Raw genomic sequence first — 109,487 nt, 5'->3', positions numbered from 1 at the left:
TGATAGATGGATTGCGTGGCGGTAGACTTGAGCTTGAGCTGATGGCAGAGGGCGCCGGAGATGAAATTGCCAGCTGACCCCGAGTCGAGAAGGGCAAAGACTCGAATAGTAACATCGGCAGCAATTAGGTTCACAAATGTAGTGAGTGGTTTAATTTTATGTATTGATAGAACTATAGCACCCACCTTGGGACGAGGAGGACGAATAGGGCATCTAGAGATGAAGTGTTCAGAGGAACACAGTAAATGCACAGGTTCTGAGTCAATCTGTCTCTGACATTCTGCGCGAGTCAACCATGCGGTATCCAGCTGCATGGGTTCGTGGGGTGGTTCTGGAGGGCTGATGGATTCAGGTTGGCAGAGGGATGGATGAAAGAGTAACTGGTCTTGGTGCTCTTTGAGACACGACTGAATTCGAGTGGCAAAGCGTGTGGAGAGTTGGATAAAACGTTCAAGCCCGATGGAATCCTTGTATGCAGTGTGATGCAAACGCACACAAGGGTTCAACCCCTGACGATAAGTGGTGATCAAAGCTTGTTCAATCCATCTGCTTGCGGCAGCTAGAGAATGGAATTGCAGAGCATATTCACTCACAGTCATGGAATTTTGCCTTAACCGACACGGTCATTCTCTAATTTATGAATCCCAAGTAGGCATTCCGAAAAACTTCCTTGAAGTGAGTTAGGGAAACTGGAAATAGACTGGAGTATGTCACTTTTCTGAGACCAGAGTGATTCAGTCCAACAGAGCGCCTTACCATTCGACTGTGATATCATAAACGCTACCTTTGAGAGGTTGCTCGGATACAAGTGCGGTTGCATCTCAAAGACCAGCGAACACTGTAAGATGAACCCTTTGCAATCCTCCACCGGGGAATGGCAGTTAACGGTGGTGAAGAAGCCGCAGCAATGTTAGCGGAAGTAGGTGCTGGTGGAATAGGAGGGAATTCCAGACTGACATCATCCGCGACATCACGAAAGTGCCCCGGGATGCTCATGCTGGTGTTCGTCAGCGTTGGTCCGGTATTCTGTTACAAGACAGAAGAGGCAGACACACAGATAAAGGAATGAGAGTTTATTTTGAACAACCAGATGAGTGATCGGCAGTGAAGGGTATGGTAAGTAGGTGAGTAGAGATTCAGGTAATGTAGACTTGAAAGACTCAGATAGTCTTCTTTTGGATCGAGATCGGATGGAGACACACATGAATGGAGAAGACTCAGGAGTACACACAGTAGATGAGGAACAACAAAATTGACTTGGAGAGAATGCAAGGGAACAGGCAGACAGCAATGGAGTCCTAGAGGTAAGCACAGCGTTAGCGTCTTGGTGCAAACAATACCGAACAGTGACTAAGAGTGAGAGTGGTGCTTAAGTGCTGGATGTAATTGCTGGATAGATGACATGCAGGTGTGTGTGATCAATACTCAGAAGAGGGAGTGCGCTGTGATTGAGTTAGGTTGGAGTCTGGCGTGATTGTGACAACTGCTTGCTGTTTGATTAACAAAAGAACCGGCTCATTTGAGTAATTCATTTGGTAATTGGACTTCACTGGTTGTGCTGAATATTTTTGGTTTTACAAAAAAAAAAAAAATTAATTTGATTAATTTGTTCAGAAATAGGACAGTGGTTGTGCTGTATGTTTTTTGAAAATAAATAATAAGTGACTCGGAATCATTCGTTCTAAACGTCAAACATCGTCAAACATACGGATTTGTGCTACAAATTCTGTAGAGGTATTGCGGCAGACTGCGGTATTTTACTGTGTTTCTTCGCATGGTTTGTTGTTATTGATGTTGTTGTTGTTCTTTTTTTTTTAATCAAAGAGGCTGTCAACCTCCAAAATGAGCTAAATAGTCCCTACACAACTTTTTTTTCTGTTAAAATCAGCTCATTGTTGCATAACCATATTCAATTTTGCTACAGGACGCATCCTGACAGGTTTATGAAGACATCATATAGTAAACATGAGTTACAGTAGCTACATGGGATTTTTTTTTTTTTTAAGTTTGACAGCCCCCTTCACTATCATTAAACAAAAAAGAGCTGCTTAGTAGCTTAAATAATGACTCATAATATTCTTTTCTGGATGAATGTTTTTTAACTAGTTCTGTCCATATTATTTTCAGCATTATTCCATTACTGTGGCACTTAAATATTGATTTCGTTGTTGATTTAGCTTCTTTTATGATGGTGTTTTGCAGAAACAGAGGTCAAGAGAGGAAAGCGAGAAGGTGTGTGGGTGCTGTTATCTAACTAACCTTTATATTCTGCACTGGAAAATATTTGCTCACTCTTGAACAAGGCCTTTGAAAAGATCAAGATCCGGCTCATAATGCCCATTTCTGTCAATGATGCAGCGTGGCTGGGATTGTGGGGGTGAGCTTGTGTGGAGCTGAGGTGATGTTCTGGGGAAAAAAATTCAATTTAGCTAAAGTATCAGTGTACTGAGTATATCGAGTGAATGTCATCATATATCTGCACTTGTATAGTGCATCAGTGAATAAGAGCTTTTATTCAAATCCACACAGATGGGATAATATTGCTGTGCTGCTGAATGTGATGATGTTTACTGCCAGCTTAAGGTTTTTTTTTTTTTTTAGTATTTTGATTAATTCTGAGATTTGGTTTAGACCGCCGTAATACTGTTTTCCCTGTCCCTAATCTGCTAACCTCATAACTCTTAATCAAACCCCAAAGCTGTCCCTCACTATTTTGTCTTCAACATAGTAATCCTGAATGAATGAGGTCATAGATTGTGGCCATGTGACACGCGCCAGTCATTTTACCTGAAACTTCTCAAAAAAGTGAGAGTTTTGTGCTCCTTAAAATAAATCCAGGAAAGCCACATCCAGTGATCATCCACCAAATCAATTTGTCTCACAGAAGGATGCAACTGTGCACTTCTCGGAAGACTTCTTCATTCTCTGATTTCTTATCATAAGCTTCATGACCACAACCCTGGCACAGAACATCAGTTGTCTGCTACATCTAATAGCAGAGGTAACCAGTTTCACTCACAAATTGTATTATTCATTATTAAGGTATGCTTTTCTAACTATACATTATGATGTTTAATGAAAAATAAATACTAGGAGGATATTTTGCATAGGAGGATACTGAGATACCAAAATCGTCCTTTGTCATATGAAGATCAATTATAACCGATGGCTGTCTCTGTACAGAAATTGATGATCGTGGCAGATTAGCCCAGGGGAATAGAACACACGAACACCAACATACTGTTCTGTAGCTGACAGCCGGACAGACCGTATCCATCAAAGTGATTGAAATGATGAAAAATGCCTCACAGCCTGTCATTATCCCAGCGCTCATTCTTAGTTCTGCGACATCACAGATTGGAATATGAAATTATTTCACAAATTTATCCTCAAGCTGTCATTGTTTAGACTGGAGCGTGTTTACACATTACAGACGCAGCTACGGTGCTGTAATTATGATCAAGCATGAGGAGACCGCGCGAAAACAACATTTGATTTGGGTCGGTGCTGCCATCAGTTGGTACAACTATCACTGCAAATAACCAAAACCTTCATGTAACGCAGGGATTCCCGACTTTTTTTGGTCAATTGAACCCCTTCGACCTATAATATTTGTAGTTTTATTTATATAATATTATAGTACTCATTAACATTTTGAATTCGTTTTTTTACGTTCAATATAAAAATTTTTATTGTTACTATCTTTATATTTATTTTTATAGCTAAACTCAAACTTTTTACAGTTAGTTGCATGCATATATATATATAAAATCTCAGATTATAATAATAATTGTAATAGTTTTAGTTAACAATAACAACAAACAACACTGGATTTATTTTATATAAATAATTTATAATTATATTTAAAAGGAAGACAAGTCTATTTCAAAAGTATACATTTTCATAAGTCATTTATTAACACGATTTCAGAAGAGAGGATAATTTGGTCCCAAGCAAAATGTTAGAGTGGCATAATCAAAATGCATTAAATTTAAAAAGAAAAATTATTAGACATTTTATTATTTAAGGCAACATATACAATGAAACCATTTTTGCTTGCAAATAGATTTCCCTGCCACAACTGATGGAGAGAGAGAAAAAACATAAAAGTCAACATTAGTGAAACTACAGCATGTGCAGTTCTTTACACCTGAACAGTATGAGCTACCAGACTTTAAATGAGTGTCACAGTTTCAGCAAAAACAGTTTACAGCACAGTGTAGTCTGACAGCTTTAGGTCCCCTGAGAAGAAACAGATTATTATTGAGCTGTGAGATGAGGTTTGTCATATTGTGAGTCCAAAAATTATCCTGCGAATTGAGGTTGATTGTTTCCATAAAAAATGTGAGGGATGTTCGGGGATGTGTAATAAGACTATAAATGATCCTTTTAGGTAAAGGAATACTTCACTAAACACTGACCAATACAAACTGAATGCTAATGCTTAAAGAGTTTGAGTAAAAAATGTAAATAAAATGTAATGTACAACCTACAGTCAGATGAGGACAGTAGTGTTGTCACGTTTGTTAAATGCACCTTTTAGAGTAAGTCCTTCACTGATTTTCAATGGTCTTTCCTTCAACCAACATATTTAATTTTGCAATTGTATGTTTCAAGATTGCTGATGAGAAGATGAGTGGCGAGTTTCACCATTTAACTACACTCACTGTTGTCAAAAGCCGAGGCGTCAGGTGGACAGGTGTGTGACTGAGCTTTTACAACACCAAGAGGTAACAGGTTCTGTGAGCTTGATTGTGCAACACTATTTTCCACTGAGGAACTAACTGGTGGTTCGGCTCCAGAGCAACAAGTTTGTGTGTAGAGGTCTGAAGCCTGGGGCTGGTGTGCCTCGGGACCTTGAGAAAGGTCTGGGGAGGGGCACAGGAAGGCAGACAGCGGGCAGTCTGGAGAGGAATATTTGGCCAGCCTATGAAGCTGCTGGGGTCTGAGAGCGGCTTCGGCACAGACCGTCTCATACAGGCCCGAGTAACTCTGCCAAACCTTCTTCTTCATCTGATTCAGCTTTATCCTCTCAACGCTCAGCTTCTCTCGCTCGCTCCTCTGCAGAGCACAAAGAAACAACATATATATTTGAAAATATTTATGCCTAAATTTAAGATTTGTTATTTATATTATTTGAAATAAATTTCAATTGCATATAAAATATTACTGCATTGCACGGTTTTAACGTAAACTAATAAACTTAAAGTGCTGCATATATGTCAATCCTACATAAATGAAATGGGTAAGAATTCTGCACTCCAAAAACAGTGCTTGCATCTTTTTTATTTTATTTAAATAATCATATTTTTCAAAATATTTTTTTTTATACATTTCATTTACATTTAACACATTCAATGTATTAGTACTATTACGGCAATCTTACCGGTTTCAATAATGTATGACTGACAAATATGCATCACATTAAGTTTATTAGTCTGTTTATTTAAAAACTGTACATTTTACATGCAATTCAAAGGTATGGATGAATCTCACAAAAACCTGTCCAGGTCATATTTCATCCACAAATAACAAATCTGATTTTTCAGAAAATAAATAAATAAATCTTTTTTTTTTTTCAAGGCCATTAAGATGCCATGGAATTCTTTATCATAATAAAAATGTGAATAAATAAATGTAATAATATAATATTTAAATGATTGCTTTATATACCGAATCAAAACTAACTGACATTTCAAAATAACTGAAATATATCTTCCATAAATCATATGAAAAAATTATTATTGATCCCTAAATAGTTGTGCATTTCCTGTCCATTTTCCTGAAGAAAAATCTAATTTCACTGAATTTCACTGAGATAGCAGCTGTAGATCAAAACGTTGATCCTGAATGAGGTATCTGAAGTTCTAGAAGAGTGTACAGCTATAAACTTGGAGCCTTTAGGGATCACTTTCAGACTATAAGGATCTGTCGAATACTCACCAGTTTCTCGATTTCACACTGCAGGTTGTATATGCAGTCAAGTTTCCGCTTACGGCAACGACGGGCTGCAAACCGGTTTTTGCTCCTCCTGCGGATGTCATGCACAACGTCGAGCTGCTCCCGTGTCAAGCACTGCTGCTTCAGCATCTGCTGGAAGTCATTCCTGCTTAGAGACACGATCTGATCCACAGAGAGCGGCAGCGCCATCTGGAGGAAAATAATCAACATGTCTCTCATCACCTAAACCAGGGGTTTCAAACCTGTCCCCCAGCAATGCACATTTCTCCCTCGTCTAACACACCTGATTCCACTCTTTAGCTCAGTAGTAGAGACTGTAAGGCCTGAACTGGGTGTGTCTGATAAGAGTGACAAACAAAATGTGCAGTGCTGGGGCTCCTCCAGATGTTTATATTTGACCACTATAATACTCAACATTCAGTGAGAATAAGATTTTTGGGTTAATGCCTTTATTTAGGTCCTCATTAAAAACTCATGTGGACTTTAGATCTCAAAACGAGTCTGACAAGTCATTATCAGGTGTGCAAAGTCGGTACGGTTCCAGCCTGCTCAAAACTCACTGAACAGTGCAAAGTCCAACAAACATGAACAACTCTAATAATGCTTAGCAGAGGTGCCAAGTTTATTGCTTACTGATCAACTTTAAACTGAAAGATATTTTATACTTAAATATATTTAAAAATAAAAATATTAAAATATATTTCTAAATATGAATTATTCTATATTGTAATACTAATATATATTATAATTGTTCAAATGCTAATAACAACAGCAAAATAATAATAACATTTGTTTCAATTATTCATAATTTGTAAATTTAAAAAAGTTAAAAGATTTGCGACCTTAACAATTTTTTGCAAATAACATTAGATAATAAAAAAACATTATTATTAAAAAACAAAAAGCTTAAGGATAAGGGTTTGTTCACACCAATGAAGCAGCCCTCACCTCATACAATCGTTCACTGCTGTAAGACTCACTGTCCCCCTCTGTGTCAAAACTATCAGAGTCCTCCCCTGATTGGTTGGAGGGTATATATGGACTGCCCTCTGATGTGGGACCCCCCTCTCCATCGTGTAGGTGAGCTCCCACCGCGCCAAAGTTCTGCAGAAACGGACACTCCACTGCTCTGGGATCCGGGTAGCAGCTTTTCAGACAGTTGAGATTTGAGGGTTTCGCCACCGAGCCCAGGCCAGAGGGAGACGCCTGACAAGAATCCGGCCAGAACGTGAGCTGTTTGGCCACCTCTGTTTCCTCCACGCTCCTCTGTTCATTGCATCGGTCATCTTTGAGCTCTATGTATGGCCTCACAACTTCCTCTGGGCCCGAGCGAGGGGACATTCCCCATTTTGCAGAGTCTCCTGAGTCACAAATAGATTGTGCCAACTCATTACAGGTTGGAAGTGATGGCTGGTCTGTGCAAGGTACAGGATTTAGGGGACAACATTCAGGCAGAAGAGAATCTTCATCGCCAATGAGAGGTGTCTTATCGCATGAAAAGACCTCCTGGCCGTCTTCATTGCTTGAGTGAGGTAGGGAGCTTAAAGGACAGTCGTCTTCTGTCCTGTCAAGGGACATGGGTTTGGAGCTGCAAACATCCTGACAGGATCGCTCCTTCCCACAAGCTATTTGAAACTTCCGGTACTTTGGGCACAGGAGGGAGTAATCTGTGTCTTTCTGGATGTGAAAGCTTTTTCCGACGTCCTCAATGGCCACCGAGGGAGGACAAGATGTCTCTTTGGCTTTAAGCTGAAGTTTTGAAGGCTGAAGTAATGATTTGTCTTCATCAATAACATCATCCTTGTCATTCGAGCTCAATTCAGCCCCTCGTGATTTAAAACATTTGGTCTTGCAGCACTTCCTCTGGACTTTGGATGCACTTCTGCTGCTGTCAAAGAATTTGGGGAGAAGGAAGTCAAAGCAGGCTTTGTCCAAATTCTTGAAACCAAGAACAGAGGCACAGTTACGGATTTCCAGCACATTCTCTTTGTTAAAGAGGAGTTTTGAGGTGTAGGCAAAGTCCAGCAAGGGTTCAAATCCCTCTGAAGTAACCTTCAAAATGAAAAAAGAATTAAAAGTGCTTCATATCTCACACAGATGTTGTTTGTAATATATGATATTTCTGCTGTAACTTGGCCAAAGATATCCCATGAACTTCCCCCTTTGAATGCATTTCAGACCTTTAACTATGTTGTTACCTCATCAGGAAGGTTGATGATAGTTCCTTCAGGTGTATGACTGGACACACGAGCGCTGAAATAATCACTGCAGGATGCCAGAACTGCCCGGTGGGCCCGATAACTCTGGGTCTCTGCCACAACAGTCACATCACACAGAAGATCTTTCTTCCTCTGCTCATTCAGACATTGCAGAACGTGGGAGCTGTGCACAGACGACTGGAAGGTGAACTTAAACGACTTGGAGTTTTCCACCGACATGCTGAGTTAATCTGTATGGTCAAAACATAAAGAATAGATGTACATGCTCAATTCAGGGAAACCGTCATGTAGTAATCATGACAGATTTTTTGGTTATAAAACTCATACATTAGACGTATTGACCAATTACATTTCTGTGACTCTCTTTTTCTGGATGTAGATGTTTTCAAAATCTCATTATGAATGTTGTATGCAGCAATTATAAAGTGCAATTTCTAACCAGTCTAATATTTTAGAGTGCAGCATAACTTGTAAAATACGTTTTCAGTATAGAGATTTCCATATGGTGAACTCAATTTTAAAATCCCATATGACTTTTACACCTTTTTTTTTTTTTTTTTTTTTTTTTACAAATTACAATAGTGATTGCCAACTTTTTCAACAGCATTGGTTCCTGAAGCATTTTTACCATAGATTTGTGTTAGAGAGTTAGAGTTAGGATATTGCCCATAAACCAAACAAACTAGCTAATAAGTGAATTACAGAATTTGTTTATCGTTTAATATGTTTTTGTTTTTTTTACGCAAGAATTATTTATGATATTACTGCTAGGACCTGCCTGTATAATTATATTTTTTCACTAGTTAGCAGGGAATAGGAAATGTAAAACCAAGAACGGAACAAGAACGGAGTGACACTGTGTGTGGGGAAGGTAAATTTACACCACTCCACTCACATGACTCCGTTCAGGTTTTGTGTTTATCTTGCCATGCAAAGTTTGCTGTTTTGGCTTGTTTTTGTTTTTTTTCGTTTCGTTTCGATTGAGAAACGTTGCCAACGTGATACTTAAGCACGTACGTGTCTTTACCCACACGAGAACTCCTTATCTCCACCGTGTACTGAGAATTTTTTATGAGGTGTATCTTGTGCAAGTTCTGCTACTCACTAAGCAAACTGAGAGGAGAACTAACGTGTATACGCTCGCCAGCCGTCTGGCCAAAATCCCATAGTATTCAGGCGTCAGACGTAAGATATGAGACGTCAGACGTCACGGTCACGTGTTGGAGCTGCGCTCAAACTGCGCGGCGGCGTGGCGGCGGCGTAGCAAAGAAAGGATTTTTTTTACTTTGCGTCTGGATAACGTACGCGTTGATAAGCGTCTGGATAAGCGTCTGGATAACGTACGTGTGCATAAGCGTCTGGATAACGTACGCGTGCATAAGCGTCTGGATAACGTACGCGTGGATAAGCGTCTGGATAACGTACGCATGGATGACGTACGTGTGAATAAGTACATTAATAATAATTTGGCTTTGTCCTATTTTGCCCTAAGGAAGGCTTTAAGGTAATGATAACAGCACCTAAAGTACACATCTGTCTCCTCAGTGGAATAGTCTGGGTCCAGGATATGCAGGTGCATATGAGCCCTGGCAGTTTTGGGACATAGCTGGGGGAGAACTTCTAATTAAAACAAGGGAACGAATAGAGAGCCCTTCATGGGCCCGGCCTTTGTCCAACAGCTTGTGTGAATTCTTTGCCCAAGTCGACTGGATACAGTGACTTTTTTTCTCTCTCTCTTCCCTATTACACATCTATTAAAATAGTTCACTTTTGATTTTTAATAGAAAAGTTGTCATTTCTATTTGTTCCTTTAAGTTAATTTTGAAATATGTTTGGAAAATTTTGGGTTTGGTAAATTCAAGTTTTTGATTTTTAAAGGAACGAGCAAGCTGCAGCTCGTTCAGACAGTAAGTTGAGCATGTTTGATCAATTTAGCCTTCTCAAACCAACAAGACTTACCTAAAATAAACAGACATAATAGGCCTACACTTCATGCATTTCACAGTATTACTTTAAACATTTAACTTAGGTAAATGAGCACTGTTAGGCGCATATTTGTGCGGAGAGTGAGCGCTTTGCAGGACATGGAGGAGCCAGCTTGCATTTTTTTTTTTTTATGACAGTAAAAATTTAAAAATGCGCCGTCATTTTTGCTCATAAAGGTAAGAGTATGCATCATTCGGAACTCCAAAAGGTCTACTTGTACATGTGTGCACTCACAATATCAACAAAACCTTATGCTTTTGTAAAATAAGGAAAACAAACAGGATGCGATTTCTGTCTTCTTGGTCTTTATAGCAGGAACGCTTCTCCAACATGATAAATATATCTATAGAATGCTTTTTATGTTTTAAATTATTATTTTAAAACGAAATAATTCAAATCGAAAACAAAAACTGTTATATTGTGAAGTAAAAAAAAAGTCTATGGCATCCATCTTTCTTTTAACTTTTTTTTTAACTAACTCTGATCGATTCATGAGACATTCGTTTGCATTAAACTGTTCTGGGCCGGGTTTCCCGTTAACGATTGATCTTAGCGCTTAAGAGCGTTTTCTACGAGTAATTTTACGATCGTTCGTTATTGTTTCACGTGAATTTCCCAACTATGCACGTAAAGCAATCGCAAGTAGCCGTGCTTTAAGTGCTACTTAGGAGTCGCTGTCCGTTTGTCAAGTGCTGAAATCTCACTTTAGAATGGCTCGTAACAGTAGTACACGATTGCTTATTGATGTTAAACTAATGCTGCGTTCCAGACAGACAACTTGGATATAATAATTTTAATTAATTCTAATATCTACAGTACAATATTATATTATATATATAATGTTCTTTATATACAGTATAGAGAGAGAGAGACGTTATTGGTTTTCTGAACTTCAGCAAGTCGTTGACATACCCCCCCACCCAGTCTTTGAAGCATTTCCCACATTATTTATTTTATTCGTTTCTTTTAATTATTATTTTCAGTCATTTAATTTAGATGTGTATTTCAATTTTTTAGATGTGTATTTCTTTTAATTAAATCATTTATAAATGTATAAAAAAAAATAAAGAAAACGAGTCATAATGTGTACAATAAAGCACAATCAAATCCTTATAATGATCATTTTTAATGAGCCGAAAAGAACACACGTCACACCGCTGTTTATCAATTTGCACTGGGTACAAATAGCTGCTGGCATGAAATTCAAGGCATTGATGTTTGCTTACAAAACTACCACTGGCTCTGCACCCATTTACCTAAGTTTGTTACTTCAGATTTATATGCCCTCTAGAAGCTTGTGTTCTGCAAGTGAACGTTGCTTGATTGTTCATCCCAAAGAAGCACAAAGTCACTTTTACGGACTTTTAAATTAAATGTTCCCTTCTGGTGGGATGAACTCCCCAACTCAATCCGAGCAGCTGAGTCCTTAGCCATCTTCAAGAATCGGCTTAAAATCCATCTCTTTCATCTTATATCTTTTCATGTATTATGCAATTATATCTGTATGTATGTATAAAGATATAAAGACCTCTAACACTACCTCTAACACTTCTTTTTATTTATTATATTAGTTAAAATCCCATGCTACGTGTACTGTGTTAACCTAACTGAGACTTATTATAGCACTTATATATCATTGCTCTTTTGTTGTTTTTGATTGCTTCCACTGTCCTCGTTTGTAAGTCGCTTTGGATGAAAGCGTCTGCTAAATGAATAAATGTAAAGGTAAATATAATCACATTTCGCTTGAATCAAGTTAAAGGTGTAAACTGCCGACTGTCCTGCATGTGACCGCATAAATCTGTCTTCTTACGATGCACTTAGGGCTTAACGATTAGGCTACTCCAGAGCACCCGTAGATCTACAATGATTTTCAAGTGCTACTTAAATTACGATGCTTTTGGGAAACAGACTGTGATATTAAGATCAGTATGATCGTTTTTACGAACTTCTTAGGCAAATGTATGATGCTACCTTAAATGTTCTTTAGGCTTTTGGGAAACTCAGCCCTGATTTTTTCAACATTCATTAAAATATTAATATTTATTTCGTGCTGAAAATATTGAAGAGGAAAATATAATTGATTCATGTGCAGTTACTGAACGAATTATCTCACTAAATGAATCATAAAAAGCGTAAAAAAAAAGACGTTTATTGTTTGTACATAGAAGTTTTTTGCATATACACTGTAAAAAAGAATTTGTTGAGTCAACTAAAAATATTTTGTTACCCCGCTGCCTAAAATTTTTTTGTTATCTTGACAAAAAAAATCTTGTTGAAACAACTTCAAACTAGAGTGGAGTTAGTCCAGGTAACAAATTTCTTTAAGTTGACTTGACTATTATTTTCTAGTCCAGTCAACTAAATCATGTTGTGTCAACAGGGATTTTTTTTTACTTCGATCAATAATCATAAACAAATGTTACTCCACTGCCTTAAATGTTTAAATAAAGATGACAAAACACTTTTTTTTAATGTAATTTATTTAATGATAGAGACAACACTTTCATTCACATTTAAATTGAACAAGCAATTTGCTGTCAACACATCAACTGATAATTGATAAACAAAACAAAAAATGCAAAATACAAACACGTCTAAAGATCTGAACCGACACTTGAAAGTGTGATGTATAATAAATAACATTGGCATGGGATTGAGAAACAAATAGTTGCATTTCAATTCATCAGATCAAACCCACAGGGATTGTTTTTAATTTAATAATGCAATATGAAAATCAGAAGGTTGAACTCTGCATATTAACCCTGCACAAGTTCACATGCACTCCCCCCACCATAATGCAAGTCATGGTCAAAATGAGAAACCAAGATATATGTAATATAATATCACAATTAGTTACAAAAAATGAGTGTACTGTACTTCTGTATAATAAGATATAAATGGAATGAATGCACATGGAAGCACAAAGATCTAAAGTCAGATTCTAAGTTTCATTGCACAACATGACCAGACAGAAGTGTTAACATCAGAAGGATCTTGAAAGTTTCCAAACTCGTCCCCCATCATAATGCTACATACTGAAAATGTGTACATACTGTTTAAGAAAATGAGAGGTGAAAAAACATTTGTTTACATGAGAACATGCATATTCCAAGTCATGACATGTAAACTTTAATGTACATTCTATATAGTGAAAGGCACAAAAGAACCTTTCCTTATAAAAAAAAAAAAAACACTACTTTTTAAGAAAGAGTGCGGTGGAGCCGATGGACACATCATGAACACTGAAAAGTGAAAGTGACATGACATACATTTGTGCTCATCATTTAACCCATCCAAAGTGCACACACACAGCAGTGAACACACACCGTGAACACACACCCAGAGCAGTGGGCAGCCATTTATGCTGCAGTACCCGGGGAGAAGTTGTGCCTTGCTCAAGGACACCTTATTTGTGGTGTTGAGGGTGGAGAGAGCACTGGACATTCACTCCCCCACACCTACAGTTCCTGCCGCTGTAGCGAGCACATGGTGGGAGCAGCTGGTCTTCACAAGTTTTTGCAGAGCCTCGATGGTGTATTTAATGCGCTGGAGGTAGTGGATGTTCACTGCATACAGACCCATTAGGAGTCTAAATGCCTTGGGGACATGGGAGATGTCAGTGATGACAGGATGTCCAAATGAGACCAATGTTGGTTATTCCTTGGGAAGCACATCACATTGCTGTTCCTCAGTTACAATCAGAATGCCCTCTTCAATTTCTTTCTCAACATCCTTAATGTCACTGGATGGCTGGGAAAAGAAAAAAATATTACATTACTTAATAAATTTATAAACGAACACACATATGTACATACACTATTAAAGTTGTGTGTTTTGTTAAAAGCACAGCTACCAATTAATGCAAAGTGTAATTCACCTTCAAGTGGAAGATATTTTGAAAAATTTAACCAAAAATGAAAGTCAAAATTAAATGGTGCTCCTCAACGGTTTCGTTTAGAAACATTCAAAATAACTTCCTGTATTAAACTGTTAAAAGCCTGTACTAAATTCTTTGTTCTGCTGAACACAAAGAGTTTAAAATCCCATGGGAAGATAAGTGTAAAATACACCCCCAGAACCAACTATTCTAAAAATGGGGGGAAATTATTTTCTTCACTGGTATTCTACATGATTTTTGAATGACATAAAATGTGACAAACCAATACAACTCAGGTTTTTTTTCTTAATCTGATTCTAAGTGTCTAATCTGTCACACCATTTATACAATGATCAGAAAATATGTTGGTGTAAATAGGTATTCCTTTTAAATAATAGTCTGTTGCACTGCATGTTCAGAGTAAAGCATGACTCCTAAGGGCCGTTTCATAGACAATGCGGGAAACGCGAGCAAGAAACGCGAGCGACGCACTCCTTTTCATAGTCTAAACAGTGAACGCAAGCGTCACGGTTGATGCGTGTATGCAATACACTGCTCACGCAACAGGGGGTAGTAGAGTCGGGTGATATTAGTAGAGTCGAGTCGCGTGATATTCAGATTACAATGGCAACTGAAGAGGAGTGTATTCTGTTGCTGATGAACTATGGTATAAATGTGGATGAATATGTATAAGCAATGTCGCCCCCACCGACAACGCATAGTATTGCGTGAATCGGCACGTCGCGTATCAAAAACTAGGACCACACATTTGGCTACACACCGACGCATAATGGCGGCCGAAGCATAACGATGCGTAGCCTCGGGGACACGTATGCCTACAGATGAGTTGACTATGAAATGGCCCTAAAGGGTTGGTTAACCCATGTATGTTTTACTCACCCTCATGGCATCGTAGGTGTGTATGACTTCTTCTTTCAGACAAATCCAGTCGGATTATATAAAAAAATATTTATGGCAATAGGTGGGTGTTTTTTTCAACAGTCCAAAAGTAGTCAAATAATGTGCATCAATTCATAATAAAAAGTACCTCACATGGCTCTGAGAGGTGAATAATGTCCTCCTGTAGCGAATCCATGTGTTTTTGTAATAAAAAAAAATACATATTTAAAATGTTATTCAAAACATATTTAAACCCTTTTCTCTCACTTTCGTAAGAGCCATTCCGGGTGGATGAAAATAGGACATAGGGGTCATGCATGCACCGGTGATTAGTGACGAACACGGAAGAGCGGAGGAGACAACAATACGCCAATCACAAAGTAGAATCACAAAATTAGGCTTGCACGTATGATAGTCAGTGGAAGAGAAAAAAAAGTGTTTACAACTTTTTAAATATGGAAATTTTTCTTACAAAAAGTGCACCGATTTGCGACAGGAAGCCTTTATTCACCCCCCAGAGCCATGTGAGACACGTTTTATTGATGGATGGGTGCATTTTATTTGACTATTTTTGGACTGCTGAGAAAAAAAACACACCTTTCTGCTGCCATTAAATAACTTGGAAGAGCCAGGACAATTTTAAATTCAACTCAGATCAGATTCGTCTGAAAGAAGAAAATCATATACACATTGGGTGCCTTGAGAATGAGTAAAACATGGCCTAATTTAATTTTTTTGGTGAAACAATCCTTTAAGCAACGTTGCTAATGGCCAATATGCTAGAACTGAACATTTTTCAGGATTCAAAACAGTATTCAGCAAAATAATAAAGAATGGCTATGTCCATAAACAGGGTTTCTGGTGGTTTTATGAAGATAAATTCAACACTTTATAAAGACATTTTAAATACCAATTATAGAAAATTCACGTAATAAAACTGGGGAAAATAATGTCAAATTATGTTCTCTAAATTTTGAAGCTGTTTTCCAATGCAAATATCTACATTTTCGTAAAGGGTTCACCCAAAAAAGAAAAAGAAAGAAAATTGTCATTTACTAAACCTCAAGTTGTTTTAAACCTGAATTAGTTTATTTCTGTTAGTCCCAGTCCCAGATAGTCTAACACAGTACACAGATCGTCTAACAACGAGTTACAACCCCAGATCACCCAGATTTCTTCTTCTTTTACCTGGATCACATCACTGCAGACTGATGGTGCTCAGATTGGTCATCCACAAGCGTAATCCCAGCAGTCATGTCCTTGATGAATTCCTGCGCACAGCCTGTGTGCTTTAATAAAAACAAAGGGATGCATTAAACAGGGCCTTACAATTGTAAAGCACATAGACTCCAATAAATGTGCATTTATAAATAAATAAATTTACTTACAACTTCGTCCAAGCTCTACAATGTAAATTCCATTTCCATTATGTCTGCATATCTTTTTGATGGATAACTGCAAAAGGACTCGCTGCGGTCCATCCACAGGATTATTGAATTCTGCGCTGAATCTTCAGTCATTCAAAAATATCATAAACATGAAAAATACAAAAACATGTTAAAACACTGTAAAATAATAAACATACATATAAATAAATCTTTACAGAGAAAGACAAATGTATTGACAAGTTTATATTAAATGCCAAAGACAAACTATACCATCCAGACAATGCTTTTAAATGACACAACACATAATTATAACACAATAAAAGGAAATTTAACACATTTGTGTCGATCGTTATTGTATCTCTATTTATACAAGATATAGGATATTATTACTTTTATTCTAAAATATATAGATTTAAACGTACGCAATTTACTTATGACCGTATATTCACCATAGACTGTATAAAAACAGATATTCACGCAGTATTACACTGGGTTCTAGGTTCTAGCGAGGCACTTGAATGACTAACGTTACTTCAGAAAACTGAAAGAAGAGTTTGTAACGCTACCTTCAGAACTTCATCTGAACCGTAGACTGTAAAAAAAGCATCAGAACTAAGCTTATGTCAGCGATATCAAATGTAACGTTAAGATACGCGCTCCAGAAGAACTCTGAGGGAGGTGCTCATCTATGGTGCTCATTTGTTTCCCTTATAACATGCAGAAAAGACACAGTTCGAGTAGGAATCTTCTTTTTTCTCTTAATGTTTCATCGATGTATATTCTGACGAATGTCTTACGCTGTCAGGTTTAGAGCAGTTCCTTTTTTTTTTATTCCCGCCGTTCTTAATCCATACAGTGATCCGCGTTGAGCTCTCGCGCTCTGTTTGCACGGCCTCTAACGCAGCCCTGGGCTCAAATAATACATACAAACTGTATTTTTATCGTGCTCCACATAAGTTCAGCTCCGCTGTCCAGCATGGGAGAATATCTGTTTTAATATTTATAAGGAGAATACTGTGGAACCGCCTGTATTTTGAGGCTTCAGAGTGCCGCGAAACGAACATTTACATACAGTAACTTACATACAGAATATACGACTCTTAAAACAATACTTACTCTTCTGAGACAACAAATGTAATTTTACACATTAAGCCAATAAATACGAATATTTTACTTACCAAAGTTGTATTCTAGTAAAATGTCCAAACTTTGAGGAGAAACTGACTAGAATGGCTGAAGACCTTCTTCTCTCTTCAACAGCATTCAGGAGAATAACGAGATCTCGCGATAAGTGATGTTCTGAACGTGATATTGCTATTGAATTGAGTCAACAAATTTTTTTAAGTTATGAGGACAAATGACCTAGTTCAGTCAACTTTCAAACTAGTTGAGACACTGAAAACTTAAAATTTTTAGTTGAATGAACAAATTCAGTAACTGCAAGTTGTGTCAACATAAAAAAATTCATTGAAACAACTAAACTGCTAAATAATTTTTTACAGTGTATGTCCGGAACTGACTTGCTATGACAGACTCCCTGTGATGTGTGATCATAAGGCTTCAGTAGACATCAACACAAAAGAAGGCTACTATATAGTACCGACTTATTTTAATAGATATAATAATTGAAAATGAAAATGTGTCAAAACAGTTTCAAAAATGTTCAAATAGGCATATATAAACGTATTAATTAATTATCAATATATAGGCTATTAATTTGAACATGTAGAGTAGACTACAAGAAACTTCTGTTGTAATAAGCAGCTTTAAGACATAAAAAAAACCTTAACTGTAAAATAATAATCATCTGCTGATCATACAATTATTTCGTTTTCAGAAATGAGGTCTAATGTATAGTGATCGTTTTTTCTTTAGAGACGTGTTGTATGAACTATTACCAGTAAGTTCATATGTGCTCAGATTAAAATTAGCCTATATTACTATTGTATTATTTTATTTAAGCTGTAACTGTGAATACATTTGGACACTCCATGTTAGTCACTGATTAGACTTACATGATTTAAAATGGATTTTTAGGTGATATTGCTTGAAAAGTGATTTATAATGAGCGCTAAAAAAAAAAAACTATGTAATGCAGTTTATTTTATTATCACGTGCTGACATAACCTGAGACTAAAAGCTGTGATATACATTTTGTCCACTAGAGAGAGCCAAATTATATGGACAAGGCCTATTTGAAAGTGAAAGTCCTGACATTTACCAAGTAACCCATCCTTGGAGCTGGTGCTCTGCATTTAACCCATCCAAGTGCACACACACAGCAGTGAGAAGTGAACACACACCCGGAGCAGTGGGCAGCTAGAGATCCAGCGCTGGGGAGCAACTGGGGGTTCAGTGCCAGGGTATTGAGTTCAGTCCATGGGTATTGAGGGTGGAAGAGAGCGCTGTTCATTCACTCACTCCCACCTACAACTCCTGCCAGCACCGAGACTTGAACCGGATACCTTCTTGTAAGTAGTCCAAGTCTCTAACAATTAGGCCACAAACTTGTGCGAACTTCTATGTCAAAATCAAATTCTCCAGTCAAAAACCCTTACATGATCTATCAATATCAAACTTTGGCCTCAGATGACAAAACCTACAGTACAAATACACACACTACAATAGTTTAGCTTCCTTAAATATAATAAGTTATCTTTACTTAGTTGTTATACTTACTAGGTTTTATTAAGTTACAAAATTTGCTAATTTTAAGGCAAATAAAACAACATGCTGCAATGAGTAATTCTTTCTTAAAATATTCAAGTAGCTACAACAAAACCGATTACATTAATTCACCAGTGAGAGGCAGCAGTGCGCTAATGTGCAACAGGAACAAAACAACAGAAGAAGAAATAAGGACGGTGCGCATGCGCAGCAAGCAAAGTTTTGAAGCTGCGTCGAATTTGCTGAAACTGAGAAGTAAAAAGACTGTTTACATTTCACCTCTGGACAAAGAATGATTGATTACTTCTACACAATAATAATAAGGTAAGTAAAAAAAAAAATAGTGTGTGGTTGTATCTTTCTGTGTGCTGCTAATTTGAACTGACTAACATTAGCTCCTTGTCAGCACCAGTGTCAGCTAACGTAACAGGTAACGATCTTTGCTATTCTGCTATTAGAACAAAAACTATAGAAATACACAACTTGTGGCACATTTGGGTAAATGTAAAAACTTTTAAAGACTTTTTTTTATTTCATTTCTCAAATTGAAAAATGTTTTACTAGTTAAAAATTAAAGCATGTAAATTCTGAGGAACAATTCAAGAACATGCAAGAATATGTGCCATTTATTAATTGTTAACAGTAATCTTTTGCAAAATTTCCTCTATAATTTTATAACACTGTGAGGCTTTGGCCACTTTGTAGGTTAAAGTCATTTTTCAGTTTACAAATGTATTTTCATCATTTTAATGCAATCATAGTCATTACGTGATCAGACATAAGGTTTAAACTGAATGAGCTAGTTGTTTTGCAGTAATTATTTATTTGCTGTTTTAAAAACACCGAGTACTGTAACAGAAGAAATGCTGCTTTTGAATTGGTTTTATTACTGATGCCTCAAATAGAGATGTATAGAAAATTTATTTCTATTGTAAAAATGCAAATATCAAGAAATTAATGTGTTCTTGTTCTACAATTCACAACATTAGTGGAACTTGATTTTATATGAAGAATTATTTTTCATATTTAGGAAAAAAGCTTGTGTCAGCTGTCTTCTCTGAGCAGCGGTCTTGTGATCACCGGTCTCAGTATAATAAAGGTGAGATATTTCAACAGCAGTAGAGCAGTTTTTGACTCAATCATGTGCTATGCTTTATTTGCAATTTCAAATAATTTATTGCAGTTCAAGAATACCTGTAACCGTATTTCCGTATTTGTAACTGTGTTTCTTTTCACATATCTAAGAGTACACTTCACATCCTAGAACCCATAAAATGTATGATGCTACCTTAAATGTTTAATAGTTTTATTATATTTATTAATAATATTTAAAATAAACAGCGCTTATTGACTTCAATGACTTCTTTATTGACACTTTGAAAAACATGTTTCTATTGTAATTTTTACATTTCTTAAACTTAGTTTTTCTTTTTAAACTAATTAAAAATGCAGATTTGACAGAACTACACACCCATCTGATGCCTACCTGTTTTAATTCATGATCCCCCCGGATACTTCTACAACTAACCCGCCTTGGTAAGTTCCCATAGTTAGTGACACCATTTTAGAAAACATGCCTGTGTATTTGCTGGTATATTACTGAGATACATTTATAAATATTAATGTTGATTACATACCTAGTTCAATCAAAAATGAAAAATGTGCCATTTAATCTCCCTCCTGTCAATCTATTCCATAAAAAACTGTGCATCTTCATGACACGAATGAAGATATTTATCCCAAATCTCTGACACCCAAGAAACCATCAAATCAATCCATATGAATGGAGCCAATTAATCTACTTTTTGGGCCAAACTGTTCAATGAATTGTAAGGAGCAATTTCAGTTATATTTCCACTTGAACTCTGTTAGGCATGGTCTGATGAACTGTTCTTGATCCAGAACTCTTATCTGAACACACTGTAGAAAGCCTAGATGGTAGTCACTGCTCAGGGTTGGTCGTTTGTTTTTGCCTAGCCACCAGTTTCTCTGCAGCTGGGCAACATGCTATTTGAGTTAAGTAAACTAGGTAATATTAAAATCAAAAGTAATATTTAATCTTTCGTAACGTGGGTGCTATTTACATCAGGTTCGATATCTTAACTATTGCATTACTAAGGCAACGACTGACACATTTATGTTGCATTCAAAAGAGCTCTGTTGACAGCCCAACAGTGAAAAATTAAACCATATCCATATTAGCACAGAATGGAATGGTTAAGCATTGAGAATTAAGAATGGTTTGGCCTGACATTGGAAAAGAGGCTCAAATCTTCGAAAGAGACATAATTGCTATATGATCACGTGTCTAAAATTTTGGGTAAATAGACATTCAGTTAAAGGACAGAAATTTATTTAACTGAAAATGTCTTTATTTGTGTTCTGAAAATAACTAAAAGTCATGGGTGAGTAAATGATGATGTGAATATAAATTTTGGGTGAACTAACCCAATGTTATGGCAGTGTAGGCAAGACAGAAAACACTGAAAACTGATCATCCACATTTCCATGCTAATATTGTTTTTATTTGGTTTTATACAGGTGTCTGATGCTGATGCAGTCTGGGCACTAGTATCTGTTGGCTTGCTGACTATCACTGACGATGAAGTACTTCTCCAAATCTTGACCCAGTGTCTTCTGCCATCATTGTTCAGGGTAGTACTGCAAAGAATAGTCTCCAGGGTCTGCCTCCAACATTTGCTTCCCGACCACCATGTGCTACGTTTGCATCACTGCTACATGTGGGTTACCCTGATACTGTGAAGAGCGCCTACAATATGATGCTTGACTTGGGACAGAAAAAAAAACATTGGCAACTTGTGTGGCCAACTCATTGCCGTATTTAAAATCATTGTACTGCTACCTCCATTGTTTAACATAACTAAAAGCAGATTGTTTTTGCTTTGTTTCAAAATTTTTGTAATACGAGTTAAAACTACATTGAAAAAAATATATCATCTTTAACTTTGAACTGTCACTACATTTGATTTAGGGTAATGTGTGTGAAGAATAGAACATTAAAGGCAATTGGTCAACTAGATTTCTGTTCAAGTAAATACAACTTAGAAATTCCAAGTTGCAGGAAATGTTTCTTGATTTAGCTAAATTTAAATTAGTTGTTTGAAATACGTACATAGTATAATGTACTTAATTTAGTTGTTGAAAATAGTAATTCTGAGTTACACGTTTACAACACTTATAAATAAACCTTTGTTAGTACAAATTACTATTCTTATTTCACTTGTTTTTTTCAAGGCAATCGGTTTGCATGCTTTTTTTTAAATAAGGTTTACTCATTATAATTTACAGTGCAGACAACCTCCCTGCTCAGTGCACACTAGTGAGATAAAATCAAAACACTGTAATTGTAATAAAGTACTGTTACTATACTGTACTACACTGTGTGATTCTTTCAGCTCTCTCTCCAGTGCTAGGATGCATTTTTAAAGCAGTCACCTGTGCTCCTGTTCATAATTTCCTGAGATGCTACTGAATGCTTGCTTATGGATAATTGTGTGTTATTTGAGTTCACACTGTGACAATAGAGTTAACTATTTGATGTGTTTGTGTTTTATGAATGAGACTTTGGAGAATGTATATATGAATTTTATAATTTATATTTTATAATTTTATAATTTCTAAACTACAAAATTATTAAAACATTACATGATTGAAGTGTTTACTCCTGGCCCATGGTCCATTGTTAATTTCAAATTTGGCCTTTGGATTTAACTATTAATGCATTAAGCCATTTTTCAATTTATGTTTTCTGGTGGACAAAACACTTAAACCTATACAAATGTTGTTTTTTTGGTTTATACTGTCCTTATCTTGGTGCCATTAGTTATATATGATGCTTACAAGAAAGCTGTGAATTGGTTGTTCCTGGTTGTTGTTTTACATGTGCACTTCTAAATAACATTGTAAGTTCATTGATTAGATATACTGCAGTGTAAATTAAATTTTACTCATATTTTCGTCAGCATTATGAAGATTATGAAATATTTGGGGATTTGGAGGAGCTAATTGTTATAACATGCAAGTTTTTCTTTCTTTTTGCTCCGAACAAAAAAACAAACAAACACTTAACTACAGCACTTAAGACATTTGACAAAATCACACACACAAATGGAAAAAAAAAAGATATTAAAAATGACAAGGCGCTTGACGTCACGTAGCTTCTCACGCGAGAAGGGGGGCGACGAAAGTGTCGCGCTTCTTATCACACGTCTTTGGTCACGGCAAGGTACGCGACGATTGACACGATGATTGCTTAGTTTGCAAATCAAATGCATAAACCACACCCCATAGAATTTGACCTAGTCAAGTCATGAGTGTATGTGCGCGCGCGCGTGTGTGTGGCTTAAGGGTGTGCGCGTTTACTGCTGACTCATTGGGATTTGCTGATAAAGGATGAGCAGGCATTTTCCCCGTCTGTCCCTTTCTAAACTCCTACACTTTACGAGAAACTTGGGGACCAGCTGTCTCGTACAGTTCAGCTGGAGCATTTTATGTTGTTAAACGGAAACATTTGAACTTATAACCCTAACAACAAACGCGCCTTGTACATACCTAACATTACGCTTGTGTCACAAAACCTAGTGAGCCGCCTACCTAGACAGCATCTAAAGCATCATAGGTGCGCTTTATATGTTCGAATGGAACCTTCGGAACGCGGATACAACGCTCAAAATCTAGTTAGGAAGCTCCTTATGTTTCCAGACAGCCTACGTCTAATGGGGAAAATGACATCTGTACAGACTAAAGTCTTGATCATTGAAAAACTCACCGTCGTATGGCGTGAAACAGAACCATATCCGAACTACACCATTCAATAATATTTTACATTTAATAATATTGTTAAGACATTGTTAAACTTTAAATATAGAATTCACCCATCTCCATTTTCAGTGTTTTTCTCTTTCGACAGAAAAAAACAAAACAAAACCACAAGAGATCGTATATACTCACCTGTCATATCACTGCAGAGTGAAAGAAAAAGGTTAATTTGATATGCTACTAACTACATACTAACTCGGCTTGCTTAAAGCGCTCACTTGTAACTATGAAAATAAGGAGGCGCTTGTGTTACATTCTAGTGTCGTGTGACTTCTGCCAAAAAAAATAGTTTTTCGTTCCGCCTTCTCAAACAATGCCCTCTTGTTATTGGTCCTCTGTCCTGTCAATCATTAACGTCACTACTTCCTTACTTCTCGCCTACAGACCGGCTTGGATTTCACCCACAGCCCACTGTACAGGCTGACACATAAATAATTGAACCTCCTCAGTCTCGAGTTGGGAAACTTTACAAACAAAACCGACATAATTATGGAATATTCACTATATTGAATATTTAGACTAAAGTTCATGGAATCTAATCATGTTCTGATCTATTTATTCTCACCAACGTAGCCAGAAGCACTCTCGTTGTGCCTATTAAACTTAAATAGATAGTTAATAATGCATAAAATCTTTACTTTAATACTATAATAGTTATTTTACATAAGTTGTGAGTTATACTATTGGTGGTGGTGGGGGGGGGGGGGGTGAAGTGAAATGATGTGTGGCCAAGTGTGGTGACTAACTCAGAATTTGTGCTCTGCATTTAACCCTTCCAAGTCCGCACACACACAATAGTGAACACACAGACAGAGCAGAGGATAGCCATATTGCTCTGACACCCAGGGAGCAGTTGGGAGTTCTGTGCCTTGTTCAAGGGTCTCACCTCAATCGTGGTAGCCAAATGAAGGTGGAAGAGAGCACTGGTTATTCACTCCCCCCACTGACAATTCCTACCGGACCTGAGGCTTGAACCCACAACCTTTGGGTTACAAGTCCGCTCTCTAACCATTAGTCCATTTTCTGGTACAATTTCCATATTATGGTTAGAAATGAACCTGTGATGTATGTAAATGCTACTCACTTGAGTCTAAATGTTGAAAATAACCATGCCATTACATTTTGAACATTCACAATCATAATTCTGAAAAAGAAAATGAAACTTTCGCCAACTAAACAAAGCTCTAGACTAAATAAACTCTAATCTGGAGGAAGCAAACATTTCATGCTGCTAAACTGGTTTGGAGACATACACCTCTGGTATTTCAGCTGTGTGGGAGGGGGGTGTCAGCCATTGATATTTTTGAAGGGTTTCACAATCTTAAAATGAGCAGATCACATTTCGAAAGCCAAGTTCCCTATTGCTGAGTGACTAAACAATGGTGTGTAGTCATACGTTTATCGTCACCTAGCTTGAACTCAAATAGCTGAACAGAAATGTAATTCCTTAATTCCTTTTTTTATGCAACTGGCAGACAGTAAACAGTAAAAACCTTTACTGAAAGTAACAGTTACACTTTCACAGCAGAGCTTTTCATCTGTACAGAGTGTACAGTATAACACCCTCAAAACACACAAATAATTTATATATATATATATATATATATATATATATATATATATATATATATATATATATATATATATATATATATATATATATTCAGAATGCGATGTCAGATATGAGTGAGGTGACCTCTCAGCTCAAGTTTGGGTCACAAGAGCATCAACTCTGAAATAAACCCATATCAGCTTAAAATACATTAAATATACATTGATTAAGTGTCTCAGTGTAAGCACACCGTTTCAAGATCAGTTTTCTGCTTCAGTACATTACACAAGCACTGAAGGAACGCTGAGTAGTAAAGACCCAGAGGCAAAAGATCTTTCGGATTGGAATCAACGAGGGTCACGAGGAGCCCTGCCTCTTGTGACTGATCACTCGGAGCGTCTCTAGCTGCTGTGCGCGTTGGCTATGGACAGTTATCAGATTTCTGTTCTCTTCTGTAAGTATCCTGTATTCTTCCTCAACTTGCGCAAACTCCATCGACACCTTTTCGTCCTCTAGCAGCTCTGCCATGAGCTCCCTCCTGAGTGTGACAAACACAAACAAGGAAAAACACGTTATAATCATTCATTACAGCACTTCTTTAATGACTGTATTTAATTTAATGATGATATGAGAGGTGTGTGCCAAAGTAACATATTATGTGGGTTGGGTGTCAGACAGGTGACAACAGTGGGTGGTTCTGTGCCTGAAACTATATTATAGGAAATGAAACTGTCAACACCATAGTTGTGGGTACCTGGACTGATACGATGAGGGGGGGAACATGATTACAGACAGTAGACATCTAGATAGAGAGACTTGTCTGCGGTTTTTAATTTTTTAACTAGCTCAGAAAGGCAGAGCCAGTGTAAATAAAATCTATTTATGACATTATTTTTGAAAGCATTCTCGTATATATACACAAAAATAGATTCTTAAATAAGTCATGCAATTATGTATTTAATGTTACTTATCTTTATCACAACTATTATATACTAACATACTGTGTGATTTGGAAATACAGATCTACTTTTTAAAACCTCAACAAGGTTTTCAAATAAGGTTTTTTGACAGCGTAAAAAATGGTATACATTTAAGGCTTTACAGTGCACTTTAATTTTCATTAAAGTTTGTCTTTTTAATGTAAATGTTAAAAACACAAAACGTCCTGCGTACCACAGTACATTATGCCAGGTCTTGTCATGATTACACAGGCCTATTTTAACCATTGGGCAGCATGAGTTTTAAGGAAACTAAATGAAGACAGACAATGGCAGCTTTGATCAACTGTCTGTCTGTTAATACTTACAACAGTGTGTGTTTATACAGAACATACTGTAAAAGAGTATATTTATTGATAGTAGAAATGCAATAGCATATTAACAGGGTAATTTACAACTCAATTTGAATTTGAATTTGAAATCAATCTCAGTAATCTCTTGAATACATGTTTGTGTTCTGAGTTATTTTTAAAGCTTACTTTCTGTCTTCCAGCCTGGCGATTTCATGTTTGACCTGGTTGAACTCATTGGCCATCTTGCAGTGGTTTTTGTACACTTCAATGGACTCCTTTAGAGACCGACATGGCAGCACCGGCTAGTGAGGAAGGTGATGACATAATTATTACATCACATTTTTTCAGTGGTGAAATTGTTTTATTTATCCTAATACTTCAGCACAATTGCTCTTTTTAACGAGTCAGTTGACACATATTTTATACAGTATGTTATAGTCAGTTTATATACTTCAGCTAGAAGAGTGACTGGAGATGAATTCAGGAACTTCTTTTTTTTTCTTTTCTCTATGATGCTATATTTGGATTGTCAGCTACATCCTGGAATATACACAAAATCGTCATACGGCCTGACAAGAAGATTTCAATCAATACGTGATATGTGGAAACATTCCTTTTGTGTCAAGAACTTCTTCTTTCGCAATGACTCATGGCACAGTCCTACGGAATATCATCCACACGACAAAACACTTCAACTTCTCCCAGTTTTTCCCCTACTGTGTGGGTGTGCATGTTAAGTCCAACCTGATTTTAGATTGAAGGACAATTTCAGCATTTCAGAGAGTGATACTTTAATGGGGATCTTCCTATAAATGCTAGCAGCACTGTTCTTGTAAACACCATTAATCAACCAGGCATTAATAATCATAGTATAGCCTGTATCATACCACAAATTTAAATAAAAACAAAATAATTTCACAAATGGCTTTATAGATTGAAAAAGAATACATTGAAAGAACCTACTGTACACACTAGTCAGCACATTTCGTGCTTTGATGCAAAGAGACACATGCAAGCTTTCAGAGCTTGCTCACTTTAGCTTTTTGTCAGTCTGAGAGTATTTGTTATTAGTGTAAAAGCCTTTTTTTCTCTCTCAGTAATATAGTAGTTATGAGGAAATTGTATGAGGAAAAAATACTGAACTAGTCATGTTGTCAACAATCAAAACCAACCCTACATGTCAGCATGAAACAGCATTCACTCTCCATTTACTTGCGTAATGTAGCATATTTTTGAGTGAAACAGCATATTTATAGGGGGAAAAATAGTAGACCAGGACATTTTTTCTATCAGGAGCTGATTGGATTGTGAAAAGATGGAGGATATCACTCCGAAAAAGAAAAGCAAGTTATACATTTTGATGAATGATTATGAAGATAGGTATTTGTTTTTCATACTGTTCACAATAAGACCAGTGGAGGTATATTAGATACAAAGTCTGTCATTTATGAGCTCCTCGTGGTAAAAATAAATGTTTTTGTTTAATATTTTTTTGTAAAAACCTATAAAGATTTTTTTATAGTAATAAAGATAAAAGATTTTTTTTATTTAATAATAATTAACAACAGCAACAGTAATAAGAAAAATAATACAATTTATGGGCTTTAGTGACAAAGATCAAATGTTTTTATTTAATAATTATCAGTATTTATTTAAGAAGTATATTTAATAATTATAATAATTAGTGCCGTCATTGCGATTAATCACATAAAAATAAAAGTTTTTGTTGACAACATATATATGTTCATTTATTATGTATATATAAAGACTAGCACACATTCAGTATATAATTTGAAAATATTTGCATATATATATATATATATATATATATATATATATATATATACACACATTTATATATTTATATCATTATATTTTAAATTATGTATAATACGTTTAATGTATAAACATAATATTTTTTCTTAAATATATACATGCATGTGTTTGTATTAATATACACATAATAAATATATAGATTACAAACTCATATATTATGTAAACAAAACATTTTATTTTGGATACAATTAATTTTTTGACGGCACTAATAATAATACATTAATTAGGTATGGGCTTCTACTGACAATAATAATTGTTTTGAATAATAATATTAATAATAATAAATTATGGGCTTCTAGAGACAAAAATGTAATGCTTTATTTAATCATACTTTTGAATTAGTAAATTTATTTTTTATTCCAAATGTATCATTTATCATTTTGATATTATCATTCAATTTTGATTTCCTGTTGACTATGATGATAACTTAAAGGTAAATAAAACTAATGCCATCTTGTGGTCTTACAGAAGCATTGCTAAAACATTTTCTCATTGAGAAAGTAGGATTCTCTAAATATCCCATTAAATATGCTAAATAATAAGTTGCGCTTTAAAGTGAAAATAGCCAAAGGAGTCAAACGATTGACATGACCAGTCAAGGACTGTTAATTCTGCTGTTTAGCGCTAATATTAGCACAGTGGATTTAGCTTTTCGACAGTTTTTTTTCTTGCATACCCGTCCCACTGTTTGACCCCAAACATCTTTATAACATACATCTTCATAGCCAAATGTATAGACTCTGTATTCTAAGTGTGCAGTACTATGCCATATCATGTTTTAAACAGATTATTAATAAACATTACCTGCAGGCGTTGCTCAAGGTCAGGGAATGATGGAAGGGGATCCTCTGCATCTTTCAACTCTGACAGGAAAAGAAAGCCAAAGGAACATGTCTGGTATGAGAATGCTAATGTTTGAGATCTTTACTCCAAGGCCTTAGTGGTGACATCTACATCCATCTAATCAGCTAAATCCTACCACAGTGCACATGACACCACAGCATGTCCAGTTAGCTGTTTACACTGATCCAGGTCCAGTTTCCCTTGTGTAAACAAACATGTGGCTATTCACCTAGAAACTGCTTCCAGATCAGTGCAAAAAGACAAATTTGACCACCACCTGTTTTCTAAATCCTGAACGGACAGATTGAAAGTAACTATCTCCCAGGTTCTTTACAATGACTTGTCTTTAACGAGTGTTCTGACAGACAGCTTGTCTGCACTGATTCCCGCCATGCCAGCTATGTCCAAGTGGGCCTCACTCGCTCATGTTGAGAATCCTCTGATGCAACCTGCTAAAAACAGGCCTGTTTACAGTCATGCATCAGCCAGATGGCCAATTAAAAGATAAATATACATAAAAATTTGCAAGGGCATTATCTGAAACATGATATGCTTGTGATTCCTGCAGAATGTTGCATGACATGACAGGAGCATGACAGTTTCATATAATTTTGGCTGACTGCATATATATTATTTTGAATTTTCCCAACTCTATCTATCTATCTATCTATCTATCTATCTATCTATCTATCTATCTATCTGTCTGTCTGTCTGCCTGAATGTCTATCTATCTATATGTCTGTCTATCTATCTGTCTGTATGTCTATCTATCTATCTGTCTGTCTGTCTGTCTGTCTGTCTGCCTGCCTGTATGTCTATCTATCTATCTATATGTCTGTCTATCTATATGTCTGTCTATCTATCTGTCTGTCTGTCTATCTGTCTATCTATCTATCTATCTATCTATCTATCTATCTATCTATCTATCTATCTATCTATCTATCTATCTATCTATCTATCTATCTATCTATCTGTCTGTCTGTCTGTCTGTCTGTCTGTCTGTCTGTCTGTCTGTCTGTCTGTCTGTCTGTCTGTCTGTCTGTCTGTCTGTCTGTATGTCTATCTATCTATCTATCTGTCTGTCTATCTATATGTCTCTGTCTGTCTATCTGTCTATCTATTTATCTGTCTGTCTGTCTGTCTATCTATCTATCTATCTATCTATCTATCTATCTATCTATCTATCTATCTATCTATCTATCTATCTATCTATCTATCTATCTATCTATCTATCTATCTATCTATCTATCTATCTATCTATCTATCTATCTATCTATCTATCTATCTATATGCCTCTGTCTGTCTGTCTATCTATCTATCTATCTATCTGTCTGTCTGTCTGTCTGTCTGTCTATCTATCTATCTATCTATCTATCTATCTATCTATCTATCTATCTATCTGTATGTCTTTCTATCCATCTATCTATCTATCTGTCTGTCTGTCTGTCTGTCTGTCTGTCTGTATGTCTGTTTATCAGTCTGTCTGTTTTTGTGACTGTTAATTACACACACACACAAAAGAAGAGAAGAGAAGAGAAGAGAAGAGAAGAGAAGAGAAGAGAAGAGAAGAAAAGAGAAGGATGGAATTATTGGAAAGAGTGCTGAGTGTAGCATGTTTATGTGTAGGACTCTATTTATGCTCCACTTTTGGGAAAAAGAAAAAGCAGGGCAATGTTTCTGCAAAGCGTGAAGTATTAAATGCTTTTAAATTTAGGCCAGTGTTCTAAAAGCAAATGGGTGAATCATGCAGCACTGAGGTATTAAAACAGAAACCTGATGCTGCAATGCCCAGGCAGCAGCTGCCATCAAAGCATTTGCCCGAATAGCTGTAAAACACTTTGACAGCGCTGTTGACTTTGTGGCTAGGTGTATTTTGTTTTTAAGATGCCAGAGATCAACTAAAATAGAGAGGGCACCTGTTTCTTTGTTAAGGATGGTAAAAGCTGAATTGATCCCACATGAGAGGCTTTAGGTGGGTTTTGCTTGTTGCCATTTTGGTAGAAGTCATGCATCGTACGGACCGTGCGGAGCGGGGGAACACAACTCTATTTTAGTCTCTCGATCACAGTGTCTTTGTTACAAGCGTGTAAACTCCTAGAATAATAATCTACTTATCCTTACAAGATGTGTTACCTGAGGTTTCGTCGAGACTGAAAGCGATTTGTACTTCAGGTTTATCTGCAGACACTCGTCTAGTTGAGGTGATCATTTATTCCTAGGAAAAGAACAGATCTGGATTAAATGGGTGGATTTAAACCTTACTTATGCTTTAGATGTAAGAGATCTGCAGCCTTTCAGGGGTCATGAATAGGTTTCATCATGTGCCCAAAGTTGCATCAGGGATTAAACAATTGGAGAAAATTCCCTTTGCAGCCAGCAAATGAGATCATACTTCTGTATCAGCTGCACAGTGTTTCTTAGTGTTGAAATGAGTTGTGAAATCATATTTGTGTATGTTTATAGTAATATTATATGTATACTTACTATACTTTATACTTTTTACTGAACATTACAGAAGACACAACCCCAATGTAAGTGTCACAAAAAAGGCTACAACTTGTTAAAAAGGCTATAAAGTGTTGGTTACTGTTACTTTACTTTGTTAAAGCAAAAAGCATAATTTGATAGGTGTAATTTGTACATATGATTAGATGAGACAGTAAAACCCCTTACCTGACAATAAAAACTTATTCGCAGAAAACTGTCAGTTAAAATTTAGATTCTCAAGCCTCAAGAGTTGCTCAGCAAAAGACACAGAGCTGTAGAAACTCCATTGAGAATCCTGTCGATCTTCTTTCCTGTTTATACTGTAAAAAGTCTCGTAGTCTTCGTAGTGTACACTGAGAAGCCAAATGCAGGTTCACAAACACAGCCAAAGTAATAGTTCTTCACCAGGAGGCTGTCAGAGTGGCACTGTGATTCTCTTTGTGCCAGCCAGACTCCACAATTAAATGGCTCCGATGGCATGACTTTACGCTAGAACAATGTCTATCTCTCCAATCAGCTTTGAGTCATCCATACATTCAAGAGAACAATGCAAAGCTTTGGTTTTTGAAGTTGTTTTGTGCTTTCTTTACAAGATGATTCAGGATTGTGGTTTGTGTTACAAATCACACTGTTAGGTTTCTTTTATTGCAAAATAATAATCATTAGTGCAAGCATTCCGAGCTGTGTACATCAAATTGATTGCAAAAGAAATACACACAGAAAAAAACTTAAAATACATTAAAAAATATATATAAATATATATATATATATATAAAAAAAAAAGTATATATATATATATATATATATATATATAAAGATATTTAAAATAATGTAGACTAAATAAAAGATTTATAAACAATAGAATAATAAATCAATACAGTAGAATAAATTACTATATTCATTTGTCTCAAACTAGTTTTAACAATTAATTTGATTGTTGATTATTTAAAGTTATATGAATATTTAACAACATACATAAGGTATATCAAAATAGTTGTACATTTAAATGTATTTACTGAATTTAAAATAAGAAATTGCTTTTCAATTAAAAGTATATTTAAACACACATTGAATAATGAATAAATACATATAAATTATTTTATTTATATAGAATAAAATAAAATGTTATTTGATGAATATCTTTGTTCCTCTTTTGTAGGTCACTGGATAAAAGCATCAGCTAAATGTATAATATATATGTGTGTGTGTGTGTGTGTGTGTAATTTATAAATTAATTTGGCTAAGGAAAAACTGATTAAGTACTCATAAATAAATAAATAAATATTACAGTTTTTCTCAGTCACTTTGGTACATTTCTCAGATCAGAATTGAAATTCTCAAAACTACCTGTTCAATTCTCACATCATTGTGTCACTTGTGCACATCAAAAAAGCAGTTTCTCATTTCTTTGAACAAGTTGCAAATGCTTTGGTACATCCATGCAAATGATTATGTACAATTCTCTGTTGTTTCCTACATTATCAGTTGCTAATGTCATGTTGCTCAAAATGTATTATATAGTTTTCTGTGCAATAGTCTTACCCCCCAAAACATTGGGTCTTTAGTTCATCGTATAAGTCATTAAATGCAAAATGGTTAATCTAGTTGTCATAAACTGCCAAGCACACTTTTTATTTGTATTTTTACACACTATTATTAGATGTTTTGTCAATTTGGCATGAATTGTGCAAGTGAATCTTGACTAATGAAGAGAATGTAGATGATAAACCAATGATAAACCATTTCTCTGAAATAGCTCAAAGGTTCATCTCATGAATCTTCAGTAGGAAAGCTTATACTGTATAGACAAAGGACAACACAAGAGTTACAAATTCTGAAAATGGAATTATTTTCATCTTTGTTCCCATATTTCCTTTTCTATATCACAATGGCATTGTAAAAGTATTTTTTTTTTTTATATTTTTTTGGTCAGACCACTAGTAAAAGTGTAACTGGGAATTCTATCCAGTCTCTTTCAATCAACATCCCACAAACAGTAATGTGTAAATGTGTAGTTTTGAAATGGATATATGGCATACATAAGCATATGGCATACTGTTCAATACAGTAGTTTACATCAGAACATCCCTCCACTGTTAAATTGACAACATGACTAAGCAATTTGACTGTCTTATCCGTAAACTATGACACAAGGACTTGACATTCTGATGGCACTGACATGTTCATTGACACAGATATTTATTTTTGAGAGATGAACTAAGGATTTTGAGCAAGAGACTGGCTTTTGCAGGTCATCCATTGTGTTTTGATATTTGTACGAGTTGTTTTGAGAAATGCACTTACTGTTTTGCAAATCTCAAGAATGATTAGAGAAATGTACCAAAGCGACTGAGAAAAACTGTAAAAGTGTAACTGGGAATTCAATCCAGTCTCTTTCAGTCAATACCCCACATACAGTAATGTGTAAATGTGTACTTTTGAAATGTTTATATGGCATACATAAGCATATGGCATACTGTTCAATACAGTAACTGTCATCCAAAATGTTGCTATAGTTTACATCAGAGCATCCCTCCAGAGTAAACTGTTATATTGACAACATGACTAAACAATTTGACTGTCTTATCCGTAAACTATGACACAAGGACTTGTCATTCTGATGGCACTGACATGTTCATTGACACAGATATTTACTTTTGAGAGATGACTTAAGGATTTTGAGTAAGAGAGTGGCTTTTGCAAGAAATCCATGTTGTTTTGCTATTTGTACGAGTTGTTTTGAGAAATGCACTTACTGTTTTGCAAATTGTGAGTTTGATTCGAGAAATGTACCAAAGCGACTGAGAAAAACTGTAATAGAGCTTTTCTGTAATTGGGTGGGGATCAATCGACTCAATCGGCGCTCCACTCTCTCGCCTGTCTGGACCAGTAATCCGTGTTTCTGCTCTCTGCAGCAGCGCCTGTTCTTTCATAGCTGCATGCTTCTCGTGCGCTGCAGCCTCATCCAGCATCAGTCCATTATCTCTCTTATCTGGTCAAAATGGCACTTCACGTCCCCAAAGCTCCGGGATTTGCTCAGATGTTAAAGGATGGTGCGAAGGTAGGGCTGTTGAAGCATTGTTCTGCTCGTGCTGTGGTGTTTTTTAGAGCGCACACAGTGACTCTACATAGAGGTTTCTAGAACACGGGCCTCATCCCGTCCGACTAACGTTAAATTACTAGTAAAAGCAACACACACTTAAGCTGAAGAATAATATTTTGTACAAAGCCATTACCATTAGGTCTAAATGAAATCTGTCTAGGGTTTGACAGTCATTGGGTTTGATTAGAAAGTAACGGATGAATGACGTTAGCATGTTAGCTGAAGACCCCTCCATCACTCACACTGTTGGAAATCTAGAAAGGAACTAGGAAGTTGATTTTGGTAAACTGTAGAGTCCCAGCTATTTAAATGTACTGTTTTATTTAACGTCTGTAAAAATAATATGACTATCAAGAATAGAGTTTCCCATAAAAGGGCAGTTCCCCATTCGTACTTTTTTAAATTCCCAATTAATTAATTTTGTAACGGTTCTCAATTTGAAGCATTTGAGATTTAAAAAAATATATATTCATTCTCATAGCTCTGACAAATGCAGTTTTGATAAACCTCATTGTATCAGCAAATAACATTACTACTACTCCTGGTTCTTTCTGGTTGATCTAATCCAATGTATAATTACTTTGTGTGTGTGTGTCTGTGTATACACTACTAACGGTGTCTGATTCTGCATGATGTGTATATATATGCAAAATTGTCTCAGTTTCTTATATTATTGAAATGCAAGCTTAAACGGCTGGTCACTCACTGCCTAGTATTTAATTTTGAAAAATATTCTTCAACAACCATGTTACACAATTTTGAATATTTAAGCCACTAACCAGCCACAAATGTTTTCGTTTTCAAAATATAAAAGTGACTTTTGTCTTATGGTTGATATTTGTTTTCCACAATCAGCACTATTCGGGTCTTGAGGAGGCTGTTTACAGGAACATCCAGGCATGCAAAGAACTGGCACAGACCACAAGAACTGCATACGGACCCAATGGTGAGGCTTTTTTGTCCGCTATTATATATTAGGCCTTTTTAGTGACATCACTGGACTTCACGTGATCACTTGATTCTGTACAGGTATGAACAAAATGGTCATCAACCACTTGGAGAAACTCTTTGTCACAAATGATGCTGCCACCATTCTCAGAGAGCTGGAGGTAGATAATAGCAATTGTGATAAAAACATGAATGAATGCCTATCATTTGGAAAAATATGTCTCTCTTTCTTTATTTAGTTTTGAACGTCTCTCTTTTTCTCTTTTCTTTCCTTCCCTCAAGGTTCAGCACCCAGCAGCCAAAATGATCGTGATGGCATCCCACATGCAAGAGCAGGAAGTAGGCGATGGCACAAACTTTGTGCTTGTGTTTGCTGGTGCTCTGCTGGAGCTTGCAGAGGAGCTGCTGAGAATGGGCCTGTCTGTTTCAGAGGTCAGTAATTTACGCCACTTATGCAGTATGCCACTGTCAGGAAAGAGGTTTGCAATGTATGGTTATATCTAAAAACCAAAGTTTTTTTTGGACCCAAAGTTTGGTTTCCCATGCTACAACTAAGCATTTAATTAGCATTTCATTATGTATCAGACCCGAGTGCAATATGAGGGTTAAATTGTATGATTAATTAATGTTGAGACCTGCTATATAAATGATTTGCCTTATGAATGACATATTTTCCTGAGCTGTTGATGATGTTAATTGTTTCTCCCAGGTGATTGAGGGCTATGAGATGGCATGTAAGAAAGCTCTGGAGATTCTCCCCGATTGCGTCTGTACGTCTGCGAAGAACCTGCATGATCTGGATGAGGCCACAGCCATGATCCGCTCGGCCATCATGAGCAAACAGTACGGCAATGAGGACTTCCTGGCCAACCTTATCGCACAGGCCTGTGGTAAGGCATGAATGCTTCTGTGTACTCCGGGGAAATTCAGTTTCATTTTGTGATGAGGTCTCATTTGAATAATGTTATTCTTATTATTACTTATTTTTCAGTCTCTATCTTCCCTGAGTCCGGTAATTTCAACGTCGATAATGTCAGAGTGTGCAAAATTTTGGTAAGTACAAAGTGACATTGAATTTCGGCTTTGTTTTAAATGAAATGAATGCGTGTCTGTGGGTCAGTTTCAGTTCTTTATTTCTCTTTCTTTTGTAGGGCTGTGGACTGAACTCTTCTACGATGCTTCATGGGATGGTATTTAAGAAAGAGACTGAAGGAAACATCACATCAGTGAAAGACGCAAAGATAGCAGTGTTCTCCTGTCCGTTTGACTGCATGGTTACTGAAACAAAGGTAGGGAAATGCTCAGTGAATTGGATTAAACGTGTAAATGAGTTGAAATAGTATTTCCTTTGTGTGATGTTTAAAAATTTTCTCCTTTGCTTTTTTGGACTGTCTTCCTTCAATTTTTCTTTTTGATGTTTTGTAGGGAACAGTACTTATAAAGAATGCAGAGGAGCTCGTGAATTTCAGTAAAGGAGAAGAGGACCTGATGGAGGCCCAGGTGAAGTCTATCGCTGATTCAGGGGCCAGTGTGGTTGTGACTGGGGGCAAAGTTGCTGATATGGCCCTTCATTACGCCAACAAGTACAAGCTCATGGTGGTGAGGTATGACAGAGGCAGATCCCTTCTTTTTTTGTCTTTGTACTGCTTGATTTTTCAGTGTTTTTTATGTGTTGGCTTGTTAAATGAGAGTAAAAGTGACACATCTGATATTTATGAATGCTGTTCACCCAGGTTAAATTCAAAGTGGGACCTCAGAAGACTATGCAAAACTGTGGGAGCCACAGCATTGCCCAGACTGGTGAGTTGTTTAGAGTTTTACTAGTGGCACTTTGTGAGTTGGTGACAAGCTAGATGACATCATTATGTTGTGTTGTTTTTTTTTTTTTTTCTCTCTGGGTAAACAGACTCCCCCGACCCCAGAAGAGATGGGACACTGTAATGGTGTGTATCTGTCCGAGGTTGGAGATACGCAGGTTGTGGTATTTAAACATGGTAAGGAAAATTTAACTCATTACTCATGTATGTTTTCATGTGCATAAAATGTGTATCTACACCACTGTTCAAAAGTTTGGGGCCAGTAAGATTCCAATAAATGTTTACAAAATAAATGAACAATTATATTCAGTAAGGATGCACTAAAGTAATCAAAAGTGACAATAAAGAGAAAAAAAAAATTTAAGCATCAAATCAGAAAATTCTGAAAATTTAAAATTCAGCTTTGCAATCACTGGAATAAATTAAATTTCCAAATACAATTAAATTGAAAACAGTTGTCTGTAACCATGAAAATTATTTTGAAGTCGTGGCCTAGTGGTTAGAGAGTTTGACTCCTAACCCTAGGGTTGTGGGTCCGAATCTCGGGCCGGCAATACCACAACTGAGGTGCCCTTGAGCAAGGCACCGAACCCCCAACTTCTCCCCGGGTGCTGCAGCATAAATGGCTGCCCACTGCTCTGAGAGTGTGTGTGTGTGTGTGTGTGTGTGTGCCCACTTTGGGTTGGGTTAAATGCAGAGCACGAATTCTGAGTATGGGTCACCAAACTTGGCTGAATGTCACATCACTTTCACTTTTTCACTTTCACTTTTTTATTTTGTTAATATCTTACCAACAGATCATGTAGATAGATGTCTTTGTGCCTTTTTTCTTGATGCTGTCTGGCAGTGATGTATCCAGACAGCTCATGGCATCTCAATCCTTTTATTTCTAGATAAAGAGGATGGGTCCATCTCTACTTTAGTAATTCGTGGGTCCACAGACAACCTGATGGATGACATTGAGCGTGCCATCGACGATGGAGTTAACACCTTTAAAGTCCTTGTCAGGGTAAGCTACTTTAAAACTCCACCCCAAAAACACTTTTAAATCATGACAATCATGACCAAACAGAACCATTTCCCCTCAGGATGCACGTCTTTGTCCGGGTGCCGGTGCCACTGAAATTGAGCTGGCGAAACACATCACCTCCTATGGAGAAGTAAGAAAATCGATCCAATTGCATTTTGCTGTTGGCGCAACCTGAGCAGTGTAAATAATTTGAGCATGTCCTCTAAAGACTTGCCCAGGCCTGGAGCAGTACGCCATCAAGAAGTACGCAGAGGCATTTGAAGTACTGCCTCGTGCTCTGGCAGAAAACTGTGGTGTCAAGGGCAATGAGCTGATCTCCAAACTCTATGCCGCCCATCACGAGGGCAACAAGAACTCTGGCTTTGATATTGAGGTGAGGGAAAAGGAGGCAGCAGACCTGAAAGAAGGACCCTAAATCATGCATTTTTGGGTGTAATTGATGACTAAGTATTTGTTTTAAACCATTCAGGGAGAGGGTCCTGCAGTGAGGGACATGATGGAGGCCGGTATCCTCGATCCATACCTGGTCAAGCACTGGGGCATCAAACTGGCCACAAATGCAGCCATTACTGTCCTCCGTGTGGATCAGGTTAGCTCTTCACTTTTCAATTCTGTATCATTCAGTTTCTTATTCTGTCCATATTTAGGAGTATAGGTGCTTTGTTAGCCGCCTCCTTTCTGTTTTATAATGTGATGTGTATATGCCAGATCATTATGGCAAAGCTAGCAGGGGGACCCAAAGCCCCCAAACAGCAAGGACACTGGGACAAAGACGGTTGGGACGAGGAACCAGACAAATTTGATACACATCATTGATAAGAAATCCTAAATCATTGCAAAGGTGCACAAAAACACGCCACTGTTTGGAGTGCCTAACCCCTGGAGGAACTGGGTTGCATGAACACTGTGTGGAAATTCACCATGAATGAGTCTAGCCTGTCGTTACCTCACAATAACCTAATAAACCATACATCAATGGACAGCTTATTTATTCAGCTTTCAGATGCTGTATAAATCTACATTTTGAAAAATTCACACTTCAGACTAAGGTTTTGTGGTCCAGTGTCATGAATATTAATTCTGATGGTTTTGATACTTTTTTAATCAGAGGTAATGAGTATGATGGTTGTCTCCTAAACCTACTATGTTTAAGATCTCGTTTTCTTCACAAGCTCACTAACTTATTTAATTCTGACGGTTTGAATGTCATTTGTGTTTTTGCCACAATTTACTTGCATGCCGCATGCATTAAAAGCACTTTTTCCTCACAGGATATTGCATTGCACACAACTGCCTGTCTTTTACTCTGTAAGTGTCTGATAATGTGTGCTTCTCTCCCACAGATTATAATGGCCAAGCCGGCTGGTGGACCCAAAGCTCCACAAGGAAAGAAGGACTGGGATGAGGATGAATGATATCACTAACCTGTGTGTCTCACCGTCTTAGCTTTTCAAGTGTTGTGTATTTAATATCTAGCCCCATTCTTCTTGTATTTGTTTTTTTTTTTTTAAGGAGAAGCCATCCACGTTAACAATGAGTGGCTCTGAGCTGTTATTCTGGTCCCAATAAAGGCACTTGAGCTGTCAGCATCTTTGTGATTTATTTTAAATAATGCTGGGTGTACAGCAAAATGTAGGATAATTGTTACAGTTTGACTTCCTTGAAAACATTAAATTTGCTTATTAAACTTGGAGTTACAACATTTATGCACAAACTGTGACAGATTATCTCCAATTCACTTAAAGAATGGTTTTTATGGTATATAACTGCAATTTTCCTTTCAGAAAGTCAGTGTAATTACAGTAGTTAGCTAAACTTGCAGCTATTATTTCTGCAGTTACATCAGCATGACCGTGTACTGGGATGGGAATTCTTGCAGCAGCATTTTTTTGTAGACGTTGTTGTGCTGTTAATTCACCCCTTTCTTCCTCGAAATGACGTATTGATATCAATTAAGTGTTGACAACCATTTTTTTTTCTCGCCGTGGTTTTAGTAATATTACAAAGAGAGCATCCACATGAGGATGTGTGCACTTTACACCATCGCCCTCTGCTGTTGTTTTTGGAGCACTTCACTTTAGTGATATATATACTAATATATAGATTATTTGAATGAAAAATACGTTTGTAAACAGAGGGGTTACCAGGATGTCATGTTTGGGGGGGCATTTGGCTTGTTTGGGGGGGCAACATAGACAACTGAAAATATCGGCACAAAATTAAGCTATATTACACACAATCTTTTTTAATGCATATCTTTTTCTCAGCCAGGAACCCAGAGATAGGCACAGGGCCCCTATTAGACTATAGGGCTATCACATAAAAGTTAAACCAGGTCAACAGATATGACAGATTCATATATATATATATATATATATATATATATATATATATATATATATATATATATATATAACAGATCACGGTGTTTGCCTGATAATGAGTGACAGGTGTTTGCTTGTGAGAAGACGTGTTACACAAGTAGGTTACCGAGAAAGACAAGAGAGTTCTTTAAATGAATCTTACATCACGTTTGTATAGACAGGAGGTTAATTAATTTGTTTCTTCTTTTAAGCTGGTCCAGAAGTAGATGCTACTTTTAGGGCTGAAATGCTTCGTGAATTACTCCTAGTAAAACACATTAGCAGTCATTATTTGTAGGAGTTTCTCTTAAATTCGCCAGTTAGGAGCTACTTGTAGCCTCTTATAAGTTTCTTTGTGAATGCGGCCCCAGGTAAAAAAATTTTTTTTTTTGATATTCTCATTTGAACAGTATGAGAACAGTATTTGAATGTTATTCTCTGGTTGTAAGTGGCTTTGGATAAAAGTGTCTGCTAAATTAATAAATGTAAACATGTAGGCCTAGAAATATATTAGGCCACAGGGTGTCAGGAGATTTAGAGAGTTAAAATAAAAGCTATTTTTGTAAAACTATAAGAATTTCAATTATGATATGATTAGCAGAGGCAACATAACTTTTTTTAAATATAGTTTTATTTTTATTTTTATTATTAGTGGTGCTTGCCATAGGCAAATATTATTATTATTTTATGGGGGGTTGGAGTCTGTATGGGTTTGGTCTCCCTCAGGGGTGGGTGATATAATAAAAATCGAAAAATTTTTTTTTTTTTTTTCAGAAATACCATGATTTTATCATGATATTTGTCATGTTGGTTTTTCTATTTTGCTAGCTGTTTGAGCATCACAGCCAAACTAATTTCCCTATTATAAAGCCTTTTAAGGTAACAAAATATGAAAGAGTGTGGCAGATATTTAGGCCAAAGGGCATGGATTAAAATCTTTGTCATTATTTTATCTTTGTTATTAAAAAATTAGAACAAAGATACACATTACAAATACAGATATTATACAAATAAAGTGCTTCATTTTCAGGTACAAGGGGTGTATTTAGCAGGAGCATTAAAAAAAATTAATGAACAAATATAAAAATAAAAACTATATACACTGATTCCTATTAAAGCAACTGAATTAACGTTTTTCAGTCACGAGTATAGAGTATTGATTTTTCTCTGTGTGTTTGTTGTTTCATTAACATATAATTCACCCAAAAATGTAAATTGTGAAGAAAAAAAATCAGAATGAGTTTCCTTCTTCTACTAAATAAACTCTATTTTGAATAAGGTGGAAAACCAAACAGTTGCTGGTTCACAGTAAGTTCCACAGTAATTTCCCCCCTACTATAAAAGTCAATGTGGACCAGCAACTGTTTGGTTATCCTAATTTTTCAAAATATCTTATTTTGCTTTCAGCACAAGAAAGAAGTTAATATAGGTTTTGGACAACATGTGAGTGTACTATAAACAATGACAGAAATAAAATTTTAGGGTGATCTATCCCTTTAATTCACACGGCAGCATGAAGCCTACTGTCCCTTTAAGACCTGTGCGCCTCTAATATTCAGACATGCTTCCGTTTCTTTCAGTTGTTTACTTTCATTTTAAACATATGAGTCTATACATAAACCTTGTGTGTTTTGACAGTATTAGCACAAAACATAACTTAGTAATCAGGCACAGTTCGAAGGGCATTTTCGTTTTCGGGCCGCACTTTGTGCTCAGAAAAACCGCACGTCAGAAAAGGACACGAACGAATTAAACGTTTAAATAACCAGTAAGGATTTAGACATATGCAAAAAAAAAAAAAAAAAAAAAAAAAAAAAAAAAAAATTGTGAATGAGTTAACTGTGATGTTAATGTATGTTGCAGTATATTAATCCCGCTGGGCAAAACTGCAGCTGATAGAATGTGCGCAGCACACAATGCAATTATATTTCTTCGAAAGCAGAACCCTCGGCAGAAATCGAGGACAAAATCAGGCTATTCAGCTGTCAATGCACTTCGATCCCATACGCTGTTTTGGGGTGGCAAATCTCATTTTTTTTGCCACCATTCTGGGCACGCCACTGCTTTAAAGTTCTGCCAGGTAAACATTTCAATTAGCGTTCTGTTCTCACATGATGCACTTTTTCTGAGCGCGTACCCCCGAAGCGCGCAGTCAAACAGCGCCAAACTGGATTTTTGTTGGATCAGACCCATCTGCAAGCTATGGAAAAATATGGCAAAACAATCCACTTTTAAGTTTTAATTTATCATCAGAGGGACAGATCATTTCTCAGGGGAGGCAGGGCTTATCCTAGGGGAGGCATTGCCTCCCCCAGCCTCCCCTAGACACGCCCCTGTTTGTAAATTATGAGTGGGTTAGTGTAGGTCGTATTACATAATATAATGATATATTCAATTGTATTTATTACATAGTTTTTTTATTTTATGTCAGGCAGATATATTTGCTAACTTAATATTTTGTATGTTTATCAACAACATCGAATTGTAGCAATGCATGTACAAGGTAATTTACGTTTTGTTTTATGACTTTGGTTTATATTTTTTTTAGAATTATGCATTGAAAGTTTATTAGCTAAATTACAGGGATGCCAGTATGTGTCTGTCTTTATTTGTTAATTCAAGATGAATTTCAAGAGAATGCGCACACTAATAGCAATGCATAGAGGTTAATATCAAATTACAATATAATTAAATTATTTATGATCTATAAATTAATCTATTTACTGTGGAAACAATAACTGTCGGTAACGGCATGGCTGTTAATCCTCCTAAAATCCATTATCTGACCCTCAACGGGAGCGCGCATCAATCGGGAGCGATCCTGCAAGAAACAGCGGACGCGCGCTCCCGCGGTGTGGTGCTGCTAAACATGGCTGCTCTCAGCAAGTCCATACCGCACAGCTGCTATGAGTTAGGACACACTTGGAATCCCTCATGTACGTTCTCCACCCTGCAGGTGACAGCCGGCGCCCTGGAGGTCTCCTTCAAGATATATGCTCCTCTGTATCTGGTGAGTGTCTCAGCGCGGATCTATCCGTTTATTTAGCAGGGCAAGGACGCCGTTAGCCTGGCAGCTACATCGGAGTCCTGCAGGACGATGCAAGGGCCCGTGATAGTTGACAAGTTATTTAGAGAGAAAATAAGTAAAAAAAACACACAGAGACGTGGGTCTCAACCCGTCGTGTTTTACATTTTCTAGCATTCAAAGTAAAAACAAAATGTCGTTAGACTGATGACACGGTCACCAAACCGACAGAGAGATGCTGGTAATAATAGTCTTGAAACTGTCAAATGACATTTAATTTTGCTTTTTGTTTCGTTCTTTTGAATAATGGTGTGAATTAAAGTTATGCGTGTCGCACTTAATTTGATGATAAACTGCCTGGTTTGTCTAGTAGATTTGCACAGTCATTCTCATTAAACCGAAACTCTTTACCATAACCGAACCGTAACCGAAGCTTACTAATAGATTTAAAACGAGATGTTTTATTTGACATGTATTTCCACTGGCTCATATTAAAACTACTTGCTAGTAATGTCAGATTCGGGAACATTTTTTTTTTTCAAAATGTATAATATATAATATAATATTTTTATTTATTTATTATTATTATTATTATTATTTTGTATTGGTTTAATTTATTGATATATTGTATAGGCTATTGAAACCTATCCCATTCATAATAATCAAATCTAGAACTGATGAGTGAATTAAGAGTAGAAAATATGAGGTTAACTGATCTTTTGACTGAACATCGATGAGCAGTTATTTGTCATTATATTTTTATATTTTATAGTATAAGTTAAAAAAATGTGTGTGGCATTCTTTTACCAGTTTTTCTCAGAAGAACCAAATTTAACTGTGCACTGTTTTTAAGGACAGTAAAGGCTCATGGACTCAAACCATGGACTGTTGTTGTTAATCTTGTATTTATTTGCCTGTGATGACTTGTGTATGACTGGCTGTCAGTCTATATAGATCTGACAGAGGGATCATCATTGTGTCCAATTTGGATGTGTGTCATTTACAAAACTGCAGTTCAAAGTTGTGCAACACCTGAAATGTTTTGTTGTAGAATTGGCCTCTGATATAGTTTCGCAGAAACTACGGCTCAGTCTGTCATTAGACAGTAGGTCAGCGGTCAGTGGGTGACAAACCATAGACTCCTACTTAAGGAAACCTATCTGTTGCGTGAGTTACAGCCAATGTCATTTTCTAACACCAAGAAAAAACGAATGCACCGAGAGCTTGAGTAAAGTCTGAAATGGATCTCCCTAACATGCAATTGATATTTTTCTGAGTTCCAGATTGCAGCCATTTTAAGGAGAAGGAAAAAAGATTATTACAAGAAAAGGCTGCTTCCCGAGATCCTGCAATCCACGTCTTTCCTGACCGCAAATGGAGGCCTCTACATTGCGTTTTTCTGCATTCTCCGGTAATTTGAACAAAATTCTGCCAACAAGCATTTCTTGGAAACATCACCCCACGTGTGCAGCCGTCCGACCACGAGCAACCTTTGAATCCCTGTCCTTATCAGCCGTTTAAAGTCTACGTACATATCTGTCCAAATAGGATTGTAAAGACCTTTGACACATCAAATACATTATGCACAGGGATTTATGAATGGCGTTCTGCATGACTGGTCCACTCACCTAATTTGTGAATGAATTATTAGGATTATGGATTATTTTATTCCCTTCTAAATGAGAGACATATTCAGCCGTGATATTGTCCTCGGTTGAAAGCATGTCCATTAGCTTATGATTATAAATGACCAGCTAATCTTTCCATTGTTCACTTTTTAATCAGGAAGCTGTTGGGACGTTTCTACTCCTGGTCAGCTGGGTTTGGGGCGGCACTGCCAGCCTCATACATCGCCATACTAATAGAGCGGAAAAGCAGGTTAGCCCGGACATTTCATCACTGATTGCCTGTGGCCTTTCTTTTCTATGAATTTTATACAAATTATCCAAAGCTTAAACCAAATTTACACTGAACTTGCATATGGAAATGTACTCTAATGGAAAAGAGTTAAGGCCCATTGACACCAAGAATGAAAATTACAACAATAACTATATTCACGTCCACACCAACAGAAGAAAAACACCAAAAAAAAAAGAAAACGTTCTGAATGTGATTCCAGTTATATTGTTCCTCTGTGTTGTAAACCGAGTTAGAACAGTTGTTTAAATTGCTATTGTTATAGTTTCCGTCCTTGCTGTGATGCTGAACAATTGGGCTAATAGTGCAAAATGATTTAGCAAAACCTCAATTAGTTCTGTCTTTTTTGATTCAGGAGAGGACTCCTAACAATTTACATGGCGAACCTGGTAAGATGATTCAGCATTGCTGCTTTTCAGTTCCGCTGCATTATTTCTTGACAGTTCTTTCACAGTTGCATGGCCGTTTCCTGGCAGTTGGCAACATCACATCTGTTATCTGTCACTTATGTTACTTTTTCTGGAAAGCTGTGATCAGAACTGTTTATTTCAAGGAGACCTCGGGTGATTTTAAACTGAAGTGTTCTGTGTCATTTCCAGGCGACGGAGACGATTTTCCGGATGGCTGTCACAAGGGGTCTTTTTAAGCCTATGAAACACGGAGAGGTACGTTACAGTTCATGCTTGGGGTTAGTAAGGTTTTTTTCTTTTATCCAGCAAGGAGGCATTAAATTGATCATAAATAGCAATAAAGACATTTATAATGTTAAAAAAAAAAAAATGCTAAATAAATGCTCTTCTATTGAAATTCTCATCGAAGAATCATGGTTTCAAAATATTGCAGAGAGTAAAAAATAAATGCAGATTTTTTTTTTGTGCATAAGAAACTTTCGAAAACAAAATCAAAAATACTAAGCCCAAACTAATGTTATTACATCATGCACTGAGATCATTTAGTGTTAATGATGCAGTCCCACTTTACATATTTGCAAAAGCATCATTACTTTGAACCAGGGCTTGAAAATGAAGAAAAAAAATTCAATTGGTTTGCTCCTGTTCCTGTTCCTGCGTTCCTTTGATATTATTACTGTTCCGAAACTTGTTTCGGATGGAAGAAATATATATATATATTCTTTATTCTTCGCCTATAATTTGCCTATTAATAATAAAGTACAGTGTTTTCTTGACTCAAAAAGAAAAGGAAAAAATAGAGATCTAAAGTGAGCCAATAACCCGCTGCGCTTAGTCACAGCCAATACAACACCATCTTTTTTAGATTTTGCCCAAATGTAAGATACAAAAAAAATCTATCAACACTTTAAAGACATCAAAGTATTTTGAAGATATTTAAAAATGTTTGGTTCATTGTAAAAAAAAACAAACATACAAAAAAAAAAACCCTTGTATAAGATTGCGTTTTGAGGGTAATTCACATTTATTAGTCCTATTACTTTTTGAAATAATAAAGGCTAAAATGCCTATAGTCTGAAGCAAAATGTTAACAAACATTATAAAAACAGTTATTAGTTTATCTCCAAAATAAATCCTCTAAAGTTTAGGCTATAAACACGTCAGTCCAAAAACAAATTAATTTAAGCTGAAGCTGATGCCTACCTCTCTCATTCAGCACGAAACCAAATGTTTCCATGTTCCCGACATATCTGGATGCTAAAATATCATTTATTATATAGTGTTTGTACTTTCATCGACATAAAACATCATCCTTCACATCAGCTTTATCAGCACAATGAGGCACGGTCACGTTGAACGCAGCATTTTGTACAACGGAGCAGTGTAACTTTATTTGTTTCTTTAACCGTAATTTAGCACTTTTTAATTATTTTTTTCGTTTCGTTAATCTGTTAATATGATTGAAGTGAAATATATTTAGTATATATGCCTAGATTTATTTTTATGTAATCCTATAGTTTTTCTGTTTTGTCCATTCACAGAAGCGCTGCAGGTGTGTGATCAGTTGAATTCATTTCACATATCCTCAGATAAACTCTAAGAGTGGTGCATTGCCATTGTGACTTAGCTATGATGAGATCACAGATGAGCAGACATTTCACTCGTTGGCTTCAGCGTCACATTTGCATAGGATCTACTACTGGAATTCGTGATTGGTTGAAAGGAAATTTCAAATATTAAATTGAACGATAAAATAACGTTATTAACCGGTTAATGGCCATTTCAAATTTTCGATACTGTTCTGAACTATACAATAATGGTTCTGTTCCTTTTAAAAATTTCATTCGTTTCCCTGCTTTGAACTAAGCTTGACCTGATCATAAAGTTTCATGTGATGTCTGTCTCATAATTTCCACTTTTTTTTTGTTCCAGGTTCTTCTCTTCTGCTTGACTGCATCTCTCTTCATGTTTTTCTTCAGGTCAGTTTGTCAGGTTACTGCCTCTCAATCCTGGTCCCGGACGCCAGTCATGGTTATCTTTTTATTTCTTCAACGCATCAATTACTCATTAGTAGAGGCTCCTCCAAGACTTGCTGAGGTCCTCCAGGAGCAGGATTGAGATGGACAGGAACACTCTTCAGAACAAATAAAAACCTAGTTGCTCAATTACAAACACTGACCCTTTTAAACTTTCCAATTTCTGGTTTTGTCTTCAGATGTAAAGATGGACTGAATGGCTTTGCATTCTCTGCCTTAAAGTAAGTTTTATTTATCGATTTACATGGCTTTCCGTAGTTCTTAAATTCCCAAGGATTTGTCATTAAGGCCCTAGGAAACACTCTGTTCAGAGCGTAATCAGCTCGTGTCAGACTGTTAAAGGAGATTATGTGTCTGGCTGCTGCAGATTTATAGTTGGCAAGGAGGAGATCCCAACACACCCTTGTGTGGCTGAGCAGACGCATGGCCAGGGTTCGGAGAGAGACATGCAGCCACCGGATGAGAGACCGGAGCACACGCCTGCCTCCAGGAGGAGCTGCATCAGAGCGTTTACCCGCAAACTCCTAGACTCCATGTGAGTGAGACAAATATAGCCAAATATATAAGACTATTGTATTTGTGATAGTAAATTGTATTCTATCCATAACCATATTTTTAGGGCTTTCTAAGTATGAAAAAATAATAATAATTGTAACTTAATTTTTATTAAATGTGAGATCAATGTTATTTTACACTGTAATAAAATGTAAATCCAAATCTCCACATATATTATTTGGGAGGAAATTATATATAAGCTACACAACACTTATTCAAAAGTTTAATACAAGTTTAGGTCGATTTTTGAAAGTAAAAACAGTAATATTGTGACTTATTACTAACATTTTAAATATGTTTTTTTCTATTTTATTACATTTTGAAATGTAATTATTTCTATGATGGCAAAGATGAATTTTCAGCATCATAACTCCACTCCTGCAGTGTCTTTCAGAAATCCTTCTAATATGCTGATTTGGTGCTCAAGAAGCATTTCTTATTATCAGTGTTAACAACTATTGAAACAGTGGTACATTTGGATTAATAGCGTTTTATTCAAAATAGAAATCATTTGGCATATTATAAATCTCTTTAATGTCACTTTAGTTTAAATGTAATCTATTTAAAGTTTTCTTGCTACGTAAAGTGTTAATTTATTTAATTGTGACCCCTAATGTATATAATAACAATAGTGGGTAAAAATAGTGTCCGAGTTGCATTTGACACTTGGAGTTAATGTACGGTCCGGTTTCATTTTCATGCATGAATGTTCCCCTGCTTCATAACACATTGTCTGTATTCATTATGTGTGTGTCCCCTTTAGATGCAAACATGGACCCAGGCATAGATGTTGCAAACACTATCAAGACAACTGCATCTCCTACTGTGTTAAAGTAAGAGTCTGAGACCTCCTAACCTGCCGTCTCTCAAACCCCTCATCTGTCAGTTCTGAGCGTTTGTGTTTGAACGGGTCAGAGACAGTATGAGAGTGCAAACATGTGTTGCGTTTATCTGGGTCAAAGGCTCTGTTGATATAGCAGTGCCCTTTGCTCACTAACCGACAGTTGATGTGAAGCTGTGAGATGTTTTCTGCAGAGCAGTTTCTGAGATGCTTTGTGTTTTTGAAGGGTTTCATCCGAATGTTCAGCGTGGGTTACCTCATTCAGTGCTGTTTGAAGGTTCCATCAGCGTTCAGACAGGCTTTTACAAAACCCTCTCGACTGCTCTGGGTGCTCTACAACAAAGAGAACTTCCAGCTTGGGGCTTTCCTGGGATCTTTTGTCAGTATATACAAGGTACTTCATCTCCGCTAAGATCCGGCGCTGGTTTTTCCTATGAGATGGCAAGTTCCTCTGCAGCTTTTAGGGGGATTTGTATTCTTCACCTTTCTCAGTAAAATTTTTTTTTCAGTTGTGAAATTTGTCTTTCTCTATCTCCCTTCCATTTGTTAAAAGGGCACAAGCTGTTTACTGAGATGGGTGCGTAACCTGGATGACGAGCTCCATGCTCTCATAGCAGGTAAAGAGTGTTTCGAACTCTTTTTCCCTTTGCACAGCCATTAGATGTTCTCAGCTCACCGTTTTTTACGTTTATCTTTTCAGGTTTTCTTGCTGGCATCTCGATGTTCTTTTACAAGAGCACCTCCATCTCCATGTACCTCTTCTCCAAACTGGTGGAGGTAATGATTCTCTTCATTCAATAACACTAGACATGTGAAGGAGCATTACTGACCAAAACGAGGATTTGTAAAGAAAAATGTCGGAGGATTTCAATATAAGCCAAGAGAAGACTGGTTTTCCTTTGCTAAACAGAGGAAACTTTACTTCCTTTGAGCCTCTGAACAAAACTTGGTTCTCACGAGACTAGCAAATTCTCTCTCGTTCGCTGCTATTATAAAGCTCAAGACATTTTTTAATATAACTCCAAAATGTATTAGTCTGAAAGAAGAAAGCCGTATAAACCTAGGATGGCTTGAGTGTGAGTAAATCATGGGCTAATTTTTCATTTTTGGGTGATGTGTCCCTTTTAAATATGATTTACTAACAAATGAAAACACACATTGACATTTTATAAACAGGTTTAATCCTTTATTAGTATTGAAGCTGTATTTTGACTACCTCTATATATTAGTTACTTTAAATATATATTATGTGATCATAAAAGCCTTATATTAAAAGCCATATTAAATATGATTCGTAAATATGCATGGGGGGAAAACATTTTCATACTTGTATTAAGGTTCAATAAATATTCTGATTTCAAAAAGATTTTCTATATGGGTTGCAATAAAAAAAAAAAAAAAAAAAAGGTATACATAATACCGTATTTTCCGGACTGTAAGTCACACTTTTTTTCATAGTTTGGCTGGTCCTGCGACTTATAGTCAGGTGCGGCTTATCAAAATTTATTTGACATGAACCAAGAGAAATTAACCAAGAGAAAACATTACCGTCTCCAGCCCCGAGAGGGCGCTCTATGCTGCTCAGTGCTCCTGTAGTCAACACTGAAGACAAGGAGCGCCCTCTCATGGCTGTAGACGGTAATGTTTTCTCTTGGTTCTTGGTTCTAAATAAATGCGACTTATAGTCCAGTGCGACTTATATATGTTTATTTCCTCGTCATGACGTATTTTTGGACTAATGCGACTTATGCTCAGGAGCGACTTATAGTCCGAAAAATACGGTATATGTGTATGTATAGTCTACTAATAATCTGTTGACTGTCTTTTTAGACAATGTATTTCAAAGGGATCGAGGCAGGCAGGTTTCCGTACTTCCCTCACGCTGACACCGTAATCTATGCCATCTCCACTGCCATCTGTTTTCAAGCGGTAAGTTTAAAATGTTTGTAAAATCTCCCAAACTAAAAGCATATTCTGCATACCAAGGACACTTTTACACCAAGGGAAAAAGTACAACGAATGATTTTGTTTCATATGTCCTGGGTGGATTTCTCAGGCGGTTATGGAAGTGCAAAATCTGAGACCATCGTACTGGAAGTTTCTACTGCGGTTGACGAAGGGCAGGTGTGTATTAATGGAAAATATGAATGAGAATTCTCATTATGCATATGAATTCTTGAACACATCAAGCTATTGATTTCTCTGTCCAGGTTTGCTCTGATGAACAGAAAAGTCCTTGATGTTTTTGGGTCCGAGGCTTCCAAACACTTTGGGGACTTCACACCTAAACTTGACCCCAGATACGTGCTGTGTCCCATCGACATGGACGTGCAGCTGGGCTGACAGGCCGTGCGAAATATCTTCCCATTGACCAACAATGACACAAAGGCACGGAAAGCTGTTGCACATGATCTCTCTCTTATATTCTCTCGCCCTGGCGCTCATGTCATTAAATGTGAAGTGAAAGTGTGAAGGAAGTTATACGTTTATGTTGATCTGAAACATTTTGCAATGTAATTACCACAGGTAAAATGTGAGCTCTATGTACTGTACACACACTATCACCATCGGTTTGTCTGAAGATGATCTGTAGTTTATGGATAATGATTGCTTATTGGATTTTCAAGGACAGAATGACATAGCAGGAATGCGTTCACACTAACTCAGCAATTCCTGGACTGCTTGGGATCTGACCTGAGACCTCTTTTTCATAGTCTGCAGCATTAACTAATTGGCTTATAAAATGTGTAAATGCAACGTTTTCATGTAGGAAAGTACAAAGACAGTTGGGCATCTCAGAATGTTACGCTGGATTATTTTTGGTCACTGTCATTTTAAATCCTACCAAAAAGGATCAAATCAATAATTAACTGTATGCCATAGTCAGGATATGCGGGTTAAGCCATGTAAAAAGACCTTCCTGACATCAGGGTTGTGTACGATCTCTTCCTTGTCTTTAGTGTGTTCTGCGTTCTTGTTCAGATAGGAATATATTGAGAGCTTCTCATAAGTTTTTATGGAAAGTTATTAGTACAGAATTTAACATTTTATTACCCACATTTCTTGCAGATTTAATAGTCACAGATGTTCTTTGAGGAGAGAAAAGCTGATTAAACTCATCTTAATGGACTTTCAGAAGGAGAGCTTCTTTTTTGTTGTTGTTTTTTAATTAGCAATAATAATTTAAAGTAAAATCTGACAATATAATCGAAGTGTTGCTGTGTATTTGAAATTTAATTTATGTAAAAAGAAAGAAACCCTTATGTCTTAGATGTTTGTATAAAAGCAAAAGCTTTAGATTAAATAAATTCCAATGAAATAAGGTTCTAAGTGTGTTTTATTTAATGACAATCTAATTGACTTTTATATATAGATATTTAATTTTTTAATAACACAGTTTTTACAATGGCATTTTCTTGTAAGAACGTTTTACATCTCATCCCTTCTTGATATTGTTTTGGATTGAAGTGATAGTTTGACACAGATGCTATTTAGATGAGTGATGCATTGCGAATGTAAGATTTGTGTAAATGTCCACTGGAGGGCGATGTTATACTTTGATTAAATCGCAGTTCATCCACTACTTCAATCCATCAGTAATCGAAACCGTTTCCAAACAATAAGAGTGCTTATTTCCATGTAAACAGAGCTTAAAATAGCAGTATCTTTACTACTTGTAATACACCTGCATTTACACCAACTTTTGAATGCTTAATACTGAATCTTTGTTTATATGCGTCCAAAAGTACAGACTTTTTAAAACGTACATATAATCGCATCTTAATGTATGACCTGTAACTGTCCACTGAGGAGAGGCTTTACTCGTTGCCCTTCGTGTTCAGTTCGCATGATCTTGACGCAGCTCAAACTTTATGTTGTCCTCTTTCTTTCTCATTGTCTTCGTCAACAGAGAGTAGTGGTGTGAAATGTTTCTCAGACTTCACCTTTCTGTTTCTGTCCAGTCTCCGTCCTTCGGAGAGATATAGACTCGCAGTCCTGAGAGGATCTGCTTAATGTCTGCGTACAAGGGAGTGAACAATGATTCATTCGAACTGGCAGAGAAGTGAAATCTCAGAGCCGCTCCAAAAAAGATACTTGACCTCCAAAGTACATTTATTCGTTTGCCAGGCTTTCAAACTCGCAGTGCATTCAAAGAGCATTTCTTTTTTCTTTCTTTTTTTTTGGAATCGAACCAGTGACCTTGACATTGCTGACGTCATCAGCTGAGTTAGGTATAGTAATAAAATTGCACTCTTTGAGAAATAATTTCCATTTCTGGCTCTAGCTCGAGCTGATGATGGAAAAGGAGTAGAATTAAATGTGAGATCCATTTAAGACTGCCCTTGCCGCGTCTCCAAGGAGAAATATTAATTTGATATCTAATAACTCTTGATGATTACTTTGTTTTTAACCGCAGAAACCGCTGGTGAGGACAGACGTCATCTGAAGGTATATCCAGAAATCTGACAAAATGTCACAGGACTGTTTGTCATTTACACTTCATCATAAAACAGGTTTCCTCACAAGCGTCGTGCTGGATTCATGTCCGGCTTCTGTGAAACCTAAAGCCTGCCATCTTTGATTTGATTGGCCATCTCAGTCAGTTTGACATTGATGAGTGCTGTTAGACCTCTGAGACCTAAACATTTAACTTTTAAAACATTGTCGTAAACAACAAACAAAGAGCATCATTATCAAAAATTATAAGCTACAGTTTGGTCTAGTGATTGAGGACTCATCCCCTAAATGTCTTTTGTGGTCTAATTTCATCTAATGGTAAAACCGTCTTTAACTGTGCCAGTATTTTTACTATGACCTTCAGCTTATTTCACATGGTAGATGTAGCAAACTTTCTCTTGATCCACATCCTTCATGCTGAGATTTCCCACAGGGCCTTTTAAAAATAACCGGTTGATCTAGAAGTTTCGGCGAGCACTTTTCAGGTGCTGGCCAATCAATCATTTTCAGCTGTCTCCATGGCAACTGAATCTCATCAAACCGTGTGAAGTACCTCCGAGGATGAGAGTGTGCATTTATTGGAAATCATACTGTACGTGCAGCAGCTGAGCACTACTACAAAATGTGTAGAAGCTGCAGCGTTTCAGCTTACAAGGTTACTAGGAGGGCTGCAAACTCTCTTTGTCTCAGTTCCCGTGCTGTCTCTCTTCTTCACACTTGTCTGGGAACTGGTCCAGACGAATCGAACCCAGGTGCAATGTCAAGCTGTCATGTTTGTTAGAAACCGGCGAGAGGTGTATGTGTGTGTGGTTAGCCTCAGATGCACACCTAATCATGGCATGTCCTTTCTTGCCTCTGCCTCCAGGTTGTCAGGATCCGTGGCAGAATGAGGCCACACAAACGCTCTGATCAAAGTGATACCCTTATGTCTGCTTACTACTTTCTGTATTGATGTCGGTGAAGTTGTCGCTTGACTTTGGATTGATTCGGCTTGAGAATATTTCACCCGCTGTTACTGTCGCAGAAATCCGTGTTGAGTGGGCTGGCTGACCTGCAAGGATTTTAATATATGGACCGCCGCACAAAATCTATAATAAAATCTAATCTACTTGAGCCTATTTGAACACATTTATTACATGAGACCCGAGATGTTAATGAGTCTGGAAGGTATCGAGTGAGGAATACTCCAGGCAGACTGTTGAGAAGATTAATACAACTCGCCACATTCATTAACTTATAATCCCTCGCTCATCTAATGTCTGTTTTTTGAAAAAAGTAATGGAACTTTTTGCATTGCAGCTTATTTGATTTTAAAATCACAAACGGGGGAAAGCCAATGTTATTATACTTATACAGTGGCCCCTAGAAGTATTTGGACATTAATATCTCTAATATATATTTATATATATAATTTAAAATAACTAATCCAAATGACATTTACTTTAAACAAAGCAAAAATCTGCTAAGAGACAGCAGAGAGTGAAAGCAACAGGAATAAAAAACAAAAATATCGCAGACAATTATGCCCGTTCACACAGAAAGCATTATTTAATTTCTGTTATGCTGCTTTTCCATTGTTTTTCGGTGGAAACGTGCCAGATGATGGGTGTTTAAGTTAAAAGTTGTTCAACTTTTAAAATGTATCTCAAGAGCTTGTTTTTTTATCTATTACACAAGTCTGTGTCTCACATTTTTAAACATAAAAACGTTCTGCTCTAAATCTCAAAACAGCAACTTGTTCAGTAAAGGGAGTCTGCTAGAGTCAGTACCTGAAGGCAAGAAATCAGTCACACTCTAAAGTAAGCGATTTTTGTCCACTTCAAATATTTGTTCAAAAACAAATTCTTGATTTGTTCCCAATTCTGTTTTCCTGCTGCCATGGAATAAAAAAAGCTTAATAATGATTTTTAAACTCACAATTGTTCAAGGAATTGATAGTTTAAAGCTCATAATCTTGAGTTTTTTTTTTTTTTTTTTTTACCATTTTCCAATTTAAAAAACACTTTTAGTTTTAGTATCTCTTATGAGACTGAAAATGTTTGGCTTTTGATTCGTTCACAATATTTTTCTCATAAAGTGAAAAAGTTTACAGTTTACAATCACTTGCTCACCTCATCACTACTAAGTGTAGCTCGTTTATCTCAGAGACTTCCAAATTCATTCTTTCTCTCTTTTAATTACACTCTTTTCCTATTAGATATGTCTGGAGGGCAAGGCCCAAGAGTGCCGAACAGAACAGAACGGGACACACAATGTCCTCTCTCATTCTGTCTAATGTTCTGTCTAATTAGGAAAGAGATGATTACTACACCTCTGTTCTATATGCAGAATCCACTAAACCTAAACTGCAGACAGTTCTGGTTTCTCTCATAATCATTTGGATGCACACCGAGTCAAGACATTTTAGCTGTCTTTTGATCCCTCAGCGACCTAAACGGAGTTTAACATTACACATTACTGCTGTATGGATCCCATAAACCTGCAACATAACCATAAAATCTAGGACAGAATGTCACCCCACTGACTTTGTCTGGAGCCGTGGAGTGGTTAAAGAGGCCAAGGCAGACAGGAATGAGCTTATTGGAGCCAGTGAGTCACTAGAGCAGCCAATATAGAGGATTATCTCGGGCCATGACACTGCCCTTGTGTTTTGAGGAAAAAGCTGGTCTTTTCTTGGTCACTTGGGTCTGACTGTCTCACTGTCTCTGTCACAATCAGGTTTTGATTCAAGACCTGGATTTTACACTAGGCATTAAATGGTGGCAACTGTGTAAAAAAATTTTTATCACACAAAATGTAACAAATAATATCCTTACCTTCAAACATTACATTTATTGATATAGGTCCACAAATATGGACCTTTTAATTAACCATGTATTATGTAAAAACAAAGCAAAAGCTATCATAGCCTGCATGTGCAAATCGATGGGATATTTGTTGATGTGGCTTCATTTAAAAAAAATAAAAAATGATTATATATAAAATAAACAATAAATTTTTTTTTTCATTTTGATCTTTTTTTTTTTTTAAATTTCCAGGCAGTGTTATTTTAGTTTTATTAATGCTATAGTATTTATTAATATTTTGAATTGGCTTTTTTTTTTTAATAATGATTTTATTTTGTAAAAATCTACGTAAATATATAACTATGTTTATATTTAGCTTTGATTCATATTTATTTAAATTTTAGTATATTTACTTAAACCTTAATTTCAGTTTTCAACAGTTATTCATTATTTCAATTAGTTGCCAATTTTTATTTAAGTTTTTACACTTTTTATTATATTATATTATATTATATTATATTATATTATATTATATTAAATTTGTAAAAAAAAAAAAATGTAATAATGTTTTATTATTTTTAAAAGACATTCTACCCTTAATCTATTAACTGCATAGCAAACTGGTCTCAGAGCTGCTGTAATTCTCAACAGGCAAGCCTGTATTGGACAGATGTGCTCTCTGAGCTCTGTCGGGGTGTGCAGGCATACTGACAAGTCTGTACTTCATCTAACATTAATCTATATTCTGAGATCTGGCTGCTCTTGATTCACTCTAGGTCCACTGAGAGTCCACTCCGGGGTCTATTTCAAATTTCCCACTTATTGATGGAAGGAGGTGTGTTAGTCTTGCTTAAATAAAATGACAGACCTGTCATTTGAGAAAAGAAAAAAAAAAACAGCACACATTAGAGATCCCTGCAACTTTGAGGTCTGAAAATGATCAATGAGATGCAAAACATGAAGCTTGACAATATGAATGCCTCATTTTGAAACCAAATCTGTCTTTTTTTCTGAACTAACAAAGGATTTTCAATCCTTGAAGTATATATTGAAGGGCTTACCTAATGTCGTTAAATCTCATTCAGGAAACCAGAAGCATGTCACACACATGAGCGATAAAGAATTCAGCATTCAGTCAAGTCCTGTGCTCTGATCGTTTGACTGATGTCATCACACATCCTCCAGCGTGACACTTTAAGTGTTAGCAGCATGTTTTGACTGACATACATTTAGAACTCTGTCAAATGCCTGTCAGCAGACAGGAAATGTGTTCCTGAGAGTTGATTCAATAACACACCTGCATCATGACTCCATCCATTTCCTCCTCATCTTCAAACAGGAAATTAAACTACATCCATTTAAACAATAGGAGTGACTCACCAAACTCACGAGAAGATGGACTCTTTGACACATTTGCAGGTTGTTCAACTAGATTTATAGATTTCCGGTCCATCTCCATTCCATGATGGTCTGTGGGTGGTTGCAATGGTTGCTAAGGTTGCTCTTAGGTTGCTAGGATGTTCTGGGTGGATTCTATAGTCGCTATGTAGTTACTAGGGTGTTCTGAGTGGTTGCTATGGTCTTCAGGGTGGATACTAGGGTTGCCATGCTGTTGCCAGAGTGTTGTATGTGGTTCCTATGGTTTGTATACAGTTTCTAGGGTGTTTCCATGGTTGCTAGGGTGTTCTGAGTGGTTTCTAGGGTTGCTATGCAGTTTCTAGGGTGTTCAGGGTGGTTGTTAGGGTGTCAGTGTGAAGGTGTTGTGGGCAGATGCTAGAGTTATTATACAGTTGTAAATGTTGTCTAAGTCAGTGCTGTTGTTGCTACAGTATGTGGATGTTAATGTTCTGTCATACTAGGGTTGCAATGCAGTTGCTAGGGTGTTCTGAGTGGTTCTTGTTGGATGCTATGGCTGTAAAGTGGTTTCTAGGTTGTTCCGTGTGGTTGCTAGGGTTCTTGCTAGCTGCTTACATATTGGGTCAAGTAAAAGATGATATTCTGGTCTCGATATGGATCAGTTCCGGCTTCATTGTAGGGCTACACAATATCCTTTTTTTTCAAGGTGAAAAATCACTAGCCTTGGAAAGGATTGCTTAGAAATCATCTCAAAATAAAATAGTCTTAGTATAGACCACCACACATGAATTATAATTTAAAGGAACGTGACATCAGAAGCAACATGCTAGTACCAATGAATTAAAAAATTCATGAATAAAATACTTTTATAACATTAGATATCGCAAAATGCTGATAATAATGGCTTAACATCGGTAGTCTAACTAGCTGAATGAATGAACCTCTGTAATATAGCATTTTATTCACATCCACCCACTAACTAGGTCAATGTGTTTTTCTTGCTAATACCAGTCAAAGTGCTTAACTCTTGTGGCTACAAACATGAGAAACAGTCTGAGAAAAGAAGGGAATGTGCATCATAATCAACAATATCCTGGTTCTTCTTGAACACTAAACCCACACAGCACTCAGTCTACAAAAATGATAAATTCAGTAAGTGTCAAGAAATTACAAGTATTTTATATATATATATATATATATATAATGTCAGAAGTCACACGCCTCTGGGGCAACTAGGGGTTAAGTGTCTTGCTCAGGGACACACTGGTGCCTCACAGTGGATTTGAACCCGGATCTCTCACACCAAAGGCATGCGTCTTATCCACTGAACCAACACCAATTTTTTTTTTTTTTTGGTATTATAATCAAATAATACTTTTTTCTGAACTAATAATACTAATTGTAATAATACAAATAATACAAATACTGATATTGGTTCATGTTTGCTTTGTGGGTTGAAGAATTCCATGCAATATTCAGATTCTAGCTAATCCAAGTTTTGCACGCATACAGAACATTTAGTACATAATGCAAAAAAGTGTGATGGAGTGCTATTCTGAACACATCTGATATCTTTCTATAGTTTCTCACTCACAAGGTGTCTCTGTCCATGAAACTTCCTGTGAAATTGTCTATTTTCCCACATTTAGTGCATTTGACACTCAGGACACGAGTTCTCTTTCTGTTAGTTTTAATCTTTTGTCTCTCTTTATCTCTCTGTCAACATTTTCCCTCTCACTCTGTGAGTCTGCCTGTGTGCCTACAGGGTTCTGAATTGCACTACTGACTACCAGATGGATGGCATTTCAGATATAAATTGCGAAAGACGTTTTAAGAACTGTACTGAACATGACTGTATATTTTATTTATATGCAATATATCTCTACAGCATATATGTATTTATGTATCACCACAAAACTTACTTCATCATTTGAAATCTTGATTCTATTTTAGGGAAATCTTGCTTGATGTTTAGTCTGATCTGATACCCAGTAATCTGTTTTAATCTAAAACTGTTCCTTATGTACTGTATAGCTGTAATATAGGCACATCAAAAATCTTATTTTCTGGCAGACGCACAACATGAATGCAGAGAACTGAGACAAACCACTAACAAAAAAACTAGTCAAGGTATCATGTGTTTGATTTTTAGTATACAAAATAAAAAAATTTAGGGCGATCCATAGCAGTTCATTATTTTTTTGGGCGTATCATGGCAAGTCCCATCATGATCCTTGAAGTGCCTTCGAGTAGCCTACATCATGTCCTGTACACGGTTCTGCCACAGAAAATTTACGAGAAAGGAAAAGCGATTTCTATCTCTAAGTCTGAACAATGTAATGAATGTGTGGGAGGATGATTATGTGTGCTCATCTCCATCTAACTGTGATGGAGTGAGTGAATGCTGCTCTATATGAGAGAGAATCAGTGGCTGTGTGTCAGGCTGCGTGGGTGTTTGTGTGTGGGATGCCTTCTCCGGCAAAGCTAATGTGAAGTGTTCAGAGAGCTCGAGGAGCGCATAGAGCTTTTAATAAACATAGGTAGCCATGCTAATGTCCACTCCCCCATAACTGCCACATTTAAAGCTCTTCCATTCTATTTCAATAGCACCACCTGAATGCCAATTATGTCATTAAGCATCTTGTTTGATCTAAAAACGTCCTGCGCAGGATGTGCATTTCACCCTTCCAATTTTCTGCTTTCATCTTTATCTCTGCGTATCTACGATTTGCAGAAATCGACAAAGGCACGGGGATGTTTCAGCAAATTAATTTGGCTGTTTAATTAGACTGTTTTCGATGAAGCGCAGAGGAGGGATCTGCTCCTACTGATGCAGCTGGTATCTGTCACAGAGAGAGAGGAGTAACACCTTCACTCCCTCCGTCACATTCACTTGTTTTCTCTCCCCCACAAGCCTCTTCATTCGCTCACTCGCTGGAATCCGAGGCTTATAACGAGCAGTCTGCCTCTGAAACTAGTTCTTGTGCATAAATTATTTTCGCTTGTTTATATTCAGCTATTGAAATCACTGTTCAAAATGAAGAACTATTTTTGGTAGGCTAAATGTTTTGAATGGACTTAAAATGTCATGTTTCATGACTTAAACTATGTCATCATTATTACATTGCCTATAGGAAAATGATTTCTTTAGTAGAAACAACTTAAAAGGAGTTGTATGCAAATTATTCTCTTTTTTTACATGAACAATTTACTTAAACAATTAAGCTAAATTAATAAATGTATAAAAAAAATAATGAACTAATTAAGAGTAATACGTAGGCTATTTATATTTAATGAGTCCAACATAAAATAGTGTCATCTATAAGACCAATTTAAAATGATCAACTAAATTTAGTTAAATTTGCAAAAAGGGACGCAACCATAAACTGTATAAAAATGGCAATGCCATAAGATTCCTGTGACAGCAATACTACTTGACAGACTCATTCAAAAATGACAGCCAATCAGAAGTGAGTGTGGGTGAGCTCTCACTTCACTACTTATACGTAGATAATCAAATTCATAAAACATATAATATTTTAACATGATTTTTAAAAATAAACACTGATTGACTTTCTAAACGAATACTCCCACTTTACATAAAGAGTCGCTGTTTTTGAGTTGCACTAAATGCTTAATTGTCATGTGCAATTACAATTAGCCTATGTTATTTAAACAGTGAGACTTTCAGTGACTCATTATGTGTTCATAACACAAAAGACACTCATTTTTGCCACCTACTGACGCCTACTAATAAGTCCCTTATGAGAGCATTACAAATCATAATGTTCATCTTGGATCTGATCATTTTGGGTACGATATAGGGTATACCTATGTAAACTGTATGAGGATGAAACTATGACTATTGAAGTTAATATTGAAGAATTAAATGAAAGCAGACTCTAGTGGTAAACAAAAAGAGCATGATGAATCACAGTTCGGCAGTTGTACTTTTTATGTGTGCTGAAAAAGTAAGCAGTTCACGCTCAATTTCTAGCACCGTCAGAAAATGATCACAGGCTATTTTTGATCACAATAATGATTGATCACAATCTTGAACCTCTCTCACAGTACAACATAGGAAAACTTGTCCAGAGTTTTACATTATCAACACATAAATGTTTAACGAATACAAGCTTACATTCGTTGTAGAAGTCACACTGCAGGACTGTACACCAAATCTTTTGACACTGCCAGAATCTCGTCCGAGGTCAAATTTGATTCTTTAATCGGATGTCGGTGCACATGTCAAACTAACGATCAAATACTACAGATTTTAGCCGATCAGAGGAATCTTTGAGGGTTTGCAAAATTTGTCTCAGATATCCAAATCATGGCTATCATCTTTATTTTTCAAGACAAGCCATGATCAGAAATTTCTTCTAAACTCCAGAGGTCTCAACCGGGGCTCACATGATTACAATATAAATTGTATAAGGTTTATTTTTTCATTGAATATTTGGCATAAAAATGTTTCTTTGTTACATTTATATTGTAAAACCTTCCAAACAAAACAGGTTTTCATTTTTCAAAGTGCTTCTTTATACCTTGACAACATCTCAACTAAATACAGTATAGCTCACAAAAATATATTTAACGATATGCTACAACACAATCTCTAATAATACAAAACTGTTTGCAGCAGGTGTAGATGGATATAGAAAGGCAGTAGATCAATATACACATTAAAGGATTTGAATAAAGCACATGGTGATGTAGGGAATCATGGGAGATTTATATAATGTCGATGAGTCATACAGTGAATCACTGCAAAGGAGCTGTGAAATGCAGAGAGTGGAACTGGAGTGAAAAAAAGGGATGAAATGGAAGGATCGCAGTAGATAAGAAGGACCAGGATGTTCAAGGAGACAGAGTGGATAAGGAAAGAGGTTGGCAGCTCTCTGTTTACAGATACAGTTTGAGAAATCTATTTTGTGCAAACAATTAAGAGATGTTTAACTTGATTTTAAATACTTTATACGCGCTATTACACAACTCGTGTTCATAACCTGTAAATTAAAACCTTAAAAAAGCCCATAAAGTTGTATTTATCTAAGCATGACAGTCATTTAATAATTTCAATATGGTAAAATATGCATACCACAGAATATAATCGTAATCTGGTTTTAATTCTAGAGGTTAAATCCATTAGATGAAGGCATACTGAATTTTGAAATGAAACATATTCATGGAAGAATCGCTCATAAGTTGCGTTTAGAAAATGGGTGAACTCTTAATTGCATGGAAACTTTAATCAAATTAACTCTCAGCTTTTTATAAACGAACTCTCTTATGAGAAAACCAAAGCAACATATTGATGAGCCATCCTGAACTACACTGATTTTTGTCCAATCAAATGCTGTCTAGAGTGAGAATGTCCCACCCACTATTACCACCTGCCACCAATTAGCAAATCCTGGTTTATTCATGTGATGACTTGATCTCCAATCCTGATCCTGGAGAGCTACTGTCCAACCGACTTCAAGTATTCTACACACTGCACGGCTGTCCCAGATTGGCATCATGAAAAAAGCATGGCAATTTCTGCCTATGATCATTTTCTGACAGTGTCAGAAATTCAGCATGATCATTGTACAGTGTGTTTGTTTGCCAATAAAAATGCGACATAAAAATCAACACGACATGGCCCTAAAACATAAAACTCCTCAAAGTTCTTTTTCCTTCCTCTTTCGCCTCTTCCACTCTTTTCAGAACATACAAAAAATCTAAAAATACAACTTCCAAACTGTGATCAAACTGTCATCATCATCCAGTCTGAATGCATGTTTTACCCAAGTTTATCAGATCCATGTCGCAAAGTGTGATTTGCAATGAACTTACAGGATTGCTAAAATCATGCAGTGTGTCTTGGACTTTAAGTCCCAACCCTACTGAAACAGAAATCTGCAAGATGGTAGCTCTGCAGGAGCAGGCTTGGAGACCCCTGAACTAAAGGGAAACCGGTTTCAAAAGTAAAATTTTTATTTTTCATTTAAAACGGGGGATTAAAACTCAGTCCACCATAACCAGAAATAACTATATTATGGTGTATATACTAATAAAACTTTCCTGTTTCTGAAAGTATAATCAGCCATCTGTCTGTGTGTCTGACAGAAAGTAGTTCTATAATCTCTCACCTTGTTCAGTCAAGCATGCCAGTCCAGAACTCCCCTGGTTTTTGTTAGACATAACAAAAAAGACCAGGAAAAAGTGCAGCTTCAAACATAAATACAATTACTTTGTGTGCAAGCTCAGAGTGTCTGTAGTTTAATGCTGTAACTAACGGACAGATCTCTGTGGTGGATGCAGCTTATCGATGGTTGACCATAGTGCTGGAACTGGAGGGATGAAGCTGTGAACATCTACATCATCTTCAGTCCAAGGACAACCAATACTGCTGCCATAGATTCATGCTACCTTCTCTCAGGGTTTGAAACACGCAGAACAGGTCAGTTCTTTATCTGAGTTGAGCTGAGGAGAAATGGTATCTGGAACCACTGATTTCAAGATATCATTCTCGCTGGCTATTATGCGTTTCACAAGGAAGTTGGCAGCTTCATTAATATCGATGTTTTCCTAAAATTTAGAGAGACAGAACATACATGAAACATTTTTAGATGTCCAGGTTTCAGAATTCCAGATGTTTGGTTTGATCATTCAGGGTAAGGATTGTGTTTGATCATATCTGCCACTGAACCTGACCTGGGATCAGTAATGAATTATTAAATCCCATGATTTAATGAGGTTAATTTAAGACTGATTGGACTCTTCAATAAGGATGAATGGACAGAGGTCCTGAAATAAATAAATAATAAATCCCTTTGAAACCTCTCTATTGGATTTAATGAGATGGTCCCATTGTTCCAATGTATCCCTCAGCAACTGTTCTGCATGTGAGAAACAGGTCTAATTAGCATGCAAATATAAATAACCTTCAATCAGAAGCTTTAATCAAGCACTAAAGCCTCTGACAATACAAGTTCTGTCAAGAGATAGACTGCTGTTTATCTAAATATCATCTAAATATATTATAAATGGCATGCTTTACCTTAGCAGATGTCTCAAACCAGCCCACAAATCCATTCTCCTTGCAGTATTGGTCCATCTTCAGGCTGTTGTTAGACAGAAAGTCTCTATTTTGGTCGGACTTATTGGTCAGGAGCACTGTGGCTATACGCTGGCCATTTGAAAGTATTAATTTTGAGTCCAGATCCTCCTTCCATTTGGAGACAGCCTCAAACGTGGTGGGTCTGGTAACATCAAAAACAATGAACGCCCCCATGGCCTCCCGGTAATAAACCCTTGTCATGTTCCCGAACCGCTCCTGATCTTCCAGTGCAGATGGAGACAGAGAAAAAAAGGTAAAAACAACTGAGAAAAGCATGACACAAAAGCCAAATGCCACTTCCATTCGAAGGTTTGAGGTAGGTAATACCTCAAGTTTCTTATGCTCACCACAGCTGCATTTGTTTGGTTAAAAATATAATAAAACAGTAATATTGTAAACTATTATCACAATTCAAAATAACTGCTTTCTATTTTTATTTATTTTAAAAAGGATTCTACTCCTGTGCTGGCAAACTTGCATTTTGTCACATGATCCTTCAGAAATCGTTCATATGTGCAGATTTGGTGCTAAAGAAACATGTCTTATTATCAGTTTTACATTATTCATACTTTTAGTTAATCTTTAACGAATAAACGGTTCAAATTAACAGCATTAAAAAAATTAACTTTTGTAACATTATAAATCTTTAGTGACTTTCAATCAATTTAATGCACTCTTACTGAATTTAATTATTCATTTCTTAAAAAAACTTTTAAACTTTAGTATATATTGCATGCATAAATTGCTTATATATTAAGGTATTTTAAGTATCAGCTCATGGTGTCAAATTCTAAGAAAATGTGTGTGCCAGGATAAATTTGGCATGATTATATTTAGTAAAATGAATCTACTGGTGAACCACACATGACTCTTTACATTTCTTTGTGCATTCATAGTGTGGATACGCATTGTTCTGACCAGTATCCACAGCAAACTTTCCTATTGTTCTTATTCAATCAAATATGCTGGTTACTAGTTACTACTAATTTTTTAATTTTTTTTTACTAATTATGGTACATTCCATCTGTGTGCATTTCTCGTGTCAGATGCTGAATGCAGCCACTCATCCTGGCTGCCAGCATTATACAGCATTCCCAAGGACAGCTGACAGCTGTTTCTCTCAGTTTGTTCTATTATTTGTTCAAAATTAGAATCAGGAAGTGTGTGTTGAGCTTTGTCTGACAGCGGCCTGCTTCACAGTTAATGGACCAAGAAACAAGAAATGCTTTATTTTATTTATTTTATGTCAGATGACTTCCTGAGTAGCAAATGAGGAGTTTATGACGGTGTATGACTGCTGAATCATGTCAGGATGAGAGTTTAACATAACAAGGAAAGTATATTAATGATGAAGAAGAAACCCTTAAGTTAAGGAACTAAAGGTCTGCTTTAGAATATGAGCGGTTTAATGACTTACTTCTGTAATGGGCCTTGATACCTTCCTAAGTCGTTTTGTTTTGTGTTGTTTCTAATGGACTAATTTGACATAGTGCTGATCTCTAAAGTAGATCTATCACGGATCTCCCCCCTTACAAAACAGCCCAACCCTTAAGAAAATTAGCCATTATTTTATTATAGTAAAACTATAGTAACCAGTTTTTTTTTTTTTTTACAATTTGTAAATGGCAAAGCGGTTTGTGGTTACCCTGTTATTTATTTATTTATCTAATTTATCATTTAAAAACCATGAACATTTTAGTGGCTATATTTTAAAGTTCTAAACTTACGTGTCAACAAAATTGTTTAAGCTACTAAAAATTGTTGAAGGTTTTCTTTGATCTTAACAAATATGGTCACGCCAGGGAATTCACGATTTATGCTTTTAATAATTTTAATGTTAAAGGGTAAATAACATACACAGTTTCACCTAATCTCATGTTAATCTTGAGTACTTATAAAGTAGTAGCCTACTGCATCCTTCAAATCTCCAAAAAGTCTTTAGTTTTATCATATTTATAAATGAAAAATACAGCTTTCCGATTCTCTCCAGAAAAAGCCGAGCTCCTGGAGGCGTGCCTTCACTGAAATGAGGAGAACACACAAACGCACTTGCTACACTCCATTGCTGCCCCGGAAAAACAAACTGCATCCACTGTTCGCATAATGCTGGATTCTTTGGGAAGCTGAACACGGTAAACTTTCCCTCATATCCAAAAACACACTTATTTGGAGACATTCTCAAACGAATCCTATGCAGCGCTGCTGACGATTTCCTGATGCAGCACGTTCATGTGCATGGTCTCGCTCTCCTCTGGTCAACATGTGCATGGGCGCGCTTTTCTGAGAGAAATGCTCATATAAGGAGTTCCACCATCGTCTACGTCATTAGATCCACTATCGAAAAAAAAAACTGCTGAAACTTGTACCAACCCAGAAGATTTTCAGCACAGAAATTCTCTGTCTTCCGTTAAATTTTTAATTTTTTTTTGCTTTGGCCATGTTTAGCATGAGAATCCATCTCTTTAACACTGTGAACAACTCTGAATACCGTATTTTTCGGACTATAAGTCGCACCTGAGTATAAGTCGCAGGACCAGCCAAACTATGAAAAAAAGTGTGACTTATAGTCCGGAAAATACGTTACAAGAAACACCATTGTAGCCCCCCCTTAACAATATGTTAATTATATTTTACATTTAACCTTATAAATTATGCCTTATTAAACAACATTGCAAAGAAAAACTATTTTCTTAGTAAATTATAATGTATAGTCAAATTTAAACTTTTAATGATAAAACCAATGGAATTTACATTTTAAATTAAAAATTTTCAAAATTACATTTTCTTTAAAAAAAAGGCATATATATTTTTTACCTATATGGTTAGATAACTTACAGTGTTTTCCATTCAAATGACTAATATTTTTACAGTTTAAATTTTAAGTGGAAGAGTTTTTATTTAGGCACTTGTGGCAATTACATTTTGGCTGAATCTATGGTTAACATGGTAACTGTTTTAAGGCTATACATTAATATTTAGTGACTAAATTTCATAAATTATGTTAAAAAAAGCACTTGTTGCCATCTTGCTTTTCAGCAATATTTTTAATATATGCTGACACAGTATTGGCTTTGACACACTGCTATAGCCTTCTTTTCTCCTACCTGCGATGTCCCACAGCTGCAGCCGGACCGTCTCTGAGTCCCAGTTGAGAACTTTGAGTGCAAAATCCACTCCGATGGTCGCTCTGTAGTTAGAGGAGTACGTCTGATGCACATAGCGTTTGATGATGCTGGTCTTTCCCACTCCCAAATCACAGATGACTAGGATTTTGTACAAATGCTCCTTCTGATTGTTATGCATCACTGAGGACATTTATGTGTTCAGAGTTTATCACAGTAACTAGTCATCTGTCACTGAACTTAAACTGGCACCGCCCAGGGCGTGGGAAAACTTGTGACCAGCTGTCAGACAAATTGTGTTTGCTCATGTGCTCTAAATGACCTGCCATTCAGAGTTTGTTTACTCCTGATGACAGAAACCAACATATCTGTCTGTCTGTCTGTCTGTCTGTCATCTGTATGTACTCTTGCATAAAGAGAGAAAGAGAGAAGTACATAAAGGAGACGAAAGAGGGGGTGGAACTATACCACACTTAATCATGGAAACTGTGAAAATAACACAACCACGCGTCTTGAAATACAGCATCTCCAAAGACCTTATTTTGTAATTATATGATTATATGATTAAAGTAAAAAAAAAAAAAAAGTTGTGATTGAACCCCCTTTAATAACACTTAGGGAAAACCAATATTTTTACACGCTTTGAAGAGAAATAAAAAAGGCTTATCCACATCATAAATAAAACCTCGAAGTAACAGAAATATTGCAAGCTACATTCCTCCCACTGTCACAAAGCTTAATCCACTATGACCATCATATTGAACCAGCACAAAAAGTTAGTAGAAAAATACATCACACACACAAGGCTGAAATCTACATTCTACGAATGTCTTATCAGAAAAGGCAAAGAGCAAAAAATGCAAAAGACTTTTAGAAAATGTACAAAAGTTCTCAAAAGAACATTAAGCACTTATTTTAGCTAATGGCACTGCTTTGCATGCAAACATGTGACTTTAGTACATTACATCTATTCAAGAATATTGCACATTGATTAAAAGAATAGATGTCTGTTAGTAGGTACAATGTGCTTTCCTACTAAGTCTAAACAGTTCAACTTAAATAAGTTCATAAAGTTCATAAAAAAATCCTATCTTTAATTGCAGACTTTCATGTAGTTTATAGGCTTTGTCAGTGACAATTGTAATGCCCTGTGTGTAAGAATCATGTCCACAGTGTAATAACAATGGGAATTTTGTTTTTGGATCATATTATCTATGTATGGATTTGGAACAAAAGCCTAAGTGAATTAAAAAGGAAATTATTTGCAAATGGAATAATTATATTTTTTAAATAGACCCTGCATTATTGCTTTGTGTATAACCTGTTAACTTACATCACTGTTCAAATGTTTGGGGTCAGTAAGTTTTTTTTTTTTTTTTAAGTGCCCCTGTTATGCCATTTCCAATGTTGCTTTTCATGCAGTATGTAATGCAGCTGTATGTGAATGTAAACAATCTGCAAAGTAAAGCTGAAAGTGCATGATAAATAAAGTTATTATCCCAATAGTACAACTGAAATAAGTCGTTAGTAATTCAAATCCCACTTCCTTGATGGCTACACATCACGGGGTAACACATTTGCATAATGCACACCTACTGTATGCTCTATGTTGGCCTGCCAAGAAAAACTTGACCCCGCCCGCAAACACGTCATTCTACTGACGACTGCTTCTTTAATCTCGGAGAGTTCAATGCGGGATTCAAAAACTCTTGCTGTTGAAAAATTGATCAGTATCCTGTTTATTTGGATCAGCTGCTCCACTGATTCACAACCTGTATTATTAATAACAGATGTTTTTTTTTTATTTTCTATAGAGCATTCAAAATATAGAACTATTGAAATAGGCATATCGTTTCTGACACCCCTGTATGCCGTAGACCAATCACAACAAACTAGGCCATCTGACCAATCAGAGCAGAGCAGGCTCAGGAAAGGAGGGGTTTAGACAGACCGAATCTTTGAGAATCGCTGGAAAATGAGGTGATATTAAATGCATATTTTGAGAAAATGAAAGTGTTTTTTGACCTTGCATGCATGTAATCCTATTGTAGGAGACTCCCGAAACAATATTAGGAATCGTAAAAATGGCATAATAGGGGCACTTTAAATGTTTTAAAATAAGTCTCTTATACTTAACAAGGCTGCATTTATTTGATTAAAAAACAATGTTATAGTCTTTACTGACACTTTTGGTCAGTTTAATGCATCGTTGCTGAATAAAAGTATTAATTTCTTTAAAAAAAAAATCTTACTGAACCCAATTAGTGAAACCTACTAGTTTGTATAATTTTCTCAAATTCCATATTTCAAATGAAAGTGATTTATTATAAAATATTTCAAGTAATACTGGGACATGTTCAAATATATTAATATACCCAGTCATCTGAAAGTCATAATGTCTATATTAAAGTGTTAGATTTGTTCAATATCTAAATAAACCTGCTTTCATATCCCTTGTATTCGATCTATTATGAAAAATATAATAATAAATATTATTTAATTAATGTTAAGTTATATGAAGTGGCAGAACATGCAACCTCTAAACTAGGAAAATAACAAAAAATGACCAATATTTAAACAAACTACTTTCCACTCAAGGGCTTAATTTGGTCCTACATTCAACCGTTTGCACTTCTGTTGTATGTGAAGAACCGTGCAAGACATTCTGACAGGCAACAAGAGAGATAAAATGACATCCTGGAGCGTTAGTCTTGTAGTTTTTCACACCCGTGTAGACTGACGTCGTTGGAATGTTATTAGTGGCTTTAAATCCAGGAAAACTTGCAGAACACCAACTGACCAACATCAGTAACTTCTTGCCAAGAAGGACCATAAACTTGTCAGAGCGCTCTAGTGCCGAAAGCATATCAAGTACATCCTTAATGATCTGAAAAGCAGTTTGGTGAAGTGCCTTCCCCTGCGCAGATTGGGATTTTGAGGACGGGCTGGATTCCAAGCACCATAAAATGTCTTCAGAGAGTGCTTCTATATTAAGAGTTTACACTCCTTGACATTTACAGCTGGGTTTTGCAATCAAACAAATGCACGATCTCAGTAGCTGCCTCTCTGTTTCGTTCCTGTGCTCCAAATAATCTCTCAGAGTGAAGAGGAGCTCTGGCTGTAGTGCCGAAGCACCAGCTGGTCGTATATTGGAGAGCAGGGTTCACACAATGGCAGCTCTGAGGCTGGCGATGTGGGAGATTCGCTGATCGAGTCCACGAAGGAGTCTCTAAACGGCGAAGGTGGTGTCAAGACACCCAGGTCCTCGAAATCAGTGTTCCTGACTGCACACGAAGTGTCGTAGGTGCATTCGAAAAGACTGGCGGGTGAAGCCCTACTACTCCCACCGGCGATGATGCCCCCGGCGATACCGACCGCAGAGCGAGGGTTGGTGTTCACTGTGGCCACCACGTCAGCGTAGGTGGTGACAGTGCTTGGATGCGGCCTTTCTTGCGGGTGGAGATGGAAAGTAGGAGAGCAGGGTCTGGGGACCGGGGCGGGGGGGGTGGCGGCAGCGACGTTTACACCTGCTCCTGCCGGTGAACCAGGCAGCATCATACTGTTGAGCTCACTGATGTTGGCCGTGAATCTACTAACCACACAGCTGATCTGATCCATGATGGAGGTCTGGGGTGGGTTGCCGTGCTGTAAGCGCTCCGTCAGGTAGGAGGGTATAGCCACTACTGATGTGCGCTCAACATCACGCTCTTCCATTTCGCGCCTCTGCATTGAAGGCCGCTGGCACACGGTTGGCAGTGGCGAAGGGTTCTGGGGGCAGTAGGTTACAGGGTAGCGCTGGTTTTTCTGAGACCCGTCATATGCCAGCTTCACCCCTGTGTCTGGCGGATGATCACAGCCCTTTGAGAAGGGCTTAATAATGGCAGTCTGGTTGGCCTCTTCCTTTTTCTTAATGTGGATTGAGATCCGCTTCCACAGGTTTGGTCTGTAACTTCTCTCATTCTGTGCCCAGGTTACTGTTTTGCCGTTGGAACTGTTGAAAGAAAACAGCACTTTGTATTAAATATGATTGATTAATTATACATAAATACACATGTTAAAGGGATTCTCAATCCCAAAATGAAAAATTTGTCAGTAATCAACCCCATGTTGTTTCAAACCTGTAAGAGCTTTGTTCGTCTTTGGAACACAATGTAAGATATTTTGGATGAACACCGGGAGACTTATGACTGTCCCATAGACTGTCAAGTAAGTTACACTGTCAAAGTCCAGAAAAGTATGAAAGACATGTCAGAATAGTCCATCAGTGATTCAACTGTAACATTATGAAGTGACGAGAATCATTTTTGTACCTTGTGGTGAGGCTGACACAGAAGAGTGTACGCTGCCTGCGTTCAGCTCATAATCTCCAAAATGGCGCTACAGTGATGTGGAGAGAAACGGAGGAGATTGTTGAATAAAGTAGTTATTTTTGTTTTCTTTGTGTTCAAAAAGTATTCTTGTCGCTTCATAACATTATGGTTGAATCACTGATGGCAGATGGACTCCCGGTTTTCATCCAAAATACCTTAAATTGTGTTCCGAAGACGAATTAAGTCTTTACGGGTTTGGAACTTTATGGGGGGGGGGGGGGGGGGGGTAAGTGATTAATGACAAATGACAAAGTTTATCTCCAACTCTAATCAAACACACCTGCCTGGAAGACTTTTATTAGCTGGTTTAGGTGTGTTTGATTAGGTTTGGAGTTCAACTCTGCAGAACACCAGCCCTCCAGGACAGATTTTGGTGACCCCTGGTTTTATGTAACACAAATAATGAATAGAGGGTTTAATGCCTCTGTGATGATAGTAAGTGACTTGACTGTCATGTAAATGATTATAAAGAAGATGCCAGTATATATCAATTGAGAAACTATCTGCCTTTCCAACACAGAAATTTAGACTGCATTCATGGACTTAGTATAGATTTAATCAGGCCACAGAATCACCTTTTTCAAAACAGTGAAGAGAGATCTTACCCCTACTGCTGCTACGCCCTTGATAGTGTGTAACCCTACAGCTAAAAAGGCAAGAGAGAATGGACCCTGCCATATGACATCCAAATCCACCCATTCCAAGTGCAGTTACCACCCTCATCCAATCCTGTATGTCAGACAGGAAATCTTCAGTTCTCCTAATGCACCTGGGGACCCATCGACCCAAATGTGCATAACTCCGGAGTTGCTCCAGGAATGATTCACAGGCATACAGGGTAATTGGTTGGGGCTCTTTTTTTCTCTTTCGAGGGGAATACTGGCTTTTTTTATGTGCTCTAAAATATGCTCAGTTGAGTAGTTGATTCATTTTCAGTCTAAACTCATTTTCATCCTCAAAAGCAAACCTTTGGCAGGCATTATGAAGAGATAAACAGATTTAATGTGAGCTTTATTTATTTATATATTTATTTCGTCAGAAGCGGCGGCTTCTGCAATTGAGAGCAGTGACTGCACATCATCTTATTATAAAGAGGTAAAAAATACAGATGTTTTTTTAACTGACATTAAAAATAATTGATATTTCATGCATCATTATTCTTAAATTCATCCAGTGTGAATCCAATTAAACCAAAGAATAAAAAAAGAAAAAAAAGAAAAGAAAAAGTAAGAAAAAAAAATGGTTGTCAGTCCTCAACTTTAGAGAGCTGAAGAAAACAATCTCAATTCTGAAAATATGACCAAGCATTTTTTGTAACATCTCATACAAGGTATCATTAACTAAAACCCAAATAATTTTGGTAATAGAAAAAAGCTGAAATACAATATAAAAAGAAAATATTAATGTTAAAATAAATATTATAATATAAATAAATAAATAAATATCGAAATCAAATTAAATATAAATATATTAAATATTAATATATTCAATTATTAATTAAAAATAAATATTAGATGAAAACCTAAATGTCGCTTTAGCAACTAACTGAAAGAAGTTTTAGGCTAAAGCACAACTGGAAATAAATTAAATTAATTTAATTTAATTAAGAATTAAAATGACAACTATATATGAGAAAACAACAAAAATGTTTAATTAATTTTAAAACTGAAAATATAAAAATACCAGCTAATTTTAAATTATTAAACAAATCATACAAATAGAAAAGCATATAAAGCATACTAAAATAACACTGCCCTCATACTGACCTGACTGTGTCTGTGCCAGAGCATCGTCGTCTGAACAGGTTAGCCAAGCTGCTAGACCGGCTAGCGGCTGATGCAGCTTTCCCGTCACCCACGTGCATCCTAACAACCGTCGACGTGGTGAAAGCACTGCGTACGTTCCTCTCAGGTTTGGCCAACATGATGTAGACTTTGGGCACAAACATGCAGCACAGCGCAGTGGTGGCACTGAGACTAACAGAAAAACACATGGTGATTATCTTGTAGTTTGAACCGAAATAAATTGGCACGAAAGCCAGCCAGATAATGCAGGTGGTGTACATGGTGAACGCGATATATTTGGCCTCATTGAAATTGGCGGGGACGTTGCGGGTCTTAAAGGCATAAAAGGTGCAGCTGAGGATGAGCAGCCCGTTGTAGCCCAACGGGGCCACCACTCCGAGCGTGGTAGTGTTACAGATGAGGTGCACCTCGCGTATGGACGGATAGTCGTAGATCACTTGCGGAGGTTCCATGATGAAAAGCGCTACGATGATGCCCAGCTGAATCAAGATCAGGATAAAGGCGATGACCAGCTGGGCACAGGCGCTCATGAAACGAGGCTTCTTGGTGCAGATCTTCTTCTTGCTGCCCGCAAGGATGCGAGCAATGCGATTGGTTTTGGTGACCAGAGCTGAGTAGCTCATGGCAGGCGAGAGCCCTATTCCTAACCTCTGCAAGTAACAGTAGGCCACATGCGGTTTGGCGATGAGGCAGAACGTACACAGGTACCCCAAACAGATGCCAGCCAGGATGATGAAGCACAGCTCTCTGCTGGAGGACTTCACCACTGGTGTGTCGTGGAACCTGATGAAGACTAAAGTGACGAAGATGGTGGCGAGCAGGCCGAGGCAAGCGAAGACCACAGCGGCGATCGGCTCAGGATCTCCCCACAGAAGGAACTGCACCGGGATTGGCTCACAGCCTGAGGAACATGAATTTGAAAAGAGGTTAATGTAATAACTAGGGCTGTTGATTTAACACATTTATTTGGTGTGCGATTTATTATGAAAAAAAAAAAAATTACAATTATAAATGCATTCAACACCCTGTCCCAGACCTTTATGTAATCTTACACTGCATGCTGTTAATCATGTGGTGAACATGACGCAGGTTGACGACTGACTGCATGATGTAGGCTATTAGAATACAGTCGCAAAAATAAAAGATATGAGGGCAAAAATGGCCACATAGGTTTTTGTCTTATATTTATATCATTTTATGTAGTTTAGCAATATCACACAAGCAAGAATGTTTTTCCTTTAAGGGGTCATATTATGCGATTTCAATTTTTTCTTTCTCTTTGAAGTGTTACAAGCTCTTGGCGCATAAAGAAGATCTGTAAAGTTGCAAAGACTAAAGTCTCAAATCCAAAGAGATATTCTTTATCAAAGTTTAGACTCTGCTAAGCCCCCCTAAAACGGCTCATTCAAACATGCCCCCACATATCTATGTCACTATGTGGAAATATTTGCGTAATGCCGCCCAAATGTTCACGCAAAGGTGTGGTAACGCAGTAAGTGTTGAATCAGCAATGTCAGGAGATGATATGTGTATCTAGACGAAAGCAAAAGCAATTTATTTGGCTTTCTGAAAGTAGATGCATTTTGTAATCTTTAAGAGTACTTACAACAGAACAGCAATGCCTTTTCGTGAACCTAAGAGTGATCTACGACAGAAGCATGTGTCTGTGGTAGACAGTTATACAAAAAACATCCAACATGTAGGACAACAAAATAACAAACGAAAGTAAAACAAACGAAAAACTGCAAAGTTTACTCAGCTAGATGGACTTTACTTGACTCGAGGAGGTAATTCTGATTTTGCTACGACAATCTGTCACTTCTGAATCAGGTACTGTAAGTATGCTTTATTGTTAGTTTAAGTATTTAGTTTAAGTATTTCCTATTGAGTGTTTAAATGCAGAGTTTTGCACATCGTGTGTGTGCACACGTGCGCATGTGTATGTGTGTGTTTGAGAAAGAGAGAGAGAGAGAGAGAGAGAGAGAGATAGAGATGGCTTGTGTACTGCAAACACATATAAACTGTGTCTTTCACGTCACACGTCACATGTTCCTCATTCGCGCTTGAACTATATTGAAAGATGAAGCTCGTGATTATGAAAAGGGGTGTTACATTTCTGACAAGTGCGGTGTTCAGCCAATCACAATGCATTGGGTCAGTTGGCTAATCAGAGCAGACTGTGCTTGTTGGAAGGAGGGACTTTGTAGAAATAGATGACTTTGAGAGAGGCGGGGCATAGAGGACCTACAATAATGTACAGTATTTGAAAAATAATGTTTTTTTAACATTTAAAGGTCCCCTTCTTCGTGATCCCATGTTTTAAACTTTAGTTAGTGTGTAATGTTGTTGTTAGAGTATAAATAATGTCTGTAAAATTCTAAAGCTCAAAGTTCAATGCCAAGCGAGATATTTAACAGAATTTGTCTACAAAAAACGACCCGTTTGGACTACAGCCCTGTAGTTCCTGTAGTAATGACATCACTAAAACAGTTTTTTTGACTAACCACCGCCCACATGAATTTACAAACAGGGGGGCGTGGCCTTGTTGCGCTCCGACGGAGAAGAAGGAAGAGCTGTTTGTTTTTGTCGCCGTGTCGTTGAAACGCAGTTTTTTTTATCTTGGAGTCCAATCATCTTTGTTTGGGCTTCCCAGGGACGCTGTACTTAGGGATCAATGGTTACAATTTATGTTTAACTCGGTTCCCAACTCAACAGTAAAAAAGCTCCTGTGATTATAACTACATCTCCAGCACGTGCGTTCTAGCCCAATCATGTTACCAGGAGGGCAGCCTGCTCTCAGCTGCTGTCGAATCACAACACAGGTACCGCTGGCCCAATCAGAACCCGTTACGTATTTTTGATGGAGGTACTTCATAGGACAAGGAAGTCATCAGCCCGTTTTTATGACAGTGAAAAAAACGGTATACAGATAGGTGAATTGTGTGAAAAATACTGTGTTTTTTACACGCGAAACATGAACACATGTTATATTGCACATTGTAAACAAAATCAAAGCTTCAAAAAAGCACGTAAAACGGGACCTTTATGCATGCCAGCATATTCTGTTACACCAAATAATGATCTTTTAAAAAGCATCATATGACCCCTTTAAATATCTTTACACACAATATTGTCTGTTTTGTTCAGTTTTGCAAAAGCAAATGCATTAGCCCTAAACAAAGCCATAGCAGAACTGTTTTGCATTTTTTTCAGCAATACACAACAGTTTCAATACTGAATGAATCCACAATCCATAAAGACTGGATGGGTCCCTGAATGACTAACCCATTAAAAAAAAAAAAAAAAAAATGGTGCTTTTAGTCTCCTATATATAATTTCATATTTCAATATTTAAAATGAATTTAAATGATTTTTAGGAGAAACAAATTCTCAGTCAAATTTGATGTGCGATTAATTTGCAATTAATTACATTAATCATGTAATTAACCAGATTAAAAAACTGAATCACTCAAGAGCCCTAGAAATAAGGCATTACTGTGAGTTGCCCCAGGAATGTTTCCACTTAAGGGGTTGCAATCATACCACATTAAGATCTATGTGCAGTGCAAAAAATATTTATCATAATTTAGCTACTCTGTATAGTGCCCACGTACAGAGAACATCCATCATTATGCAGAATTACTGTGCAACTTATAAAAAAAAAATACAAAAAGAAAATGTACAAAAACAAACAAAACCATCCGTTCAACCAAGCGCCATGCATTATGCATTAGAGGCTGACAACAAGCGCTGATATATTTAGCATGTGCAATTTGCATCAGCAGGCAGTGAATGAGGATGAAGCTGAATCTTGATTTGGAGAACTTTTAATGAGACTGGTCAGATGACACTGAAGGTTTGGTTTTTACAGGTCAGATTCAAAAACTAGCAACACCAAGAGCTACTCTGGAAAGTGAGGTCAAAGGCTTTTGTCAAAGTGCCTTTAGGGCAAGTGGGCGTACTTGGCAGCAATCTTTTGTAATGTCACTGGACAGCTATTTTTAATCATGCTTTGAAATCTCTGTAAATGTTTGTCAACATTACACTTCAGTTATATGTTTCAATCAGGAATAAAATATGATACCAGCTGCACCATAAGCTGTGATTTTTGAGCACTAAAAAATAAATTTTTGAGGCTGGTCTAGCTAAAGCACATGCATTAATGCTCATATTCAAGTATAAATGTTAACATTTTACAAATAAGTTTCAATTCGTCAATCAGAAAAATTAGTTCGATCAGGGATTCCCAAACTTTTTGTTAGGCTAACACCTTTGACCTCAGATATTTTCTTTAAGTACTCCCTAAATTAAGTTAATATTTCAATAATGTAACATATTTGCATGTTCACAGTAATCTGATATTGTTAATGGTCATATGACATGCTGGAAAAACAAATTATATTTAGAACATAAGAAAGTAAATTATTCATTTTAAACTCCATTTTAATTATTTCATGATTTGTCAGCTTTTCATTAATCCCAATTTTGGAAACCCTGATCTAGAGTAATGTTTACATTTAGTAAGATCATATTACTAATGTTGCTTATTGATACTTCATGATATCTAATGCATTAACTAATGTTAAAATATTGGAGATTATTATAAAGTGTTACTGTTTGCTCTTCAATGTGAGTATTAGCATATGCACATAATTGAAAAAACAAAAAAAAAAAACAGTTTTTAGCATGATTTAAACTTAAATAAGGTGATTGGATATTTTAACTGTTGGGACTAAAAGTGCACCATCTCTGAGTCTTTGTACAGTGCATAAATGCTGTAAACACCAAAATAAAATCCAAAAACTACTAAATTAAAAAAAGATTTGCAGGTAGTCAAACTCAAAACCACCTGCTACTAAATGTCGAAAATTGGCATTAAGGCTCTTGCGTGAACAGCAGAGTGGCCTTGGCTCTCAGTAGTGCACTACATGCTGAGAGACTGCTGCTTCAGGGCTTACGCTTGACAGCAATTCTGGAACATTCTGATGGGGACCCCCGCCAAGTCCAAATCTCTGTTTTTGGCATTAAGTTGCCATGGTCCAGATTTTCAAATAACGCTCTAAGAGATAAATGGGTCTCCTATGCTATTCAGTGACCCAGATACTTATATCATACACTGCTGTATGAGATGACAAGCTTATGTGGCTGCTCTAAGAAGTTTAGAACCATGGGTAAACAGTGGTTATGACTTCTGGATGAACTACAAGAAGAACTACATTTTGCTCTGAAGGTGGATGTAAATTCACCTGTGAGGTCATCTGTAGGCCAGAATCCAAGCTCGCACATACGACAGGTGTATTCATCAAACACAAACTCGTTTTCTTTACATGGAGTGCAGGTCCAGCAGCAGCTCACCTCACCCTTACGGATAACCTGAGGTGGTCAGAACAGAGAGGTCAAGTTACCGGTATGTAAGATATAGATATAGAAGTGTTGTGGGTGGTTGCAGTGCACTGCTATGCGGTTGCTACAATCTTCTAAGTGGTTTATAGTGCATTGCTATGTGGTTACTTAGGTGTTTTGAGTGGTTGCCATGTGGTTGCTAAGGTGTTGTTTGTGCTTAACATCCTACCTCCAAGTTTATATGATAATCTGCTCTCTAACTATGGCTTAGGTTTCTGTACGAGTCTAAATCAATGGGATTTTTTCAAACATGTGAAAGTGAAAGTGAAGTGACATTCAGCCAAGTATGGTGACCCATACTCAGAATTTGTGCTCTGCATTTAACCCATCCGAAATGCACACACACACACACTGTGAGCACACACCCAGAGCAATGGGCAGCCATTTATGCTGCGGTGCCTTGCTCAAGGGCACCTAAGTCATGGTATTGAAGGTGGAGAGAGAGCTGTTCATGCACTCCCCCCACCCACAATTCCATCCGGCCCGAGACTAGAACCCACAACCCTTCGATTGGGAGTCCAACCCTCTAACCATTAGGCCACGACTTCCAGTATCATGTATCATCCACTATGAGAAATTGCTTTGAAAACATCTCTCCACATTAAGATACACGGTGTGAGATAACTGTTTTTATCAAAACTTTTGGTTTAAGGCCTTTTCCCATAGGAGCAGGCGTGACCATTTGTAAATTTCATTTGACTGGTTTCAGGTTTCATCTGCTTTCAGCTATTTTTAGTTGTACAGAACAGCTTATTTTGCTGTTTGATATTGCAAACTGGTGTGTATTACCACATTACTCTAATGTGGGAACAAGGGGAAGTCGTGACCTAGTGGTTAGAGAGTCTGACTCCTAACCCTAGGGTTGTGGGTTCGAATCCCGGGCCGTCAATAACATGACTTAGGTTCCCTTGAGCAAGGCATCAAACCCCCAACTGCTCCCCGGGCGCCGCAACATAAATGGCTGCCCACTGCCCCGTGTGTGTGTGTGTGTGTGTGTGTGTGTGTGTGTTCACTGCTCTGTGTGTGTGCACTTCGGATGGGTTTAAATGCAGAGCACAAATTCTGAGTATGGGTCACCAAACTTGGCTGAATGTCACCCACTAATGTATTATCTTAATTATGAACACACTGGTTTGTAGTGCAAACTGTTTACCGAACTTTATTTTTCTTCTAGTTTTTTTTTCTTCCCTACAGCAGCTAATGCACCGGAAATCTCACACATTCACAGAAAATAGCTTAATTCCATGTTGAAAATGATTCCTTTTTTTCACCTTTATCTGAGCTTTTTCACAAGGATCACTGCACACTGATCTGATGATGGCACTGCTGTTGGCCCAAATCTCCTCGTCATCCATCTTCAGCCCCCTGTTGTCCCAGCTGCCCACGTGGATGTAGCTATAGTCCTCCTCACTCATCTGTTTGAAGTTCATGATTTCATACCTAGAAAAACACACGCACATTCACTGTTACGGGTGTGAAACGGTTAACCCAGGGTAATTCATGTTTTGCTCATAAAGTCATTCAGTCTAAAGGAAGATATTTTTGAAAATCACAATGACATCAACGAGACTGTTTTCATTCTTTTTAAAGGGAGTTTAGAGGCACATTCTGACTTGTGTATGGAGCAGAATATGAAAGAACCCTACCTCCCCGGGGAGTCTCCATTCTCATCAAACAGCACCAGTTCTCCCGAGACACCAGTGAAGTTTGTCCTCATGAGGAATTCTAAGAGTTTACCTCCATCAATCGGCCACATGGCTTCACACAGACCGGCGTAACCGGGACACAGAGACTTCTGCATGGCGTGCAGTCCGTAAGCCATTGAGTAGATGGCATTGATCACAAAGCCCATCTTCGTGTCCTGAGCATACTGGTGTCGGAGCGACTCTTTCTCTATGAGATTTGTAGTAAAAACAAGCAACAGAACAAACAATATATTGAGTTCCTTTTAAGCCTTTTTCTGTGTTATCTATTCAGTGCTGTCATCTGCTGCAGTAATGATTTTATCCTCATTTAGGGGCTATTCTCTGATATTATGCAATTCTTTTGATTACATTTTTGTTGATTTATAGATACATTATTAGATGGTTCAATAAATGGGGAGATGGACAAATAGATGAAGAAGTGGAAAGACAAATGGATGGCAAGATGAATTATGAGTACCTGAATGAACAGATAAATTGATGGTATGAAAGACATTTGGATGAATAAATAGACTGAATGATGGAATTAAAGACTGACCAATGGATGGATGGATAAAAAAAGAGACAAAGTATTGGAAGAACAAATGAATGTAAACATGAACAGATGAAAAGACGGACATCCGGATAAACTGCCCTAAACTCGTGTAAGCTGTGGGTGACATGGGATATCATGTGAGATCATCTTGCACTCACTGGTGCAGGTCTTGTTGTATTTGGTGCTCTCTTGAGGATACCCCTTCAGCCGGCACTGGAAGCGGTGCTGCCAGAACTCAGGGAACCAGGGATCTCGGAGGTTCGTATCCGGCTGCAGGTTCAGATAGTAATCATCAAACCACGTGACGTAAGCAGACTGCAGCTTGATAGTAATTCCCCCCGCTGCCTCCCTCTGGAAGCCGTCAGTGACATCATAGCGGTCTGCCCAACCATCGCTGCAAAGGGTGCAAGAGACAAGTGAGTAATGAATGGCTTTTTTTAATAGAACAAACTCCCTTGAGAGACAGTCTGGGAGCCTCCCAGTCCAAAGTGACCCACATAACAGGCAAAACCCAGTAGTTATGACCAGGTTCCTCTAAGAATTAGGTCTTGAGGACACAGCTGGCCAGTATTTCAAATCGACAGTACAGTGACAGACTCGTGATAAACCTCACCATGAGATGTTTGTGCTACAAGGCTTCGCAATTAAGCATCAAAGATATCTCTGGATGACAACAGACGAGTCTTGACGTCTCCTTAATACCTTTTTCATACAAACACAAAAAAATAAACTGCAGCGTCCACTCCATCTATATGTTCTCGAACACTTCCTAAACTCATAGCGCTAAATGTTACACAACTCAGCAGTGTGTGGGAGGTATCATTTTTGTTCTCATGGTAGGTGAGGAGAGGCTTTCATAACTTGTCCTTGGAGGCAAAAGCAATAGCATAGAAGGAGCATGTTAGTAGAAGCTTGAATCATCTCATGGAAAAGAGCTCAGCTCAGTAAACCCACACACTGACCCCAGCAGGTCAGCCTCCTTCTGCCCACTGCTGCTGCTCAAAAAAAGACAAAAATGCCAAAGCAAAGGCGCCACTGCCTTTAAAAAAAGATGTCTGACAGTATTCTGCAGCACATTAAAACATATTGCAAAATTACGGTAAGGGGAATATTTGCGATATGCATTTGATATTATTTTGGTGCCTATATTAACCAACAAGTAGGAAATTTATCGCTTGGTCTTTGTATGAGAGCACTAAAAGAGAGTTTCAGCTGTTATAATAGTTAAATATTAAGTTAAAAACTTAGTCAAGGTTAATTCTTTCATTTACTATTAAAATCTAAAAAGTTGTACCTGTTAAAATATCAATATCAAATATCAAATAACATCAACTAACAATGAACAGTTGTAATTTCATAAACTGTTAACAAACATGAATAAACATTGAAACAAATATGTTGCAACAAACCAACAAAACAGCAACAATATAAGTATTGTGACACAGTCTAATGCACACATAGCCAGATTTTTTATTATAAATAAAAATAATTGACAAAAGAGATAGAATATACAGAGCTAGTGTTAGAGGGTCAAATAAAAAAAAAATTCAGAAAAATGTAAAAGAAAACAAGTAGATAGAATAGAAAAAGAATGAATAACTCAGAGGGTTAATTTTGTTGTTGTTGTTTGTTTGTTTTTGTGTTTTTGTTTTTTAACAAAATAACAAGAAAACAAATAGATAGAATAGAAATAGCTTTTTAGTTTGGCTCATTGAAGACAAGTTGTGTAGCATGTTCAGAAAGAAAGGCCCTGATCTTCCTAATGTTATATGAGAGAAATCTGCAGTTGTGTGTCTGTGAATTAACTTTATTAAAGATAAATAATGGTACCTTATTGCAAAGTGTAACTTTTTTATTTCAACCAGATGTGATCAGCTTTTACAGCATTAAAACACTTAATCTGGATTAAGTGATAATTAAAAATAAAAGTTAATATGCATTGTTATTACATTTTCACAAAAAAATGTGTGTGTGGGCTTTTCACGTTTTAGAATCGACACGCATCACAGTTTTAACCTGTTAACAATTAGCCCACAGAGGAATAACTCGCGCTTTCATTTATGTGGGAAGCTGAATAATATTTACACACAACAAACACTGCAAAGAAGCTGCAGGTAAAAATGACAATTAAATTAAGTTACATTTTTATCCATTCCTGGTGGGGGGAGTCAGATCAGCCCTCATCAGCAATGGATCAGCTCTTGTGCACACTTCACTGATAAACATTGTGACACATAATACAACACAATACAATACTGTCCTCACACTCACTAGTAGAGACAGATGGCTGGCCACAGTCTGCAAACTTCTCATTAGTAAATAATTGAAAGTCGTTCAGAGACAGAGGAGCCTGCACATCACTGTTTCCATGGCTGTGAATAGGCTGCTGAGAGTGGATGTTGACAAACAACCGTTGGTAACAATATTTTTTATAAGGAGCAACTTTTACTGCAGTAACGCATGGCAAAAAAAAAGAAAAAAAAAAAAGAAAATAATTCCTATATAGATTTTTTTTCAATGTAAATATATGTCAAAATCTATAAACATTGCCAATTGTGTTTGCTAATGTAAGATTAAAAAACCCTGAAATTCAATGCCTTGATGTTTGCTTACAAATCAACCACTGGCTGTGCAACCTTTTAAGAAAAAAAAAAAAAAACAGAAACCCCTTGAAGTACATTTTGTAATATATTTTGGCATTTGAAAGTTTAAATAAAATATATTATAAATCAGAAGAAAGTACTTAGATTTTTTTACAATTTTTTTGAGACACTCTATCACTTTTAGCCACATAGAGATCAAGAAACTGGAACAGAGACACAGTGGCCATATTCTCACTGGACCAAAAAAATTAAAAAATTAAAACAACATTCGTCTACCTTCCCTGGAGCTGGTGTCTGACACCTCATCAAGCAAACACACACACACACACACACACACACACACACAAACTCGATCATCCACTCATGCACACACAAATACTCCTCACCCACGCACACACACACACACACACTGGCACCCCCATAAACATGGCATCTTCTCTCAGCACATCCAGGCTGTGTGGAATGCCCAGAGGCCCAGAATAAAGACCATGACACCATTTTCTGAAATAGATCCTCTTCAAATATTCAGAAACTACATAAATAAGCAAAATATAGGCCCCTACCACAGAGCAAATCAACAAGCCTGTAAAACTTCACCAAAACAAAGATTTTCCAGATGCACGCAGTTTAATGTCATCTCATTTAATAGAGCTGATCTCAAAATAATGAAGTTCGTTTGGGCACTGGAAATATACCCCAAAAATCATTTAAAGAGTGCACTTCATAAATTGCAATGGATAAAAATCAAAACCTCACAAAAAAAAAAGTTTCTTTAGAAAAGAAGAAATATTAACATCTCATGCTTTAAAAAACAAAAGTAAAAACAAATGTTTTCTCCCAAACATTTCATCCCAAAACTTTATTTTTATTTTTATTTATTTTTTTATTCAATTTTAAATTCAAATTAATTAATTAATAAGGAAAAGTTTTTATGCTTTATACATCAGTGTGGGCATTTCATGTTTTGGAATCAACACAAAAAAGTTTTAATCTGTTAACAATTAGCCCACAGAGGAATGACACACACATGGAAGCTGCTGTATTAAGCACAGAAAATAATATCAGATTTACACCAACAAATGCTATTTATTTGCCATATGTTTGTCTCTGTAAATAAAACTCATATAAGAGAAAGAATTTTTACTTTACAAAAATTACAAACTTCAGATCCATGAGTTTATAAAACAGTCCTCACGTCCACCAATGAGCGAACATCTAATTATCCAACTGAAGAGCTCCTGAACAGAAGCAGAAATTGGAGGGATTATTCTTAGTTTAATATCTCAAAGACATAATACATTATCTCAGTCTGTAATATCCACAAGCGATTTATTAATGGAACAGCCAGAACTGAATCGGGGGTAAAGATAAAAATAGATAATTTAGATGCCACACTCCAGGAGATTAAAAATGGGAAGAATCATTTCTTTCTTCATTTGACACTATGAATAGCACGTGCACATTTTTCAAGATGCTGATGCCAAATCCAACTCTTCAAATATTATTCTCTCAGGATGTGTCATATACAATTATCTTTTTTGTCAGTCATTGAATGGTGAATTAGTCTATTTTCACAAACAGCTGACGCTTTTCTGATGTCTTTCTTAGATGGGAGGAGTAGCAAATGGTAAAGTTGATGCGTGTAAGAGTGTTTAAGAGACCATTTCTATTTTACCATCTGTAAAATCCGATCTAGCATTGCAGAATCAAGTGTCTATCACTGAAATGAACATAGATCACATACCTGGCTTCAGCAGTGGATGACTGTGATGGTGATGACAATGATGGTGATGGCAACATTCGTTGTGATAACAGACAGAAAGATGAGCCTTGCTTCCATGTTTTGATCCATCCTGATTTTGTCTCGCTCTCACACACACATGCAAGCAAAGAGATGCAGATGATGATCAACAGGCGTGGGTGGACATTCAAATGGGATCTTTGAAATGGCTACAGAATTGGCTGATGATGTGGCCCTCTCTCTAAACACTAATTGAACACAAGATAACATGCAGTTAAAAGATACAGAAGACATGGGTGACTGGGGCTGGTTGTCACACCAGGGGCGATTCTAAGATTTTGATTTTAGGGGGGCTCAGCCCCCAAAAAGGTTATGATTAAAAAATATTATTTTACTATTAGGGTAGGGTTGTATACTACTAACCTTATTGCAATCCACTACACCATTGTATTCCCTGTATTTCATATATGGGAGTAGGAGTACTGACTGAGCCATATACAACACTGTAAAAAAAAACTGTAAAAAAATGAATTGGGAATGTAGATTTTTTTATTTTATTTTTTACAATAAAGACTTCCTGATTCAGTATTGGGACATTCATGTTTATCCTTTGATGATACCACTGCTTTTTCTTATGAAATGTACGTGGAAATTGGCAATGAATCTTGGGAACACAGTGGTATTGTGTGTGTGTGTGTGAGGCTGTCTGTTCTATTCTCACCTGACTTTTGCTCATTTGCAGACCTACTCCCGCACGACAAAAAAAAAAAGTTGTATATCCATCTACAATGAAATATAAATTATTATATTTTATTATTATTATTATTATTATTATTATTATTATTAATTTTTAGCTTTTTAGCCTTTATAATCAACAATACGGTTGGTTATACATCAAGTCAGCCCCTGAACATTTATTTCATTTCAAATCATTTAACTAACCAGCTAATATTCATTAAGAATATAGACAAAACATGTATTAATGTAATTGTCTATTGGCAATATGTTTAATCTGTTCTATATTTATTTATATTTATTAAAAATAACATAATTATCAATTTGCCACTTCTATAAATCAATTACTTAAAAAAAAAAAAAAAAATCACAGATCCCTTTACTCTTACTCTAATATATGTATCATGATACACTAATGATTAATTATTACTTAATACAAAATTATGTTTAATAATAGAAAACAAAATAACTCCACATGATGTTTCTCTCTCTGTGCCATTTAGTACTTTCAGACAATGATGTGTGTCGTTAATAATTTATTTTGCATGGCTGCATAATGTAATGCCGAAATACACAATAATATGTTTTCAATTTCAAAAAGTAATTTAAAATAAATCATGATCGTTTTCTAAAGTATGTTTTCATGGGTGTTAATCGCTTCATTTTTTTTGGAAGAAAACATCTGTCACACTGTGATAAAGGCTGAAAGTGAACGCAGCGAAGACGTACTGGTAGCCTATTGGATGCGAGAACACACACACCACACGCGCACCTTGTACTCTCTGATGTTCGCTCTGCTCGGCGCCCCTGTGGATTGAAAAACGCGCTGAATCCATGCAGACTCAGATAAGGGGAGGAGCCGGAACTTGATGCAGCTTGCCACCGTCTCAAATGACTTTTTAAAGGGGACTGAAGCGATCACTAATTAATTAATCAAATAATTTTTAGGGGGGCTGGGCATAAGTTTAGGGGGGCTGAAGCCCCCCTAAAAAGGGCCTAGCGACGCCCCTGTGTCACACTATGAGGTACAACTCACCTCAATAATGTTTGAATCAACAGCCCAAACACAAATACAGTGTAAGTTTACCTTAAGGTTCTTAATATGTGGTCAGGGTAAGTTCTCATATGTGCATCATTTTATACAAATGATTAATTAAACTAGTTGCTTATTAGCATACCTATTATCAACATATTTGCTGTTTATTAATACTTATAAAGCACATATTCTGCATGACCATGTTCTACATCCTTAATCCTACCTAATACCTTTAACGACAGTGGGAAACTGCATAGAAAAATATTACATTTAGTGATAGTGATAAATGTTATTTTTAGTATCATTTACTAATACAATTAATTAGTCATTTAGCAGAAGCTTTTATCCAAAGCGACTTACAAATGAGGACAATTGAACCAATAAAAACTTACAAAAGAGCAACAATATGTAAGTGCAAATGACAAGTCTTGGTTAGCCTAACGCAGTACATGTAGCATTATAATACACATATATTAATTGAATAGTCATAAGTCTATGGTATATGCATCTAAACAGAATATAAAATAAATAAAATAAAAATATATACACAAAACAAATTATACTCTTGAGAACTGGTCACTGGAGTAAAACGTGGCAATTCTGTCTCCTCTAAAATAATTCCCAAGTATGCTGCATAGTTGTTGTTTTTTTCTGCAGAAGCAAGTGTTATAGATGTACAGTAAGCTTACAACACTTACACTTTGAGAGAGAGAGAGAGAGAGAGAGAGAGAGAGAGAAACAAAACAAGATTTGTTGTTTTCTAAACCTGCCTAAAGTGCTTGCCACAGCTCACAGGCACAATTTCAGGATTTTTTTTTTTTTTTTTATATAAGAAATGTCCAGCAATAATATAAATCCATGTGCATAGAGTCCATGTTTTTGGGTAACTCACCTGCCAACCAACAGAAACTCTCCAACTAGGCGGCGCCGTCTCATGGCCATGAGGATGCCACGTACGGTCATGCCCTCGCAGAAGCACGCCACCACTCGAGCTTTGGGCAGGTGGCTCCTGAGCTTATCGAGAAGACGGTCAAAACTCTGTTCTCCAGCATTGCTGTAGATCTTGTCAGAGTGAGCGATACAGATGCCGTCCTTCGCTGCCATGTCTTTGAAAGCCTCCATTCCACTCTCACCGTAGTTCCCTGAAAATTGAGAGATTGAACGATTTTGACTGATTTATAAAAGTAGTTAAACATCCGTTATAGGAGATTGAACACTAATTTCAAGCAAATTTTGATTTATCATGAAATGACCCTGTACTTTTTAATAGAATGGCTTCAACTGTGGCCATTTAGTCTAAATTAAAAACCTATCTGTTCGATAAGGCTTTAATTCTGTAGCACTTTTTTATCCTTGTTCTAGATTTTTTATATTGGATTTTTTATATTCCATAAAAGTGTCCATGGTTTGTGCTTTGCTTCTTGGATACATTCAGTAAAAAATAAAGATTGATTTCACTTTTTCATGCTTAGAAAAACTAATGAAAAACAGGCCATGGTGCCCCTTTTTCACAAAGCGTCAGGGGTAAACTCCCCCAATTTACATAAAAATCAGGTCACCTACTTTTGTGTGAGGAATGTTCCCAGCCTTCACACATTTCATGAGGTACGGATGTGACACAATTGCAAAGATGTCTTGTCTTGATAAAGAACAAACAAACACCTTCATTTCACATTCATTTCTAGAATTGCAAAGATGTGTTGTCTCGATAAAGAAGAAACAAACACCTTCATTTCATATCCATTTCACCTTCAGTCTACTTTCACGTTTTTCCAAATCAATGCCTGATATCTTACTTACACCCGAGATTATGAGGATTTAAACAGAGGTTTCAGGTTTAAATTGGGAAGAGATTATTTGTTAACTGTAAGGTCATTGACACCCCGTCACCATCATGTCCCAGGGGAAAACACTTATCCCCAGGTCTACAAGGTGAGAAATGTCCACTGCTGTTCATCCTGACATGAGAGATCTGAGGAACTGCACCCCCCCCCCCCCCCCAAAAAAAAAATATGGAGGGCTTTTGCTAAAAATGCAGCAGAAATTGATATTGATATTGATCATTCCTGGTATGCAGTGCATTTTCATGTACCCATCATATAGTCTCAATATTTTAATAATTTATACGACTGTATATTATTAAAATGATTTCTGAAAGATCACGTGACAATAAAGAGTGAGGTAACGGTGCTGAAAATATATAAAAAAAATAAAGCCTTTACTTTAAATTCTAATCAAATTTTATACTATCACTGTTTTTACAGTTTTTTTTAACCAAACAAATGCAGCATTGGTAAGCATAAGAAATCTTAGCCAGATAAAATGTGATTACTGTATTACTGTAGTATTACTGTAACACTTAAACTACTTTAAATATTGTTTTGTAACAGTTGTCTAACTTTGAATATTATTTTGTAATCTGTTAACTAACAGATGCATATTTATGACATCACCCTCCATTTATTATTGTTCTGATCACTTTTGATGGAAAAACAAAAAACAATTATCATTAAGAAATAGCTATGAATTTGATGGATTCTGTGATGTTTTGTGCTTTGTCTTACTCTAGAACATCCTGAACTCTTTGCTAAAATGGCAGAAATCAGTATGATGATATCAAAATGTGAAAAAATAGAAAAATAAACAAATAAAAATAAAAAATAAAGCTTTTACTGAGCAATATTTACTGAATTTAGCATCCTGTTTTTTTATTGACATTGTGTAAATAATCAAGGGGTAATTAATCAAACCTAAGAGCATATCCTATGCAAAAATTTGACTATCAAATGCATCTCATTCTTAATCTCTGTGATTTGAGAAGTGCACTTCCAAATCTCTAATCTCTCTCCTCAGGGAGGACCTTCAAATCTTTCACTCCATTCCTCTGTGCCAGTTCTGTGAATTAATTCCCTTGCTGTGCACAGACTTCACTAGAACCTTCTGTCTCAGATAAAAATGGATATATAATAAAAAAAAATTTGAGTTACATAATATTTTACTGGCATTTCGATGATAAAAGGCAGAAAACAAGTGGTCCCTGCAATTCAATAGGTCGGTAACAAGAAGCAACAACAAATGTGGGTAAAATGACCTCTGCACATAATAACGGAGAACTTTTGATGACCTCGACTGTCTCTTTTGCTCCTACAGAGAGACAGACGCTACACAAGCGAAAATCTTTAAACAGTGTGTTCACTCAAACGGGAAAATTCATTAACAGACACTGAAAACAGAGCTAAAGATGTAAATGATCATCATGCTTCCCTTTAAGCCAATGATTTCTGTTTGATCTATGGTCTGTCATGAGGCCAAAAAAGGCCAGAACAAAAGCACAGCAGCAACACAATACATGAGCATGTCTATTAACCATTCACTCTGTGTATGCTGTATGCAAAGCATCATGGGGGTGTTTTCAAACATCAAAGACACTCTTGAACATGATGAAACAATAGACAGACAAATCTGCAGAAAGGTATGATGCTGCTTGACACATCATCTGAATGGTCTTTGTTTGAAAGGAAACGTTTGTTATTTTACTGATCTCTTTGCTACGTTTCTGGATGTTGATCATGCGAGGAGCCTTGCTGTCTATGGGAGGGTCAGAGAGCTCTCGGATGACATGAGGGTGAGTAATTAATCACAGATTTTACATTTTTGAGTGAACTATCCCTTTAACATTCTTCTTTAGCAATTTCACTGGCAATTTTCATAACTAGGCAAAAACTCTTTTCTCCATTGGTGTTTAGCATGTTGATTGAGAAGCTGGTTAAACCCATGTCAAATCAAATGTGATTACAAGCATTTGGCTTTTTTTTATCAATAGAGCTCACAAATGAGCACACAAATGTCAAATGTCAAATCATGATATGATGCAAATAGAGCTACAGAATATGCAAGTAGATGAATCAACATGGAGTATTTCACAGGTCCTTGTTCTGTATGTGGGTGAAAACTGGGGTGGGCAAAATATATTGATATAACAAAATAACTAAAACTGAAATAAAAACTATATATTTAAATGTTTTTAAAACTAAATAACAAAAACACAGCACAACCGCTAAAACGAAAAAAAAAGAGAAATATAAAAACCTTACATACTAATAAGAACAATAATAATATCTCAGTGGTACTAAAATAACATTGCTATGCACATTCTAGATATAAAGTCTGACTTAATGCAGTTTAAATGGTGTTACATTTTTTGTCACCAAGTGTAATTTAATAAACAAGTACAAAAAAAATGATTAGCAGATGGCATCTTGACTACACGTGGCATATACTGCATCAGAGACGTAAACTCTTTATGAGGACTCCTTCAAAAGTTTGACATTTCCCTCTATGAATAATAAAGAGATTTCACTGTTTAGGCCAAGATAAAGGTGAACCGCTACAGACAGAATGATACATTATCACCTAATAAAATCCCTCTGGAAAATCCCTCACTTTGAGAACGTGGAATATTTACCACTTTAAAAATAGTGTTATGTGCTTGTGGAGATCGGCTTTTCTCACTGGAAGACTTTTGTGAAATACTAATGAGAAGAAGAAAAAAAAAGAATTCTGCTCAAAAGAAAAGAATGATAATGAGTTTCATGGAAGATTTTGTTCTTTTACTAAACTTTTCTCTACTAACTGTAAAAAAAAAAAAATCTCACAATAACCATGAATGAAATATGTTTCCCTGCGTGGAGAAAACACATACCTTCAGTGTGAATGGCAGATACGTAGGTCCAGTTGTATCTTTTGACGATGTCCACCATCGCTCTGGCCTGCTGGGCGTCAGAGGGCACCACCCTCATAAAGTACTTGTACAAAGACTTATCGCTGAGATCCATACTGGTTGCCGAATATGCAATCTGGGGAATGTTGAAGAGCTGAAGGAGGTTCTGAACCTGGATGGCCACAGAACTGGATCCGGGCCCGATCAGCCCCACAATGGGCTTCTTCCCTTTCATGGGAGTCACTCCATCTTCAGTTGAACACTTAGACATGCCTTCTTCCTCCTCGGCTGAGACTAGAGTGTCACGGATGAACTCGATGCTCTGCTCCAGCGCCACAGCTGAATGCCAGCAGGAGTCTCTGATCTCGCAGCCCAGTGTGACGTTGGGTAGGATGTGCGGGTCCGCGTTGATGCGGTCCAAGGTGTGCATCATGGCCTCCACCCGCTGAATGCCATACTGCTCACGTACAGCACCGCACTTGCGTTCGTGAACCTTATCGGCTGGTGGCTGATGATGGACAGAGAAAAGAGCCCCGATAATGATGTCACCGGGAATGTGTGCCAAGACACGTCGCTCGCTGGCCTGGGCCTTCGCTAAAATGTCCGAACGTGTAGGACCCAATCTGTCTCCGAGCAGCACAAACACCAGAAAATGTAAAATCCCCATTTCCTCGACCCCCTCAGATCAGAGTGTCAAATACTGGTAGGTTCCTCGGGGCATCTGAAAGAGTCACAAGAAGCAGAAATCTTCAGAACAATATCCTTGGAGATCATCAACCTCCCACTGAATCACAGAGGTGCATATTTGTGAGAGTCGTGATAAGGATGAGCTGTCGCCAGGGCAACGTCTTATTCTAAAGTCTGAGGATTTTTCTGCCTTCCTCGAAATATCTCGAGATCAGGAGGAAAACAAAGTTGAAATGCACATGAAGAAGTTCGTGTGCTTCGTAGATCTCAGTAAGGAGATGCCTCATTAACAATGACCTGTTAGAAACAGAGAGCATGTAAATCTTAAAATATGTATTGATTCTGATTTCTGTATTCATTCAGAATCAAAACATCAGAGATTCTGCACAACACAGAGACCTGGAATATAATGATATGATGCAGATTTGCAGCCACTGAATATTTACATGGCCTCTTTAACCTCCTTTCATTAATGTAAATGAATTATTAATTTCTTTAAAATCAGTTTAGAGAGATAAATACAAAAAATTCCACAAGTAAGAGCCATTATATCATAAAATATAATAAAATTATATCATAAAACATATTGTGCTGTTTCCTTCAGTTTACAGGGTCTGAGGGCTATAACTTACACTTTTACAGATCACTTGGGGAAATCATTGCAAGCCAAGGGATTTGGGGATTGTTATTGATGTCTATCCATAATTTATACTACTTTCAGATGCAATTGACTGATAGAAACCCACTGTATGAAGACAGAACCCCATGTATATTTAATAAGATTGATCCTTCATACTCACCTTTATGCTCGAAATGCAGAGTTTGTATTAATACATAGACACACTATTTATGTTTCTCCATTGATTGGTTTTGCTCTGACTTAAAAAGAGCTATGATACATTTTTTAAACAGTTGACGTACATATATTCAGTTTTCCAACTAGGAAGAAAACTCCGTATTTTTCTAACACAAAATTGTTGGACAAACTTGTAAAATGAATTTTTTAGATGGATCCGTGAAAAACCACCAACAGTTATTTAACATAACAGAGAAATACATAGCGCATAGACACGTGCTATATGGTTGATGTGGTTCTTTTCTTAGCAGTTGTACATTATTTGATCTATGTGATTGTTAATTTAAGCAAGAAGTTAAGAGAAAAATGAATTAGTTTGAAGCATTCGCTGTCTTCTGAGCTCTCCGTGGTGCTGAAATACAGTCTGGAGCGGCAAACAAAAACCAGTGAATTTGAATCAATGAATGGCAATAATGTGGCGAAATAACCTCTTCACTTATCGCCATAACACATACTTAGGAACTGGAAAAATAAAGCATACGACCGTACAAATCAACAAAAACATGACTTTGAATTTAAGCACGAGGCATTAGACTTCAAAAAGTGTTAAATACCATCGTTAATAATAATAGAAACAGCAATGATAACACAACTTACCGTTCGGTTGTTAATTTGTTCCATTACTCCTGCTCTCACAACAGAAGTGTCTCTGTGTGTAGGTGCACTTGCGATGCGCGTTCACTTCAGCGACAATTCTCGCGCGCGTCACGTGACTTTTTTTCTTTTCTTTTTTTTTTTATATTTACATCTCGTTCTCGCAGTTCATGACGTCGATGAAACAATACCGAGGTAATCTGTTACTCTTAAAAGAAAAGTAACAGAAAGGACTAAATCTCACTCTCTCTATATATAATTTAAATAATAACGTTGATCATTAGACGTTGATTATTAGACGTTTTTGTGAACATAAACCTCTAAGGTTATGTTTTAAAAACTAACGTTACAAGGTTATTTCTTTTTTATTGGAGTACCCGCCCTGTGTTGTAAGGTTTACCTTTTTCTGAACAACTCAACTGATTGGTTGAGATAAATATTTTTTTTAATTAAAGGTCCGAATGAAAAAAGTTGTAAAGGCTCGACAATCTGGTATTTCACTGACTGTAAAACGGTCAGAATTCAAAAATCAGAATTATGTTCCCTTAAGTATTTCATTCAGTGATAGTAACAGCGCAGATTCAAACTTTCTGACAACTTACGTCTAGTCATAGGGGCACAGCGCCATCATCTGGTAACTCAGAATATTAGATTCTTTATTACAGATTAGTGCTATTTCTCACCTTTTTGTTTTACATTTAGTGTCACGTACCCCTACATCAACAGCAAACCAGAAATAGCTCATAAAGTACATGTAGTTTTATTATTAATATCACTGAATAAAAATAATTAACCTATTAAAGTGATTCCCTTTTAAACCAAAAGTTGATTATACTGTAAATGAAAAACAAATTTACAGACTAACTCCTTTTAAAGAGGAAGCATTGAAAGTTTCAGGATTGTGCCCAGTCTATCTGACATTGTTTTGGTGTAAAGAAGAGAGAAATAAATAGAAAAAACTTAAACATCTACCTCTGTATTTTACTACAAGTGTAACCAAATTTTTACATATTAATTTGTACCTGTTATCAGGAATTACTGCTATAGATAACAATATAGACCACATAACAATATATTTAATGGTAAAAAATATACTGCTTACAAATCTTTTTTTTTGGTTGTGAATACTTGTGTTATCAAACATGTATTGTTAATAATATGTAAGTTATATAAATATTTTTGAAATATAGATTTTTTTGTGTACATTTTATATAAATAATCTGCATATTTTATGTACTTTTTATGAAATGTCTTGTATCTTTTATGAATACTTTTTATATATATGTTTATATATAAGTGTATACAATACAATTAATTTGCAAGGTCATGTAGGACATATATTAGAAAGGACAGCCATAGAGGCATATGCAGCTCCTCTACATGTTACTTTATCACTATTGGCCTCTAGATGGCAAGAACATACTTTTTTATTTTATAGAGCACATTAAAAAAAAATTTAAGTCATATTTTATTCAGGTAGTGGCATTGGCTGGTTATCACTTATCTTCGTTATTATACTGTAGATGTGTGATCCAAAATATATGACATATATCTTTTTACACCAAACAAAGTGCAAATCCTTTGATCTGTTGTGCAGTAAGGCTACAGGATTACTATCACCGGATTCTAATTGTGCTGGTCTATTTAATGCCCTTGCAATTAATCGCTTGCAACTGCAGTATAGTCTGAAAATTGAGAGATCTGTTTTTGTACTAACTTCACCTTTCAGTTATTTTTTATCAGCTATTGTAACGTTTAAGCTAAGAAAAACTTCTTGTATAAGTTTGTTAGAATTTATTGGTCTTTGGCTAGTCCATTGAGTGTCAAAATGCCTACTGAAAATCTGTCTGATAAACGCATGTCCAAGTTAAAAAAATAATGGCAAGGAGCCTGCAGTGATCTGTGCATCCATTCTATACACCCCCCCCCCCCCCCCCCAACGGTCCATTCTTCAAAATCTCTTGATTTCTTTGTACCCCATCTATGCTTGCAGAAAATGCATGATTGTAGAATTGCTGAGTGTGTTAAGCTTAGAAAAGCTCAAAGGGTTGAAAGTATTTTGAAGAGAAATGTATCCTCCCGTGGGAGATGAGGAGCCTCTGTCACCAGAGTATAACACTGAAAACTAACAGGTGTTTGCTAGTTAAACCTTTAATTAGAACTCGCATGTATACAATACTCTTGAAACTCAGTTTTTATTATAAGGTCATATCTGCAACGATTCAAGAAATTTATGCAAATGTGGACAGTGACTGCCCAGAGAAGCAGAGACAAGGTCGTCTTAACTTCATCAGTGATCACAAAACATTTCTCTGTAGAGCAACCCTCCCCTGAAGGAGATCGTAGAAGCAGGTCTTCTGACTCGCTTTGTGATATTTCTAGGAAGGCATGATGACCCCACGCTGCAGTTTGAGGCTGCCTGGTCTCTCACCTATGTTGCATCTGGCACCTCCTGTCCTGGCACACAGCAGGTAGTAGAGCACAGTGTGGTGCCAGCCTTCATTACCCTGCTGGCTGCACCAATGCTTAACATCATTGGACAGGCTGTCTGGGCTTCAGGCAACATTGCAGGTGAGGATACTTTGAACTTCATGGTATTTTCTGAATTCTAAAAGAATATAGCACTTGTACTCTAATGTTTGGTGAAACTAGGATTCTTGAATGTTCTGAGAGGAACAAAGGATGAAGGTTCAGGTTGGATCTTTCTGAAGATTCAAAAACCATTTGCCAAGATGTTCTTTCTCGCTTTTTAGGTGATAGTCCCTCATATCAAGATGTCCTGAATGACTGAGGTGTCATCCCTGCTCTGTTGGCACGACTCATGCCAGATGCTCCAGTGAGTTTCTTCTAGACACCCTACACCCATGGAGTTGCAAGTGTAAATGCATAATGTAATCCACAAAATGTTTTTGCAGGAGAGATACCTTTTGCAATCTTGCATGGACCCAGTCAAACCTTTGTAGGAACAAATCCCTTCCCTGGTTTCCCTTTGTGGTGGTACGTACTCTAGTGTTTTGATCTATTTTGCTGTTGAAGCTGAACAGCTTAAGGGGAGTTTCTCCTATATGCTCTAGACACCAGCCTTACATTCGATTGGGAATATTGTGAATGGCTCAGACCTGCAGACACAAGCGGCCATTGATGCAGGTGTGTAGACGGCCTTACCTCATCTGTTACACCTTAAGTCCAGTGTTCAGAAGGAGGCAGCTTGGGCTGTGTCCAACATTGCAGCTTGACCCTGTCATCAGATCCAACAGCTTGTGTGGATTATTGGCTCCTCTAGTGGATCTAAGTAATGTATGTCATAACTGATGCTTTGTGTGCATGTTGAGTATCATCTGCCCACACAGTTGCCTATAAAATGTCCTGGCTTCTGCTTGATTGCTTGCTTCTCCTAAAGCTGGGCATAAAATGAGGCCAATTATGCAAGCAGACCCTCCTGGGGCTTCTTGAAATGTAGTTGCATTTCCAGTTGGCAGAAGTATACCGTAACATGCTCTGTTAAATCTTTTGAGGTAATTATATGGAAAAGTGTTTAAGCAAATGGCTATACTGAATTTGGTCTTGTGCAAGAATTTCTGACTGTTTATAATGTTTGCAGTTTCATCATAATTTGACTCCGATAACTGCTAGCAGTCTTTGATTTTGCACCTTTTTACTAATTTGTAAATGCAGCTAATTTAAGTTCATAACTTGTCTACTTTGAAGACAAAATGGGCCAGTGCATCCTCAAAGTCTACCCACTTTGTTGTGTTTGTTTGCCAAGGAAATATGTCACTTTGGGACACTCATTTTCCATCTCTTCAAACTGTTTTGCAGGGTGACTTCAAAACACAGCCAGTATGGGCAGTGACCAACTACTCAAGTGGTGGGACTGTGGACCAAGTTGTTCATCTGGTCAAGTGCAGTGCTTTAGAGGTAATCTTTAACTTGCTTTAAGTTAAAGACACTAAGCCTGTCCTGGTCATCCTTGATGCCATAAATAACATGTTCTTGGTGAGTCCACTATGTGGTTTCAAAGAGAATACATGCATGTAAAAACCCCACTGCAACTCCTTGTGCTTTGTGTTACGAGAGATGTGTTAAAATATTAACTGTGTGCATACTGCAGGCTGCTGAGAAACTTGGGGAGGTTGATGTGGGGAGGAAGTGGGAGGGCTGGATCAAACTCTTACTGAGAAGTATTTCAGTGAGGTTGGTGTGTCAAGTGATTGTTAGGAGGCAGAGGTTTCTTGTCAAAACTTATTGTAATACTTTTGTATGCAAATGCACTTTGAACTTGCCAAACTTAAAATATTGATTTATTTTTATTTTATATATATATATATATATATATATATATATATATATATAAATGATACAAGTATAAAAAGCTTCAACTGAAAAAGTATTTTTTTTCCCAGTATATTTTGGCCTGTTTCTTGTGTTCAGATTTCAGAGCAGGGTGGATGTTAAAATATGTACAAAATAATTTAACATGGCAATGCTTGTGCAGTCTAAGACTTGAATACACCAGAGTAACCTCAAAGTGATGAGACACATCACAAATGGCCTGTTTGTTGATTTGTATTTTTAAACTGGTTTTGTGCCATCGTTAGTGTAAAGATGGCTTTTGGTGTACATTACCAGTCTAAATTCCTGAAAATAGACTTTAAAATCATTTCAGGATAGTGAAATTCAACACTGATGTTAAGTTATATAACGTGCGACCAAATATGATGTGCCATACTTTTTGGGAATCTGTGCTCTGCGTTTAGCCCATCCAAGTGCACATGCACAGCAGTGAGTAGTGTAACAATAGCCATTTTTGTTGCTGCACCTGAGGAACAGTTAGGGGTGCATTGCCTTGCTTAAGTGTCTCACCTTGGTATTGAAGGTGGAATAGAGTGCTATACATTAACTGCCTTTAAATTTTCCATTACTCAAGTTGTTACCCTATGAGTTTCATTCTGCTGAACATAAGATATTTTAAAGAATGTAGTGAACCAAAGAGAATGAACCTCCATATTAAGTTAGAAAATGTGCACTTTTCACCTTGATATCACAGCAAGTATGAAGTCTTACTCTGGATAAACAATTATTAATGAACGCAGCTTCAACAGCTATTTGCAATGACACAAAAACAAAAAGTGAAATGTAAAATCATCCATTTACTAGGACTGCACTCATTCTGGTTTGAATCAAAATATTATATTAGAGTAACTTGGTTCCTTGAGTGAAAGTTAAAGTTTAGAATAGCCCTCTAAACGTGCCCTGTACAATAAATCTATTATCCTGGAAAAACATGAATAGCTATCAGAATTTACATAACACATTCATGCTTCATTATGTATCAAATCTTAGAACCAGAGAAAATGATTCCCACTTCTATTCAGAGAATGATAGTTCTCTTACAGTCTCTTAATTTAATCATCACAATCATCCTCACTGTCAACATCCTTTTCCTCTTCATTTTTCTTTGGAGGAGCTACAGGAGGAAGATCTAGTCGGGCCCATGACATTGGTTCTGCCTTCTTCAACACAATCTCAATTTTGGTAGCCATCATGTTCACCAAACTTTTACTTGCATCAATTACCTAAAATGAAAACCAAAATGGAAAAAAATCTTATTATATAATTTGATGTTTTTTTTTTTGTTTAGTATTGTGGTGGTGAAGTTTGTGTTAAAACAATAAGCTTCAAAAAGCTGTGGTTTACACTGATTTTAAAACTGTAGTGTTTTAGGTGGTGTTAGGCATGACGAACAGTGGAACCCCCACCCCCAAGATCTGGAACTATCCATTTCAAAATAACACTGTAATATTAAAATACATTCTCCTACCCAATTAAATAAGCAGACATAACTTTGGGAGACCTATCTGATTTTTTTTTCCATATTATTATTTTAACTTATATGCCACATATTGTATACACTTCAGCTTTAATGAAAGAGTTTTAAGTACTTTACAAGTCTATACTTACCCCCCACAAACTGATCTGCTGTTCAAATTCTTTCTCTCCTTCAAATATAATACGGATTTTGAGCTGCAAGAATAAAATACATTTTAAATTACCGCTATACAGAATCTTTCAAATAAATGGAAAAGTATAGAGTAAAATATTGAGCACCAGAATTAGTGGTAAAAAATAAAATTAAAATCACACCTATGAGACTATGTAATGTCAGCATGAACTCCAACAGAAGTGACCTTGGTGTCTTACCACAGTGCTGTTCCCCTCCACTGAGCTCAGCTCTGGTACTGAATTTTTGGAATAAATTGAAATGATGACTTGACTTCCTGTTTGATGCCAATCAAACCTGCATGGCACAACCTTCTTTCCCTGTGCAAACATAGAAAAAAAAGTCATCCTCCACTTAAAACGGGATTCACCTGTAAATGTATTCAACATTATGGCTTTCAACAAATTATTTGTTCATTTAGAACAGGGCCTGCAAAAGGCCAGATGCTCTAAAAATAATTATTGGACAGGATGTGAAAAAAAAAAAAAACTCTAATTAAAGTAATATATTGCTTTGACTTTTAAATCTGATGGTAGACACTTACTGTATCTTTTTTCTTCCACTGATGCTTTCCTTGGGTACAGCCCTCCTGAGACAGAAACGTGTTAAAGTCTGAGGTTTTCCTCTTACAGCAGCTCCAATATTTCATCCTTTAATGAGGAAGGATAAAAAGAGGACTTAATTGCAGAGTCCACACAGATTTATCAGATATTTCTCCATTTAGACTTTCGGTTTTGACCAGGCACTAATTTACCCTTCGTGGAAGATAGGTACACCAGCATGATACAAACATATCTCTTCATCACTGGCAGGTCCGCTAAATGTCTGAAAAACAGAATAATGAGAATCCAGTGTTTATAAATGACTAAAGAGATTCAACGTGCCATGGTTTCTAATAGGGAAAGCAGGCAGAGAGAACAGTACCTTACTGCAGCCTCCATTCTTACAGGACGTCCCTATCTTAATTTCATCACTTTCCTCCTCTATAATACAAGAAAGAGAATAAAATGCATCAGACTAACAGACAAACAAAGAAAGGTGGGGGAAAAGGACGGTTGGGACGGCTTACCCTTTATCTCCTGCTCATTTTCCTCAGTCAATTTAAGCTTTTCTAAAGCCTGTTTGAGCGAAGGAGAGATCTTCTGTTGAAGAATGGAGAAAGGCTCATCTGGACTACAAAGACAATTAAAAATGGCTGTTTTCAGTCATTTATTCCTTAAGAGGTTGTAACATCAAGGTGGGTTTTGGCTGGATGAACTGTTAAGAACTTGTTTTCTATAATAGATTTAATTTTGCATTACTTTCATCTCCTGAACATCTGAACTAATGAGCCAGAAAATACAAATGGGAAGACCCTGTCCTCTTCAAGTGTGCTTTTACCTTGGTCGTTGAATAGACTCCAGAGGTTTTGGTGCTTGGGCGATGAATTCATTAAACTTTGGCTTCACATCATTCACGCTCTTGTCCACAGAGGTCTTCACTTCTGGTTTAACAGGCTCAGATGGCTTCTCCTGATTATGAGGGCCTTTAGTGCAACCCTAAGAGATTCATAAACTGTTTTAAGACTCCAGCCACAAATCTGTCCACGAAAACGCTCATTCAGTCTCATCACAGATGACCACTCACAGCAATACTGAGGAAATCCGAAAAGTCGGTTGTTCGTCTCTTGCAGCAAGACCAACCCTGGGAAGCAATGGAAGACATGATTTAATGGGTTTAACTCTGAGCAACATAACAATGGAACGGTTGAATTTCACATTAATAAGTAAACTGATCTTCCTGTATGTCCTCACCTTCAATGCATCATGAAACACTGGCACTCCAGGGTGGTATGTGGCATGCATCTATGGATGAGAAGAGATTGATAGCGTGAAATGTGACGTCAAAAATATATAGTGACATGTTAGTGTAGATCAAGTTTGCAACAACTGCCATCTGTAAACTACAAAATACTTTTCGAAATCCAATCTAACGTTGCTGATTAAGCATCATTTAAACGTTAAGGACCACCACTGTAGATGCCTCACTAAATTAATTTGCTAAAATATATTTACATCAAATAAAAATATGGCTCTTGAGAGGCGGTCATGCTTGTTAATTAACACATAACGTTATATATCAATAAATGCTTTTAAAGACGAGAGGTTTTGTTTCTGCATGTATCCTGCTACCTACCATAGCATTCCGGCTATCGTTTTGATTGTTAAGTCTTACCTTCTGATTCTTGTCGGGATCAAAACGTTGTCCACATCCCTTATTATAACACAGTACAGGACATAATGTACGACAGAAATAAATGAATATTGTACAACGTGGGCAGAGGGAAAGGGTCCGAAGACTTGACTAGCTTGCTGCTGCCTGCTGGTTCCCGTGGTGAGGTAGCTTCCGGGACCTTTCGTCAATTTCCGTGACTTGTCGTGCAGCTCCTCGGCTCCAATCGTGTATTCCCGGAATTCGGAATTAGTCGAGATGATGGGAATCCAAAAATGAGAGATGGGAGGGATGAACCACCCAATGGAGTTGTGAATTAAAAAAACACAGAGCCATGTTCAATACTATTTCACGCCGTCAGATAAATTTACCCCCCTCCCCACAAAAAATAAAGATAAAATACAAATTCGAATTATCACGAATATGTTATTTTTTATGTTGAAACAATCTTAATTGCGTTTTGAAAGATATTTTAAATGACACCAGTATTGTTTTCCTCGCTCTGTTAAGCGTAAACACATTACTCTAATTGTCAAATGGTTGTGTGAGATAAGGTTTAGATCTTTTTGTTATATCGGACAGCAACAACACCCGGTTTCGTTGCGCATTTATGGGATAACGTTCACTCGTGAGCGTGCATTAGGAGGCGCGCGCTCCGCTGATTACAGTCAACTCTGAGTGGCAGCAAGTCCTGTTTGGCAAAGAAGTGAAGGATGTAGTTTCAGAGCGGGACACTTGGAGTCTGCAGCGCAGGATTTATTTCTCCCTAAGCCAGAGGTAAGAGCACATTTATATATTTTGATGCACTAATTATCGGAGAACAAATGACTGCTCGGTAACAGTAACAAATATATTTTAATAGACTCCACAGCGTTTGAAAGTTTCCTTTCATTATAATTGCATTTTAATGGATACTGCGTTCATTGGAGAGAATCGGTTGTAATGCCAAACTGTAGGTTGTGTCATTTAAACATTTTTTTTGTTGCACTTTACTTATATATTGGTCTTTGCTCTTCGTTGCTGTTATCAATGTTGCTGTGAGATTAACTCACTTCTAACTCGCTTGTCAGTGTTTTATGAAAGGGAATTGCTGAGTCCATGAGAACAGGGTCAGTACTTATATTATTATTTTTTTTGACAATTTAATCCGAACCAAGGGCTTCTTAAATAACTGCCTGACATGAGCAATAGGACATGCCTTTGTGAGAGAATGTTGAAATCATTTACTGCATATCTCTTTTTTGCAGGATAACTGGATGATGGCATGGCCATAAACAGCTGCCCTGGGAGGAGTATGAGGATCCATCTCACCAGTGTCTCCTGTATTACTCCTCCACCTGCTTCCTTGCTTGGGGCAACTGCTGAGCCAGGGTCCTCCTCCTTTTCAGTTTACTGCCTCCATCTTACAATGCCACCATTTATGAGAACTCTGCAGCTCGGACATTCATTAGGGCTGAGGTTAAATGGGGATTCCTCTCTCTAAGTTGGGTCCTTTGGACATCAAATATTCCATTGAATCTGGAAACGGATGAGGGGCTTTTTCAGGCTGAGAATTTGTGTTGGGGACTTTTGCTTTTCCGCATATGGACTAATGGTGGGAGTGCCAGCCATTCTGAACCGTGAAGTACAGAATAATTACTACATTAATTGTGAAGGCTACCAGTAAAGGAGGGCTGGAGGCTTACGTGACAGTCAATGTGCAAATTATGGACATGACATGACCTCCGACCTTTGTTCTCTCCCACTTCCTATGCATGATATTTCAGAAAGTGCTCCACTGGGAGCAAGTGTGGCTCAGGTTGACCGCCACTGATGCAGACATTTGGCCTCCAATGGCGAGTTTTACTATTTCTTTAGGAAGACAGTGGAGGAGTTTGCAGTCCACCCAACCAGCGGGGGTCGGTTATCGGCTCACAGCCAACTAAATGGCAATAAGAACAGCAGATTTGACCTTGAGATTTTAGGCAGTGGATCGTGGAATGAAGGTTATGGAACAGTGGTATTAGCAGTCACCAGCCAAACTAGTGATCAAATGTTTGTACGTTATCAGAATGAGGGAGTTCGCTGCCAAGGCTTACTGCAGGCCAACGGTACCCTTTAGATATCCAGACAAAGAGCCAGATTTATTGCCTTGTGTACTGTGGAAGATTTTGGGACGAGGGACCCAATGGAAATGAATGGGTTGCCATCATCTCAGGTGACCCACAGGGAGCAGTTCTGTCTTTGATCCGAGCTCCACTTGGAAATGAGGTACAAGCTGTAAATGTCTGAACCAGTCAATTGGGACAAATTTCCTTACGGTTGCAATCTCACTTTTCAAGCCAAAGACCGAGGAACACCACCAAGACTCTCCAACACTCAGTCTGTTCAGCTCATGGTGAAAAAACCACAGTCTGTGCAGGTGAGTTTCGAGAAGAAGATTTACAAAACCTCAGTTATTGAGATTGCACCACAAGGTACCATAATAGAGACTGTGAGGATATCTCCAGAGCCACCCATCGTCAGCTATGCTCTAAGCCTGACCTCAGATTCAATTTATTTTATCATTAATCCATTCACTGGTGCCATCTCATCAGCACAGCAGTTTACCACATTAAACCAGGAGCTCTTTGATTTAGAGGTGATGGAGACCGTAAGTGGCATGACAGCAAAAGTGCAAATCACAGTTGAGGATGCTAATGACAACTACCAGTGTTTACCAGCACATCTTACAAAGTCTCTATCAATGAGAGTATTCCCATTGGCACTATCATTCTTACTGTAACAGCGGGTGGATGATGATAAAGTGATAATGGGTGTATAACATACAGCATAGCCAGCCTTCAGTCCTTCCGTTCATTATCAACCAAAATACAGGAGAACTGATGACATCCAAAGAACTAGATTTGAATCATCTTTGGAGACGTATGTGTTTGCCGTCGAGCCTCAGACTTGGGGATTGCCTTACAGACGAGAAGGTGAAGTCAATGTCACGGTACAAGTGTTAAACATTAATGACAACCAACCCCTTTTTGAGCGTGTGTCATGTAAAGGTACAATAGGACGTGATTTTCCTGTGGGCCAAACGATCATCATAATGTCTGCCATTGATATTGATGAGCTTGGGTTGGTTAAATATAAGATTCTGTCTGGAAACGAGCAAGATATCTTCACTCTTAACCCGGACTCTGGGATGTTGTCATTGAGAAGACCACTATCGGCAACGAGCGTGAAGAATGAACAATTCAACTTGAAAATAGCTGCATCAGATGGTGAGCTGCTCTCAGAACCTACCTTTGTAAATATATCATTGGTTAAAGGGAGAATGCCAGCAAGAAGTTTCAGTTGTCGAGACACAAAGGTTGCACAGAAGTTAGCTGAGAAACTTCTGAAAAGAGCCACTGCCATTAGCAAATCCAAAGTGGATGAAGGCTACATAGATCTATTTTCTGTCAACAGACAGACACCTCAGTTTGAATCCTTTCCTTCAGACATCATAGTTCGTGAGGACATGCCCATTGGAACAAGTGTCCTTCAAGTGAACACAAACGATGGTGACACAGGCTTTAATGGTCGCATTCTGCATGCCATATCAGATGGGAACGTTGACAGCTGCTTCAATATTGACATGGAAAGTGGCCTAATATATATCTATCAGCCACTGGACCGTGAACGGTCAGATCGGTACCTCCTTAACATAACTATATATGACTTGGCCTTCCACAGAGATCTAGCTGGAGATTGCTGACAGTTTACATTGATGATGTGAATGATAAAAACCCAAAATTTTCCCTCGAGAGCTATACTGCCATTATACCAGAGAACGCAGCTATCGGCACAGAAGTGATCCAGGTCACAGCCTCAGATGAAGATCTCGGTCAGAACGGTGAAGTCTCATACACCTTGTTAACAAGCACCCATTTGTTTACTATTAACAGTGAGACTGGCTCAGTTTATGTGTCTAGTCAGTTGGACAGGGAGTCCATCTCGGAATTCACAATCACAATTCAAGCCAGAGATAAGGCAGAAAGAGGGAATCAGATGTTCTCAGAGACAACACTGAGAGTCTACCTTGAGGATGTAAATGACTGTGCCCCTATGTTTATTCCCAGGAGTTACAGTTGCCGTGTGTTGGACCTTCCTATAGGTGCGGTTATAGCTTGGCTGCAAACGCAAGACCCTGACCTTGGATCTGGGGACGGGTGAGATACTCCCTGCCCAATGATTTTAATGGAACATTTAAGATCCATGCTGAAAGTGGTACCATTAAGGTGGCCAAGACCTGGACTATGAGAAGCAACAATTTTACAATCTATCTGTGGTTGCAGAGGACTTGGGTTTTCCAGTGAAGCTTCGAACTGAGTCTTATCTTGAAGTGGAAGTCATTGATGTCAATGAGAACCTCAATGAGCCGTATTTCTCAGAACTCGCAGTGGGGGGCACTGTGAAGGAAAACTCTCGGCATGGAACAAGTGTCCTGCAGGTGACTGCTCAAGATGATGACAAGGCAGAGATGGAGTGATCAGATACTCTATCAATGCTAGAAGTGGTCTTGGAAGGTTCTCAATTGATGAAGAAACAGGTATCTACAGTTTGATTCTTTTGTGCATTTTGGTTGTGCTATTCTTTGTAGATGCTCCACAATAAAACCAAAACCTGTGAAAATGGTTGTGAATTTATGCCCTAACATTTTACTGCAGTGTGCTGACTGAATGGTTTAAGGTCACAGTGATGTTATTTCTCTTGGCAATGAATTTGTGCTCTGAGTCTACAATTGCCTGTGAAATTGCAGCCACTGGAAAAGACCACTGACCTAGAAAGGTAGGACTTGACCTCTGTGAGGTTTGAAACAGTGTTTTTCACAGTCTGTAATTTTTCCAAATCTGTGAGATCTGGCATTTGCTGTGAGATCTGATATTTGGAATATTGAAGAAGAAAAAAATGCTTAGTTGATTAGTTACGACTTCTTGTGTTGTGCCAGCGTCACTATTAATTACAACTAATGACTATTGATTAGAACTACAACAGGCAGTAGGATGTAACTGTGGTCCTCCATTCACATGTCAGCTAATTAGGCTGAGTCTGTTAATCAGGCCCCTGTTTAAAGTAAGCAAGTGGTGCATGCTTGTGCCAGAATCTCAAATGAGCATGGATTTTCCACAGAGAATTGAATGCCCTACCAGCAGCAACATACAAGTTGTAGGGAACCAGATACATGAGACAAGTGTTGTCTTTCATCTTCAAAGTAAAACCTCTGGGACAAGTAAGGACAGTGTCATTGGCTCAGCCTGTCTACTACATATCCGCCTACCGAGATCCATTCAGCTCTCATATTGCATGGTGTGTTATGAGTCTTTGTCGTTGTCACTGGACTTTTGAAATGATTGAAAGTGGGCAGTTCATGCAGAAACTTCTAAACATGCAGAAATCAAAGCCACTTGATCTTGGTCCCAGTTGAGATGTGTTGGGTTGAAGTTGTGTGTATGTAAAGTGATTTCTATATACAAAGTCTCATTGCTCAGATGCAAGAGTGAACTAAAAAAGCTGGTGGGATTTATGAAGGCCTTAATCGGCAGAGAGCTCTGCTGCTTTGAGCAGGCATTGTATTCCTGCCCACACTTTGGGAAATAAATCAGATGCGAACTCTCACTCAGACGCCTGTCGAGAAACAAGTTCAGCTCTAAATTTCCTCTGAGATTTGGCTTCTTTTTCTCCAGAGTCAGGTAAGTCCTTTATGTCAAAATCTCTGACACCTATGCAAAGGGCTGCTTGTGCTGAACCTCC

At 37.1% G+C, this 109,487-nt stretch overlaps 7 protein-coding genes, 1 long non-coding RNA gene and 2 pseudogenes across 11 annotated transcripts; 5 read left to right on the top strand and 5 right to left on the bottom strand.

The window, feature by feature from the left end:
* Positions 1-3,894: 3,894 nt before the first annotated feature.
* Positions 3,895-24,130, bottom strand: LOC113071630 (transcription regulator protein BACH1-like). Its single transcript, XM_026244940.1, has 5 exons — positions 23,973-24,130; positions 8,160-8,410; positions 6,910-8,013; positions 5,944-6,150; positions 3,895-5,061 (listed from the first exon to the last, which is right to left on the bottom strand). The coding sequence occupies exons 2-5, from the start codon at positions 8,397-8,399 to the stop codon at positions 4,654-4,656; spliced, it is 1,959 nt and encodes a 652-aa protein (XP_026100725.1). The 5' UTR covers positions 8,400-8,410; positions 23,973-24,130; the 3' UTR covers positions 3,895-4,653.
* LOC113071631 (uncharacterized) lies at positions 18,744-22,395 on the top strand. Its single transcript, XR_003280172.1, has 4 exons — positions 18,744-19,325; positions 20,032-20,100; positions 20,454-20,537; positions 21,543-22,395. It is a non-coding gene; the product is annotated as an uncharacterized LOC113071631 (long non-coding RNA).
* Positions 24,131-25,507: 1,377 nt separating the features above from the next.
* Positions 25,508-32,289, bottom strand: LOC113071624 (MAP3K7 C-terminal-like protein). Its single transcript, XM_026244929.1, has 5 exons — positions 32,036-32,289; positions 31,496-31,577; positions 29,324-29,382; positions 26,870-26,985; positions 25,508-25,930 (listed from the first exon to the last, which is right to left on the bottom strand). The coding sequence occupies exons 2-5, from the start codon at positions 31,569-31,571 to the stop codon at positions 25,750-25,752; spliced, it is 432 nt and encodes a 143-aa protein (XP_026100714.1). The 5' UTR covers positions 31,572-31,577; positions 32,036-32,289; the 3' UTR covers positions 25,508-25,749.
* Positions 32,290-34,850: 2,561 nt separating this feature from the next.
* Positions 34,851-40,333, top strand: LOC113071629 (T-complex protein 1 subunit theta-like). Of its 2 annotated transcripts, XM_026244937.1 has the most exons (16): positions 34,851-34,910; positions 35,808-35,898; positions 35,982-36,061; positions 36,183-36,332; positions 36,610-36,790; positions 36,892-36,953; positions 37,052-37,189; positions 37,326-37,504; positions 37,634-37,700; positions 37,807-37,894; positions 38,611-38,726; positions 38,806-38,877; positions 38,956-39,120; positions 39,217-39,336; positions 39,456-39,588; positions 40,091-40,333. In XM_026244937.1, exons 1-15 carry the CDS (start codon positions 34,851-34,853, stop codon positions 39,561-39,563), a joined length of 1,677 nt encoding a protein of 558 aa, XP_026100722.1. In that variant the 3' UTR covers positions 39,564-39,588; positions 40,091-40,333. The 2 variants fall into 2 exon arrangements, with proteins under 2 accessions (XP_026100722.1, XP_026100723.1); XM_026244938.1 differs by lacking the exon at positions 39,456-39,588 and having other exon boundaries at positions 40,091-40,327.
* Positions 40,334-43,902: 3,569 nt separating this feature from the next.
* On the top strand, positions 43,903-53,213 carry LOC113071628 (transmembrane protein 135-like). 2 transcript variants are annotated; one of them, XM_026244936.1, is made up of 16 exons: positions 43,903-44,120; positions 45,419-45,546; positions 45,921-46,013; positions 46,408-46,441; positions 46,652-46,717; positions 48,395-48,441; positions 48,678-48,719; positions 48,866-49,033; positions 49,817-49,886; positions 50,121-50,288; positions 50,448-50,511; positions 50,595-50,671; positions 51,725-51,823; positions 51,951-52,018; positions 52,105-52,282; positions 52,964-53,213. In XM_026244936.1, exons 1-15 carry the CDS (start codon positions 43,980-43,982, stop codon positions 52,235-52,237), a joined length of 1,398 nt encoding a protein of 465 aa, XP_026100721.1. In that variant the 5' UTR covers positions 43,903-43,979; the 3' UTR covers positions 52,238-52,282; positions 52,964-53,213. The 2 variants fall into 2 exon arrangements, with proteins under 2 accessions (XP_026100721.1, XP_026100720.1); XM_026244935.1 differs by having other exon boundaries at positions 52,105-53,213.
* Positions 53,214-64,917: 11,704 nt separating this feature from the next.
* Positions 64,918-68,905, bottom strand: LOC113071627 (ras-related protein Rab-38-like). Its single transcript, XM_026244934.1, has 3 exons — positions 68,707-68,905; positions 65,543-65,823; positions 64,918-65,070 (listed from the first exon to the last, which is right to left on the bottom strand). The coding sequence occupies exons 1-3, from the start codon at positions 68,903-68,905 to the stop codon at positions 64,918-64,920; spliced, it is 633 nt and encodes a 210-aa protein (XP_026100719.1).
* A 2,517-nt stretch (positions 68,906-71,422) lies between these two features.
* Positions 71,423-95,713, bottom strand: LOC113071626 (metabotropic glutamate receptor 5-like). Of its 2 annotated transcripts, none has more exons than XM_026244933.1 (9): positions 95,516-95,713; positions 93,358-94,359; positions 89,548-89,797; positions 82,699-82,934; positions 81,949-82,195; positions 81,574-81,742; positions 80,146-80,272; positions 74,861-75,800; positions 71,423-72,715 (listed from the first exon to the last, which is right to left on the bottom strand). In XM_026244933.1, the coding sequence occupies exons 2-9, from the start codon at positions 94,040-94,042 to the stop codon at positions 71,821-71,823; spliced, it is 3,549 nt and encodes a 1,182-aa protein (XP_026100718.1). In that variant the 5' UTR covers positions 94,043-94,359; positions 95,516-95,713; the 3' UTR covers positions 71,423-71,820. The 2 variants fall into 2 exon arrangements, with proteins under 2 accessions (XP_026100718.1, XP_026100717.1); XM_026244932.1 differs by having other exon boundaries at positions 93,358-94,096; positions 95,516-95,712.
* Positions 95,714-97,340: 1,627 nt separating this feature from the next.
* On the top strand, positions 97,341-98,480 carry LOC113071623 (importin subunit alpha-5-like; annotated as a pseudogene).
* Positions 98,481-100,642: 2,162 nt separating this feature from the next.
* On the bottom strand, positions 100,643-103,357 carry LOC113071625 (cysteine and histidine-rich domain-containing protein 1-like). Its single transcript, XM_026244931.1, has 10 exons — positions 103,307-103,357; positions 103,140-103,196; positions 102,894-103,051; positions 102,583-102,686; positions 102,438-102,496; positions 102,268-102,338; positions 102,058-102,163; positions 101,714-101,833; positions 101,474-101,536; positions 100,643-101,088 (listed from the first exon to the last, which is right to left on the bottom strand). The coding sequence occupies exons 1-10, from the start codon at positions 103,355-103,357 to the stop codon at positions 100,918-100,920; spliced, it is 960 nt and encodes a 319-aa protein (XP_026100716.1). The 3' UTR covers positions 100,643-100,917.
* A 2,630-nt stretch (positions 103,358-105,987) lies between these two features.
* LOC113071632 (protocadherin Fat 3-like) lies at positions 105,988-108,225 on the top strand (annotated as a pseudogene).
* Positions 108,226-109,487: the final 1,262 nt, after the last annotated feature.

This window comes from Carassius auratus, unplaced genomic scaffold (assembly GCF_003368295.1).
Source record: "Carassius auratus strain Wakin unplaced genomic scaffold, ASM336829v1 scaf_tig00007751, whole genome shotgun sequence".
NCBI classification, from domain to species: Eukaryota; Metazoa; Chordata; class Actinopteri; order Cypriniformes; family Cyprinidae; genus Carassius; species Carassius auratus.
This window is presented reverse-complemented; position numbering and strand designations above follow the sequence as displayed.

What these genes read in the sequence shown, in the direction of transcription:
- LOC113071628 (XM_026244936.1), top strand. Translation starts at nt 43,980, where the DNA reads ATGGCTGCTCTCAGCAAGTCCATACCGCACAGCTGCTATGAGTTAGGA. An exon ending in CGCAAACTCCTAGACTCCAT is followed by an intron (nt 49,034 to 49,816) that starts GTGAGTGAGACA and finishes TGTCCCCTTTAG; the next exon opens with ATGCAAACATGGACCCAGGC. An exon ending in GCTCCATGCTCTCATAGCAG is followed by an intron (nt 50,512 to 50,594) that starts GTAAAGAGTGTT and finishes TTATCTTTTCAG; the next exon opens with GTTTTCTTGCTGGCATCTCG.
- LOC113071629 (XM_026244937.1), top strand. Translation starts at nt 34,851, where the DNA reads ATGGCACTTCACGTCCCCAAAGCTCCGGGATTTGCTCAGATGTTAAAG. An exon ending in AACTGCATACGGACCCAATG is followed by an intron (nt 35,899 to 35,981) that starts GTGAGGCTTTTT and finishes GATTCTGTACAG; the next exon opens with GTATGAACAAAATGGTCATC. An exon ending in TCAGAGTGTGCAAAATTTTG is followed by an intron (nt 36,954 to 37,051) that starts GTAAGTACAAAG and finishes TTTCTTTTGTAG; the next exon opens with GGCTGTGGACTGAACTCTTC.
- LOC113071625 (XM_026244931.1), bottom strand. Translation starts at nt 103,357, where the DNA reads ATGCATGCCACATACCACCCTGGAGTGCCAGTGTTTCATGATGCATTG. An exon ending in CGGATTTCCTCAGTATTGCT is followed by an intron (nt 103,052 to 103,139) that starts GTGAGTGGTCAT and finishes TGAATCTCTTAG; the next exon opens with GGTTGCACTAAAGGCCCTCA. An exon ending in GTACCTATCTTCCACGAAGG is followed by an intron (nt 102,164 to 102,267) that starts GTAAATTAGTGC and finishes TCCTCATTAAAG; the next exon opens with GATGAAATATTGGAGCTGCT.
- LOC113071624 (XM_026244929.1), bottom strand. Translation starts at nt 31,571, where the DNA reads ATGATCACCTCAACTAGACGAGTGTCTGCAGATAAACCTGAAGTACAA. An exon ending in CAGTCTCGACGAAACCTCAG is followed by an intron (nt 29,383 to 31,495) that starts GTAACACATCTT and finishes TTTTCCTGTCAG; the next exon opens with AGTTGAAAGATGCAGAGGAT. An exon ending in ACCTTGAGCAACGCCTGCAG is followed by an intron (nt 26,986 to 29,323) that starts GTAATGTTTATT and finishes CTTCCTCACTAG; the next exon opens with CCGGTGCTGCCATGTCGGTC.
- LOC113071630 (XM_026244940.1), bottom strand. Translation starts at nt 8,399, where the DNA reads ATGTCGGTGGAAAACTCCAAGTCGTTTAAGTTCACCTTCCAGTCGTCT. An exon ending in TCATCAACCTTCCTGATGAG is followed by an intron (nt 8,014 to 8,159) that starts GTAACAACATAG and finishes TTCATTTTGAAG; the next exon opens with GTTACTTCAGAGGGATTTGA. An exon ending in AGTGTGAAATCGAGAAACTG is followed by an intron (nt 5,062 to 5,943) that starts GTGAGTATTCGA and finishes TGTGCTCTGCAG; the next exon opens with AGGAGCGAGCGAGAGAAGCT.
- LOC113071627 (XM_026244934.1), bottom strand. Translation starts at nt 68,905, where the DNA reads ATGCATAACAATCAGAAGGAGCATTTGTACAAAATCCTAGTCATCTGT. An exon ending in GCAGCTGTGGGACATCGCAG is followed by an intron (nt 65,824 to 68,706) that starts GTAGGAGAAAAG and finishes CTGCACTGGAAG; the next exon opens with ATCAGGAGCGGTTCGGGAAC. An exon ending in GGTTTGAGACATCTGCTAAG is followed by an intron (nt 65,071 to 65,542) that starts GTAAAGCATGCC and finishes TCTAAATTTTAG; the next exon opens with GAAAACATCGATATTAATGA.
- LOC113071626 (XM_026244933.1), bottom strand. Translation starts at nt 94,042, where the DNA reads ATGGGGATTTTACATTTTCTGGTGTTTGTGCTGCTCGGAGACAGATTG. An exon ending in ATCTGCCATTCACACTGAAG is followed by an intron (nt 89,798 to 93,357) that starts GTATGTGTTTTC and finishes CTCAATTTTCAG; the next exon opens with GGAACTACGGTGAGAGTGGA. An exon ending in GCCTACAGATGACCTCACAG is followed by an intron (nt 75,801 to 80,145) that starts GTGAATTTACAT and finishes CATGTTCCTCAG; the next exon opens with GCTGTGAGCCAATCCCGGTG.